The 139181-nt window shown below is 56.8% G+C and overlaps 2 protein-coding genes and 1 pseudogene across 10 annotated transcripts; 1 reads left to right on the forward strand and 2 right to left on the reverse strand.

Annotated features, from left to right (window-relative positions):
* Positions 1–3882: 3882 nt before the first annotated feature.
* ITGB2 (integrin subunit beta 2) lies at positions 3883–51241 on the reverse strand. 5 transcript variants are annotated; one of them, XM_009202119.4, is made up of 16 exons: positions 51071–51241; positions 27607–27667; positions 27134–27222; positions 23616–23796; positions 20114–20284; positions 18288–18529; positions 17122–17277; positions 15869–15964; positions 13276–13365; positions 11758–11898; positions 10254–10441; positions 8305–8549; positions 7601–7820; positions 7018–7220; positions 4979–5145; positions 3883–4356 (listed from the first exon to the last, which is right to left on the reverse strand). In XM_009202119.4, exons 2-16 carry the CDS (start codon positions 27662–27664, stop codon positions 4294–4296), a joined length of 2310 nt encoding a protein of 769 aa, XP_009200383.1. In that variant the 5' UTR covers positions 27665–27667; positions 51071–51241; the 3' UTR covers positions 3883–4293. The 5 variants fall into 5 exon arrangements, with proteins under 5 accessions (XP_009200383.1, XP_003895426.1, XP_009200385.1 ...); XM_003895377.5 differs by lacking the exon at positions 51071–51241 and adding an exon at positions 37020–37325; XM_009202121.4 differs by lacking the exon at positions 51071–51241 and adding an exon at positions 30468–30552.
* Positions 46122–97134, forward strand: FAM207A (family with sequence similarity 207 member A). 4 transcript variants are annotated; one of them, XM_021935418.2, is made up of 8 exons: positions 46122–46311; positions 59200–59497; positions 63583–63691; positions 79180–79248; positions 85886–86033; positions 91798–91872; positions 95000–95172; positions 95318–97134. In XM_021935418.2, exons 2-7 carry the CDS (start codon positions 59369–59371, stop codon positions 95121–95123), a joined length of 654 nt encoding a protein of 217 aa, XP_021791110.2. In that variant the 5' UTR covers positions 46122–46311; positions 59200–59368; the 3' UTR covers positions 95124–95172; positions 95318–97134. The 4 variants fall into 4 exon arrangements, with proteins under 4 accessions (XP_021791110.2, XP_017811873.2, XP_017811872.2 ...); XM_017956384.3 differs by lacking the exons at positions 59200–59497; positions 95318–97134 and having other exon boundaries at positions 46126–46311; positions 95000–95295; XM_017956383.3 differs by lacking the exons at positions 46122–46311; positions 59200–59497; positions 63583–63691; positions 95318–97134 and adding an exon at positions 74694–74807 and having other exon boundaries at positions 95000–95295.
* On the reverse strand, positions 52528–57430 carry LOC101014592 (annotated as a pseudogene). The gene is made up of 3 exons (XR_002520780.2): positions 56799–57430; positions 54858–55120; positions 52528–54337 (listed from the first exon to the last, which is right to left on the reverse strand). The product of XR_002520780.2 is annotated as an uncharacterized protein encoded by LINC01547-like (transcript).
* Positions 97135–139181: the final 42047 nt, after the last annotated feature.

Raw genomic sequence — 139181 nt, forward strand, 5'->3', positions numbered from 1 at the left:
AAACCACCAGATGCTTAACACTGGGGAGAACAAGGAGAGCAGCTGAAGGTCCCAGATTTGGACTCACTTTGGAAGGGGCTAGACAGTGTGGAGCCTGGGTCTCCAGTGGGAGCCCTTGGACAGGCAGCAGTCAGCAGGGTCTGGGGTGAGGCATCGAGGGAGGGAGAGAGGGCTGTGCCCACAGGCCAGAGCCCATGTCCCACGACGGGACCAAGCAATGATGCGGAACCTGCACTCCTGGTATGTGGGAGGACTCCTGTAGGGCTGCACACAGTTGGCAGCTTCATGGCTTCAGAGCTGGTCTGTGCCATGCGGGGTCTCTTGTGCTCAGGAATTTGTCCTTGACCAAGGCACAGACAGTTCCGGTTGCCCATCCCTTGAAAGCAGTTACGATTCTCAAAGCACTTCCTGTGCCGGCCTCTCTGCATCCTCCCAGGGCCAGGCTTTAGTGATCCCTCCACCTGTACTTTTGACAAGACAAAACACAGCTTGTTCCAGGTCAGGCAGCCAGTAAGAAGGAGAGCTGGACGTGGACTAGGGGCTCACCCCTGGAGTCTGTGCTTCTTCCCCATGTCTCAGGAGCTCCCCTCAGTTCCCTGGAACAAGGTTGGAATGTCAAAAAGACCTGAAAACTGGCAGGAAGATGTCAGAAAAACCACAGAATGGATTGAGGCATCTGACAGTTTGTCTTGCTAGAGGCACATCGGTGGGGGGGTGATCCAGGCCCTTGCTGCAATCACCAAGATGGATCTCGAGCAGGGGCACGTGTGTCCTAGGACCCTGGCTCAGGACCTATTGCCCACTGCGCGGTGATATACCAACCCACCGAAACAGAGGGAGTTGCCGCAGAGAAAGACTAAGACGCATGGGGCAGCCAAGCAAGGAGATGGGAGGAAACCTCAAACCCGCCTACTGAGGGGCTTGGGGATGGCGTTTTTCAGGGATCTGGGCAGGTGATGGGGTCTGAAGCATGGGGATCACTGATTGGTGAGTATGAGGGGTGAAATCATGGGATGGGGGATGAAGAAAGCACATTCCTGAGCTGAGTCGGTTCCTTGGTGGGGGCCCTCACACCGGTTGGCGTCGGCTGTTTTGCTGGGATTTGGGGTGTGGAAAACACCTTAAGCAATTCTTCGCTTACAAGGTCCACGCTCAGAGATTCCACCTCCAGGAACAACAGGGGAGCAGGTGGTCCATGTGCCGGGTGATTCTTGTTAAGTTAGCAGCTGCAGTGAGGCAGGTGATGGTGCCTGCCACACCCTGGTCAGTGCCCAGCTCCAATTCTGCCCAAAGCCTGACTTGGAATTCTCAGTAATCCTGTGAGGAGGGTTTCATGCAGGGCTGGTATCTGATCTCGGCCGGACGTGCTCCAGGCCAGGCCCCCTGGTTGCCTGGTCACCTGGGGTCACCCTCCCCCATCCCTCCTTCCTGAGAGGGCATCACCACACTGCACACACCCCTGTCGACCATTCCTTGATGTCGACAATTTTTTTTTTTTTTTTTGAGATAGAATCTAGCTTTGTTGTCCAGGTTGGAGTGCAGTGGCGCAGTCTCAGCTCACCACAACCTCTGCCTCCCGGGTTCAAGTGATTCTCCTGCCTCAGCCTCCCGAGTAGCTGGGATTACAGGCATGCGCCGCCGTGCCCAGCTAATTTTTGTGTTTTTAGTGGAGATGGGGTTTCACCATGTTGGCCAGGGTGGTCTCGATCTCCTGACCTCCTGATCTGCTCACCTTGGCCTCCCAAAGTGCTGGGATTACAGGCGTGAGCCACTGCGCCCAGTCAATGTCAACAATTTGATCTCCATCTCCTAGCTTTGCCCAGTGGTTCTCAATCTACAGCGTGCATTGGTATCCCTGGAAGACCCACAAAGCCCAGATTGCTGGGCCCACCTGGAGCGCCGCTGACTAGCTGGTCTGGGGCCAGGCTGAGAATGCGTCTCTGACAGGCTCCTAGATAAGGCTTGTTCTGCTGCCCAGGCCAGCCTTGGGGAACAGAGGCTCGAGGCCAGCGGGTCTCCAACCTGGCTGCACAGCAGCCTCCCCAAGGAACACTGAACACCAGCCACGGCAGCCCTTCTCCAGCAGGGAAGGGGCATTTAAAGCCCCAGGCGCAGGCTGGGTGGAGGTCACCTGAGCTGGGAAGTGGGCAGTGATGGAGCATCTGGCCATTTCTAGCTCCTCCCACCTGCCCAGGTAAAGGCTCCCAGGCATGTGCAGTAAAAGGTTATCACGCAGTTAGAAGTTTGTTTTTTGTTTGTTTGTTTGCTTTTTTTTTTAAGCTAGGATCTTTCTCTGTCACCCAGGCTGGAGGGCAGTGGTGCAATCACAGCTCACTGCAACCCCCAACTCCCAGGCCTAAGCCATCCTCCTAACTCAGCCTCCCGAGTAGCTGGAACTACAGGTACGTGCCACCACACTACTAATTTTTTTTAATGTTTAGTAGAGATGAAGTCTCAATGTTCGCAGCTGGGTCACCAGGTGTGCCGTGTGACTCTTGTTAAGTCAGCAGCTGCTAACTTAACAGCCTCAGGTTCCAGGCTGACCTCGAACTGCTAAGCTCAACCAATCCTCCCACCTTGGCCTCACAAAGTGCTGGGATTACAGGCGTGAACCACCGTGTCTGGCCACAGTTAGAATTTTAAAGTAGGGGACCTAAAGCAGATGCTGACCACATGTGCCCATTTGCAGGTCTGCAGTGGCCCTGGCAGTGTGGCCAGTTGTGTGGCTTGCCCAGACAAACTGAGGGGTTTCCCAGGACAAGGGCCTTCCTGTGCTAACACCGAGACGTTCACCAACTGCAGCCGTGGCCAGCAGCCTGCTTGTGTCCAGAGCTCTCAGGCAGGGTCTGTGTGGAGCTTGGTGCTGAATTCTGCTCTGGGGCTGTGAGCAGCTTTAGCACAGCCCAGGGTTGTTTCTACACATCCCCTAAAGCGGTTCTGGCTCCCTCCCCTCTGAGTACCCCAGTGGGAGGCAGAGGGGGCTCTGTAGACAGCCAGAGGGCAGGTGTAGACACAGTTGGAGGAGAGGTGTAGACAGCTTGCAGGGGGAGATGTAGACAGCTGGAGGGAAGGAGTAGATGGCTGAAGGGAAGGTGTAGACACAGCTGGAGGGGAAGTGTAGGCAGTCAGAGGGGAGGTGTAGATGGCTGGAGGGGAGGTGTAGACAGCTAGAGGGGAGGTGTAGATGGCTGGAGGGAAGGTGCAGACAGCTGGAAGGACGGAAGGTATAGGCACAGCTGGAGGGGAAGTGTAGATACAGCCAGAGGGGAGGTGTAGACATAGTTGGAAGGGAGGTATAGACAGCTGGAGGGGAGGTATAGACACAGCCGGAGGGGAGGTATAGACATTGCTGTAGGGGAGATGTAGACACAGCCAGACGGGAGGTGTAGATGGCTGGAGAGGAGGTATAGACGGCTGGAAAGGAAGTGTAGATGGGTGGAGGAGGAGGTGTAGATGGCTGGAGAGGAGGTGTAGACAGCTGGAGGCGAGGTGTAGACGACTGGAGAGGAGGCGTAGACGGCTGGAGGGGAGGCGTAGACGGCTGGAGGGGAGGTGTAGACGGCTGGAGGGGAGGTGTAGACTGCTGGAAGGGAGGGCAGACAGACACTCACTTTCCTGCTTTGCTTCTGCCCTGGCCAGGCTCTGCCACAGGTGCCTCCTTGGTGGGGCCACCACACCATTTCTGGAAATGCACCTAGGATTTGGGACAGGGGCTCAGGATGGGGCTCTGTACAGACCAGCAGGTGAGGAAGGAAAAGGGGAAAACAGAATCTGCCCATGGTCTGAAGCCAGCCTGTGTGGCCAAGGTCAGCAGGCAGGACAGGGCCCCCGTGCGCCTGGCCACCTTGCCAGTCGGGGGAACACAGCAGACACAGTGGCCAGTTTCCATGGACAGCCTGTGTTGAAGTTTTATTTTTTTTCTATACACATGATTGATTAACAATTTAATGAATGGGATGTCATTTTATACCCTGACAAGTTTAAATGTAAATAAATTGGCACCACCTTTAACCAGACTGTCCTGACTTGCACAGGAGACACGCTCCTCACCTCAGCAGCCTCAAGCCCTCCCTTCTCACGTCTCCATGCAAGGACTGTGCAGGTCAGAGCAGGGCTGTCCCCCCGATGAGCCCCTAGAAGCACCCGGCTGGCCATGGCTGTCATTTTGAGGGCAGAAAATAACTGGATTTCTGGTTAATTGGTGACATCCTCGAGAGCTGTTGCAAGCCATGTCTCGGCCGCGTGACGGGGCAGACGTGGAGGGCCCGACGGCCTTGTCTTCACCAAGTGCTCCTAACTCTCAGCAAACTTGGGGTTCATGACCGTCGTGGTGGCACTCTTGAAAAGGGGATTATCCTGGTGGGAAATGCAAACAGGCTTGTGAGTGTGGGAGGTTTTCAGAGCAGAATCTTTTTTTTTTTTTTGAGACGGAGTCTCACTCTGTAGCCCAGGCTGGAGTGCAGTGGCCGGATCTCAGCTCACTGCAAGCTCCGCCTCCCGGGTTCACGCCATTCTCCGGCCTCAGCCTCCCAAGTAGCTGGGACTACAGGTGCCTGCCACCTCGCCCGGCTAGTTTTTTTGTAGTTTTTTTGTATTTCTTAGTAGAGACGGGGTTTCACTGTGTTAGCCAGGATGGTCTTGATCTCCTGACCTCATGATCCCCCATCTCGGCCTCCCAAAGTGCTGGGATTACAGGCTTGAGCCACCGCGCCCGGCCCAGAGCAGAATCTTTATACCTGAAGATACTCCCCGCATGGAAGCCGTCGCTTTGAGGAAGAGCTGGAGGTGGGGCAGCCCTCCCAGGGTCCCAGCACCGGCGGCCAAGCTCACCCACAGCGGCGGATGCCCAGAGGACAAGCTGCCCGGGGAGGCCGAGGTGCAGCCATGCGTGGGTGTCCGTGGCCTCCCGCAGCAGGAGGTCGCAGAGTGTGGGACGTACACGCCCCTCTGCGTGGGACCCCCGAGGATGGCCACTTACGTTGTTCCACTGGGACTTGAGCTTCTCCTTCTCAAAACGCCTGTACTCCCGGAGGTCGCTCAGGTGGGTCAGGGCCTTCCAGATGACCAGCAGGAGGACGCCGATCAGCACGATGCCTGCCACAGTGCCCCCGACGATGGCGGCGATGTTGGGGCCCGCCACGCACTCTAGGAAGAAGCAGCGCACCGAGCATCAGTCCAGCCCCATCTCACTGGGCCGTGTGTGCCCACAGGTCCGAGGTCACCGCACAACACAGCACTTAGAGAGACGGAGGTTCCCAGGGCCCTGGCTCACCGTCCATCACCACGGCCAGGGGTCAGTGAGAACCTGGCCGAGCCCCTGCCGGATTCAATGCCAGGCCCCATGGTTCCAAATGAAATCTAAGGGCCACTGCCACCACCCCTGCTCACAGAGAAGAAGGCAGGGCCAGGGTACTGGGCAGCCAGGGCAGAGCGCTAATACTGGGAGGTAGGAGACGGCGTGAGGGACCCCACTGTTCTACATCACAGTTCAGAATAAGGCTCAGGGTCCCTGCTGGCGTTCGCGCCCCCTACCGCGAAGGTGATTTATGGTCGTCAAGGACAGGCCCAGATCTGAGCTCAGCAGGTGAGGCCGCTACCAGGATAAGCAGCGTGAGGTCCTGGTTCCCGCAGCAGCTGTGCTCACCTCCTGAGCATGGGGACTGTGGCCATAGTGGACCAGGCCCACAGCCGCTGACCCTGGGACAGACAGGCAGTCCTTGGCCTGACCTGGCACCCTCACTCCCCGTGCCCCTTCCTGCCATCCTGACCTGCACCCTCACTTCCCAGGCCCCCTCCTGCCGTCCCGACCCGCACCCTCACTGCCCGTGCCCCCTCCTGCCATCCTAACCCGCACCCTCACTCCCCGTGCCCCCTCCTGCCATCCTAACCCGCACCCTCACTCCCCATGCTCCTCCTGCCATCCTGACCCGCACCCTCACTCCCCGGGCCCCCTCCTGCCATCCTGACCCGCACCCTCACTCTCCGTGCCCCTCCTGCCATCCTGACCCGCACCCTCACTCCCCGGGCCCCCACCTGCCGTCCTGACCCGCACTCTCACTCCCCGTGCCCCCTCCTGCCATCCTGTCTTTCCTGGTGGGGGGGGTCTGCCTTCCTTCACTTGTCCTCAAAGGTGAAGTGACTTGACCGGGATTGCACAAACCAGACATGACCCAGGTCTGTCCCTCAAAGTGGCCTGCAGGTGTTCCTGCCCTGGCAGGTGGGGGTCTGCAGCCCCAGGCCCACGTGTGGGTTGTGAGCTCCAGGCATGTCACCTACAGGCTCAGAGCACCCCACTGCCTGCCTTGGGTCCCCTCCTGGGGAGGGAGGAGCTCCCAGGTCTCAGTCCTGCAAGAGTTCTGGCTGGCTGCTGGCCATGCCTGATGGAGTCCGCCAGCGGCCCCCCAGTCCCAGCCCCTCTGCCTCTCGGGAGCCTGTGGAACATGAGACCTGAAAAGACAGGGTCAGTGCCGCCAAGGTCAACGTGGGGCTGGGCCTGGTTCCGACTGGAGCCAAATGAGTGACGAGCAGAGAGTGTTGGGGGATGGCAGTGCCTGGTGCCCCTGGGCCCTTCCAGGGCTGAAAGCCGAGCACCAGGATCTTTCAATCCCCTCAGGGGAGCTTCACTCAGCAGCCTGACCTCAGGCCACCCCTAGGGACCTGCAACTCCAAGCCTTGCCCCATGAGGCATCCAGTGGGAGATGACCTGGCCCGGGCAGTGTGGCATGCTGGTGGGCCTGCCCGGTGTGGAGCAGCGGTGCCCCGGGGAACAGGCCATCTGCTGCCCAGCTTGATGCGGGGTCAGGTGAGGAGGGGATGGAAAAGGGAGGCTGCTCGGGGTGGGGGGGACTGGCCTCTGGCCTCCTTGCAATGCCACCAAGGGCATCCCGCATGGCTCACCCACCCTGCTAGGCCCACAGCACTGGAGGTGAGACCCTGCTTCTGCACCACCCTCGCCTCTGCAGAGACCCTGCAGTCGGAGCTCTGGAGCCGGTCCCCGCTGCACCCCAGTGGCCTCACCTCGGCTCTCATCCACATAGATGATGTAGTGATCCCACCCGTCCTGCTGCTCCAGCATGTACGTCACCCAGCAGCCCTCTGAGTCCCTCTCCTTGCAGGTCCTGCCCTTCACGGGGTTGTTCGACAGCTGCAGGCGCCGACACGCCGCGCTGCAGTTCTTCCCGAAAGGGCCTTTGTCGAACTTCAGGCACTCAGCACAGGAGCTGTGGGGAGCCAGGCGTGAGCGTGGGTGCCAGGGCGTGCGGGGGCTCAGGCATCGGGGGCTTGGGCTTGGGTGTGTGTCCACCAGGTGGGGCAGGTGGGGTTGGGGTGTCCTCAGGCCAAGGAGGGGGCCTGAGTGGGGCAGATGCGGGGTGCAGTGGGTGAACTGGGAGCCTTATCCCAGGGCCCATGGCAGGTGCGCACAGGAGGGAGGGGGGCACAGGGGTGCAGCGGCCGCTGAGGGCTCCTTAGTCCAAATGCACCCGCAGAGAACCCTGAGGTGCAGAGGTGCTCACTGGGGGCCCTGAGTGAGCCCGGCTGCTGGGGAGGTGGCCGGGGAGCAGGGATCCCTGCCCGCCCTGCCTGCTCCACCTGCACTCACATGTGCTCGCCGCAGGGCGAGGGGCAGCCGGGGCACTCCTGGCACAAAGGAGGCTGGTAATTCCTTTCGCACTCACACACGTTGCAGCGGCACCGGCCACGGCCGCTGCACTCGACGCGCCGCGCGTTCAGGCAGCCCTCGGTGGTCCTCTCGCACTGGCACGCTGAGCCTTCGAAGCCCTGGAGGCAGCGGCATTTCCCGCAGAAGCAAAGCCCCCTCGCTGGAAGACGGGGGCAGCACGACTAAGCTCCTGCTTGGCCTGGGGACCGAGACCCGCCCGAAACCCCACTGCCGTCGCTCCCTCCGGCCCACCTGCCTCCTCCAGCCTGGGGGATGTGCCTGAGCAAAAGGCACTGGGCCACTAGCCAGGCCTTCCAGCCCCCGTCAGCCACGTGGCCACCTCCTGGCCAGTCTGGGCCTGCCCCTGCCCTGCTGTGAATGGGACCTCGGTAGGGCTGTGATCGTTCCTCCTGTGGGCCCTCCCCACAAGGACCCCTTGCCCTCATGGAGACAGAAACTGAGGCAGGGCAGGGTGCAGGGTCGTCCAAGTTCCTGCTGACGCCCAGTGGCCGGGCGAGACTTGCGCTGTCTGTCCTCAGGATCCCCCCTTTCTGTTCCACTCGTTGCGTGTTCCAGAATGCACCCCCCAACGCCGAGTCTGTGCCGCAGGACGGCTGTTGTCCAGCAGGGACCCACGGGCTCACCCGGGCCGCCGCAGACCTGGCCGTTGTAGCGCTCACAGTTGACGGTGTCACACTCGCAGTACTGCCCGTATATCATCTTGCCGGGGATGTCGCTGGTGTGGCACAGACACTGCCCGCAGACGCAGTCCCCCAGCCCTGAGCAGATGACGGAGTTGTTGTCCTTCCGGCAGCTTCCTTCCAGCTCCTGGCTGCTCCGGCCCTGCGTCTGGCACTCACAGGTTTTCCCAATGTAGCCAGTGTCACACCTGGGGACAGGAGGAGCTCCCAGGTCAGGCTCCCCACAGTGATGTGAGACGGCCGCCCCGTCCTCCAGGCCCCTTGCCCTTGGTGGAGAACACCCCTATGGCACACTGTCTGTGCCTTCCTCGAGGCCTACTGAGGACCTGCCATGTACTAAATGTGCTCAAAACGTGCGGGGGCCCTGGGCTCCCTCCCCAGGATGTCCCGAGGGGAAAGCAGACACCTGGCCTCGGCCTGAGCATGCAGCAGCTCGGCAGGCTCACTGTGCAGCTGTGTTGCCGCCATGCACATGGCCTGTGCTGCGACACTGGTGCCCTGTGAGTGGCTGATGTCTGCTCCTGCATGCCCCACATGGTGGCCAGCGGGGACTTGGCACTGCCACCTGCCACAGCCCCGCCCTCTCTCCAGCCAGCTGCCGCCTGCGTTTGTGCACTGACCGGCCAGGTTGTGGGAGAACTCAGGGACAAGTGGTTTTGTCAGATGTGGAAGCTGTCACCAAGACGCGGGCAGACAGGAGCCCCTGAGGCATCCTCAGGGACGGCCCTGCCATGGGCTGTCTTGCTCCCCAGAGGAGGAAGCCACAGGACCGAGCGTCTGATTACCTGTGGCAGGGCACCCCGCGACACCTGCCAAGTGTTCCGACTGAGTCACCCCTACAGTCCCGTGAAGAGGCTGCCCCAGGACTGCACACCCAGGATAGTGGGCAGGGTGGGCACTGAGGCACGGGGACAGCCAGAGACCACCAAGACCACAGAGACCATCACTGTCCTGAGAAATGGGAGGAGGCTGGGGGCAGCAGGGACCTGCAGGTGGGGAAGGGCACTGCCACCGGGGCGTGGACTGGCACAGCAGTCTGGAGAGGGGAGGAGGTGGCCAGAGCAAAGGGGGCAGAGCCCTGGGAGGTCAGCCCAGCAGCACCGGCCAGGCAGGCAAGGAAAGGAGGAGAGCCATCCAGCCCCAGGGTAAGCTTCCTGGCTGAATGCCGTGTGAACCTCCACCTGTCCCCAGCTTCTCCCTGAGGTGGGGTGCCCACGCCTGGCAGGGGGTGTGCACTCCCGAAGGGAGGCCTATGGGGCCCAGGCTGCCAAAGCAGTCACCTGTCCCAGGAGGCTCTCTGGCCTCTCATGCCCCAGGGCTGCCAGCCTGATGGCCTTGGGTCCCCAAGGACAGAGAGAAGCCAGCTCCGAGGGTCAAGGAAGGTCGGGCAGAGAAAATGACGCACTCAAGGCCATGGGCACGCCCAGTGGGGACTCCTTGTGCCCCTGACATGGGCCTCTATCCTCTGGTGAGGGGGTCCTCCTGCCCACCAGTCCCCTGCCTTGGGTCCTCCATGGCCAGAGAGTGTAGAGTACAGGCTGGCATCGCTGGTGCCCTGGCTCATGAGCATGGGGGAGGGCTTGCCGAGGGTTTCTGGGTTCCAATCCCAAATCTCCCCACCTCCTGCAGAAGGGGGCCCCCAGGATGCCCGATCTGTGGAGTGGGGGAGGGGATGGAGCCACCTGCGCCCACCTTACCTGCTTACACCTGCCCTGTGGGGTGGGGCTGGGGGAGGCTTCATGGGAACCTGCACCCACCTCACCTGCAGACACCTGCCCTGTGGAGTGGGGCTGGGGGAGGCTTCACGGGGACCAGGGCCCACCTCACCTGCAGACACCTGCCCTGTAGGGTAGGGCTGGGGGAGGCTTCACAGGGACCTGTGCCCGCCTCACCTGCAGATGCCACACTCCAAGAAGCCCTTGCCATGGCAGAAGCTGCGGTCTCTGCTCTGGTCCCGGCACCGGCACTCACACTGGGGAAGGACCTGTACGGTCACTGTGTCCGTGAAGCCCAGTGCCCGGATGACAAACGACTGCTCCTGGATACACTCTGTGGCCGTGACCTTCACCCGGAAGGTGACCTGCAGGGCAGTGCTGGGCTCAGGTGGGGACCTTCGGCAGCCAGGGTCACAGCCCGGCTTCCAGCCCTCGCCTGCTGGCCTCTGCAGGGGTCGTGGGGGGTTCAGCGTGGGGAGGAGGGGATGACTGGGAGCAGGGAAGAGCTGATGCTCAGATCCGAGAAGCCAAAGTCAGCTGGCAAGGAGGTGCTCTGCCTGCACTCCCGCTCTGACCGGCACCAGGATCTCTCAGGCCGCACATCGGCAGAGACATGTGACACGCAGACAGCAAATCAAGATAAGCTGAGCACACTCCCACTCAGACCACCCAGCATGAGGGAATGTTCTGGTGAGAAGCCACAGGCAGGCCAGGCGACGGAGCTCACACCTGTAATCCCAGCACTGTTGTAGGCTTAGGCGGGCAGATCACCTGAGGTCAGGAGTTTGAGACCAGCCTGACCAACATGGTGAAAGTCTGTCTCTACTAAAAATACAAAAAGTCGCTGGGTGTGGTGGCGTACGCCTATAGTCCTAGCTACTCGTGCGGCTGAGTCAGGAGAATCACTTGGATTGTAGTGAGCCAAGACGGTGCCACTGCACTCCAGCCTAGGCGACAGAGTGAGACTCCATCTCACAAAAAAAAAAAAAAAAAAAAAAAAAAAAAAAAATCCACGGGCAACATTTAGGGAGAAACGTGTTTGAAGGAATTCCAAAGTCATATTAAAAAAGTGCAATGAAAGCAAGTGTCTTACTGAATATTAGTTCGCAGCTAGCAAAATAAAAACAAAAAACAAATGATTGGATAATAAACTTCAACCTGAAAGATTAGGGAAGGAACTCAGTGTCCATTTCTAATCACCTGTGTGGCCCATGCCTTAATGTGTCTGTCAAAAAACAAAATGAAACACGCAGAAAATCATGAGAACGAACCCAACCCGGGTCTGCCATTTGTGCCTGTTCTGTGCGTCCGGTGTCTGCCCCCAGGGGGTGCAGCCATCACTCCATCCCTCAGTCTACACTGGCCTGACCCAGGGATTTGGGGTTCCAGGTTGATGAGTAGGACTCTTGGGCCAAGGCGTGTGTGAAGCACCCTCTCGGCGCCCTCTCGCTGACATTCATGACACCAGCTCCACAAGGAAAGTGTCTGGCCTCAGCAGAGAGGGGGTGAAGGAAGGAAACGGGGACCTGCCAGTGAATGCTGCCTGCCGCCAGACAGCATCTGATGCCTGTGTGCCCCTCCTTGCCCCTGTCAGAGTACTGAGATGGGGACTCTGGCTCCTTCTGACTGTCCCCGGAGCCCCTCCGCGTGCTGGGATAGGGACTCTTGTGGTCAGGCTCACCGGGACGTTGATCTGCACGCCGTCGCAGTCACCTCTGGACTGGTCCTTGAGGGTCACTCCATTGCTGCAGAAGGAGTCATAGGTGACTTTCAGGGTGTCGGGGAGGGCGTTGTGATCCAGGAAGACCCTGGAGGAGAGTTTCTGCGGGCAGAGAGCGGCCACTCTTAGGGGCGAGTCTTTCTGCTGTCCTGGCCCTGCCTGGCCCAGTGGTTTAGACCCGTCTCCACTTCTCCTCTCCCTGCAAGTCCCCAGTGTCAGCTAATGACACAGAGGAGAGAATGGCAGGATGGCCGAGGATGGCGGGGCTGCCAGGGCCACAGTTCTGACCCCAAAACAGCCCCACCACAGGGACCAGCATGGAGCCAGGGTGTGAGCCTCAGGAGTGGGAGCTTCTGCTGCTCCTCAGCCTTGAGTCCCCAGGACCTAGCACAGGGCAGGAGCTGGATAAATTGTTCAAGCGATAAGAGAGACGGGGAGAAACAGAGAGGCAGAGACAGACAGAGATGAGCAAAGCCAGAGACAGAGACAGAGAGACGCAGAAAAACAGAGAGAGACAGAGACAGAGACAGATGGGGCAGAGACAGAGAGAGACAGAGAAAGACAGACAGAGACAAAGACTGAGAGACAGAAGGAAATTGAGAGGAGGCACAGGGACAGGTTCATAGGGGCATCAGGTTCATAATGGCCAGGGCGGTGGTGTCACCTGCATCCTCTGTATAAGGACAGAAACACCTCGGGCAGTGGCTGGTACCCAGGAGGGTCTGCTCTGGGGGTTTGGGGCTCACAGGAGGCTACAAGAAGCCAATGGCACCTCCTCCACAGACCTTCAGTTTAATTCAATGACCCAGCGTTTGTCAGAGGCGCTACCGTATTGGGCTCCCTCAAGCCAGCAGGACCTTTGGCCTAGAAGGAGAATTCTGAGGCCAGAATTCTGAGAACATCTCTTACCGGGGGGTAGATTTCCAGAGCAGTCTGGGACCTCTGGTGCCTGGGGCCCTGAGCGGTGCCTAGTGTGCACTTGTGCCTACCTATGCCCACCAGGGCCCCGGGCTTCCCTGGGGAGCAGCCCAGGGTGCAGCTGGGCCATGCACCAGGAAGAAATTCAGTGGGTGAGGGCTTCTCTGGGGCTTGCCCAGGACAGGTGTACAGAGCAAGAGGAATTCCACCCCCCAGGGTGTCTTCCCAGGGCCCAAGTCCACCGTGGGGGTTTCCTGTGGCCTCCTCCAGCCCCAGGTGCCCTGTCTACCACCAGAGTGTCCACCCCTCTTCCCCATAGAGACCCACAGAGAAGAGTCCGGCATGAAGAGGGCCTGAGCTTGGGTTTCAAGGAGCATCGCCCACACCATCAATGAGAGAGGACACGGAGCTCCCCGTGGAACTGCCAGGCCAGGGTGTCCTGGAGGCTGCAGCCAGCCCACAGGGCGGTGGCTCTCCTCCCAGATCACCCTCCTGCTGACCTGCAGTGGGGAGGTTGCTGGCCACCCCATGGGTCCCAGCTGAGCGGTGTGGGAGACTCACATTGTAAGCATTCTTAATGAGCTGGACCACATTGCTGGAGTCGTCAGACAGCTCCCCCACCGCTGATTTCGGGATGATCTCAGTGAGTTTCTGTTGGGCAAGAAGACCAGACACGGCATGGCTAGGACCTGTGCCATGGCGTCTCCACGCACTGGGCTCACCCTGAGGACCTGTGCCATGGCATCTCCACGCACTCGGCTCACCCTGAGGACCTGTGCCATGGCGTCTCCACGCACTCGGCTCACCCTGAGGACCTGTGCCATGGCGTCTCCACGCACTCAGCTCACCCTGAGGACCTGTGCCATGGCGTCTCCACGCACTGGGCTCACCCCAGGGGCTTCTGCAACTGCAAAATGGCTGGGACGGTCCTCAATGCAGTTTCTCGCTTGGTCCCCAGAGTGTGTGGTCAGCGATGTGTGGTAAGGGGGGGTAAAAAGCCCTGAGCTGCCCGGGGCCGTGCCTGGAATCCCAGTACTCGGGAGGCCTATGTGGGAAGATCTCCTCCTGCTCCCATTCCAGAGCCCGGGGAACCTACGGCAGGAACCGCTGGTCTCGCTGTGGGCCCCAACACACCATGAGGTTGAGCTTGTAGCTGGGATACGGACCTGACGATGGACCCCTGTAGCTCAGCAATGTGCACTGTACAAAAGAGGCGGCCCCGGGCACGTTTCTTCCCCAAACCCCGCGTGCGTCTCCTCAGCCTAAGCAGCAGGGCAGGGGCCGTGAGGCTGCCCAGCTGGGCAGAGCCCCGGGCAGGGGAAAGAGGGTGCCCTGGTTTCCTGTGTGCCATTTTGAAGAAGATGGTGGTGACGGCCTTGGAATGGCCAGCAAGTCGGTCACTGTCTGGATGAGGATAATCAGGCCCTTTAGGGCAGCTGCTCTGTGAATTCCCTGAGCGGGTGAGCTCAGTACCCACAATGCTCTGCCGACCGGGCACCACTGCCCTTTTCACAGATGAGGAAACTGAGGGCTCGCGGTAAGGAAGGGCCTGGGATGTCCTGTGGTAAGTAACAGAGCTGGGTGTGAGGTGAGCCACCCAGGGTCCTGTCCACCCTGAAGAACTGGGCACGTGGCTGCATAAAGTACGATGACAACCACCTCCTTCCTCCAGCTCAGTCCTTCTGTCCCTGTGGCCTTGGGGCCACACGCTGTGCAGGCTGCCACAGGTGGAGGCTCCTTTCAGGAGGGCGTGCAGCGTTTCCTTCCTTCTAGCCTGGCTGGTGCCGACAGGACAGAACAACACTCATAGGCAGAGGGGGCTGCAGGGTGCCACCCTGACCGCCGGATCATCATCTCCCTGTTTGGTCCTTCCTCTGTTCCACACTGTATGGTGCTGTTGGATCCAATTGCTGCTCTCCTCAGAGACACATGGAGGGGGAGGCCCTCTGCTCCGTGGGCTGAGGGCTGAGGGCCCCTGATGATGGGAGTCAGACCGTGCTTTCCTCCCAGAGGCTGTGGCCTCCACATCGGTGCAGTGGAGATGAGCTCCCTGGCCTGGGGGGTTGGGGAAGTCAGGCCTGGTTCTAACTGCACTTTCCATGCCCAAAGCATAGGTCACAGTTGTGCGAGGAGGGTTGTCCTTCTCCAGGTGGGGTGGACAGGGCTGCACAGACAGGAGGCTACGTCCTTCTCGAGTGGGACAGACAGGGCTATGCAGACCAGAGGGCTGTGTCCTGCTCCAGGTAGGATGGGCGGGGCTGTTTCAAAGCCAGTGCTGAATCCCAGGGCTCCATTTGCTTGGTTTGGCTCCTCCCATTTGAGGCATTTATGGAAGGCTTGTCTCCAATAACATATGGCAGAAGGGTGTGTTCTCCGTGTGCACAAGTGGTGGTTTCCCTCGGGAGGTGGCCTGGTTTCTCTCCTGTGCACCTTTTACCTTTAGTGACTTTTGTCTGTATCCTCCCACCTCGGGCAGCGGCTGGCACCCAGGAGGGTTTGCTTCGCAATAAACCCTAACTGTGAGTTTACTGGTTCCTGAGCTCTGCAAGTCCTTCCAGCAAATCACTGACCCTGAGAGTGGTCTTGGGAACCCCGACAGCACCTGAGCGACTTTAACGCACAAACCTGCTCAGGCCAGGCTGAACACATGGCATGGGCGGTGGAAATTCGGGATGAACGTATTTCATTGGGGGCTTCTGCTTCTAGGAGCAGAGCTGGTTATCGGCTGTGCTTCCTTTGTAAAACTCATCCCACCCCACGCTCCAAGCTTGTGAACGTTTTTGTGTAATTTTATCTTCGTGGAGAGTGTTGATATTCAAATGTATGTGAGCATAAAATAAGCATGTTTCCATAAAATAAAGAATTGTGCTATATTCCAGAAAAGAACAGAAAATATCACCAATGCCAAGACACGCTGTTAACACAGCTGAGTTTCAGGGACAGGGAGGAATTCCTCCTCCTATCGACACGCAGGTGTCCTGTCCTGGACGGGAAGCCTCAGGCTCCTCACCCACGGGCATCTGTGACCCGGGCCGGCTGGCCCTCACGTGCCCAGCATGTGGAGGTGGCACTCAGACCTGCAGTGGCGCTGGGTGTGGCCTGCGGCTGAAACGTGCCTCTGCCCGATAGATGCTCAGGACCCAACAGCACTCACCTCGTAGGTCTTCACCATCTTCTTGGTCACCGCGAAGATGGGCTGGATGTTGTTTTCGGCCAGCTTGTGCGCCAGCTGGCCCACCGATGGGTAGTCCTGGAGAAAGGAGGCCCTGCTCAGCTGGCCCCGAGTCTGAGACAAGCCTTCCAGGTGCCCACCCCTGTCTGCCCCACTCAGCCTTAGCCCTGCCTGTGCTTCGGACCCTTTCGGGGGAAGGCTGGAGAGGCAGAGGCTGCCGCACAGGAGTGCAGTGCAGAGAGCCGCCATGGCCTCTGGGCAACGTGTGCATAGACTTGGGCTTTCAGAGTCCAGGCAAGAGCAGCATTTGAGGCGTATCACCGTGGGACTGGGGATGTACACGGGGCAGAATCCCAGCCTGCCCCACACGGTGGACCTGCTTTCGCACTGAGAGGCGCTCAGTTTCAGCAGAGGCCATGAGGGTCAGGTGCGGCTCTCCCTACCCAAGTTCCAGGACCCGACGGCCGTCCCTCCCCTGTCTGTGGCTTCGGCAGAGGACCTGAGTTTTGCATCTCTAAAGTCCTTTGCCGCCCCCAGAGCCTATGATGTCAGGCCGCAAGAGCATTGCACCACGGCCAGCGAGGACAAGCCCCTGTGACCGGTGGTGGCCTCTGGGCCCACCGCTGATCCCAGCCAGAGGTCGTGGCCCCTCTGAGCCATTGAAATGCCTCTGCAGAGAGAGGCTCGTCCTAACCCTGTGCCTCCTGGGTCCCTTCTCGCCTCTGTCCCTCCCCGCATTTTCCTCATGGTCCCCGCAGTCCCTCACCCAGCTCAGGCGCTGGGGACAGGGAGGGGCCACACTGGAGGGGCGGACTCAGGGGCAGCAGGGAAACTACAGAGGAGGCCAGGAGGAAGAGGAGGAGGATGCTCCGGGATGGGACCCTGGCCAGCGGCGGGGACAACAGGGCGCGGCTGTAGCCTGGGGGCGGTTACGGTACCTCCACAGCCACTGAGAGCCCAGGTGCGGGGGCAGTGGGGCTGGAGACCAACAGGGCCTGGGAGTGCCACAAGGGCGAGGCCAGGGCTCAGCCTGGCTGCCCCCACCAACCCCACCCTCCCCTGGCCTGAGGCTATTCCTGGGAGACCCCACACCGCCACTTGGGGCTTCCAGAGGTTTCCTCGGGAATCTGCTCCTTGGGTTGGAAGGAGGCTCTGTAAGGTGGAGACCCCGCCTTGTTCCCTCCGTCAATGGTGTCCTGCCAGGCGGTGCCTGGGTGCCTGGGGTGGGGACTTACGAACTCGTTGCTCCTCTTGTACATGTTGTCCTCCAGGTGACAGCGGCCGTCATTGGGGGTCAGGATGGCACCCAGCTTCCCGTCGCCCGCGAAGTGGAAGCCGTCGTCGGTGGCGAACACCAGCAGCCGTGTGACGTTGCGCCAGCCGATTTCCTCCTGAAAGGAAAGCGTGGGGGGCGGGGTTACCTGCCTCGGTTTCCCAAACTGGGCCCTCTGGAGCACAGGAGACAACGCAGAGCTGGCGGGGTGACCCGGAGGCTGGCGCTGGTGCCCCTTTCCCTTGGGTCTCAGGGACCCAGCCGTGTTCCCCCAGACGCCACGCCCAGGAGGAGACAACGGCCCTCAAACACCCCGTGCGTGTGTGAGGCGCAGGGAGCGCAGACATGTGTGGAAAGGCAAGGAGAGTCACATGGTTGTGGTCCCTGCACTTCAGAGCTGGGAACAAACCCTCAGGAAACCATCCCCAAGGGGGAAAACCCTGGTAGACACGTGAACCACATGCAGAACCAGCGCAACACAGAGGAAGACGAGCCCGAGGGGCCTGGCAGGCCTTGAGCCCACCATGGACAGCCTCTGGCAGGCGCGTTTGTGGGCTGTGCATGTCCTAGGCTGTGACCCCATACCCATGAGCAGTGTGTCTACGCTGGGCCTGCAGGGAAGCTGGAGAGCTAAGGTGGGTTGTGAGGGGAGGACGGTGCGCAGCCTCAACACAGCCCAGGGACCGTGGCTGCTCCGTTAGGCTCACAGTCACAGACTGGGTGGGCAGGACGTGGAGAGACATGCACTGGGCAGCCAGGGCCCACCCGGCCTGGAGGGAGGAGGGCGGTTCCACCCCAGGAACCACGGGACCAGCTGCCTAGCGGCCCTGTTCTACCCTTGGCCATTCGCAAAATGTTTAGGCTTCAAAAGATTTGCCCAGGGTCACAAATTTAGTTCACAGCAAACAATGAAATCTGCGCATGGTTTTTAAGCCCCCATGGCCACTCCCTTCCTCCTGCCCTTTCCTGCATGGGCAGCAGCAGGGTGAGGCGCTGCCCTCCCCAGGCCCAGGCTGGAGTCCCTTAGATGACCTGCCAGCCAGGGTACCCCATTGCTCCCCCACAGTGCCTGACAGAGCCCCCAACACTGGGGGAAGCCAGGGACCCAAGCAGGGGCAGCGGCCTCACCGGGCAGGCGGCGACCTGCATCATGGCGTCCAGCCCACCCTCGGGTGCATCCAGGTTTCCTGAAATCAGCTGCTTCCCGACCTCTTTCTGAAACTGGTTGGAGTTGCTGGTCAACTTCAGCACGTGCCTGAAGGCAAACGGGGCCTGGCACTCTTTCTCCTTGTCAGGACATGGGTTTCGCAGCTTATCGGGGTGTGTGTTCACGAACGGCAGCACGGTCTTGTCCACGAAGGACCCGAAGCCTGCAGGGCACACGGAGGGGCTGGGGAGGCGGCAGGCTGGCCCCAGGTGGGAGGGCCAGCTTCAAAGGGGCCCGAGGGCGAGCCTGTTTCCTCTGTCCTAGCAGGGAAGGGGAGAAAGCAAGATGGCACATGTGGAGCGTGTGTGAGCATGTGTGTTGTGCAAGCGTGCATGTGAATGTCTGTGGGGGTGTGTGTGTGCAATCATGTACATGTGTGAGCACAAGTGTATGCATGTGTGTTCCTGCATGTATGTGTGTGACCAGGTATAAGTGTGGGCATGTGGACATGTGCGTATGCGTATCTGTGCGTGTGCAGCCATCTGCATATGTGAACATGAGTGTGTACATGTGTAGCACAACTGTGTGTGCACATATTCCTGTATGCATGTGAGCATGTTCAGGTGTGGACACACCTAGTTCACATAGGTGACCAGGTACATATGTGGACATGTGTGTTTGCGTATGATTTGTATATGTGAGTGAAGACATACATGGGTGATCAGGAGTGTGCATGTGAGCATGTCTGTGTGTGCATGTGTGTGCACATGTGTGTGAGCATGCATTTGCATGTCTGAGTGTGCATTTTTACGTGAGCATACATTCGTGTAAGCATGCAATGGCGTGTAAGCATACATTCTTGTGTGAGCATACATTCACATGTGAGAGCATGCATTTGTGTGAGTATGCGTGTGTGTGAGCATGCATTTGCGTGAGCATGCATTCACGTGTGAGCATCCATTTGTGAGTGTGAGGATACATTCATGTGCGAGTGTGCATTTGCATGTGTGAGCGTGCATTTGCATGTTTGAGCATGCATTTGTGTGTGTGCATTTGCATGTGTGAGCATGCATTTGTGTGTGAGCGTGCATTCACATGCGTGAGAGTGCATTTGCGTGTGTGAATGTGCATTTGTGTTTGTGTATTGCATGTTTGAGCATGCATTCATGTGTGTGAGCGTGTATTTGCTTGTATGAGCATCCATTTGTGTGTGAGCGTGCATTTTTGTGAGCATGCATTTGCATGTGTGCATGTGTGTGTGTGTGTAAGCATGCGTGTGTGCATCCCTGCATGTAGGGAAGTTGGCAGAGTGCTGATGGGAGGAGCCACGCCTGGCGGGGAAGACATGTGCTGTGACTGACACACACGTGTGCTGGAGACTTGCTCTGTGGCAAGGCAGTGCTGGTGGAGAGTGGAGCCCCTGGCCCAGCAGAGCTTGCTGTGTGGTTTCTTCAGTGGTGCTGTTGCTGTACCATCTATGTGCGTTGTGGTCTTTAATGTCTAATAATTGGCACTGTCAGACTTTTATCTTTTAAACATACTGAGAAATAAATAAAGGAAGTAGAAGGTGGAAGGGGAAGTGGAGGACTGGATGATGTCTACAAGTCTTGGGGAGCCAGGGACTGGGTGTGGCTCCTGGCAGGGAGGAAGGCCGACTGCAGCTCTGTGGATGCCCTGGGGGGACCTGCATCTGGGGCCCCCCGATCTGCCCTGGGGACCTGTGCATGAGGAGGTGCGTGGGCCACAGGCAGGAGTGGCCAGGGTCTGGGAAAGGACTGTGTCTCATCCTGCAGCGCCTGGGCCTCACCAATGCGGCCGGACTCAGTGATCTCGTTGAGGGCCTGGAGCAGGTCGCCACCCAGCTTCTTGACGTTCCTGAGGTCGTCGAGCATGGAGTAGGAGAGGTCCATCAGGTAGTACAGGTCGATGGGGTAGCCCTTGGCCCGCCGGAAGGTCACGGTGAACTCTGCTGCCTGGCCTGCCGGTAGGGACAGAACACCATGAGCCACACCTCACGTCTCACACAGGGTGTCTGGGGGCGTGTGGCCCCGAGCGGGCTGTGCACTGGCACCCTTTTCTCCAGCCCCTAAATCCTCCTGATCTCTCCTCTCCCCACCTGGCAGGAGAGCTGAGGACCAGACACAGGACGTCCAGGCAGGCTGCAGTTTCAGAGGAAGGACATGGCTCTAGGACGCAGGCACGTGCCACGCAGTGACACTGAAACCCTTGCCTGAGGTGCATAGAGTTGACGTCAGTGACATCGGGGACGCCTTTCATTGAGAGTGCCAGTGGCTCACCTGGGCTCACACGTAACCCGGCCCCGTGCCTGCAGTCTCACGGGCACCCTCATCAGCGGCCACGTAGACAGGCATCACACAAACCTGGCACTTTCCAGCAAGGCCCACGCAGGCCGTCCCCAGGATGCCCCTTTCTCCATCCCAGCCCTGGACTTCCGCTCGCCTGCGTCTCAGTCACACCTGCGGTTGTGTTTACGCGTCACCGCAACCAGCCTGTGTCCCCGCCTCCCAGAACCGTGCCTAGCACAAGTCAGCTTTCCATAAACACACATCATGTTAATGATTGAGCAAGGAGGGAGGGTAACCAGACCTGTCCCCTCTGCCCAACCCTCCAGCCTTCAGCCCTGGGACAAGTGCCGGGCCTACCCCATCCCCAACATGCCTGCTGCCACGACCTGAGAGAAAGGGTATGTGCGCCCCCCCCACACAAACACACACACACCCCTACACATAAATACACCACATGCACATACAGTCACACATGGCATACACACCCACATATATGCACACAGACAATACTCACACACAAATATACCTCATGTACACACAGTCACACATAGCACACACACACACCCACAAATACACGCACATAGCACCCGCACACAGCAAACACACCACAGACAAATATGCATACACACACCACAAATACCAAACACCACACATGCACACATACACACACACCACACACTCATACACAACACCAGACACATAGCACACATACTACATGTATGTGCTCATATACACAAATACACCACATGCCCACACACGCACTCACACACACATACACCAAACACACACACATGCATGCCATACACATATACACACACCACACACACACGCACTCACACACACATACACCAAACACACACACATGCATGCCATACACATATACACACGTGCCACACATATACACACACACTCCACACAGAATGCTAAACACACACACAACACACACCATACATACACACTCTCACACACACACACACACACACTCACCCACATTCACACCCGGCGATCCTGGCCCTGGCCCTGCTGTGCCTTTTAGCCCTCAGAGACGTCACTTGGCCTCTGGGCCGGGGACCAGCAAACACTCTCTGCGGAGGGCAGACAGTAAATGTGCTCCGCTTCGGGGGCCTCGCGGCGTCTGCAGCGACATGGAGGAGGCAGCCAAGACCATGCGCCCACGAGCGTTGTGGCTGTGCTACAGTCAAAGGGCACAGACATAGGCCTTTGGTGGCTGACCAAGGGGCCCCGTCCCTTCCCTTCCAGAGTGCCAGACTCAGCGAAGGGCCACGGGCTGCGGGGGTAGGGCCGGGACCCCGTGAGAGGACGTTCCCCTCCCAGATCCTACCGCCTTGCTCTGGGAGCCTGTGGCCCCGGGGTGCTGTAGGATCTGTCCCTGGTGCTCACCTGAGCCTGCCTAAGCTCACCTGTGCCCACCTGAGATCACCTGTGCCCCCCCAGAGGCGACAGCATTTGCCCCCTGCACAGTGGAGATGCATGCCAGGCCGTGGTCAGCCACTCCCTGACCCTTCCCCATGGCACAAGGATGCCCCCATTCGGGCGCACCCCCACCCTCCAGGACGATCCTTCCTGACACCTCCAGCACCACAGAGCTGCACAAACTCTGGCCACAGGCAACACCCCTGCCAGCCTGTTCCTCACTGTGAGGTGGGACACGGGGAAAACACATCAGAGCTGCCTCCAGGGGCCACAGGGCCAGGCCCTCGAGTTTGAGGTCAGAGGTGGAGGTTCCAAGGCGAAGGGGCTTGTGCCTGCTCACGGGGCAATGAGGGGCCGGCCTGATCCCCCCACCAAGGTGGGGTTTTGTCCGCTGCTGCCCCCAGGGACACCTGGCCCCTGCTCGTGTAGGACCTCCCCACTGGTTTGGCCCCGTCCCTCACTCTCTCCCAGCCACCTCTCGCCTGGCTGCTGCTGGCTCTCACCTGGCCGCCTGCACCCTGGGCCACTCTGCCCCAAGGCTAACTCAGTGGCCGCTGACCTGGGCTTCCCCTGAGGGCAGAGCTCTGAGTTCCAGCCTGTCCAACACCAGTTGGTTCCTCTAAAGTCACCCCGGCTCTGTCTGCACCCCCTCCCTGGGAGATGGCTTCCCCTTCCTTCCCTGGCCTCACTGTGGCCTGGGAGGTCACAGGTTGGTGGCCACACTAGGCCTTCTCCTCCCATCTGCTGCACCACCACACACCCGCCTTCCTGGAGCAAGGAGGGCGCTCTCTTCCCCTTCCCCTTCCCCTCCCCTCCTTCCTTCCTTTTCATTTTGAGACAGAGTCTTGCCCTGTCGCCCAGGCTAAAGTGCAGTAGCACAATCTTGGCTCACTGCAACCTCTGCCTCCCGGGTTCAAGTGATTCTCCTGCCAGCTGAGATTACAAGTGCGCATCACCACGCCCGGCTCATCTTTTTTTTTTTTTGTATTTTTAGTAAATGGGGTTTCACCATGTTGGCCAGACTGGTCTCAAACCCCCGACCTCAAATGATCCACCGCCTTGGCCTCCCAAAGTGCTGGGATTACAGGTGTGAGCCACCGATAAGGTGGACGTTTCTAAAGTGCTGACAGGGGACTGTGTTCTGAAACTGTGCTCTGGTCAAGTCAGTTTGGACAACACTCATTTAAACAGTGACTCAGGTCTCTTGGCTGCAAGACTTATCAGACCCTCTACTCTTCTAAGAGTACTGTGGCCTTCTGAGTGTGTAATGGAATAGTGTTTTCCAAATGGCTTGGTCTCCCTTTAAAAAAAAAAAAAAGATACAGAATGTCGGGCTGTGAGAGAGCCGATGGTGAGGGCTGGGGCAGCTCCACCTGGGGACGGAGCGGAAGGGCGCTGAGGAGTTCAGCTTTCCAGCAGCCTTGGGGCTTCACTGGCCCACCCAGCCGTCCAACCTGGACACATGCCCCTTCTGGGCAGCCCTGACACCCCAGAGCAGGGCCAGGCTCCTAGCCAGAACCAATAACCAGCACAGAGGGTGCCTGGCACCCCCACCAAGGCCAAGCCTACCTGGTCGCAGGTAAAGAGTCACTTTTTGTGGGGACAGCTGCGTCTGGCCCCCATCATGGTCTTCCTGGGTTTTGGCGAGGCTCCCGGGGTCCATGATGTCGTCCGCGGGACAGCCCCTCATGAGCAGCTGTGGCCGGGTGTCACAGCGAATGGAGTCGGGATCCCCTGGCCCTGTGAAGTTCTGGGGAGGGGGAGTCAGGGGTCAGGAGGGGGCCACACTGCAGGACCTGCAGGAGGCTGACTGGCCATCAGGGACTGAGGACCCACCCTGTCCCCTCCTCCTCTGTACCTGGAATTTGGAACAGAAGTCCCTGTGGACAGAGACAGGGAGCTCCTCCGGCCTCCCAGACAGCCCCTTGCTGAAGGCTCCCGGCCGCAGCAGAGCCCTGGGGGGCGGGGTATCCCCTCGTCCTCTGCCTCTAGCAGCAGAAGGACTCAGGACCCGCTCTCCAGCCCAAGGCTGACCCGAGAGGAGAGGCCTCTGCGTCTTCCAGCAGCTGGCCCAGGGGCTTCAAGCCCTTCAGCAGCAGAACCTTTGTCCAAGGGAGTTGTTCTGTCCCGAAGGAATGTGGCAATCCCTAGGCCCCCAAGGAACCCAGAACATGGGCAGGGTTCTGGGCCAAGCCCCTCAAAGTTTAGAAGAACGGAAGCTGGAGGGGAACCTGGGAGGCCTGGGCCCCGGGTGCTTTCCTCTCAGCCACCTTGTCCCTGCAAAGCCCCTGGATTCTGAGGAGGGCTGTGTTTGGTGGGTCCCGTCGCTGGCCCCGAGCCTGCTGCCTCTACGGGACAGCTGGCGACGCGGGGCCAGAAGCGCACGTGTTTCTCTTTTTTTTTTTTTTTTTTTTTTTGAGACGGAGTCTCGCTCTGCCGCCCAGGCTGGAGTGCAGTGGCCGGATCTCAGCTCACTGCAAGCTCCGCCTCCCGGGTTTACGCCATTCTCCTGCCTCAGCCTCCCGAGTAGCTGGGACTACAGGCGCCCGCCACCTCGCCCGGCTAGTTTTTTGTATTTTTTAGTAGAGACGGGGTTTCACCGTGTCAGCCAGGATGGTCTCGATCTCCTGACCTCGTGATCCGCCCGTCTCGGCCTCCCAAAGTGCTGGGATTACAGGCTTGAGCCACCGCGCCCGGCCTGCGCACGTGTTTCTCTACTTGCTTTCACAGAGGGAAGCTCAGGAGGATAAGCCCGCCCTCACCCCAGGGCTGGTGAGTCCCGCGGGCAGGGGGGCAGGTGGGAGGGGAGGGCGACAGTCCCCAGGCTGCCTCTTTGTATGGCTCTGACTTTTGAAACCACAGAAGTTTTAAAGTCCTCCAGAAATTAAACTACATCAGCAAGCATCCCGGCTAGAAGGAAAAGAAAGCCTAAATGTGACCCACACAGAAACAAACAAATCTCACTGGAGGGTATTTATTTCAGAGGAGCTGACAACCTCCAGAAAGGGGAGGGAGAAAAACCCAACCTGAGCAAGGTGGTTTCACCTGGGGCCTGGCCACCCTGCTCAGTCAGAGGACAGACAGGAGCCACCCAGCTTCTCATCTGCGGGCTGCTCGCCGCAGTAGCGTGGGCTGGAGGCCCCGAAGCCACTCCCCGTGGGCCGCAAACTTGAGAAACGAGGAAGCCGCTGACGGTAAGAAATGAGACACCACTTCTCCTGCTGCCCTTCCCTTCTTCTCCTCCCGCTCCCCTTCCCTAGTTCATAAGACAGGAGAGATGGGAGAAAGCAAAAAGTTGGAAAGAAACAAGAGTAAGATAAATAGCCAGAGGACCTTGGCACCACCTCCTGGCCCTGGTGGTTAAAATAATAACAATATTATTAACCCCTGACCAAAACTACTTGTGCTAGCTGTAAATTCCAGACATGGCATGAAAAAGCATTGTAAAACTTTCTGTTCTGTCAGCTGATGCGTGTAGCCCCCAGTCACGTTCCCCACGCTTGCTTGATTTATCACAACCCTTTCACGTGGACCCCTTAGAGCTGTAAACCCTTAAAAGGGCCAGGAATTTCTTTTCTGGGGAACTTGGCTCTTAAGACGCAAGTCTGCCGATGCACCCGGCCAAATAAAGCCCTTTCTTCTTTAACTGGGTGTCTGAGGAATTCCGTCTGTGGCTTGTCCTGCTACAACAGTGCTGGAACCCGGACTCGCAGGGAAAAGAACCAGAGCCCTCAGAAAAACATCCGATTCCAGGCTAGGGCAAGGGACACGAAGATGGGCCTGCAGTGTCATGTTGCTCCAGAAAGCAAGAAAGTGCTCAGAAAAATAGGATGGGGACCCATGGACAGGACGCGGAGCCAAACCCAGTGGATTTGGGCATCTCGGGGAAGAAAGGACAGTCACAGATGATGCACTACTGAACAAAATAAAACTGTGGAGAAGGAGAGACCCTTCCTCAGGTTGGGAGCCGTGAGAGGCAGGCAGGGACCAGCACTGCACCCAGCTGCAGCCATTGTAGTGATGGCGGCTTCAGGTGGGGACATCCGCAGACGCTGAGCCTGCCCATGTGATTTGATGGGAGCGGAACGTCACTAGCCCACAGGGGACTGTGCAGCGGGGTGGGGAGGCCGGGCGGATGCCATCTCATCAGGACTGGGACGGGGCAACAGCAGTGCCTCTCACGGGCATTTAGGACACCGTCACTGAGGGGCTCCTGCCAAAGCGCACCTGAGTCCAGGAAGAGGAAACTCCAGAAAAGACCCCCGAGTCATGCTACAAAGCTGCTCCCCGAACTCCTCGGAAATGCCCAAGGACAGGAAAGACAAAGAAAGCTGAGGACCGGTCCAGATTCAAGAAGCCCAAGGAGACGGCTGAGTGTAGGATGAGCCTGGGTTAGGAGATTCGGGGCCTGAGACGGCTGAGCACAGAGTGAGCCTGAGTTACAAGATCCACCAGGAAAATATGCTCACGAAGACATCACTGGGACAACCAATAAAATATGTGTACAGTGTGTCGGTTTGATCATAATGAGATACCAATGCTGAATTTCCTGGTTTTGGTACATGTATTTATCAAATATAGATATACATGTATCAAAACACATTCACACATTTACATCAGAATACATTTCCTCTCGGCCACCTTGTCCCTGCAAAGCCCCTGGATTCTGAGGAGGGCTGTTTGGTGGGTCCCGTCGCTGGCCCCGAGCCTGCTGCCTCTGCAGGAAAGCGTGCTGGCGATGCCGGCCAGAAACGTGTGTGTTTCTGCACTTGCTTACACGGTTTTGTAAGTGAAAACCTGGTTCTTAAGAAAGACCTCCCTTGAAGTACTACGAAACAAAGGGCTCCATGTCTACAACCTACTCTGAAATGGCTGAGACAAGCTAAAAGTGTGTGTTCTGTGTGTGTTTCCAAATACACCACACATCAGAACCTCAGGGGCCCCTTCAGGGGAGGGCAAGGCCAGGGTCTGGGGACCCCCCAAGAGGAATGGAGTTGTTGGTCCTCTGGGTGCCACTGGCTTCAGGGGCAGGAAAGGGCCCCCACCCAGGAGCTGGGCAGGTGGGGAGGGGCCCAGGAGGCACTTACCAGCTTCTGGCACCAGGTGCAGCCGGGCCCCGACTCGATGCACTCCCGGCAGCTGCTGACCTTGAACTTCGTGCACTCCTGAGAGAGGACTGAGGGACGAGGCCGGCAGGTGAGTGGGTGCTCTGGGCCGCCCTGGCCCACACCCAAGGGGGCCTGTGAGTGACCACAGGCCCGCACCCAAGGGGGAATAGAGCAGGAGGGTCAGAGGAGGCCCAGAGAGACAGGGAGGCAGCCTCCAGGAGACCCCGCATCAGCCACCACCCCCAGGTGCAGAGGGGGGCCCTGGGGAAACAGCACAGCCACAGCTTCCTGGCGTGTGGGGGGACGAGGCCTGAGTCCCCGACCTGCCCCCAGGGGCATGATCCTTCCCCAGCCTCCCGGGAACTTCTATCTGTGGGAACATGAGGGCAGGCCCTGCTCTCCCTGACCGGAATGTCACGCGTGGAGTCCCCTCCGTGGAACACAGAACTCACCGCACCCGAGGGAGAGCAGCCCCACCAGGGCGAGCAGAGGGGGGCGCAGGCCCAGCATGTCCTGTGGAGGGAAGGGGTCTTGGTGACGGTCTCAGGCCCAGCCCCTGGGGCTGACCACCCACAAAGCCCCGCTCCAGCTGGCCTGGGACAAGGAGCTGGGGCCCTGTCCCTCCTGCAGGGGTGGGTTAGAGTCAGGCCAGCACAGCTGCGCTGGGCCCAGCTTCCAATAGCCAGGGAGGGAGGGAGGTCGGGCCCGGCAGTGCGGGCAGCACACCTGCTCAGCAGCCAGGCACCCAGGACAGCTGCAGCGGGTCCCTGCAGAGACACACAACACAGGCACACACACATGCAGACAATACACACACCACACACCACACATGCACGTGTACACGCATACAGATGCATGCCTGACCACATGTACACACCACATGCACGCACACACCACACATACACATGTATGTATCACGCCACACATATGTACACAGAGAGATGTATACACCCCTTACCCACACCGTACTCCCCACAAGACACTACACACCACACACAAATATACATGCACACGTACACACACGCACACACCACACAGGCACACACACCACACACACATACCATACACACATGCAAATGTGCATGCACACGCACACCACAACCCCACACACCCGGTGTGTGCACTCTGCCCCTGTGCACCCCAAGTCCTCCGTGAGCAGAGCCTGTGCTTGGAGCAGAGCCGGGCTTGGCCCTGTCTCTCTGTGGCAGAAACAGGGCCAGGAAGAGAAAGCTGGCTTGATGCCCGCGAGTGCCAGGCTGTGTGCAAGGCCTGCCCAGGAGCCCTGCGGTCCCTGCCAGGTGGGAAAAAAAGTCACCTGACTTGCCCAAGCGACCAGCTGCCGGGCTCCTGCCCTTTTGTTTCCAGATACACACCCACCCCGTCCTTAACCCAGTCATCCACAGCCAGGGCAGCTCTGTGGTCACTCACAGGCCCTCGGCCCCAGGGGCGAAATGACAGAACCAGGCCTCAGCCTGGTACTGGAGGCTGGCAGCACCTCCTAGCAGGTGGCAGGGCCGTCCCACCCCTGGGCTCCCTTCCCTCCATCCTGGAGGTGCCCAAAGCAGCCCTAGGTCGGCTCCTTGGGGGGTCTTAGGGCTTCCTAGGTGGGGTGGGCCTCTGGGTCTGACCTCCAGGACCTGAGAACGTTGGGTCCTGGCTGGGACCCTTTTATCTGGCACCAAGAGGTGGAGAGGTTCTGAGAAGGGGTACCCAGGAGCCTTCCTGCCATAGTGGGCAGGAAGACGCTTCTGTTACCCTAGGGCTGTTACCAGAAGCAAAGATGAACACACCTCCCCCAGCAAATGCCAGTTCCTCTCACGCCCTCCCAGGCTCCTGGGGCGTTTCTGTCCCACCCACTGCCCTCAGGTGGTGCTGGCAGGGTCACCCAAGGTTCGGTGGGCAGACCCAAGCCAGCAGAACCCCACCCGGGCCCATCTGAGCATCCCACAGCTTAGAGGCCCCAACCAGCCCCAAGGTCCTGTTGTTTTGGAGGTGACCTCGTTTCCTGGTTCCCAGCAAAATTACAATCAGAATTCCAAAATGTCAAAAGGGAACCCTTGATCCCATTCTGGGGTCAAAAACAGAACATGCACCTGCTGTAACTTCCTGGAGGAGGTGGTTTGGGTTCACACGGGGCCCATCCTGTGTCTGATCGTTGGGGGTTGTGGTTCCGGCCAAGGCCAGTTCTAGCTCTCCATCTGCGCCCCCCCAAAGTCCCGCACCTGGACAGACCTCGGTGCCACAAGTGCCCACCAGCCCCTCAGTTGACCGGAGGTCCTGTGCATGCTGGAGCCACCCCAGGGTGCAGGGTCCAGTCGGCCTCAGGACACCCCCAGGTTGCAGCTGTGCCAAGTGGAGAGGGGGTGCAGCCCTCCCCCGGCAGCCCCAGCCAGGCTGGTAAGGACCCGCACCCCAGCTCCACGCTGTCCCTGGGGCCGCAGACTTGACGTCTCCGCCCCTAACACAGTCATGACCAGCGGCATGCAGACACTTCGTACCCTCAAATGGGGAAACTGAGGCCCCCAGCAGCAGCAAGATATGGACCTGGAGCCCAGTTACACTGGGGACCCCTGTGCCCCTAGGGAGAGGGGGTACACATGGATTCCAGCAGGATTGGCTCAGAGACCACAGTGCCTCGACCATGACCACAGCAAGTGGGCGGGGGGGGAGCCACCCTCTCCCCACTGTTGCTCCTCCATGAACAGCCCTGGGGGGCTCAGAGCTGGGGGCATAAGAGAAGCCAGGCCCTGCCCCACCCCCCGATGCCAGTGGCTGAGCCCAGATAAACAGCTGGGGACGAAGGTCGGCTCCGGGAGGTAAGGCAGTGCACTGAACCTGGCAGCCGGCCTCCCTTCTGTGGGAGAACAGGGCAGGGCAGCCCCTCCACCCAGTAGCCGGGATGGCCCACGGAGGTCCAGGGCCTCACCTGAGGCCTAAGAAACCAAGACCGCATCTGGCCTCTCTGCGTCCATTTCCTCCGTGTGCCTGGAGGTGGTCGAAGGGCCTGTGCCAGCTCCCTGGGGGACGGGAATGGGTAAGGCACAGATGTAGGACAGCATTCAGGCAAACAGGCAGGTACCTGGCCACTGTCACCTCTGGTGCCCTGAAGCTAAGCCGGCAGAGCTGCAGGGCAAGCAGGGAGGAAGAGCACAGACACCCCGTCCTGCACCCCCCGCCCGAGCAGGCCCCAGAGCTCCAGCCTGGAGCCTGATCACCCTGCCGCCCTCCCTGCTGCCCCACACTGGGGGCGGGCGCCCTCCTCATCCTCCAGCTCCTGGACTTCCCACGTCTAAGGGCAGGCAGGTCCCCTTACCAAGACCTAAGGTGCAAAACCCAAAGCTGAGGCTGCTCAGGAATCCACAGCCCCACGGGCCTCTCAGAACCTTGCATCAGAGTCGCCCTTGACCTCAACCCTGCCCGAGAGGGAAGTGCTGGTGAAACCCCAGCCCAGCTGCAGGAAGTGGTATCTGTCACCAAGTCCCCTGCACAGGGGAAGCAGGGGGCTGAGGGGCAGGACCTGGGGGATGGGGTCATCTTTCCCCGGAGAACCCCTCGGGGGCCGGGCGCCCTTCCCTCCCGGGCACCAGATGAACCCCACTTCACGGCGAGCAAAGCTCTGAACATTCAGGCTCTGAGACACGAAAGCGGCGTCAGAAGAGACCTGCAGCAGATCCGGGCCAAATGACACGCACTCTTTCACAGAAGTCAAAGACAGGAGAACAGGAGCAAACACGGGAAACGAACAGGCCAGCGTGGTGGCTGATGCCTGCAATCCCAGTGTTTTGGGAGGCCAAGGCAGGAGGATCACTTGAGGCCGGGAGTTTGAGAGCAGCCTGGGCAACATAGTGAGACCCCTATCTCTACAAAAAATAAAAATAGAAAATAAGCTAGCCATACATGGTGGTATGCATCTCTAGTCCTAGCTACTCGGGAGGCTGAGGCGGGAGGATCACTGGAGCCCAGGAGGGGGAGGCTGCAGTGAGCTTAATGGCACTACTGAACTCCAGCTTGGGTGACAGAAGGAGGCTCTGTCTCAAAAAAAAAGAAAAGAAAAGAAAAGAAACTTTAAAGTGAGACAGCAGAGAGAGGGCAGAGCCTATGCTGGGAGAGGAATCAGCAGGGTCAGGCTTCCTTTTTGCAACCCCGTAAAACCCTAAGATGAGATTGCCTGAGAAGCCAGAGGCCCCACAGACCCATTAGAACTTTGCATCAGAGCTTGCTCCTGCCTGTGCTGGGGTCAGGGAATAAAACCCACCTTATGCTTCTTAGAGGAGACACGCTCGCATCAAAGTGACTCGGAGGTGCACGGGAAGCGATGGACGATGCCGGTGGGGGACGAGGTTGGAAGGAAGAGGAGGTGGGAGGGAACTGAAGGCTCAAGGGATGATTATAAACTAGGCATCCACCTTTTAAGCCAAAAGCCAGAGCATCAAGATGGACTCATTTCTGCTTCGTAGGAACATGATAAAGAACTGGAGAGAAGTGCCATTCAAGTGCGGGCTGGAACGCTGTTCTTGGATCACAGAGGCTCCAGGAAATCCAGGGACAAAGACAGGTCAAATCAGATCGGAACAAGTCGGAGTGGAGAGGATGCAGGAACCCCCAGCCCATGTCTCCTCTGACCCTCCAACACTGCAAACGTGTATTTCCCCAAGGGTCAGGGAGATGCGTTCCTACCGTTCGTTTTACTATCTGTGAAGTTTGATAGCACTGTTTTTTGTTTTTTTTTTTTTGAGACGGAATCTTGCTCTGTTGCCCAGGCTGGAGTGCAGTGGTGCGATCTCAGCTCATTGCAACCTCTGCCTCCCAGGTTCAAGGAATTCTTCTGCCTCAGCCTCCTGAGTAGCTGGGACTATAGGTGCGCACCACTAGGCCCGGCTAATTTCTGTATCTTTAGTAGAGATGGAGTTTCACCATATCGGCCAGGCTGGTCTTGAACTCCTGACGTCGTGATCCACCCGCCTCGGCCTCCCAAAGTGCTGGGATTACAGGCATGAGCCACTGCACCCGGCCTGATAGCACAACTTTTAAAGGCCACAATTTCTGGCCAAATGAAATAAAACAAGACACCCCGTCCCGCACACACACACATATTAATAAAGAATGCTAAAGTACTCCGCTAAATACCTCAAATCAAAGGGAAATCCAATGATATTTACAGCATTTTAGACCAGGAGACACCACTCTTCCGTCTAACACGAAGGAGACTATCTGTTCCCGGGTGGCAACGTGAGGCTGAGGCCCTGGACGCTCTTGTTGTGGACGTAAAAGAATGGCCACAAATGTGTAGGACTTCGGTTTTAGGGAATAAAACAATAAAGGAAATAGAAGAATAGGTATCTAAGAGTAAGGAAACCTCAGCATGAAAGCTAAGGGGAGGCCGGGCGTGGTGGCTCACGCCTGTAATCCCAGCACTTTGGGAGGCTGAGGCAGGTGGATCACCTGAGGTCAGGAGTTTGAGACCAGCCTGGGCAACACAGTGAAACCCCGTCTCTACTAAAAATACAAAAATTAGCTGGGCCTGATGGCGGGCACCTGTAATCCCAGCTACTCGGGAGGCTGAGGCAGGAGAATCACTTGAGCCCGGGAGGCGGAGGGTGCAGTGAGCTGAGATCACACCTCTGTGCTCCAGCCTGGGCAGCAAGAGTGAAACTCTGTCTAAAAAGAAAAAAAAAAAAAGAAAAAAAAAGAAAAACTAAGGGGGAAAATAACAAGAAGACAGACTCTAAAAATGACACATGTTGTACATAACAAATTGCATAGAGAAAATACCTAATATCTCTCTAGTGCAAAAGGTAACTGGTAATCTTCCCCTCTAAAGATATCTTAGAAATTAATAACAAAAAGGTAAATACTCCATTCAAGGATGTTTCAAGGCTGTGGCACCCTGAACAGGTAATTCACAAAAGAAGAAAGAAAACTGAAGAAAGAAAACTGCCTAAGAAACATACGAGTCACGCTAGGAAAGAATCAGGGATTTCAGCCAAAATATCTTGATTCCCTGTGTAGCCATCAACCTGGAAGACGCTTTAGCAGTTTTGATGCCCGCACTGTGGAGTCCCACACAGCAACAAAAACATGCCAACGGCTACTCAGGGCAGCTTGGCTTTGTGGTAAAAGTGAATTTGTGGGAAAGAGGAAGAGAGACAGTACCAAAATATTCTGTGTTTCTCTGGGTGGTGGCACTATGAGTATTTTCAATTTTCATTATTCCTGTTTGTATTTTCCACCCTTTCTGTGATAAATGAAAAAAGGACATTTTCAAAACTGAATTTCGGCCGGGCGCAGTGGCTCAAGCCTGTAATCCCAGCACTTTGGGAGGCCGAGACGGGCGGATCACGAGGTCAGGAGATCGAGACCATCCTGGCTAACCCCGTGAAACCCCGTCTCTGCTAAAAAATACAAAAAACTAGCCGGGCGAGGTGGCGGGCGCCTGTAGTCCCAGCTACTCGGGAGGCTGAGGCAGGAGAATGGTGTAAACCTGGGAGGCGGATCTTGCAGTGAGCTGAGATCCAGCCACTGCACTCCAGCCCGGGCAACAGAGCAAGACTCTGTCTCAAAAAAAAAAAACAAAAAAAAAACTGAATTTCATGGTGGCCGATGCATTGTGCTGAAATTGCTCCTCCAGATTCCAAAGCCACTGGCTTTCTTGTTCCCACCGTGACGTTGCTGAGGACACTGCTTCACGGCGGTGGGACCTCCCTGCTGGCATGAGCTTGTCGCCACTGTCACTCCCCCAATCACCCATCCATGGGATGGGCTTGCCAGCCTCTCCTCTGGGCACGGCACATGGGCTCCGAGCTGCGCTCCAGAACTCCCGGACTCTGCCCTCTGCTGAGACTCTCAGCACCTCTTTCTCCCCAACCCCTACCCCAAGTTTCCATCACTCACAGAAACCTCCACCACTCCTAACACCAGCATGTGTTCCCAGCAAGGCTGTTTACCAATCAGCGGGGCAAGAAGCTGTTCCCCTGCGGCTAACTCTTCTGCACTCTCGGTCTCTGGATGGCCAGAGAGAACACGCAGCCCCGGGTAGGCAGGGGGTGGGCAGGAGCCTCTGCTCAGGATAGCACCAGGGCCCTCTGTGCTCACTCAGGGCCTGGGTTCCACACACATGGGCTCAGAGTCGAGGAGTGCAACCACCTAATCAATGCCCCATGTTAGTGCCAGTTTGTGCCAAGTAGGATATGAGGGATCATTGCTGGCACCAGGTCCGCCTTGGGGTGGGTGTCACCCACATCACCATAATTGCCAGGCACCCACTGCAGAGTCCCCTGAGTTGGGGCTTCCCAGCGACCTGGTCTGTACCCGCTGGTGAATGCCTGTGTTACTGATCCCTGTGGCTGCTGGCATTCTCCTCCGGGAACAGGAGCCAGCCTCCGGGGACATGGCCTCAGGCAGAACCATGGTTCTCTAATACAGGACAAGAGTGCAGCAAGGGGGGCCACACAGGACCTGTTCCATGGAACCGCCACAGGCGCCATGCTGCTCCATCCACAGAGGCAAATGCCCCACAGCCCTGGTACCTGATGGGGCCTGGCCTGGGCTGGAGTGGACAGAGCTGGGCCTGGCAGGAGCCCTGGGGAAGTGAGTTCAAATTACATGATTGACTATAGAGACAGCTGGAGTGTGCACAATTGGCCAGACCACCCCTCCTGTTTCACAGATGGGGAAACTGAGTCCCAGGGGACCAAATAGCCTGCTCACCCCACGTCCCTTCCAGACAGGGTGCAGACAGGGTCCCTCCCATCTCCTGGGTGGCGGTGGTCCCTTCATGGGCACCTCGCAGTGTGGGGGCCTCTTCCCCAGGGAGTCCCCCGGTGGTGACCGTATTGCCTTAGGCTCACTGTGCACTAGGCAGGTCACACTGATGCTGCCTGAGGGGCAGGAGTTACCACCCGGTGGTTCAGGTGAGAAGCCCGAGGCCCAGGGGAGGACTGTCCAGCTGCCTGTGCAGTGTTTGGGTCTCATGCCAGCCCCTGCCAGGAGGCCCAGCTTCTCCAGCCCAGCCCATGCCCACCAGGAAATGGCCGGATTTATTCCCCTGGGGCAAAGGCCCTTGGGTGGCTGAGCGTCTCCTCTCCCAGCACTGGAGGCGCCTTCAGTTGCTCGTCTGTTCATTTACTGCTGGGAGTGGAAACTCATATGCTGAGTGGCAATGACGCTGTGGAGCTGACACCAAACCCCACACCCGCCCGGTCACCTGCTTCACCGAGGGCCTCAGCCCTCCGGGGTCAGGCGGCCACAGGGGTCCTGGCCATTTGGGGAATCTGCCCTGTGGCCCTGCCCAGGATGGCACACCCGGTGGGGACTGGCCCTGGGGCCAAGGCTCAGCCACCGCCTGCAGGGGCCCAGCTAGGGACCTCTTCCCGGCAAAGGGACTCCCCCACTCATCCCCGAATACCAAGGGGAACACTGGGTGCCAGGCCGGCAGGGACCCGGGGATTCTGCAGTCAACTGGGTGGGGTGGGAGTTCCTTCCTAAAATGTGGAGTCTGGAGGCCACTCTCAGTGAGGCGCTGGCCCCCGGGATTCTGCAGCGAGCTGGGCGTGGAGTTGCGAAGCCGCTCATGGTGAAGCGCTGCGGTGACGGTGGACGGCCCAGAGCTTCTAGCAGCTCATTTCTGTGAAGCCTCCAGAATCCAGCCTCAGCCCCCAAACCCGTGGGCGTCGCGCCACCGTCACGGGGAAGTTGAGTGACAGTGAGTGTCCCCTGTGTCCCCACAGCTCGCTCCCAGGCTGTGCTCTCAGGCAATCCCCCGCTTCCCCATTGCAGCCGTGCCACCCCTCCTTCTCCCCACCCAGGAACTGACAGAGGAGAGGGGCCCCAGATGGACGGACAGGGACAGCAGGGCAGGATCCCGGCCCCCAGATCTGGGGGAGAGGGGATTGTGTGTGGGTGTGGTGGTGCAAGGGGTGACAGGGCGGAGGATGCGTGGGGAGGGCTGGCCCCAAGAGTGCAGTATTGGGAGAAGGGGACCAGGTGGGCCTGGGACCCAGGGGCATGGCTTCAATCCCCCTCCCACCAGGACCTTGGGAACGGCCTCCAGGAGCCTGTCGTGGGGAGGCCAGGGTCATCAGCTGAAACATCTGGACTAGAATTGCACAGCAGCGCCCGCTCCCCTACAGCAAGACCTCACCCAGGGGTCCCCACAGAGGAGGCAGGGAAGCTTGAGGGTCCCAGAGGAGCGTGGAGCATGTGCCACACCACACCATGCTACACTACACACATGTGCATCACACATGTACATACAACAGACACCACACCACATCACACACACACTCACACACCATACGTACACACACACACCACACTACACTATGCTACACACAAGAACCACACATGAACACACGTACATGCACGCCATGCCACACTACACACCACACACCACAAACCACACCACACACTGCGAGTTGATCTGGAGAAGGAATCACTGTAGCCTGGCGGGGCGGCATGCAGACAGGAGGGCCTAACACGGGCAGGCGCAGCAGGTTCACAGAGGAGGCCCCAGGAACCCTCCTCCTGCCCAGCCTGGAGCGCCAGGACCCCCCAGCCACCCCCTAGGCGCTTGTGGGCCCAGCCTTCTCCTGGCCTTGCCGGCCTCACAGTCCCTTGTCCTCCCATGCCGGCGCCACCCTCAGTCACAATCGCTCCCAGCACCCTGTGTGACTGCGCGTAGTGGCAGGCACTTCCCTTTGCTGGGTCTTAAAGGGGACCGTGGAGCAGATGGTCTGGAGACCCCTTCCTGCCAGACACCCCTGGGCCGGGGCCATGAGCAGGGTCACCAGGGTCACTCCAGGCCAGGGCAGGAAAGTGCTTCCCTCCAAAAATCACCGTGGACATGGCGGGGCCTCTGCACACTCACCCTCGGTGCGCTGGAGGCCTCGGCGGTGCTCCTGGCTGGGCGTGGGGGCTTCACTATCAGTCTGCCCTGGATCACGTCTAAAAACCTCAGCTGGAGGCGTGGGTCCTAAAGTCCCGACACTTCCTGTTCCTCTCAGCTCCTCGCTGGAGGAAGTGGTGGGTTGCACCACCGTGGCCCTTCACCCCTGCCCCTCTCTGCTCCTCAGCTGCTCCGATGTCAGAGAACAACCCGTCGAGACAGGTGGGACATGTCATTTCTCACGAGGTCCCCATAAGAAGGACCTGCCTCCATCAGATTCGCACTTGGGAGAGGGGCCCGGCCTCCAGGAGCGCCAGGCAGAGGAGAGGGCGCCCATCAGGAAGAAGAACACAGAGGCCATGGGAGTGAAAAGTTTGATGATGGAAAGCAACAGTAACACATTCTGCTAAAGAGCAGAATGAAAAACCCTGGAGAGCAAATTCCTGAGCCAGAGAACGGAGCAGAGGAACCAGCCAAGGAGGATAAAGAGATGGGAACAGGCAAGAAAACGTGGCTGCGTGCACGCACTGACATCCACCTGCACGCGGGGGTGGGAGGGGAGGGAACAGGGACAGTGAGGAGGAGACGCTCAGGTCACAGGAGGAAGGCTGCAGATCTGGGCGGGGACGTGGATTGCGAGGCCACTGAACCCCTCAGGGGTGGATCAATGAGGTCCCGTAACTAGGAACGTGAGGATGATACCACAGAACACTAAAATACTACGGGCTCAGAGAGAGAGAGAAGGGAGAGAAGGAGGAAGAGGAAGAGGAGGGAAAGAGATTATACCTAGAAAAAAACCCAAATCAGACATCTTCAGAGCAAGGACTCAGACACATTACTACCCTAAGCTCTGTTTTATTTATGTATTTATTTTTTGTTTTCAATTTTTTTTGAGACGGAGTTTTGCTCTTGTCACCCAGGCTGGAGGGCAACAGCATAATCTCGGCTCACTGCAACCTCCACCTCCCGGGTTCAAGCAATTCCCCTGCCTCAGCCTCCCAAGTAGCTGGGATTACAGGCACGTGTACCATCACACCCAGCTAATTTTTGTATTCTTAGTAGAGACAGGGTTTTACCATGTTGGCCAGTCTGGTCTCAACTCCTGGCCTTAAGTGATCCATCCACCTCTGCTTTCCAAAGTGCTGGGATTACTGGCATGAGCCACGGCGCCTGGCCCCTAAACTCTGTTTTAAAGATGTCTTGCAGAAATAGACATGAAGAAATCCATGAGAAATACAAGAGCAGATGATACAAAGTCGGGCAAAGAAATAAGTAAAAATTATGATATCATAACCCATTGATTTAAAAATAGTGGTAAAAATATTAACACTATGAAACAAAATGCCTAGAGGGCTGGGTTGGGAGGGGCCAGAGAGCACACTGTCATTCCATCCTATCTGGGGAGGAATACAGATGCTCGTCAGTGGGCATTTTGCTAAAAAAAAAATCCAAGTATATATGATAACAATTCAAGAGTCTCCTTAGGAATAAAAATAAAATGTATATACCTGAAAAAAATATGACAAATCTTTATTTTGGTCGTGGTGGCTCACACCTGTAATCCTAGCACTTTGGGAGGCCAAGGTGGGAGGATCACTTGAGCCCGGGAGTTCGAGACCAGCCTAGGCAACATTTGGAGACCCAGACCCTCATCTCTACAAAAAAATGCTCTGAAAATTAGCTAGGCATGGTGGCACCCGATATGGTCCCAGGGAGGCTGAGGTGGGAGAATCTCTTGAACCCAAGAGGTTGAGGGTACAGTGAACCATGATTGCACCACTGCACTCCAGCCTGGGCAACTGAGCAAAAAAAAAAAAAAAAAAAAAAAGAGACAAATCCTTTAAAAGAAAAAAGTAAGGGAAAATAGAACAAACAAGAAAGGTAAATAAAAACCAAACAATTAGACATTGGGAATAATTTCAAACCCAGCAGGAATCACAGCACCTATGAATGGGTTACATTTTCTCGTTTTAAATCAACAAGGTCTTGCTTTGGGTTTTAGAAATAAAGAGACAAAACAAGTTCCAATTAAATGTTCTCTGTCAAGGGCATCTTCTCATTACAGACTTAGTCTAGAAAATAATCAAGAAGGACAGAAAGAGAGTATCATTCTACTACACCCGCTGATGACTTCAAGTCGTCAATGACCATCGCTGGGAACATCACAGATGCACCAGACGTTATGCACACACCTTTAATGAGTTAGTCTTAATGAAATAACAATAGAAATTAAGATAAATAGAAAGAACAATGGTGACTATTGAGGCTGAATCAGGTCGAGGCTTTTAGATCTACAGAGAAGCATCAGGGGGATGTGTGAGATGACATTGTAGGGATGCAGTTAGCAAAATCCAAGCTGAAGAAACTCCCACGAGGCAAACGGCAAAGTACAAGAGGAGAGAGGAAGGGAGAGAGACCCTTTGGATTAGGAGATTTAATCTCAATATGAACCAATTGCCATGCAAGGAGCATGTTTTGAAATAATTGTTAATCGTTTTAGGTGTGACAATGGTTTGTGGTTATGTTTAAAAGTCCCCATCTTTTAGAGTTACATGTTGAAATATTTGCAGATGGTGTAGTAGGATGTTTCAGATTTATTTCCAAATAAAGAGTGGTGGGTTGGGTGCGGGGAGAGAGGTGTTGATACAACAAGGTCACCTGTGAGTTGATTATTATCGAAGCCACTGTTGGGGACATGGGGCTTCACTAAACTGTTCTCTCTACTTTTGTAGATGTGTGAAATTTTTTGTAGTAAGATTAAAAAAACATTTTAAGGAAGTGCAAAGTTATTATTTCACGGGTATAAAGTTTCCGTTTTGTAAGATGAAATGGTTTTGGAGACAGTTGGTGGTGATGGTCACACAGTAATAAGTGTCCTTAATGCCACAGAAATGCATACTTCTAATGGTTAAAATGGTGAATTTTATGTTATGTATATTTTATCCCAATTAAAAAGTAAAAAGTGTAAAAAAGGCTCTCTATCAGATACATGGTTAAAAGAGAACAACACTGAAGGCTGAAAATAAAGAAATGGAAAATACACATATGTGCTAGAAAATACTAACAAAGATATCACATAACGTCAAAAAGATATAAATCAAAGCAAAATGCATCAAATGAACAAAGGAAGATGTAACGAACAAGAGTTACCATCCACAAAGACAGTTCAGCAGTCATAAACCTTTATGTACCGAACTTCAAAATACGTAAAACAAAGACTGACAAAGATATGAGCAAACCAACACAGCCCCAAACGGCAAATATCTTTAACACATCTCTCTCAGAAATAAACACATCAGGCCAGTCGCGGTGGCTCACACCTGCAATCCCAGCACTTTGGGAGGCCGAGGTGGGTGGATCACCTGAGGTCAGGAGTTCGAGACCAGCCTGGCCAACATGGTGAAACCCTGTCTCTACTAAAAATACAAAAATTAGCTGGGCGTGGTGGTGGGTGCCTGTAATCCCAGCTACTTGGGAGGCTGAGGCAGGAGAATCACTTGAACCTGGGACAGTGGTTACCTCTGAAGACAGAGAAGGTTATAGGCCTGGGAGCTGGAAGCAGAGGGCTTCAGTGTTCTATTAAAGAGTTTTCTTTACTAAAAAGGAAGAAAAAGTTATGGGCAAAGTCAGGCAACATGTTAAGATTTGATAAGATGAGAGGTAGGAGTCTAGGCATTGGTACTAGTGCTCTCCATGCTTTTCCGTGTTCTTAAAATAGTTTATATCTTTTTTAATTTAATTTAATTTTTTTTTATTTTTTATTTTTTTGAGACGGAGTCTCGCTCTGTCGCCCAGGCTGGAGTGCAGTGGCCGGATCTCAGCTCACTGCAAGCTCCGCCTTCCGGGTTTACGCCATTCTCCTGCCTCAGCCTCCCGAGTAGCTGGGACTACAGGCACCCGCCACCTCGCCCGGCTAGTTTTTTGTATTTTTTAGTGGAGACGGGGTTTCACCGTGTTAGCCCATGTTGGGATGGTCTCGATCTCCTGACCTCATGATCCGCCCGTCTCGGCCTCCCAAAGTGCTGGGATTACAGGCTTGCGCCACCGTGCCCGGCCTTTTTTTTTTTTTTTTAAAGGAACTAGAAGGAAGTGACTGCAAATGAGCAGAAGGATCTTTTAGGGGGTGGAGATGCTCTGAAATTAGATTGTGGTGATGATTGCACAACTCCGTAAATTTTCTTTTTGTTGTTGTTTCTTTCTCTCTTTTTTTTTTTTTTTTAACAGAGACTAGGTCTCGCTATGTTGCCTGGGCTGAGCTCAAACAATCCTTTCCCCTGAGCCTCCCAAAGTGCTGGGATTATAGGCGTGAGCCACCACCCCCAGCCCACAGCTCATAAAATTTTTTAAAAATCATCATAAAATTGTACACTGAAAAAGAGTGAGTATTGGCATGTAAATTCTACTTTGATGATGCTGTTAAACAATAAAATTAAATTCAAGATATTTAGAAGAACAAAAAGCTCCAGTAGCTTCTAGTCCCAGCTAAGACAGAGTAAGTGGAGTGCACTCTATGTCTGTCACCAAGCACAGCTAAGACACCACACGGAATAAAACAATAGCAGACAGACTGTGGAGAGAAATCAAAATGTGAGGGCGGACTGGCAGCGTGGTCGTGATCAGTGTCCTGCCTCTTGCCCTTCCCTGTCTCCTGGCTTTGATGTGCAGCAGTCTGAACCTCAAAGTAGCACAGTGAGTACGGCCAAGAGAAACCCTCCTTTCTGGTCAGTGGTCTGGAAAGGGGTTGCCCCAGAGGATGAAGAGAGTCAGGGGAGATGTGCTGTTTTCCTTCTCCTGCTCTTGTCCCAGAAGCAAACCCCTGTCCTGAAACTGCACTCCCAAAGTGGCGATAGCAGCAGCCACAGCAGCAGGAGCAACTGCAGGAGCCAGCAGGAAGCATATGACAGTGTCCAGAGGAAGCATGTGACATGCCCGGAGGAAGCATGTGACATGCCTGGAGGCGAGGACCAGGAAAGGGGGCTCCTGGAAAGCCACAAAGTATGAGAAACCAATAAGGAGGGGCTCAAGAGAGGCGTCCCATGAAGCTGTGTACAAAGTTCCAGACTCAGCCCTGAACCAAACCTGTGTGGAAATGACCCCAAAGAGCAAGTCGAAGGCTTTGAGAATTGAACCATGGGGTAGACCACTGACTGCCAAGGTCATAGACTGGCCTCGGGGATGCGAGTGTGAGCCAGATGCAAATATGACACACAGACTTTGAAAACTGAACTCATGGCTCACGTCTGTAACTCAACACTTTGGGAGGCTGAGGTGGGCAGATTGCTTGAGCTCAGGAGTTCAAGACCAGCCTGGAAAACATGGCAAAATCCCGTCTCTACAAAAAATACAAAAATTAGTCAGGTGTGGTGGTGCATGCCTGTGGTCCCAGCTACTCAGGAGGCTGATGTGGGAGGATAACTTGAGCCCAGGAGTTCAACGGTATGGTGAGCCAAGATTACACTACTGCACTCCAGCCTGGGTGACAGAGTAAGATGAAAGAAAGAAAGAAAGAAAGAAAGAAAGAAAGAAAGAAAGAAAGAAAGAAAGAAAGAAAGAAAGAGAGGAAGAGAGAAAGAGAGAGATAGAAGGAAGGAAGGAGGGAGGGAGGGAGGGAGGGAGGGAGGAAGGAAGGAACGAAGGATGGAAGGAAGGAAGGAAGGAAGGAAGGAAGGAAGGAAGGAAAAATAAAAAAATAAAAACTGAACTCACATGGGAACAACAGCCCACAAGAGGCAGGTCTGGACTTGTGGTCTAACTCTAACCAGACTGACTGCTAGCAAAACAAAAAGATCATTGCTGTCCAGAGGATTTTAGTAGAATCCAGAGTCTTATTAAATAATATTCAAAATGTCCATGATACAACCGAAAAGTACTCAAACAGCAACAAAGAAAACCTTGAGAACTTGTAAGAGAAAAGATAACTAACAGATGCCAACTCTGAGATAATCCCAATGCTGAAATGATCACACGGAGCATTTAAAACAGCTGTTATAAACATGTTCCATGAAGTAAAGGCAACAACTTTTGAAACAAATGCAAAGGTAAAAATGTTTAGTAAAACTATAGAAGCTACAAAAAATTAAAAATGATAAATACAGTAACAGAAATTAAACAAAAATTCAGTGAATGGGATGGGCTCAATAGGAGAATGGTGAAGACAGAGGAAAGGGTGAGTGAACTTGAAGACCAATAGAAATTATTCAATATACATGACAGAGAGGGAAAAAATAGACAAACAAACAAGAACAGTGCCTTAGAGACCTGTGGAATCATATCAGAAGGTATAACATTTGTTCACTGGAGTCCCAGAAGAGGAAGAGTAAAAGATTGGCACAGAAAGAAGTATTCAAAGAAATAATGACCGAAAACTTCCCAAATTTGGTAAAAACATGAATTTATAGATTCAAGACGCTCAGTGAATTTCCAAAAGATAAACTCAAAATAAACCAAGCCTATATGCACCATGTTAAAACTGCTGAAAACCAAAAGTAAAACACCTGAAAAACTTCAACAAAAAATGATATTCCATAGAGAGAAACACTCATTTGAACTGCACATTTCCCATCAGAAACCATGGTGGCCAGAAGACAATAGAACAACATTTTAAAGTGCTTAAGGACAAGAAATGCCCACCCATAATTCTATATCCAGTGAAAGTGTTCCTCACGAATTAAGGAAAAATAAAGACATTCTCAAATGAAGAGAAACTAAGAACATTAGACCCCAGGAAACGTGCTCTAAAAGGAATCTGAGGCAGAAGGGAAATAATACCAGAGGGCAACTTGGAAATTTAGAAATGAAGAAAGAGCAACAGAAATGGTAAATATCTGGGTAAATAGAACAGATTACTTTCCTCCTCTTGTATTCTTTAAAATATGTTGAGAACAAAAATTATATCGTTGGTGGGGTTTTCAATGTACATAAACGCAAAATATGTGACAGCTACAGCAGAAAGCAATGGCGGCTGGAATTTCTACAGTTGTGACGTTTCTCTACGTTTTACTTGGAGTGGTAAAATACTAATTTTATTATAAGCAGACAATGAAGTGTTTCATATGTCTATTGTAATTCCCAGAGCAATCGCTGAAGCCCTATATAAAAAGAGGCCGGTAGAGGGAGGCCGGGCGTGGTGGCTCATGCCTGTAATCCCAGCACTTTGGGAGGCTGAGGCGGGTGGATCATGAGGTCAGGAGTTCGAGACCATCCTGGCTAACACAGTGAAACCCTGTCTCTACTAAAAATACAACAACAACAACAAAAATAAGTAAAAATTAATAAATAAGTGCAAATAAATAAGTAAAAAAAATAAGTAAACATAAATAAGTAAAAATAAATAAGTAAAAAAAAAAAGGTGCCAGTAGTCCCAGCTACTCTGAAGGCTGAGGCAGGAGAATGGTGTGAACCCGGGAGGCGGAGCTTACAGTGAGCCGAGATGGCACCACTGCACCCCATCCTGGGCGACAGAGTGAGACTCCATCTCAAAATATAATAAATAAATAAATAAATGAAAAGAGGCTGGTGGAGGGAGTGGAGGGGAGGGGTAGGGACTCTGGGGCTTCCCAGAGCCGTGACCTTGCTGTGGGAGGACCAGGCCTCCATTCTGGGGACTCAGCACTCCTCTCACTGTCACCCATCTGATGTGCCTATCGCACAAGGCTGGAAGTCAGAGGCCGTGCACGTTCTTCTTTGTGGAGACAAGGGAGTAATTGGTGCATTTACTGTAAAAATATCAGGTGTGGCTGCACGGAGTGAAAATCACAGGCTCCAAGGAGCAGGGAGGCCTGCTGCCCTGCCCTCTTGCTTTGATGAGGAAATGGCGACCGCAGAAGGAAGCGTAGCAGCACCGGCACCCATGGGGCCACACCGGGCTGCTTCCCAGGGCCCTGCCAGCTGAGCGACTGCAGGAGAGGGTGGATGCTGATCCCAAGCTAGGAATGAGGAGTCCAGCCCTAAGGGCCGAGGGAATCAGGTGGGTGAAACTAGCCACATGTCCGGGTACAACTGCTCAGGGTTTCTCATCTGCTCAACCACTGAACGAGGTTCTGAAGCCGGGTGTGAGTGAGCAGAACTGGAGCAGGATTCTGAGAACAACCTTTTCCCTCGAGTCAGCCCAGAAATTCCATTTGCAGTCGCTTTCACTTACATCTTCCAGAAAACCACCTGATGTCATCAGGGGTTGGTTGAGCCGTTCCCTTTGCTGGCCTGGCAGAGCTGCGTGCTCTGAGGCTGCCAACCCTGCACTCCAGAACAGTCCATTGAGTTCAGGAGACAAGCACGTCAGCCATGACACAGGGTGGATGAGAGGGACCCCCAGTGTCCACGCGTGGAGGCAGCGGGGGCAGCCGGCAAGCACAGGCGGGGAAGGAGATTCAGAACCTGAGGGTTGCTCTCTTGCCCTCCCACCCTGGACGCTGGCCTGGGCCCCCAGCTTCCCTTCACCCAGCTTCCATCCCCATAACACGTAGCCCCAGAGCTTGGGAAGGAGGTCTCTCTGTGACAGGTGGGATTCTGGAAGTTTCCACGGAGGAGACCCCATAGGAGCAGGGTTTGAAGGTTAAGAAAGATGCTAAGGATGGAGAGGGCCAGTGGGGAGGGTGGTTCCAGGCTCACTTCACAGAGGTGCTAGGGGAGCTGCAGTATTTTGACAACACCGAGGGAAGAGAGTCAGGTCAGTGGAGTTCGTAACTGAGATGATGAGAATGGGGTCTACACCAGCCGCGAAGACCCCTGGGGTCTGGCCCCAGCAGATGTCCAAGTGGCAGAAAGCGCCTTCCTGCCTGGAGAGCACCCCCTTGAGGACCCTGGGCACCACTGGGCCGCAGCTGCTCCCTCCCAGTCACTCACCACACTTCTCTCTCCCGCCCACCCTCCAACCTGTCTGCAAATTCCCCTGCAACCCAACTCTGGTCTCCTCCCAACCCTGCCCCCACGTAGGCCTATTTTTTCTTTTTCACTTCTTCCCCCCAGTGACTTCCTTCTACAGTGTTGATTCAGCTCCCTTTGCAGGCGAGTGAGGCCCTTTGCAGGCGGGGGCGGGGGCGGGGAGAGGGCTGCAGGCAGTGCTGGCGGAGGGGAGGAGGTGACACACACTCCCTGGAGGCGAGTGGGGAGGGCATGGGGCAGGAAATAGAGTTGGGTGCCCCAGGTGGGGTGCTCCAACGAGCTCTTTCTCACAGGATCCTCCACAGATTCATACAAACAAGCTGACAACCAGGGCTGGTCTCAGGCCACCCGTCTGGGTTCATTGCAGAAATGGAGATCTGCCCTGGGCAGCCAGGTGAGTGTAGGAAGGAGGCAGGGGTGCGAGAAGCTGGGGGCAGCCTCCATCCCCCTGTGGCCTGGGTGGGCCTGTGCTCCCCCTGATGCAGCTTCCCACGCTGGGAGCACAGTTCCTCCCTCCTCTGCCTTCCTCTGCGTGGGGTGGCTCCTCCTTGAGAAAGGGAGATGAGGATGTGGCATTCTTGCTTCCCTGACTCACCCAAAGGAAGATTTCACAGCCCCTGGCAAGGGCTGCCAGACAGGCTCACCTGTCATCCCCTGCCCAGGGACAGACTGACTGAAGTAGCCTTGGCACAGGGGTTATGCTGGGGGGAGGAGTTATGCTGGGGAGGAGTTATGCTGGGGGGGGAGTTATGCTGGGGGGGGAGTTATGCTGGGGAGTACTATGCTGGGTGCACAGAGAGTTATGCTGGGACTGAGGGGAATTATACTAGAGAGTTATACTATAGAGGGAGATTATACTTTGTGGGGGATTATGCTGCCCAGGGGGTTATGCTGGGGAGTTATGCTGGGGGGTTATGCTGGGGCGGGGGAGTTATGCTGCTGGGGCAGGGGATTCTATGCTGCGGGGGAGTTATGTGGGGGGAAGTTATGCTCAGGGAGAGTTATACTGGAGGTGGGAGTTATGCAGAGGGTATGCTGGGAGGTCTCCTAGAGGAGGGTCTCTATGAAAGGGAGGGTCTCTGAGGGGTCTCTAAAGAGAGGGGTCTGGGGCAGGGGATTATCTAGAGAGGAGTTATGCTCACTAGAGGGAGGTCTCTGGGGCAGGGGGAGGTCTCTGGGAGGGATGCTGGGGAGGTGCTCTAAGAGGGTCTCTGGGGAGTTATGCCTAGAGGGGAGGGATTATACTAGAGGAGTTAGCTGCAGGGGAGGTGTGCTGGGGAATTTATGCTGGGGGAGTGTCTGGAGGTGGCATGCAGGCAGGGGCTATGCTGGGGAAGGTGCTGGGGTGGTGTGGGAGGTGTCTGGGAGGGGTCCTGTGCTGGGGACAGAAAGTTACCTTGCACCAAAGGAGGGTATATGAGGTGAGAATTCTGTGCTGGGGCAGAATTCCAGGAGGGTCTTCCAGAGCCCCTGGGCCGGAAGAATACCATTCCAAGGGTGAAAGCAGTGTGGCAGTGAACTCTGGGAAAACCAGGGAAAACTTCTGGGATAAAATCGCTGGCTACAGTGACAGCTGATTACAGAGCAAAAGCACCAAGCCGATTGAAAGCAGCTCGAATGCGGTGGGGCAATGGGAGGTAATGCCATCATCTACCAAAACAAGGTCTGCCACCTTCACAGACCACTAAACCTCATTCCTCCACCCACCTCCCCATCCCATGAAGGCTGGCTGACCAGAGAGCAGGGCTCCCGAGGGTCAGGTTGGGTCAGCTCGGGTGGGTGCCCTTTACCCTAACCAAGGCTCTGCCCCGGACTGGGGGGTCCACTTGCCCTCAAAGCATGCCACTCTTCTTTCTGATACTTGACATTTTTCCTTTCCTGTTCAATTCATGGTTTCCGCCCAAATGGAGCCACGAGAGGACGTCTTTGGGGATGTATCTCCTAGAAAAGTCTGGGCAGTCTTCATTACCCTGGATTCCTGTGACTTGGTTTCCATGGGGGCTTTCTAAGCTCAGGGACCCCAAGCCTCCATCAAATCTAATGACCCGCCCTGTCTCTGAACACATCTGTGTTGTTCCTGAGCCCCTTACCAACCCCCTCCGCAACCCCGCCCACACATTTCCCATCCTGAAGGGTCCAGCCCTTAGGCCAGCCCATGGGTTCCCTTCACCCCTGCTTTGTCCCTACCTGGTGGGGAGCTGTCCCTTCTGGGCCCTAGTGTGGCACCTCACACACGAATGTGTCCTGTGGGTGGTATCTGGGGCCTCCCCCTGCAGTGAGGGGGATGACCAATGCACAGAGCTCACTGGGCCTGGGTATGGGCTTGGGTGGCACAGAACACAGAGAAAGTGCTCCGTAAAGGTGAGCTGCGATGTCCCCGCTAGGGCGGAGGTGGGCAAGCTCTTCCCTGGGGGAGGAAGAGCTCTCAATCCAGAGGGATCTGACCAGAAAGGTTCACCCCCCTCCACCCAGGAAGCCCCTGCAGACAGTATGTGTTTTACGCTTCGCTGGCCAAATGGTCTCTGCCACGACTGCTCAGCTCTGCCATTGTGGCTGCAGAGTGGCCATAGACCTTCTGAAAGTGAATGAGTATGACTGTTTTCCAATAAAACTTCATTGACAAAATCGGGTGGAGGGCCAGCCTAAGGGCCCAAGTTTGTAGGTCTCTATTCTAGACCAGTGATTCTCTGGAGAGGAATGAGGCATGGGGAGTGGAGACAGTGTGTGGGAGAAGGGGTGGGACACAGGCACATGGGAATGGTGTGGACATGGAGGACAGTGGAGGCAGGGAAGAGCCAGAGAACCTAAACACTGATGCTGGACCCTGGGTGACCCTAGGTCTCCCCACAGCCTCCTCTCTTAGCCTCTCCCTCCAGTTTCAAAACGACTCCTCCTCTGAGGGGACTCAGGCTCCCCACCCGGCTCCCCAGTTCCCACCGGAAACCCCGAGTGGGTGTTCCAGCCTCTGCCCCACCAGGCCCCGCTGGAAGGCAGCACCACCAGGCAGGGACCTTTCCTCCCTGCCCCTCCCTCCTCCAGTTCTGGGTCCTGGCCCAGAGATGACCTCTCAACCCAGAGGGACCTGACCAGAAAGGTCCGGCCCCTTCCACCGAGGAAGTCCCTGCGGGCTGGAGGGCAGCCCTCCCTCCTCCCCCCTCCCTCCCCTGTGAGTTTTTCTTTCTGATAGAAACAGCAGCAATTCTTTCCACTGGGCCCCAGGGGCCGAGCTGGCCTCTCACACACAGAGGAGCTGGGCAGGCAGGTGGCCCGCATGGCTGGGCCCCACCGAGCTGGCCTCTCACACACACAGGAGCTGGGCAGGCAGGTGGCCCGCATGGCTGGGCCCCACCGAGCTGGCCTCTCACACACACAGGAGCTGGGCAGGCAGGTGGCCCTGGCTGGAGCCCCACCGAGCTGGCCTCTCACACACACAGGAGCTGGGCGAGGCAGGTGGCCCGCATGGCTGGAGCCCCACCGAGGCTGGCCTCTCACACCACAGGAGCTGGGCGAGGCAGGGTGGCCCACATGGCTGGGCCCCCACCGAGCTGGCCTCTCACACCTAGAGGAGCTGGGCAGGCCAGAGTGGCCTGCATGGCTGTGAACCCCAAGCCACAGGTTTGGCCGGCTACTAGGCAGGGGACTGCACAGCTGGGTCCAGTTCCTGAAAGAAATTTTCCATTTGAAGAGAATGGGGCGACAGGTCTGCCTCCCAAGGATGAGCAGACAAAGGGTTGGGACTGCAGAGCTTGGGTACATGGAGTGGCAGTGGGGACCGGGGCCCAGAGGTTGCTGAGTGAGGGAAGGCATACGGGCAGCGAGGCTGGTGAAAGTGGCAGGGGCAGAGAGCAGGGTATGGGAACATGCCCATCGAGGCTGGTGAATGTGGCACCGCAGGGGTGGGGAGGGAGAACATGCCCATCGAGGCTGGTGAATGTGGCACCGCAGGGGCGGGGAGGGGGAACATGCCCAGCGAGGCTGGTGAATGTGGCACCGCAGGGGCGGGGTGGGCGGATGCAATGATGAGCATTTCCTCCCTGGGGCCAGCAGAGCAGGAGTGAGGCTGAGTGGGTCTATTACGCGGATTTGGGTGGGACCCCATGCAGTCACACGTGGGGGACGCAAGGCTGACAGCCTTGCCTGACCCTTTCACACTTTAGCCACAGCAATGCCAAGCCCAGAAAGGCTGCAAGTTCCCAGGGAGAACAGAGGCCCCCGGAAGGGGTGGCCGGCTGGGCTTCCCTGCAGTCCCCACAAGACAGGATCCAGGAGATTTTAACGTGTTAACTTGTTTTCTGACTTTGCCAAATTGCTTATGGTAGCCATGCATTAATTTTATAATCAGAAAAGCATGTTATTATAAATCAAGTTAAATGGCTCCAAAATAAAAGCACCCAGACCCCAGAAGCCTGCCTCTCTCTAGCTGGAGAGAGGGACGAAGTGTAAGGAAAAGGAACGGAAAGCTGAAAGGACCCCCGGGCTCTGGAATCCGACCCAATGGTGATGCCGCCAGGGCTATCAGGAAGCGGCTCCGTGCTGGGCGCAGCCGGTCTCCCACCCACCCCAGCACAGCGCTTGCTGAAATCTAGACTTGGCAACCTCAGCCCCCAGCCGCTTCCTCCCGCCCCTCCCCCGCCCTCACCACTTCCTCTCAATGGTCCCTGGGGATTACAGCACGATTATTTTTATCGCAAGAGTTTCCCAATGCGGGAACTCCACAGCCCCAAAGAGTTTGCATCTGAGCTTCCTGCAGCATCCTGGGGCACGGACAGGCGGAACCGGGCCGTCTGCCGTCCCTACGCACAGAGGCGCACAGGTGGGGTCCGGCCTCGCCGTCCCAGTTCTCGGTAACCGTTCTCGGAAATCCATTATGGGAATGTGCGGGTTCTGGAGATGCTCAGACCGCGAACAGTACTGCAGGAACCCAAACGATCATTTTTAACCCCAGACATCCCTGAACCAAAGCCAAAGTCTACAATCACTGGGGCAGAAGCCGCCCGAAACCAGCTGTCCCCTCCCGGCCTAGGCGCGCCAGGTCCCCGCCCGGCCGGGGCGATCCTTTGGTCGGACGGTGAGGTTGGGAGTCAACCGCACCCAAGTGCCACCGCGTCCACCCGGTGCAAGCGACCCCCGACGCCCGACGGGCAGCCGCTCACCTTCTCCTGGCCCTGGGCTTCAGGAAAACTGCCCGGAGGTGGCCGGGGTCTCAGGCCTGGCAGAGGCTGGGCGGTGGGCTTCGCGCCTGCTTCAGTCTCCCAATCCGTGGCCCGGGGGATGGAGCCCGCTGCCTGCAGAGGCTGCGGCAGGTCCCAGCCCAGTGCACTGGAGCGTGGCGCCTCCTTCCCTGAAGTGCCCCCGGGCACGAGGGTGAGTCTCCAAGGAGGAAGCCGCCTCCCCTCCCCCGCTGCCCGGAGCTGCTCGGAGCCTCCCCCGCCGCGGACACCGTGATCCTTCCCCCACCCTGACCCCGACCCCGACCCCGGCCGTATTCCGTTGCATTTGCTCCCTGCCAGCTCCGGGGCCACCACTGAGCAAGTGCTGTGAGTAGGCGCTTCCTGGAGCTTTTCCTGTGGGTCCTCAGAAAAACCCCATGGCGTCCCCATTGTAGACACGGGGAAACTGAGGCTCAGAAAGACCAGAGCTTGCCTAAAACCTGCGGCCCGAGGCGGGCAGGGTTTCCACGCTCCGAGCCTGGCCGCTCCCTGGGGCGCGCGAAGGGAGCTTTCCTTCCCGGGGAAAGGCCGGGGCCAGAGACCCGCACGCAGACCCGTCGGGGGTTGCGGGGCGAGAGTGGGCTGGGGAGGACCGGGAGGGCGTCTGGGGCCGGGTCCTCCAGGCTGGGGGCCGCGAGCTCCGGGAAGGCAGTCCTGGCCTGTGGATGGGGACACGCGTGGGACCCGGCTGGGCGGCCTCGGAAGGCGTCCATGCTGCGGGAGCCGAAGGAGCGGCCGTGCGGGCGCCAGCGCCGTGGGTGGAGGTCGCGCCCTTCCTAAGGGGCAGCCGGTGCGTTTGGTACCCGGGAGCAGAGGCCGCGCCTCCCCGGGGTCTCACTGGGTCTCCCGGGCGCGGAGTCTGAGGCCCCGGCTCCGCAGAAACCAGGGGCGGCCGCGGGGAAGCAGCGCCCTCAGGCGACTCGAGAAAGGGTCTGAGGAGCCCCAAGAAGGACCTCGCGCATCCCCGCTGGGCTCCGACCGTCTGCGTTCGGTGCGGGACGGCCCAGGCCGCCAGGACCCCCACCCACAGCTCAGTCTGCGGGCGCGACCCAGAGGCCAGCAGCAGAGGACGGGGCCGGGTTCAGGGGAGGACAGAGAGGGAGGGGAGGGCGCTCAGGGGAGGTCAAGACCACCGCTAGCCTTTCAGGGTCATGGCCTGGCCCCCCATCCCAGGGGAAGCGAGTGGGGCTCTGTGAGCAGAGGGGCCCGGGTAGAGAAGGTGCTGACAGCCAGGGGCGAGGCAGGAGCCCAGGTGGGGACTTGGGGGTGGCTGAAGGGACCCTTGGGCTGCAGGGATAGGGAGGGGAGCTAGGAGTGTGGCTTGGGCAGGTGCTGGGGGACCGTGGGCGCTCTTTATTCTGAAAAGGAATGTGCTGCCCAAGTCCCCAGGGACCTAGAAATCCATTTCAAGATTTTCAGGAGTTTCAGGTGGAGACAAAAGGCCAGGCCCAGGTGAAAATGTGGCAGTGACAGAGTGTGGGGAAAGAACCAGGAGAGAGGAGGTCCCCGAGGCAGATGATGGGACAGAGAGGGGGCCAGGATTTTTAAAAGGCATCTGAGATGCGTTTGGCAGCCTCAGTGTTGTTGTTCTTTCAAGGAGAAAGTGTGGGCAGAAGCCAGCTCTAAAGCCCAGGCTGCCCAGCCTGCACTGGCGGAGCTGAGGGAAGGAAGGCCGGGCCGGGCAGAGCCTTCCCTCCCTGTCGCGGAGGTGAGCATGGGAGATCTGGAAGGAGGCAGATGTGCCGGCAAAGTTGAGCCACCCGGACACTAGGGCCTCCAGGTGCGCCTTTGAGCCTGGAATCTTTGCCAGGTCATGGCTCCCTGCTACAGAGCACTGGACATGGGCCATGTGCTGGCACTTGGCAGTTGCATGACTGACACCGCAATGCCTCACAGGTGACAACTGCCTTCTGGAGGCCTGGCTGGCTGACACTTTGCATGGCTCCTGGAGAAGAGGGATTGAGTGGAGTCCACGGGTCATGGCCATGTCCTGGGTGTCGCCTCTGAGGCAGGGCCAGGCTGAGGCGAGGAGGGGCTAGAGACAGGCTCCTGCCAGTTCAGCCTCTAACCGCTGGTCTTCATGCCTAGGAACCCACTGGAGGTTTGTGAAACCACAGGTGGCTGAGTCCTGCCATAGGGGTCTCTCACTCAGCAGGTCTGGGTGGGGCCCGAGACTGTAACCCACGCAGGGTCCCAGGTGAGGCGGATGTGGCCTGGCGCTGTGTGACTCTGGACCTAGTCCTCCAGCTCAGGCCAGAGCCCAGAGCCTGGGCTTGAGTCAGAGCTGTGACACAGGCAGGCCACTCACCATTACATCTTCCTAGCTCAGAATATGCAGGCAGCCAGGGTTGTTATCCACATTCCTCCTCCATGTTCTTCTTTTTGAGAACTTTCACCAGGTATGTCAGGAGCTGGACTCCACCAGGGAGGCTCAAGTGGAAAGCCCTCACTCATCCTTGTCCTCCAGGATACAGGAAAACCTGTGGTTATAATTCCAGTGACAAGAGCGAGCATGTGAGATGTAGCAAGTCTCACTGTTCAACTGGAGAAATCAGAGACAGCTTCCTGGAGGCGGTGATACCTGGACAGGCTTCTCCACAGGTGGGAAGCGAGTGAGAGGAGCCAAGTGGGATAGACCCATCACGAAGGGGAACAGCGTGTGCAGAACCCACAACCACCCCCACCCTAGGCCCAGAGCTCAGGAAGAGAGCCCGGCCTCTCAGGGGTGACTGCATAGTTCCCTGCTAGATCCTAGGTCTTGCTCTTGGGCAGCTCTGCTGAGACCTCTACGCCTGTCCCAGGCTGCACCAAGGTTTTCTGACTATTGACCCTTGACTCTGAGTTAGGAGTTGCTGTATTTTTACTAAGGGATGGAGGGACACAGCCCCCAACCCCCAGGGAACTGGGCTGGCTCTCCCATGGCTCAGCCCACAGCCCCAGCCCCAGCCCCAGGGATATCCAGAGGATCAGAAAACTCCCTCTCTCCTTTAAAGCAGCTATTGGCAGAGTCCGTGGAGCTCTTGGGGGCCGGGAGACAGGCAGGGAGCCCACCTGGCAGGCAGGGGCCCATGGGGGAGGGTTGATCTTTGATCTTCCTCTGATGGCCTAACAGGAACTGTGAGCACCCAGCCGCTCTCTGGGACGTCTCGGGGCAGGGAAAGGGCTGAAACTGATGCAGCCACGGCAGCATCCCCTCTCGTGGAAGTGGTCCTGAAACAGAGATGTGGTCGGGGGGCAAGCTGAAAGCCATTTCTGAATGACGCCTCCTACTGACCTAGGGCCAGCACACACCACTCCGGGGACAGAGAGGAGAGAGCAGGAGACAGTCCAGGGCAGAGGCAGGCTCGGAGTCCATGGAGAGCCTCCCTGGGGCAACCCCTGCATCTGCAGGGTCCAAGCCCAGCACTGGCTCTGCAAGGATCCGGCCACTCATACTGTGCCCCTCCAGCATGGGGCATCTGTGGGTCTCCCTGAAGGTGGGCACCTGGACGGCCTTCCTGAGGGGTCCGAGCATCCCTGCAGGCGTCAGTGATTCCCTCTGTCCCTTTCACCACTGGCCATGGCTGGGGCAAAGCAGCACCGTGTGCTTTGGTTCTGGACAGCTGAGGTACCACGAGGCCCAGCATGTCTGCAGGGGCCTCTCCTAGCCCCCTCTCTGCGTGCTGAGGCTTCACCTGTTGATCAGAAAGAGGCAACAGAATCCAGAATGAGAATGCAACGTGTCACCTACCAGCCCCAGCCCCTGGGGTTAGAGTGTGGACTCGGAGCTTCTGTCCAGCAGAGGCCCCTGATGTTCAGCTGCACCGGGACAGCCGGGCAGGGTGTCACGTGCAAGGTCAGCTGCAAGGCTGGGGCTGGGGTTTGTAATCGCTGTCATCTCTTGGCCCGCAGGGTTCTCGCACATGCCGCTTTGGTCCTGATGCGCAGGACCCAGGTCTCTCATGAGACCAGTGTTTCCCCCATGAGGCCTGGAGAGGAGGCTTCTGGCCACTCCTGGGTACAACAGGAAGGGAGCAGCAGGCCTGAGCATTTTATATACACCAACTGCCAAACATTTCACCATGAATTTCTTGACTTCTCTCTTTGGAAAGCTTCTGTTTGCATGTATTAGGCAATGCGCATGCCACCATGTCAGCTACAGCAGGAGACAGGGTACAAGCCACATGGGAACTGATGGAGCCACAGCCACATCCAGTGTCCTCTGCAGCCGCTATGGAGTGCCAGGGGGAGTGAGGGGCAAACAGTAAGATCTTTATGATGTGAGAGAAGCCAGGTGTGGATCAGGGAAGTTGGTTTAATTGGTATGAAGAACAGGATCACTGTAAAATATTTTCTCATAGATAAAACTCTCTTTGTATAAAAGTCTCTAGAATGGCGACAGGAAACCCGTAATCATGATTTCAAGTGAGCAGGGAACTAGGGTCTGGGGTCAGGGGAGGAAGGGAAACTGTTCACTGTAAACAGCTTTTAGGACGTTTCCATTGGGATCGAAGGGTGGCTGACTCTGTGACTTTGACGTGAGAATCACTTCTACCTCAGGCACTTGAAAGACGGCACTGGCAAGAGCATCATTGAATCTCTCCTTTTCCTCCTAAAGACAGGAGATAAAAATGCCCATGTGAAAGATGCCTTCCCGGCCAGGTGCAGTGGCTCACGCCTGTAATCCCAGCACTTTGGGAGACCGAGGTGGGTGGATCATGAGGTCAGGAGTTCAAGACCAGCCTGACCAATATGGTGAAACCCTGTCTCTACTAAAAATACAAAAATTAGCCGAGCGCAGTGGCAGGTGCCTGTAATCTCAGCTACTGAGATTCTCCTGAGGCATGAGAATCGCTTGAACCTGGGCAGCAGAGGTTGCAGTGAGCCGAGATTGCGTCACTGCACTCAAGCCTGGGTGACAGAGTGAGACTGTCTTTAAAAAAAAAAAAAAGAAAAGAAAAGAAAAGAAAAGAAAAGAAAGATGCCTTTCCCGTACCGGGCAAAGAAATATTCCTTTACAGGGAAGCACATCATAGCCGACAGAATTCTGTACAGACATTGAAGTAATTAAAGTAATTCCTGTTGTTCTTAAGCCTCCCCACATGGTTTACTTTTCCACAACTGCCTCTTTGTTCAACCTCCTGCAAAAACACACAGGTTTCGTCGCTTCTCTGGGTCTTTGCTTCCTTAGGAGGGTTCTGTGTCACATGAAGGCGACATTAAATTTGTATACATTTCTCCTGTTAATCCATCTGATTTCAACTTAGTTCCCAGGCCCAGCCAGGACCCTAAGAGGAGGAAGTGGATATTTCCCTCCCCTACAGTATCATACACATGTTGCTTTTTTTAAAAAGAAAATCTGGGGCCAGATGCAGTGGCTCACGCCTGTCATCTCAGCATTTTGGGAGGCTGAAGTGGGAGGACTGCTTGAGCCCAGGAGTTTAAGACCAGCCTGGGCAACACAGGGAGATTGTCTCTGCAAAAAATAATAATAATAATAATAAGTAAATAAATAAATAAATTAGGTGTGGTGGCACATGCCTGTGTTCCCAGCTATTCAGGAGGCTGAGGTGGGAGGATCACTTGAGCCCAGGAGGTCACTGTTAGTGAGCTATGATTGCACCACTGTTCCAGCCTGGGCAATAGAGTGAGACCCTGTCTCTTAAAAATTTTTTTAAAATTAATTAGTTACCTGATTAACACAGTTCTTTACTGGTGAGGGATTCTCTACTGTGGTCCTTCCGCAGCGCCACCCCATACATGAATGGCTTCTTTTGAAGCTTCCACCTTTGTACAGGTGAGTCTTTGTCTCTGTCTTACCCTGCTTTGTGCTGCTATAACAGAATACCACAGACTAGGTAATTTATATAATGAACAGAAATGTATTGGCTCATGGTTCTGGAGACTGGGAAGTCCAAGACTGAAGGGCTGGCAACTGGCAAGGGCCTTCTTGCTGTGTCATCCCCTGGTGGAACAGCAAAGAGAGGGCAAGAGCGTGCCAAAAGGGGGACAGACTAGTCCTTTTATAAAAAATACTTTAATAACAAACCCAGTCCCATGATAACAACATTAACCCATTCCTGACGGTAGAGTCCTCGTGGCCTAATCACCTCTTAAAGGTGCTACATCTTAATACTGGTATGACGGCAATTAAATTTCAACATGAGTTTCAGAGGGGACCGGCATTCAAACCATAGCAGTCTCAAATACTGGGCTGGCCGTGGAAGAGGAGGCTGATCTTTAAATCACATAGATTTTTTCTTTTTTTTTTTTTTTGAGACAGAGTTTTGCTCTTGTTGCCCAGGCTAGAGTGCAATGGTGCAATCTCAGGTCACCGCAATCTCCGCCTTCTGGGTTCAAGTGACTCTCCTGCCTCAGCCTCCGAGTAGCTGGGATTACAGGCATGCGCCACCACACCTGGCTAATTTTGCATTTTTAATACAGACAGGGTTTCTCCACATTGGTCAGGCTGGTCTCAGACTCCCGACCTCAGGTGATCCGCCCGCCTCGGCCTCCCAAAGTGCTGGGATTACAGGCGTGAGCCACCATGCCTGGCCAGAATGTTCTTTAAAAACAGGGACAATCCCATGAAGTAAACTCACATTGGAATAGTTAATAGGTAAAGTGATCCAGGTGGCTAAAACAATAGACATTCGCTGGCATCCAAAGTACATAAAGATGAGTACTTTGAGATCGCGCCACTGCACTCCAGCCCGGGCGACAGAGTGAGACTGTCTCACAAAAAAAAAAAAAAAAAAAAAAAAGGGATGAGCACTTTCACCTCGAGAGTTGCTGGGCCCAGATGCTGAAGGCACCCTGATGGAACTCTAAAGACACCAGCCTCTGGAGTTTTCATCTCTGGAGTCTTCACAGAAAACAGCATTCCTAGGTAGACTGGCTGTGAACACATCCAGTTGGAGGGTAAAAAGAACGACTTGTGAATGCTCCATAGGTCTTCGAATATGTTAGCAGACACGACTTCAAGCCAGTTGCACAGCCTTGAATATATCCTAGTCTATCACCTTGGGCTGCGAGTGGCTTGTGCAGTCATCTGTCCATCTCTCAGTTGGGCGAGAAACTTGAGGTCCTTTCTGAGAGGTGGCCCTGGCTCTGCCTGGGACCCGCTACTCTTCTTCAAAGTGCATTTTGTATGGGTGGATTTTCACTGTGGGTCCTGGGCAGGCAAGTGCTGGTGCCCAGTGTTGGGGAGCAGGGTAGAGGTGTGGCCACTACCTGGCTGGGCCCGGACTTGGCAGCCTTCCTTCATGGCCCCCAACCATAGCCAGTTCCATAGTTTGTTCCTGATGTGTCAGCTTTGTGTCCCCGTGAGAACAATGGACTCCTTGAGGACAGGCATTACATCTTCAGGTCTCTTCCCTAATGCACCCCACGGCGCCCAGCATAGACAGCAGGGGGTGCAAGCAGTCAGACGAGGACTAAATTGAATAGTAAAAATAAATTTAAATTTATTTTTTAATAATTTTAAATATAAATATTAAATTATTTTTATATTAATATATAATTAAAATATAATATATTAATATATAATTAAATTAAATTTATAAATAACTAAAAATAAAAATAAATTTAGTAAAAATAAACAAATTGAAAAGTAAAAAATAAATTGACATGAAGTAAAGGTCAATCAAAATGGACTAGCTTGGCCAGGCGCAGTGTGGCTCATGCTCTCAATCCCAGCGCTTTAGGGGCCGAGGAGGGAGGATCGCTGAAGTCCAGGAGTTCAAGACCAGTCTGAACTACACAGCAAGATCCTGGCTCTAGCAAAACATTAATAAAAATTAGTCGGGCGTGGCCGTGCCCACCGGTGGTCCCACCTTCTCGAGACGCTGAGGCGGGAGGATCGCTCGAGTCTTGGCGGTCGAGGCTGCAGTGAGTCGATTTCGCGCCATTGCGCTCCAGCCTGGGCGACAGCGGGAGACTCCTTCTCAAACACAGAATTTTAAAAAGGCCAGCTCGACTGCCGCGGGGGTCGCGTCCTCTCCATCCCCAACCACGGACCCACCCCCCTGGGTACCCCACGATCTAGACAGAAACTCACTGTTTCTAGTGCTCCGCGCCATCCCCGTCCTCAGAGCGCTGCAACCCTACACCCCCGACCCTGCGCCCGCCCGAGCTGCTTCCGGGTACTTCCGGCGCCCGCGCGGATCCCGGCAGCCGCCGCTCCTGTTTCCGTCGGACGGCGAGAGCGCAGGACCAGCTTCCGGAAGGCGCTCCGCGCGTTCCCCGATCTCTGCGGGGAAGATGGGGAAAGTGAGGGGGCTGCGCGCTAGAGTGCACCAGGCTGCCGTGAGGCCCAAGGGGGAGGCCGCCCCCGGCCCCGCGCCCCCTGCTCCGGAGGCGGCCCCTCCGCCGGCCTCGGCCGCGGGGAAGGTGAGTAGGGGAGGCGCAGGCCGGTGGCCGCCGCGTGGGTCCGAGGGCGGGTGAGGTGCGGGGCTTCGCCTCCGGCAGGGATCCGCGACCCAGGCCCACCCTCGGGCCCTGCGGGCGTTTGCTGCGCGACAGACGCGACCTTCTTGCTTCGCGAAGCGTCGCGACTTCCGAGGCTCCGCTCTGCGCTGCAGTCCTGGGCACACGGCTTCGCGCCGCTCCCGGGGCGGGGAGAGAGCCGGGACCCTCCCGCTGCGGTCCAGGGTTGCCACGCCGACCCCAGAGGTTCCTGAATCGCACTGAGCTCCTAGCAAAGGAAAGGACGTTCCCAGGGTTAGAGAAGGACGGAGAGCAGACTCAAGAGAGACCCCGTTCCGTTTAGCAGTCAGCTGCCTGTTTCCCCATCCCACTCAGCCCTAGGCAAGCACGAATCTACCTTCTGTCTTTGTTCCAGACACTGCACGTGAAAGGAATTACTGCTTTCAGGATTTTTTTTCTTAACTTTTGCCTTAAATATTTTGACCGATGTGTCTTGGTGTAGATCTCTTTGTATTTATTTTGCGTGGAGTTTACTGAGCTTCTTGCATGTGTACGTTAATGTTTTTCATTACATTGACAAGTTTTCAACCATTATTTCCTTGAGAATTTTTTCTGCCCTTTTCTGTCACTCCTCTCAGATACTTCCATTATAAATACGTACGTCGTGCTTGATGGTGTCCCACAGTGCTCTAAGGCGCTGTTCATTCAGTTTTTCTCTTTTGTTCAGATGGCATAATCTCTCTCTTAATTCAAGTTTACATGTTCTCCCAACCCAGAGCTACTTTTGAACCCCTCCAGTGAAATTTTTCATTTTTTTTTGACCCCAGAATTTACTTTATTTCTCTCCTCCTGTTTCTCCTCCTTTTAAAAATAGTTTCTCTTTACTGATGTTTTCTTTTTGATGTGAGAATGTCATTATACCTTCTTTTAGTTCTTTAGACAATGGTCTCTTTTAGTGCTTGGAAATATTTATAATGGCTACTCTGAATTGTTTACATGTGGGCTCCTCAAAGCAGTTTCTGTTGCCTGGCTCATGCTTTCCTAGTTCTTTGAATGTATCACTTTTTGTGGAAAATTGGGCGTTTTGGATAGTCTTGTAGCAACCAGGGATTAGTGTTTGCTTGATTACTTTGTTATTGATCTGGCACTGAGCTATGTGACCTCTCTCCTTGTCCCCTTCCAGCTGTGTGTAGCCTCTGATGTGCCCCCTTGTTGTTGTTGTTGTTGTTGTTTTTCTCCTTCCTCTGTTTATCTTTTAACCTGGCTACTTGGATCTGCTTAAGCTCCTTACTGGTCAGCAATTGTTCTTAACACCTCCTTGGCCAGTGGGTTTTTGCCCTTTACCACTGGATACCTCTGGCTTGGAGGGGCTGTCAGGTTCAGCGTGTTCGTATTTTTGACCTCCCTTCTGCCCTCAGAGAGGCACAGCCAAGGCCTGGTAGCTTACAGAGTCCCTCTGCTCACTCCTGGGAGGGCGCATCGGTGAACACGCGCACAGCCTCCAGACTGCCAGGGATGCGACTTCCTGGGAGTTGTTCCTGGGTCAGAGGGGCTTACTGTCTACCCAGGAGTCTTGGGCACCCTGCCCTCTGCACCCGTCACCACCCAGAGCTCCTTCCTGGTCAACAACACCCTCAGGCGTGAGGGCCCTCACACGAGCTGCAGACAAAGTGAGTCCCGTCTGGCAGAGCTGTGGAGTTCTTTTTGCAGTCCACCTCTCCTGGGCAGGAGCTCCATGTCCGGACACCAGAGATGGGGCAGGAGCAGCTTCAGCTTCTCAGGTGACATCTCTCTCTACTAGCAGGAGAGGGGTGTGCCCCTAGTCGTCTTGGCTCGTTCAAACCTGTGCCGTGCTGGTGGCTGAGGTGGGGCTGATCGGGACCCAGTGTTCTGATGTCCCTGCCTGGGGTGGAAATTAGAAAATAGAATTATCAGGCCGGGCGCGGTGGCTCACGCCTGTAATCCCTGCACTTTGGGAGGCCGAGGCGGGCGGATCACGAGGTCAGGAGATCGAGACCATCCTGGCTAACACGGTGAAACCCCGTCTCTACTAAAATACAAAAAATTAGCGGGGCGCGGTGGCGGGCGCCTGTAGTCCCAGCTACTCGGGAGGCTGAGGCAGGAGAATGGCGCGAACCCGGGAGACGGAGCTTGCAGTGAGCCGAGATGGTGCCACTGCACTCCAGCCTGGGCGACAGAGTGAAGACTCCGCCTCAAAAAAAAAAAAAAGAAAATAGAATTATCAGACAGAAGCTAAAAAACAAGTGTGTCTGAAAATGTGGAAGACATAATTCAGGAATCATAGAAAGGAACAAAGAGCCGTTCAAAAGACTTGGCAAATTTGAAGATAAAAGCAACAGATAGAACTTGTATATATGGAAAATACAGTCATTGAACTTGCATATGGAATAGACAGGTAAAAAGGATTTGTAGTGTCTAATCAGACAATGACATTGTAATCTTTGAAAGACGTTCAAATGATGTAACAGCGTTTTTTATATTAAGCTCCAGAAATATGCATTCATGAGGTATAAAGTGCCACCATGGAGAATGTCCCGGGTACGGTGGGAAAAGCAGTCGTATGCCATATACCAGCGTACATTCATGATCTGGAAGGCTGCACGCTCCAACCCTTGTCCCCACCTGGGCCTTGTTTGCCTGTGAGGCCTCAGCCTACCTGTGCTGCCTCAGCCACCTGCCCACCCATTTGAAGGCTGCCCTGGTCTCCAGCACTGTTGCCCTTCGAGTCTGATATTTTCCCATGTACCAACTTTTCTGTCCCTGCCACGTGACCCCCCAAGACCAGGGGTTTTTCCCTCAGGTGCTGTGAGTGAGGGCGCCTGGGAGCTGCAGTCCAGCCTGGCACCTCTTGGTGCCCTAGCTGCCTTCTGCCTCACTTGCACCCTGTCTCCTCTGTAATGTGAGGGAGGCCACATTTTACCTCTACCTTCAGGGTTTTCAGGTTGGGCCTGAGATTTAGACTCACGTAAAACAGGTAAACAGGAGAAAAGCATACACATTCGTCGAAGTTTTATGTGACATGGGAGCCTTATAAGGAAATGAAGACAAGGAAGTGGGAGACCTTTGTGCTTCTGTGAGAGGGTGAGAGGTTGAATGGAGGTGGTTGTGGAAAACTAAACCACGCGGGGAGGCAGGCTGCAGGACGGGAGGGGTTGTGTTCACCAGGTATGTCTGTACAGAGTGCTTTTGGCTCCTCTCATCCGTCCCTGATGATAAGAATGTCGCTTTCCTTCTGGTGTAGGAGGGCATCTTCCACATGGGGATTTTATTTTCTTTCAGGAAAAACAGGGAGGGGGTTAATGCGCCCTCTTGGTACCTGCTATATTTTTAAGTGCCTTTAGCTCAAAATAATTCTTTTGCCAAAGTGACATGTTTTGGGGTGGCGTATTCTGACGCCCTTCAGAAACCTCTGTTGAGGTCGATGCTGCCTTCCCTGCCAAGTTCAGTGAGGCCTGCACGTGAATGGGCCAGGCAGCACGGGGGTCAGGGACTGGGGGTTCTGTCTTCTCACAGTGTGGTTGACAGCTGACTTGGAGGAGCTGAAATCTTCATGTAGGGATGAGTGTGGCTCAGAAACAGACCTGGCAGAGAGGCCGCTGAGATGACTGGTTCTGATGGGGTGTGGTCATTCTGAGCTGAAGGGGCTGGCAGGCTAGGAGCTGCCTATCCTTCATCTGCTCAGCTGCAGGTTTCTTCTGCGACACAGGAGGATGTTGCAGAAAGAGTAAGACGAAACGGTTGGGCAAGAAATTTGGTTCTTGAGATACTGGTCCTGACTCCTGAAGCCCATCTGGTGATTTCAGGCAGGGAGCAGGTGGGCCTGGGAGCTGTGGGTCTGCCCTGGAGCTCTGGGGCTGGAGGCTCGTGCTCTGGGAGGTGAGGGCTGTTTTCCCCAGGTCCTCCCAGGCAGAGAAGCTGGGGAATCTGGGTTCTTGTCCTCCGTCTTCTCCTCACCTTTAACTTCCCTCTGAAACCACAAAGCAAGTCTCACACCGTTTTTTTCCTTCCTTTTTTGTTGGGGACATTAGGACTGGGCATTCATCAACACCAACATCTTTGCCAGGACCAAGATAGACCCCAGTGCCTTGGTGCAGAAGCTGGAGCTGGACGTGAGGAGTGTCGCTTCCGTCAGGAGAGGTGAGCAGTCTTGAGTGCGTGGGTTGCCATGCTGATGCCCAGCAGATCTGGGATCACTCACTCACACACCCGAGGTCTCAGCAGCTTTCCAGCTAACCTGTACCTGACAATGTCCTTGAGCAAGGGATGCCCCTGGCTGTTTGTTGGGGCGATTCCCCAGAGTAGATTGCAGCGGTGGTTTTGCCCCTGGGCTGCATGTTGTCCCCCCAGCTACGCAGGGACTGCCCTGCATCCTGGCAGCAGCGCTAAAGCCACAGGAACTTGGGCTTCTTTGGTGACCAACAGGGTTTGAACTCTTTTCTCCGTGTGTGCTGATTCTCATGGTCTGTCTCTATGTTTGGGGCAGTTTTGATCCCTTTTCTTAAACAAGTGCTTTATGTGTTGCAGAGGTTAGCTGTTTATCATTTTGTACAAATAACTCGTTAGGGTTTAGATCCTGAAGCCCAAGTGGGGTCCTGTCAGTTTCATCAGAGCCACGTGCAGCCCTTCCCTGTCTCCTGATTATACTCCTTGCAGCCCTGCAGCACACACGTCAGCCTGGCCAGGGAGAGGCCCAGGAATTCGCACTCACTCCACTGTCTGGAGCTTAGCAGGGAATGCAGTCCCCTGCACCTCCTACTGAGCCTGAGGTGTTCTAGAGAGTTCCAGGCCTCCATGCTCAACGCCAGAAGTGTTGACTTTCTGGCTGGAGGATGGTGACACAGTGTCACTCCCAGGGATAAATCCAGGAAAGAGCTTCCTTCACTCATCTAAGGGAGTCCATGAGGGCCACAAGGAATACTTTTTACATCCTGACAGCCTCAGAGAGCCATGGGTTGGGGAGGGAGAGGGCCTGGCTGTGGGTGCAGAGCTCAACTTTTTACATCTTGACAGCCTCAGAGAGCCACGGGTTGGGGAGGGAGAGGGCCTGGCTGTGGGTGCAGAGCTGGGGACACCAGTGTGACAGTGAAGACTGCACTTGACTTCACAGTCTGCAGAGCTGGGAGTGCCAGGACAGGGCACGAGCCAGGTCTGGGGCCTGTAGGCAGCCCCTTGAGAGCGTGGCTCTGGGCCTCTGCTCCTCACCGCCTGGTAGCCTCTGGCTGCACACTTGATCACTCTGGGCCTGGGTTTTGCATCTGTCAAAGGTGGTAACAATATTTATCTGCTAAGTTCTGGCAGTTTTGAGGTTGAGATGAGTTAGTTGGTGTGAAACGTTTAAAACAGTGCAGTGAAGGCCGTGGAGGTGTCCGCTCCGCATCTGTTGAATGAGGCTGGTCTGGCGGCAAGGCTGGGGATGAGTGGGTTTTGCAGCTGCCCAGAGGTGGCCAGCCTTAATTCCTTGGGCGCGTCATGTGATTGTGGTTGCTCTCTGACCCTTAGCTCCATTGTCCACAAAGCGGCGACAGACATAGCTCATGGGTGCTGAGGGCTTCACTGTGCCTCTAGAAAGATCCAGGTACATTTAGCCAGTGCTGGTTTCCTGCGCCTTCTCTCCGAGGAGGACCTGGTGAGGTGACCAGGCCAGGTAACTCCAGAGAGAAGCTGTGCCTTCCAGCCAGAAGCCTCGATGTTGTGGGTGGTCCGCCCGAGCTGTGCGCTCCCTGATTGCCGACGAGGCCACTGAGGCTGTCCCCAAGGGGAGGGGAGTCATGGGTCTCACTGACCTGGCTCTGGCCTGAGCTTCTCAGAGAAAGCTTCTCTTTCACACAGCAACTTCTTTCCTCTGCCTTTTCTTGGCCCTCTCCCTTCAACCCCTGTGACTCATCTGGTCCCCAAGGCCACCTGCTGCACTGACCCTCACGTCCCCTCTTCCCCTCCTAATTGAGGGAGGCGTCACGCTCACGACCCCTCTTGCCTACCAGGGAAACTCCTCGTTAGCAGCATCTGGCCTCGCAGTGTTCTTGGGCTGAGGTCACGCCCAGCAGTCCTGTGGCCTCTCCTTTGAGCCACCCTGGATCTTCTGGTTTTGTTTGTTTGTTTGTTTGTTTGGAGACGGAGTTTTGCTCTGTCACCAGGCTGGAGTGCAGTGGCGTGATCTTGGCTCACTGCAACCTCTGCCTCCTGGGTTCAAGTGATTCCCCTGCCTCAGCCTCCCGAGTAGCTGGGACTACAGGCACATGCCACCACGCCCAGCTGATTTTTGTATTTTTAGTATAGATGGGGTTGCACCACGTTGGCCGGGATGATCTCGATCTCTTGACCTCGTGATCTGCCCGCCTTGGCCTCTAGGTGCTGGGATTACAGGCATGAGCCACCACGCCTGGCCAGGTCTTTGTTTTCTGTAAGCTCAAACCTCATTAATTTAGAGTAACTGGTGGGAGAGGGTAGAAGCTTGAACTTTATGGTGTCAAAGATTGATTTCAAATTTCAGAACCACCTTACGCGAGTAGAGCATAGAAATGTTTTCTTGAAGTAATTGAACCATAAGTTGAAAAAATTTGAAGATTCTGTTGATTGCGAGTTCATTGGGTAATTAATTTTTTTCTTAATTCATATACCCTTATTTGTGCATAAAAACCTTAAAGCTTGTGCCGACCGGACTGTAGCGTGGCCCGTTCTGGTGCTCCCCAGCCCTGAGCTTGTGCCGACTGTAGCGTGGCCCATTCTGCGCTCCCCAGCCCTGAGCTCGTGCTGTTTGGACTGTAGCTTGGTCCATGCTGGCGCTTCCTGCTTGTGTGCAGTGTCTCCCATAGCTCTCCTGGAGGGGCACAAGGATGGGAATTATTTGAGCTGTGTGGCAGGGTCAGGGTTTTGGGTGTTGGGGCCTTGACCTGGGGATGCACTTAGTGGCTCTGGCCAGGAGCCGGTGGTTTCGTGCACTGCCCATGGCTGTGATTTCTGCCTCGGTGCCCCAGGGGGATTCAGGAGAAGGTGCTCCAAAATGGTCCCTTGGAGGTTGTCCTTGAGGTGCATTCCAGGTGGTCATCCTGTGGAAGGGGGTGTTCTGAGCTCATCGCCGCGGGCCCCCATCACAGCCTTCCTGGAGCGAGGCCTCTGGCCAGCCATCTTTGTGGCTCTCGGCCCAGGGTTCTGATGCATGTTCTTTCCACCGCCTGCTGTGGATTCTCTGCCCTGAAGAGTCCTGGGCTGGATGAAGGGGACCATTGGACCTCATAGAGGGCTCAGACGGAGGGACAAGCCTCCACTTCCTCTGGGATGTGAAGCACCAGCTTGGCAGGGTGGCAGGGGTGCCTGGCCCCAGCCCCTTTTCTTCGGGCTTCCGAGGTATCTAGGCGCCTCACTGGGCTCCTTTGCATCTTGGCTGCTCCTCACCATGTTCCTCCCTCTCTCCAGGATCAGTTCTGTTTTTTTGGTGTGGTCTCCTCAGCTCCTCATTGGCTGGTGCCCTGGGTCCCTACCGCCCCGCCCACCCCACCCCGGGCTTGTGCTGGGCCCAGGGCAGGCCCATGTCGTACAGATACTGCATCCTGTGGCTTGGCCGCCTCCCCTCGGTGACCCGCCTGGCTATGGAGGTGAGGTGGTGGCCTGTGGGTGCCTGTCTGTCTGGATTAGTGCAACACCAACTTCCCAAGATGTGTCTCATCGTCCTTGCCCTGGCCTGAGTCGGAAATAGCACTGCATGCCGCATCTCTGGCCAAGGAGCCGGGTGGCCCAGGGGAGGGGTCTAGGCTGTGGCCCATCACTCGGTGGACATCCATGTGCCCACCTGCGTCCCTCCTCTATGTTTTTTTGAAATTGGGATCCCAGCTTGCCCGGAAGCCATATCTGCCCCCAGTTCCCTTCCTATGCCCTGGGGCCTGCCTTACCATTACAGGTGGGCCCTGCATCCTGGGAGGGACCCTCTGAGCTCTGCAGCCTCCTGCCATGAGAGGAGGAGGGCATGGGTGCAAGGCTGAGGCTGGCCCCCAGAGTCCCCTCCCGCCCCAGCTCTCTTAAGACCTTCTGCACCTCCCCAGCAGGACTCCGCTTTGCCTGTGGGCCGGGTTGTGCATGCAGGGGCTTTGTGGCAGCCCGTGGACCCCATATCGAGGCTACAGCTCCTCCGTGTCTGCTTTGGGGGTGGCGAGGGAGCTGTGGCAGAGCTGGGGTGAGCACCCATCTCCTGAGCCTCCCCCTACACAGTGCCACCTGCTGTGCGTGCTGTGCAGCCCGCTCTAGCTGGCGCAGTGAGCTTGTGCAACACCAGAGCCTGGCAACCGGCCGGGTGTCCAGTGGTGGCTGCATCCTCCAGCCTTGGGCATGGCGCCAATCCTTGGCATCAGGCAGTCCGGGGAGCTGGTTGTGCAGCCTTGGACACAGTGCCAATCCTTGGCATCAGGTGGTCCGGGAGAGCTGGTCATGCAGCATCATGTGGTCCAGGGAGCTTGTCGTGGAGCATGCTTAGAATTGGATTTCTAGTTCTGTGTTCCTTCATACCAGAAAATGAACCCACCTGTTTTCAGACGGGCACTCGGGACTCAAGCCCAGAGACACAGGCAGGGTGGGGCGAGGCCTGGTGTGGACTCAGAGCCAGGTGGGGCTGGGGGCCCCTGGAGCAGAGGGTGGAGGGAGGCCTGTCACCATTGCTGGAGAGGGAGCTCAAAGCACGGTGGACGGCTTGGGGGCGTGGGGGCCGTGAGAGGCGCCGGTGGGGTTACAGGATTTTGGAGGTGTTGCTTTTCTGGCCAGATACCTGTGGCCGGTGGCACCTTTGCTCGAGTTTTGCCCAGGGCCGCTGGGCTCGTTTCACCCACTTGGCCTGGCAGGCTGTGCTAAGCTCGTGCTACTGGCCTGGATCCCATGGCTCCAAGGGAGACTGGAGTCGGGCGTGGAGTGGCAAAGGGTGTGTGTGAGCAAGCATAGGGTCCGGCCGTTGCAGGCCAGCGCCAGTACACCCTCAGCCCCTGCCTTGGCTTCCTCCCAGAGCTTGTTGGTGCCCAAGGTCCAGAGGAGTCCGAGGTGGCAGGGCCTGGGTGTGTGCACACCCAGCCGGGCCATGACAGCGCCTGGGCTCGGCCCCAACCCCATTTTGAGATTGGAGTGGGTGTTGGAAGCAGGGAGAGGCCAGGCAGCAGGAGCAGGCATCTCTGAGCCTGCAAGAGTGAGAGTGCAGAGAGGCTGGGTCCCCAGCCCTGAGGTGGGCTGCTGCTTGCTCCCGCTCCTGCTGGCTCTGGAGCATGCAGCTCTGGCTCCCCTTGCACGGCCTGTGGCCCTGCCCGGGGCTGCTCCTGATCTGGGAGCGGATTGTGGGCCGTGGGCCGTGGGCCCTGGACCTAGCTGTCAGGAGTGTCAGGCCCGGCAGTCACCCCGATGTGGGGTGGACCCTAGGGATACAGCCCAGGCGGTCCTGCACGTAGGCTCCTCCAGAGGAACCCGGCACCCTTGGCTGGGTGGACACACTGCTGTCCGGGTCCCCAAAGTGTGGCCCCAGCCCCACCTACTCCCCAGAACCCTCTGTGCAGCAGCAGCAGGCCAGAGCGCACCGCGGGGCCAGACCTGAAGCCGCAGAGGCCTGCTCTTAGATGCCGGGCACAGGACACCCACCACCACTGCTGCTCTGGCGGCCACTCCTGCCACCTCCACCTGCGCCTCCCCGCTGTGTACAGCTGCTCCTGTGGTCAGTGGAACATCTGCAGGCGTGTTGGACTGGGTGACGAGGCCACCAGGCTGTGGTGCAAGGACACCCGGAGCTCCTGCACCCGGCCCTCGGGCAGGGCTGGCTCTCCAGTCAGCACAGAGTGATGCCCAGGCGATCATACCAGCTTAGACCCCACTCCACCCCCAGGCACCTGTGGTGGAGGGAGCCACCTTGGCTTCCTGGGCGTCCCTCTGCACTGGTGATCTGCCCAGCAGAGGGCAGCAGAGCTGTGTCCTTGTCAGGTCAGCCCAGGTGTGGGTCGGTCCCGGGATAGAGATGCAGGCTCTCCCTCCTGCCTTGCACAGTGGAGACTTGGGAAGTCCCAGCTCCTCATCAGACAGTGCAGAGTGCCTTAGACTCTGGGGTTACAGGGTTGTCTTCAGGGATTTTTTTTTTTTTTAAGATGACTGGAAAATGGCAGGAAATGAGCCTTGCCCCACCCTGCCTGTGTCTCTGAGCTTGAGTCCCAGGTGCCTGTCTGACAACAGGATGGGCTCGTTTTCTGCTATTTTCCAGTATCTAAAAAAAAAAAAAAATTCCTTTTTTTAAGACCTTTTTCTACAATTGTGAAGTCAAGGGTATGACAGAAACCATGCAGAACATACTTGTTCCTTATATCGACTCCCAAGTTAAAATAAGAACAAACCGACGGGGAGGTTACGTTGGAGATGGCTCCGTCGAAGTGAGGCTTGGGGTCGGATGGCCTCGGCTCGGCCGCAGCTGCCTGTGTCGTCTGCCTTGGCTGCGCGGTGCGGTGGCTGGGAGTGGGGTGGGTGCGGTGGCTGGGAGTGGGGCGCCTTCTTTCCTGCGCTCCTGTGGAGGGTGTGGCCGTGCTGACCGGTATGTTGGGAGCGCAGTGACTTGTTTCTTAAGCCGGGCATCCTCGTGAGCCACGTGTTGTTGAGATGCTAGACCAGGGGTCGGAGGCATGGCCCACGCCTGTCCAGCCGGGAGTGTGGCCCTGTTGGTGGCACTTCTCAGGCCCACGGTCACGCAGTCACATGGTGCCATGCTGAGGCGTTTGACTTGGACCAGACATAGTGCTGTTTCCTCCCATCTTAGTGGGAGTCAGGAGCCAGCCAGGGCCTCGGGAGTTCCAGCCTCCTGCGCCTCTTTGCCGGTATCCTCAGGGTTTCTGCGATCAGCTCCTTCACCTGCGGAAGGAAGGTGTTGGGGACTACTATAGAACTGCGATGGGTTTATCCTCGTAGAACTTGGGGCACAGAGACCGTCCCAGGCAAGTGTGGGTGGCACCTGCCTGAGGATCACAGGGACTCCAGCTGGTGCCTGTCCTGGAGCACGTGACGGCGACTGGGCACACGTGTCGTGGGCACGGTGCAGCCGGCTAAGCCTTCGTCGGATTAAAGTTGCCAGTTGGATTTAAAGGCCTTAAAAATGGTTTAAACACACAGCAGCAGCAGAACACACAGGAGAAGATGCCCCTGGGCTCGGCCAGTCTCTCCTGTGCCTGTGTCTCGTGGCCTGGCTCCTGTTCACTCAGCTTGAGATGAAACCGCGGCCGCTGCCATACTGGGCGCAAAGGAGCTCCCATTGCCTGGTGGCACTGAAGCTCACAGCCATCCACGGGGCCAGAACCTCATGGCATTATGCAGGGAGACAGGAGAGAGGCAGGGAGAGTGGGCATGGGTGGCCCTGGCTTGCCGCACAGCCCCGGAAGAAGCAAAGGGACAGGCTGTGGATGTGGCCCCTTGCCCGTCCTGTTCAAGTCCTGGCTCTACCATCTGGATCCAGGGGCTGAGTCCTCAATGCACAGGGTGAACAGCCATGTCCTTGCCCACCGTGCCCCACTCACCGTCATGCCTGTGGCTGAGATTTAAAGGTTAGGGATCAACCTTTATCTAAAATTACTTTTGTAGAAAATAACATTTCATTATTGAAAAAGTAGCGCATATGCACACATTGCAGAATAGGCAAATTCGCACCATTGGGAGATAAAAGCCAGGCCCTGCCCCTAGAGCCGCCCGAGCGCGCCGTGTGGGCACCATCTCTCGCCGCCCGAGGGCGCTGTGTGGGTACCATCTCTGGACCACACGTGTTCTTGCCCAGGCCTGCTGCCCGTGCTGATCACTAACTGGGGCAGGGCGTCTCAGGAAAGGCCCTTGCCTTAGCTAGCAGCATCTTCAGGAGCCCTTGCTGCTCTGTGTCTGAACAGGGTTCGCCGGCCGTGTGTGGCCGTTGTGGGCTGGGCCTGTCTGGATCTCACTGACTCACCGAGGTCCCTGGGCCGCCGTCTTGGGCTTGCGCTGCTCGCCACCCGGGAAGCTCGGCCACTGCCTTTTTCTGTTTGCTAGACAGCAATCGGCAGCTTCCCTGGCCACTCAGAGAGTGACTCCTCTCATCAGAGCTGTCTGCTGTCAGGGCTAATGTTTAAGTTGTTTCTGGAACTTTCACATCAGAGTGTGTGACCTGATCACCTTGGACCTGGCTGGGGGTTCCCAGAAGCCGCCTTCCATCACTAGAAGGTTGGCCCCAGGGCCCTCCTTCTCCCCTGCAGGTCTGGCCCCAGCTGCTTCAGGACCACCCTCCCAAGGGGGATGCTGTGCCCAGCAGAGGTCTTTTGTCTGGGTGGACAGTTGGGGTTATGTGGCCCCGCGGGACCCTCCCTCGTTTGGGGTGCTGCTATGTGGGTGTCTGTGTCATGTGCTCCGGGCGCCCTCCTGCTAGGAGACGACGGGGTGGTGTCTGAGCATGTGGGTTGCTATTTCTAAACCTGGCACTTGGAGCTTGGTGGCTGGAGCTATTTAAGGCTCTCGACATGTTCTGTTGGTGGGGCCTGGCGGCAGCATCCTGCTGAGACGTCCTGCGCATCACTGTCCTCCTCGACAGCTGGGGTGGGAGGCAGCTGAGTGTTTTCAAATGGAAACTTAGGAGTCAGCAGAGAAGGGCTGGGGCCCTGGATGCCACTGTAATCTGGGCATGGCACTCATTCTGACTTGCAGGCACTGTCCTGAGGCTAGGAGGTCTCCAGGGCCCTGCCTCTGGCAGCCTCCCCCTTGGTACCCCACCTGGTGTGTTTTCCAAACCCCGCCTGGGAAGGCCCAAGCCGAGCCCGTGCAGCAGGCTCTCCTGGTTCACTTCTTAGACCCTACTCCTAATGGGAGGTGGCAGTAAATGCCCTCCTGGCTACAGGGCTATCCCTTCCCCTTTGGGCGTGTGGCCGGCCTGTCATGGTCAGGGGCCCTGTGCAGCTGTGGGTAGGACCCGTGGGCAGCAGAGGCCTGGGCACTGTGGTTTTCTGATGTGCTTGTCTGAGGAATAGGCAAATCGTGGAGGCTCTCTTGTGAGATTCCCTAGGTGGGGCCCCCAAACCAGCTGAACCCACCAAGTGCTACGAGTGGCTGTACCTCCTGGGGCAGGACGCCTCTAGGTGAGCAGGACAGCCACTCCTTCAGGCACCATCCCTGGCGGTGGGGCCCTGTGTCTTCGGGAGCCTGTCCTGTGTTGACTTTGGACTGAAGCAGTCCTCTGGGGCTCCCTCCTTTCCAGGTGGGACGGGTAGTTTGGGCAGATGCCGAGGACACAGGCCAGGTGTGGCTGCAGGAGGCCAAGAGAGCCCTCTGGCCCCACAGCCCAGGTTCCTCAATGCAGTCGTGTGACCTTGGCACTCTGCGTTTCAGTGTCCCTGGGTAGCGCCACCCCTTAGGGAACTCTTGGCCGTGACTGCTCTTCCCTGCGGCGCTGTTGGTACTTTCCTCGCTGCAAACCTCGGCCGCACCCCAAGGCCTTGCTGAAGCCCTCAGTCCCAGTAGCTGTGGATCCTTTGGCATTTTCTGCATCACGACCATGCCATGTATGGGGACGGTGGTAGTTCTGTCTCTGGCTTCTCCGTTCTTAGGCCTTTGACATGTTTCTCTTGCCTGGTTACCCTGGCTGGGAGCTCACAAGACAGCAAGAAGCCACACTGCTCCCGGAGTGCACGCCGCATCCATCATTGGCTGCGCTGCCCGTGGGGGTTTCTGGAGGGTCCTTGCGGAGTGAGCTGACATTGGGGGTGGGTATGGAGTGTGCCGGGAGCCTGCTGCCGTGTCTGTGGAGAGAATCCTGTGGGGTTTGGAGCCCACGTTTCTTATTTATATCAGCTCCGTGACACTTGCAAAACCAGATCCCATAGACTCTGCATCTTATGGTCGGTGGGTTGCTGAGAGGATCAGAGGGGCCGAGCGTTCTGTGGGCACCGTGCACAGGCTGTCTCTGGTGCTCCTGAGGACCCTTCTCTCAGAGGCCCTGTCTCCCAGGCCACCTTCTCTCGGGGGGAGTGTGGAGCCCCTGGCTGGGGTGGATGGTGTTGGCTGGAGGGTGGGGGCTGCCCGACACGGTACTTGGGGAACTCTGGCCATCGACAGATTTGTCTGTGGTTTTGAATGCCCACCCTCAGGTCCTGGGAGAAGGGAGTTGAGGTGAGCCATTTGCCTTTCCTCAGAACAGCAGAGGGGGGCACAGGGACCAGCGGTGGAAGCATACTCCGGCCCTGCAGCCTGGGTTCCTCAGTGCAGCAGCATGACCTTGGTGCTGTGCATTTCAGTGTCCATGGGTAGCTCTCTTGGCTGTGACTGCTCTTCCCTGCTGTGCTGCTTGTACTTTCCTCGCTGCAAACCTCAGCCGGGGGTGTCTGCGGATGCGGACCCTGGATGGCAGTGCCTGGTTTGTTCCAGTTTTGTTCCAGGACGCTGTCTTTGACCGGGACAATTTGTCACCAATATTTAAAAAGGTCTTTGAGTTTTTCTTTAAAATGGATACCTGATGACAAACGTGTAGTATAAAGAAGGAAGAGGCCGGGGACGGTGGCTCACACCTGTAATCCTAGCACTTTGGGAGGCAGAGGCAGGTGACAGGTGGATCACTTGAGGTCAGGGGTTCGAGACCGGCCTGGCTAACATCATGAAAAACCCCGTCTCTAGTAAAAATACAAAAATTATCTTGGTGCGGTGGTGCGTGCCTGTAATTCCAGCTGCTCCGGAGGCTGAGGCAGGAGAATGGTTTGAACCTGGGAGGCGGAGATTGCAAGATTGTGCCACTGCCCTCCAGCCTGGGCGACATAGTGAGATTTCGTCTCAAAAAAAGGAAGAAAGCTGGAAAACAGAGAGGCAGGGGAACCCGGCCCTCCCACTGCCCCACTCCCGGTCCCCTGTGCTCCTGCCGCTTCTCCCTGCTGCCGCGGTGCTGGGTGCATGCACCCCCTTGGATGCTCGCCCACCAGTGCTCCCAGGGAAAGCTGTGCTTTCTCCAGCATATTCCGGCAGCACCGCCTCTTCGTGAAGTTGTGCAAAGTGGCAAATGATAGATATTGTGAAAAACTCAATGCACACTACCATTGAGTGACAGCCTCCCCGCTGCAGACGTCTTGGTCTATCTGCTCCTCTCCTTTTTTTTTTTTCTTTTCAGAGGCGGGGGTCAGTGTCTTGCTGTGTGGTGCAATCTGGGCTCACTACAGCTTTGACCTCCTGGGCTCAGGCAGTCCTCCCCACCACTTCGGCCTCCGGAGCAGCTGGGACCACAGGCACACGCTGCTGCTCCCAGCCCCCTATGTTTTTACAGGTGGGTGTGTGTCTGCCCCTGCTGCTTCCCTGGGCTGTGTTCTGGGGCAGCCTCACGTCACGGCTGCTGAGGTTTTGTTGTCCGGTGCACCCAGCTCTGTAGGGAGTGTGGGCCGTTTTGTGAATGTGAGTAAAGACATTTGTAGATCAGACCGCAGCGGTGGAGTTGCTGATCCAGCTTGATGAACATCTGACACTTGACAGGGGTTGCCAGGCTGCCTACTGCAGACACCGCCGGGAGCAGAACCCAAGTCTTCCTCCACCTGCAGCCGGTACCTGTGGAGGATACAGACGAGGTGTCTGCCGATGCGGACCCAGCCGGCGGTGCCTGCCTCGTGGAATGTGCGGCTCTTCGTCAGCAAGGCTGCATTCAGCCTTCATTGCTGTGAGCTGTCTGTATGCGCCTTTTCCTGTTTTTCTTTTCGGCTGTTTATTGGTTTGAGAAAGCTGTGTAGGAAGGAAGCAATCTCTTTTGTTAACTGCAGTCATCTCCCCCTCGTTGGTAGTTCTTTTGAATTTGTTCATGTTATTTTTTTCTCTGCGGAGGTTTAAAGTTTTTCTGTAGCAAATTCTGTGTTTTCTGTGTGTTTTGTGGCCCCTTTGTGTTCTCTGCAGTGCTTTTGTAGTGCCTTTTTAATGTATTTAGTCCATCAGGACTTTATTTTTGTGTATAGAGTGAGACGGATGATTCCCACTTCATTTTTCCCCAAACGGCCTGTCCCGCAGTGCATTTCAGCTTGCATTCACCCAGAAGGCGTGGTGAGGAGAACCTCAGCACCGTGAGATGCTGCTGGCACGTGCTGCTTCATCTCGTGACCTGGGTGGTGGTGGCAGCATCTGAGCGGCTCTGTAGGCCACAGCATCTCCCGGCACCCGAGCCCGAGATGAAGCAGCACGTGCCAGCAGCATTGCGTCTTGTTCTGTGCCTGAGCCTCATGCAGATCTTTGTGGGGTGAGAACCATGGCTTGTTGATGTCGTGCACGGAAAAGCCAGTCTCATGCTGATTTTCCTTAGGGTCCGTCAGAACACGTGCCCCGTGAACCGTGTCACCCTACAGCCCAACTCTGGTGAGCCTGGTTCTGTGTCTGCTGACCTGGTGAGGGCTGGGAACCAGGTGAGCTGCCTGCAGCACAGGCTTGCTGTGTGGCTGCCACATGTGGCGTCCTCCCCTGTGCCTGGTTTACTGCGTCTGTTCCCGGGACCCCTTTTTCAGATGAGAGAGCGCAGGCTGCACCATGGCATCTGAGAAGCCGTGGTTCTGGCGGGGCAGCTGGCTTGCCCGGGGTCCCCAGAATTGCACTTCCAGAGCACGTGTCCTGGCTCCTGCATGGCAGCACCTCACCTTCCCTTTTCTTGTCATGGTTTTTAGGCAGCCTGTGCCTGAGTGTGTGCCCATCCCTCTCTCTGTGCGGAGCCATTCAGCTCATGCTGCAGGTTTCTGCTGGGCTGGCCGGCGCTCGGGGACCAAAGCCACCCCCAGGGCTCCGTGGCGAGTCAGCTCAGGGCTGGTTTCTAGTCACTCCCCGAGGGCAGGGCCGAGGCAGGATCTTCCAGAGTCAAGGGTTAGAGAGGCTGTTCCTCGAATGGCCCTCGAGTCCTCCTCAGAGTGCCTCCCACTGGACTGGAGGGGCTGTCCCGCACGGGCTGTCCCCACACGCTGCGTGTGAGCCGGGCGCCTCTTTGCAGGTCGGCTCCATGGCAGCTACATCCTGGGCTCCTGAAGACTCAGGCGAGGGCATGGCTTCTCATCCTCCTCATCTTCATCTCCACCATCCATCTGCCCTGTGCCTTGCAGTCCAGCTCAGGTACAGGCGCTGTGGCAGCCAGGAGCACCCTAGGTACCACTGGGTGGCCCCAGGACCCAGATCATAGGAGCCACCCTGTGCCCTGAGGCCTTGTCTTTCACCCTTTGGGCTTGTTCACTGCCAGTAGCAACGGGTGGCCCCAGAGGGTTCCGCCGAGTGTGAGGGGGAGTGGATGGCACCTGCAGCATATTTCCCCACAGGGAGGCCTGGGCTCTGTCTTGCGGGGATCCCGTCTCGGCTTTGGGGGGAATGAGGGTTTGAGCACCTCCTCTAGCCTTGCCTCAGCCACTGGCTGGGGTTCTTTGAGGTTCAGTTTAATGGGGACTTGCCCATCTTCCCTGACGCGTTTGAGTCAGGGACTGAGCAGGCCAGAAGGAGTGGCAGTGTCTGAGCCACCCGTGCAGCAGGCGGCGTAGTGTGTGAAGCAGACAGGGCACAGGGCGCGGAGGAAGAAGCCTCTCTGCCCAGAGCGGGAAGCCGAGGTCACAGCCCTTCCAAGGGTGCACCGTTCTGCAGCCTCAGCTCGGCTGGCCAGTCGATTCTGTGAAGTCGCGTTTTACCGTCAGCTCTGCCTTGGTATTCCTGGTGCCCGCTCAGACTGCCAGGTCCCATGTGAGAAGCTCAGGCTGGGATGACGTGCCTCAGGGGTGGCCCCTGCTGCTGTCATTTTGTCACTAATCCGACGTGTTTGGTGACCTTCCCCTCCGCATAGCCACTGGGGCTGTAGTGCTGGCGCTGCTGGGATCTGGGTTTGGGGGCGAGGCCCAGGACAGCGGCGGCTCCAGACACCCTTGCTTGAGGCCCAGCATCTGCACTCCCAGCCCGGCCCTCCTCCGAGCTGGCATTTCTGCTGTACCCACAGGACACTCCTGTGCTTCTGCAGACCTGTGGGAGCTGTGGTGTGCTGGCCTTGTCGTGGGTAAATTTAGAAACCGGAGCAGCTCGAGCTGACTTCACGCTGTCCCCTTCACAGGTGGGGGTGCACCCACCTGCCCTGTCCTTGTGGCCCTGGGCCCACGGAGGAGAGAGAAGCGGGACTCACAGGGCGAGCCCCCTCCGTAGCTCCTGAATACCCGTCAGCCCATCCAGAGGCTGGAAGGGGAGGAGGCATGAACCTGTGCCAGGGCACTTCAGCAAGGGCACCTTGGGCCCAGAAAGCAGTGGGAGCTGGGGGTCGTGGGGCCGCCGCCAGCAGTTCCAGGCAGCCTCTGCTCCGGCTGCAGCATTCCAGGCCCTCTCCTCCTGCAGGAGTAGCGTGTTTGGTTCCTGTTTTCCTGGTGCCATGGCAATGGGGCTGGGGAGCTCCCTGGGGCCAGAGCCGGGAAGGGTCACTGTGCTGCGTTCCCGACCCGGCCTGCGCCCGGGCCTCGTTTTCTTCATTCCGACACAACACAGGTCACTGTCCGGGTCAGTTTCCACTGGTCTTAGATTCATTTTTCTTTTGAAACAATTTCAGAACTACAGAAAAGCTGCAGAATCAGCCCCTCCCCTTTGTGGTCGGGAGCGAGAGGTCGGGGATGCAGTGGAGGAGAGTAGGTCAGCCCAGGCACACCGGGAAGCTGCGGGAGGGGATCAGATCCTGCAGGAAGGAGCCCTGGGCCTTGGAGGTTTCACACCAGCTCCCAAAGTGAAGTCTGAAATGCTGAGCGCAGTGACTGCCTCTCTCCAGGCAGGGCTTCTGCTTTGTTTTTCCTTCGACGGGGTGGGTTTGTTGGACAAGCCAGGAAGGTCTGCATGCATTAGAAGAGAAATTGGGAGATGTGTTCTGGGGAGAATGCGGCGGAGGCTGAACCGTCTTGAAAATCAGTTCTGGCCGAGGAAACGGGGATGCCCTTGAGTCCCCTCTATTTTAGAGCAGACTGGAGTCAGAGACACAGCGGCCAGAGCCCTCTCCAGCTGTCCCCACCTGCATGGCCCTGCAGGCTCGTCCTGCCCCTGCCCCGTTCCCCGAGCAAATGAGGCTCCTTTCCCCGCCTGCCGGGCAGGTGCCTGAGCTCCGTGTGGACCAAGCACAGGGGCACCTGTGGAGTTCATTTTTGGGGGCTCCCTGAGAGGGCCGCTTTGTGGGGTCCAGGGATGGAGCCTCTGGTCCACTGAGCACGTCATTGGGCCTGGCAGGGGGCAGGGAGCAGGTACATCGCTGGGCCTCACGTGACCGTGCAGGATCTTGTGGATGTCCCCATAGGGGCCTCTGCCCTGTTCGTGGCCCCCTTCATGAGCCGTTGGGTGTTCCTGCATGGCTTTGCTGTGGCCTGCCCTGACTGTCATTCGGGGCATGGGTGGGGAGGAGGCCTCCATGTTGGGACACCTGCTTTCCGGGGCAGGTCAGGAGTAAGTGGCCAGGCCATCGCTGTGGGGGGCCGCTGCTGAGAGAGCCTCCCAAGGCCGATTGAGGCTGCAGGTGCCCCTGGTGCTGCCCAGAGCTCTGGAGCCTGAGAGGCTGGCACAGGCCAGACCAGTTGCAGTGACTGCAGTGGCTCCACCATCAGAACCTTCCCCAGCCCATTCTCAGGTCATGGGGGTGCCACCTGGACACGTTTTCTCACTCCCATGTTCTCTTTCCTCAGGTGCAGAGGCCAAGACCGTTTTGCCCAAGAAGGAGAAAATGAAGCTAAGGCGTGAGCAATGGTTGCAGAGTAAGTCCATGCCTGCATCTCAAGGCAGCTGCCGGCCCAGGTCCCATCCCGTGGGCCCTCCTGTTCCCACAGCCGCACGGTCTGGCCTACACCAGCCACACTCCCTCCAGGGTCCCCAAGGGGATCTCCCAAGACCCTTTAGAGGCGGCTGTGGAGGTCAAAGGACAGTGGAGGCACAGAGGGGGTGCCATGGAGACTGGGCAGCACAGCCAAACTGGTCTGGTCTGTTACAGGTGGCACTGCCACCCCATCCCTGTGGGTACCTGCAGAGCTGGGCTGCCTCCCTTTGGAGGACGGCCTTGGGAAGCTGCTGCTCTCGGCTCCTTGTTTGTAAAAATTACCTACTTTTGTTCCCCACTGTGAAATTTTTTGTTATGGAAGTAACCTGTGCTTGTGGAGTCTTTATGGTTCAGAAGTACCTGCGGTGGTGTGTGAAATCCTTTCAGGCCTTGCCCGCGGTGAAAACCAGTGTCTGCGCATAGCGATCTGGGTGTGGGCAGGGCTCCTGGGGTCCCCAGACCCTTTCAGGCCCGTGGATCCCTCTTTTCTGAGGCTCCACGTAGGAGGTCAGCCTTGCCACGTGCTCGCAGCCGCACGTCTCTGAGGGCTGAAAGCCACACTTCCCACTCAGGTTGTTTTGGATATCTCCTTATTTTTCATGATGCTGGGTATTTGCCAGTGTTGTTCTAAGATTGTTTCTCGTCAAAATTATTTTGTATTTTTTGGTTATTTTTTTGTGTGTGATTCTGCTGACTTTGTGAAATTAATTTGAAATATTTTCTTTTTTATGTTCTTATACGTTAGTGTATGATCTGCTTTATTTTTTCTTTGGAGGTTATGTTTTTCAGAGGTAGGACCTAGAAAACTTTGTCGGTTTATTTCGTGATTATTAGTTTTATGATTTCTGTCCCTTTTTGGATATTTCTTAGGGAAATGATTCATTCTTCCTTTTTTTTTCACAGTTCCTAGCATAGCTGTGAAAGTGGATTTGGATGGACTCCTGGACTGTGGCCATTTGGACCCTGATTTTCTAGGCCATAATTCTTTGATGATGTGTAAATTTTATTCCACGGCTCTTGGTCCTTTTTTTTCTTTTTTCACGACTTGAGTCAATTTTGGCCACTCACGAAATGATCGAATTTGTCTGGGGATGGTGCCTTATGCCTGTAATCCCAGCACCTTGGGAGATTGAGGTGGAAGGATCACCTACGCCCAGAAGTTTCAGACTAGCCTGGGCAACATAGCGAGACCTTGTCTCTACAGAAAATGTAAAAATTAGGCAGATTAGGTGGTGCGTGCCTCTGAGCCTCTAGTCCTAGTGACTTAGGAGGCTGAGGTGGGAGGATCGCGTGAGCCCAGGAGTTTGAGGCTGCAGGGAGCCATAATTGCACTAGTGCACTCCAGCCTGGGCGGCAGAGTGGGTCCCTGTCTCTAAGTAATATTAATAATCAAATTTAGTCAGAGCTCAGTCTTTATGTGTTAGTTGCTTTCTTATTAAATATTCTATTTTCTTTATCGTTCTTTATTTGTATCCCCCTTTCATTTCTGATTAAGAAGTTATGTCTCTTCCATTTAATAATTAATGTTTAATGGTCAGTTCTACTCTTTTGTCTTCAAAATTACTTGTTTTTATTTTGATCATCCTCCCATTCTAGCTTTTTTTGGGTTTCAGTTGCTCTGCTCATCTGTTTGTATATGTTTTGTTCAGGAATGAAAGGCTGTAAGTTGTCTCTAAATACAGCTTTAGCTACATTTCCCAAGTTACTTTTACTTTGTATTTTATTATGAAAAATTTTATTTAGGAAAGTGGGAAGAATTTTATAGTGAATACCCTGTACCCACCATACAGATTTTACAGTCTTTATTACATAACTGTTCATCTAGCAATTTCTGTCCATGTACCAACATGGGTTTTTAAAAATGCATTTCAAAGTAAATTGCAGACATCAGTACACTCCACCCCAAATAATTCTGCTAGAATTTATGGTGCTTTTTTTTCTTTTTCTTTTGAAGATAGTATTTACATAAAATGAAATGCAGATCTTAAGTGTGCCATTCAGTGATTTCTGACAAATGTAGACACCTGTGCAGCTGAAATCCCGTTCAGGTTATGGGCCGTCACCACCATTCCCTGGCAGTCCCGTGCCCCTCCCAGTCAGTTACCTCTTCCGCCTGCCCCAGAGATAATAAACACTGTGTTGTCCTTTCTCGTCCACAGTTGAGTTTTTCTTGCCTTAGACTTCATATAAGTGGAATCATGTAGGATGCACTCTTTCTGGGTCTGGCTGCTTTTGCTCAGCGTAATGGTTTTGAAAGCCATCCAGGCTGCGTGTAGCAGCAGTCCATGCCTTTTGATTGCTGAGAAGTATTTCATTGTGTGAATACACCATTGGTTATTCACTTTCCTACTGATGGACACCTGGGCTTTTTTCCATTTTTAGCTACTATGAATAAGGCTGCTCTGAACATTCTTCACAAGTCTTTTTGTGGACATGTTTTCGTTTCTCTTGGGTAAATGCTGAGGAATGGAATGCTGGGTCATAGGGTAGGTGTATGTTTAGTTTTATAAGCAGCTGCCAGACGCTTTTCTAGAGCGGTTGTACGTTCACGCTCCCACCAGAAGCCTGTGAGAGTCCATGCCCTGCAGCTTTGCCAACACGTGGCGCGCCGTCTCCTCAGCCTTGGCCGTCTGGTGACCGTGAAATGGTGTCTCACGGTGGTGCTCGTTTTCATTGCCACCGAAAGAGCATTTTCATGTACTCCCTGCCCGTTTGTTTCAGCGTCAGTGAAATTCATTTTTCATGAGGCTTTTTGCCTTTTTATTATTGAGCTCTAAGAATTCTTTGTGCTAGAGTCCAGTCTTTGGTTGGATATGTGTTTTACAGATGTTTTCTCCCAGACTCTGACTTGCCTGTTCATTTTCTTAACTTTTTTTTTTTTTTCTTTTTTTTTAAGACAGAGTCGTGCTCTGTTGCCCAGGCTGGAGTGCAGTGGTGCGATCTCAGCTCACTGCAACCTCTGCCTCCCCGGTTCAAGAGATTATCTCCTGCCTCAGCCTCCTGAGTAGCTGGGACCACAGGCACACACCACCACGCCTGGCTTTTTTTTTTGTATTTTTAGTAGAGATGGGGTTTCACTGTGTTAGCCAGGATGGTCTCGATCTCCTGACCTCGTGATCTGCCTACCTCAGCCTCCCTAAGTGCTGGGATTACAGGCTTGAGAACTTTCTTTTTTTAATAAACGGGGGTTTAATTTTGAGAAGTTTAATTTATTAGTTACTGTGTGTGTGTATGTATGTGTATGTGTGTCCTATTTGAGAAAGCTTTGGCTAATCCCAAGCCATGAAGATATTATTCCTCTTTTAAAACTTTATACTTTGAACTTTCATATTTAGGGTTTTGGTTTTTTTTTTTTTTTTTTTTTTTTTATTGTTCTTCTGTTTGATGTTATTTTTTATGTTCCTTTTTTTTTCCTTTTTTGTTTTTTCTTTTTTTTTTTGGGTTTTTTTTTTTTTTTTTTTCTGTCTTGAATTGTTCGTCTGTGTGATGTTAGTGGTTAAGCTCCTTTTTCTCCCCTAATGTGGATATTCAGTTGTTCCAGCACCATTTGTTATAAATACTTTTTTTCCTTATTGGATTGTTTTGGTGCCTTTTTGAAAAATCAGGAAGTCTCCTGAGTGTGGATCTGTTTCTGGGCTGTCTTCTGTTCCACTGATCTGTTTGTTGCACCTTAGCAAATACCAGGCTGTCTTGATTACTAGAGCTTTAGCGTTAGTCTGGAAGTCAGGTAACACAAGTCCTTTCTGTTGGTTTGTCTGTCTTAAGGTTGCTTTGGATATTCTAGGTCCTTGGCATTTCCATATAAATTATTATTAGCTTGTCTGTTTCTTTAAAAACAACAACAACCTAGTGGGGCTGTGATTGGGATTTCATTGAATGTATAGATCAGTTCAGAATTACCATCTTAGCAAAGCAGATCTTCAGGTTCGTGAACGTGGTGTATCTCTCTGTTTAATTTTCATCATCAGTGTTACATAGTTGTAGTATAGAGGTCTTACATCTTGTAATAAACTTATTGCTAAGTATTTTTATAGTTTTTTATGCTATCATAAATGCAGTTTTTTGTCAGCTGTCTGCTAGTATATTAAAACACAATTGTTTTTTTAAAATATTGATCTTGTATCCTATGAATTTACTAATATCATGATTAGGTCTGATAGTCATTTGGTAGATTCCTTAGGATCTTTAGAAATGCATAGTTTCTGTATGTGTGGATTTTTTCATTCAATTTGTTTTTTTTCCCCAACATATGTTGAAATTTTTGCTGTAGATCTGCACCTGCCACCCCCCCGTTGTCTTTGTGAGGACAAGCTCGAAAACTATCCTTGCTGTTCCTCCCCCTTGCAGGGCCCTCCCATTCCTGGAGGCCTCCCCTAGTCACTCTCTGTCCCTTGCTTTGTTTTGTCTTGTCCACACACCTGCCCGGTGCCCGGGTAGTGCCTCCATGCTCCACCACACAGCCTGTGCCCCAACCATGCCGCAGGCAGTGGCTCCCCACGTCCCGTGGGCGGGAGGGTGGGTAGTTGGAATCACACACATGTCCCAGTTGACTTTCCCAACCCTTGGTTGTCCTCCTAGGTGGCATCATTTGCTTTAATATCCAATAGTCCTACTTTCTTATTGCTTGTTCTTTTTAAAAAATGTCTTTACTATTCTTATGCATTTAATTGTTTTTAAAAAATAAAATTTAGAATTAGCTGCACAGTTTTGACTAAAAATCCTGTTGAAATTTTAATTGAGGCAGCATCAGATTTTTCTGGAGTAGCTGACAGAGAAGAACTGCACTCTCCCGTGGGTTCTCCTGGCTGCGTGGAAGCTGGTGTTTGTGTGGGGCCTCTCCTCCCCCAGGCGCCGCAGATGAGAGCAGTGCTGAGTGTTCCCAGGGCGTGGGTCCCGCCCGCCACTGCCTCGCTCCCTCCCTCCCCTCTCAGAATGGAGTGGGCCAGGTGGGACTGTCGATATTGTGGTCGTCTTTTCCTTGCTCTGATTTATCATTGAGTGTCTAATGTTTTGCCCTGAAATGCGATATTCACTGTGGGTTTCTAGCAGCTCATCTCTGTCAAGGAGCTTCCTTCCGTTTGTGGTTTCGTTGTAATTTTTCTCATTCGTGGGCAGTGAATTGTGCAGAATCCTCTGGACACTGGTGGTGGTGACCATAGGCTTTCTCGCCTCTTGAGTGGCCACTGTGGAGGGTCACCCTGAGGCATTTCCCGGGAGAACCATCCTTGCATGCCTGAGGCTCACCCTGCTTGGGCACAAGTATCATTCTTTTGAAAGGCTTCTGGCTTTGACTTGCAGAGGTGCAGGCCTTTGTGTCTGTCCTCATGAGAGCCACACGCATCTGCTTTGCTTTCCCTGGCCTGGGTCTGCAGCCTGTGAAGGAGCCGCCTGGCCTGGCCCGCCCCTCCCTACCCCAGTTTTCCAGGGTGCCCTGGCTCTCTTTTGGATGAGGTGCCGTGTAACGTGTCTGCCACAGTCCCGGCAGGATTGAGAAGTGCTGGATTCTTACTTTATGTTTATGATTCCCGAGGCTGTGGAGAGCTGGTGTACACCTTCCAAGCTCTCAAGCTGCACTGGGGGCTGAGGACCTAGAGGAAGGGTGGTCTTTGTCCCAGGTTCTTGTCAGCGATTTGGAGCCAGGTAAACACTCCCTGCTACAGGGACCCAGGGCAGGGTGGCATCCCTGACTTTGGGTTGGTCAGGGTGGGCCCTTCAGTCCTTGCTCCGTGAGTCACCTGCCCTGGGGGCTGAGAGGGGGCACTGCCATCCCAGACAGCGGGATTGGAGAGGAGCTGGCTGTTGGCACCTCTGGAAACCTGGGCACTCCTCCCGGGGGGCACAGGTGCTGCCATGCCCAGGCCTGTGTCACGAGCTGGCAGTGTTTGAGCTGCAGGCCTGTCCCACTGGGTTGCCCTGAAGAGAGCAGGCTTTGTCCGCACTCCACAGCCTCCAGGAGCCACGTGCAGCGAGGAGCATGTCCGAGCATGTGTTCTCTTAGCAATTTTGAAATAAATAAATTTTTAAATTAAATCAAATCCCAAGGCCATGCCCCTTCTCTCCAGACCCTGCCCAAATCCCTTCTGTAGTGTGGAGGCCTCAGCCCTGCCTGCCACGCCCCATGGCCCCAAGCCCTCAGGTCTGTCCTGGGGCTCCTCCCCTTCCCTCTGGGGAGCCCTCTTCCTCCTGGGAACAAAGCTGAGCCTCCCAGGCTGTGACTTGCCATCTTAAGTTGAAGACCCCTTTCCTCATTTTCCCCTCTGCTCGGTAGCTGTGTGCACTCCCCCAGGCGTGCTCCGGCCTCGGCTGCCAGCATCCCTTTGCAGGAGAAATCCTCAGTGGCTGCAGCTCCACCTCATTGTCAGCCCTGTGATTAAAAAGCACAGCTCTGTCATTAAGGGGAAAAAAATAACTCAGGCCTGCCCACCCTGCAGGTTCCCGGGGCGGAATGGGGGCGACAGCGGGAAGGAGAGAGGCAGCAGGGCTGGGCACCCCGCCAGGTCTTTCGTGGGCCAGGGGCTCTGGGCCTGGGCTCCTCCTCCGCCTCTTGCTTGCCTCTAACGTGGTTTCTCCTTCCTTAGAAATCGAAGCCATAAAACTGGCTGAGCAGAAGCACAGGGAGGAGCGGAGGCGGAGGGCCACGGTGGTGGTGGGGGACCTGCACCCGCTCAGGGACGCCCTGCCCGAGCTGCTGGAGCTCAAGGCTAGCAGCCGGCGCCAAGCCCACAGGTGAGTGTCCGGGAGGGGTGGCCTTGTCTGAGCTGTGGGGCTGACCCGGGTCCAAAGGTGAAGGGATATGAGCCGGACCTGTGGGCCACGGTGGCTCTTGACCCTGCAGAGGCCAGGAGCTGGGGCTTCAGCTAGCGCTCCACGCAGGTACCCCGTTCCCAGGGCGTGAGTTCGTGAGGCTGGCGGGGGCTGTGGGGGACGTTTCGGGGGCACCCAGGCCCACCCTTGTGAGGAGCCTGGTGACTCTGCTGATGCCGAGCTCCCTTGAGTGCCCCTCCCCCCACACTGGCCACAGCTCCTGCCAGGTCCCACTGGGGGTCCCCGCAGCTCCCTGTTCTGCCACAGCCTCCGTCCTGCAGAAACCCTGCTGTGCTCAGCCGAGGCTCCTGAGCACCTACCATGCTCTTCCCGTGCCTCTAACGGGGGCTCCCGTCTCCCCTCTGGAGTGGACCTTTCCCTGATGCCCGCCTAATGCTGCACACCCTACCCTGCCCCTTACTCCGTCCCATAGAGGGTGGCCCGTGGGGATGGCTCAGGCCTGCTGTCAGGCGTGTTGAGGGTGTGGGACCCACACATGCAGGCCCCTGGGACACACATCCCTGGAGCTTGTCCCCTTGGGGTGGGAGCTGCCTCGTGCATCCTCCCCAGGGGGGCCGGGGCCTGGTGTGAGTGCGGCTGCTCTCCCGAGCTGTACCTACCTGTGTGGGAGGCACATGCCGCCCAGCCTCACCACGGGTCTGGATGTGGTTTGTTCTTCAGGGAAGAGGCAGGCCCCTGCCCCACCCTTGGCTGCTGGCATCACAGTGCCCCTCCCCTGCGCCCTGCTGAGAGCTGGGGTGGTGGATTGTGGACCCTTAGTGCATGAACGGCTGAGCCAGCAGGCCTGGGCCTCAGTGAGGCCCCTCCGCCCTCCTGCCCTGGGCAAGGCCTGGTCCCCAGCATGAGCCCTCCTGATGCACTGAGATGCTCCCTCCAGAACCCTGTCACCCAGTGAGCCATTTGCCAGTGGCAGGTTCCTTGTGCCCTGGCAATGTGGATGTGGCCCTGCCAGCCTGCTGTGGTGTGTGCGACCCAGGACAGCTCAACCAGGAGGGCGGCGGCTGCATGACCCTCGCTGTCACCTTGCAGGGGACGCAGCCTGCCGATACGCTGCTGCCTGTGGTGCCTCTCTCCCGGCAGCTTTTCTTTTCGGCTCTTTGTGCCTGGGTGAAAGGAGAGCAGCCTCCGCCCTTCCCCAGGGGCTGGGAGGCACCGCCCGGGTGTGGGTGCTGAGGCTTCCGGCTCAGACAGGAGCTGTGTAGTCACAGCCCAGCTTTCAGAGCTGGCTGGAAAGAGGCTGGGCTGCCTGTTCCGACTGATCCGATCGAGTCGGCAGCGCGTCCGTCCTGGTTCTATCAACTGCACTGGTTCGTTCATCTGGAATTGTTCAATGGAGAAACGGAGCTTGTTTGCCCGTTCAACTGGCTGGAAGAATGGACCCTTTCCCTTTTTTCTTTGACAGAGTCTTGCTCTTGTCTAGGCTGAGTGCAGTGGCTCGATCTCAGCTCTCACTGCAGCCCCTCCTCCCAGGTTCACGCTTACATTCTCCGCCTCAGCCTCCCGGGAGAAGCTGGGATCTCAGGCGCCTCAGCCACTGCCACCGCCACTTTTGTGTTTTTAATAGAGATGGGGTTTCAATTTGTTAGCCAGATGGTCTCCCTCGACCCTTGACCTTTATGATCTGCCTGCCTCAGCCTCCCAAAGTGCTGGGATTACAGGCGTGAGCCCCCGCACCTGCTCTTATTTTGCCTTTTTAAAAATAATTTTCTTTCTCCTACTAACTTTCCATCTGAGAAGAAAGCAGGGGCTGTGTGCAATGTCAAACCTGGGGTCCATCCTTTCATGGCCCAGCTGCCCAGGCCCGGGGGTGGTAGGTCACGTGCTGCAGGCCCAGGCAGCTGCAGCCGGCATCCCACGGTGGAGCACTGAGTCCAGACTAGGAGCGGCCGCCCGAAGTGGAGATGTGACGACCGAACATTCCTGGTTCTTGGACAAAAATGTGACCCTGGTCAAGTATCGTTTCCCTGTTTTCAGTTTTCTCATCTGAAAAATGTGCTTGGGGCTCGCAGAAGGGAGAGAGCTGTGTAAACACCCAGCCCCCAGGCCAAGGAGGATGTGCCCCTGCCTCAGGGCTGTCTGCGCCTCTATGCGGGGCTGCTCTCAGCCCTGAGAGCCTCCTGTCGCTGGAAGTCCCCGTCCCTCCTCAGGTGCGACTCAGGAAGCAGTGCCTCCTGACCCTGGTGGAGCTGTTGGAATGGTCCCTGTTTTAGACAGGCTTTAGAATCATAGAAAATGGCAAAGATGGTACCGAGAGCTCCGTGGAGCTCCGGCATCCCCGCGTGCTTTTCCTGTGACGTGAGTGTGGTGTGTTTGTCACATAAGGAACCAGTATCAAAAGAGAAATAGTGAGCTGTAAGTAATTAATGGTTAACTAAAGCCCATACCTTAGGTTTCCTTCATTTTTCCCTAACGACCCCTTTCTGCCTCAGGATCCATCCAGGATCCCAGGTGACAGTCAGACGTCACAGCTCCTAGGCCCCTCTTGGCTGCGAGTTTCTCAGACTCCTCTTGGTTTGGTGACCTTGACTGTTTTGAGGAAGCTGTCCCTCAGCTGGGATCTGTCTGATGTTTTTGTCATGGTAAGGAAGGGACTGAGTGTGGGGACGAAGCCCCCAGAGGTGGAGGCCCACTGTCACTGCACTGTATTGGGCACACCCTGTCACCGTGACTGACCACTGTGAGGCTGAGCTGACCCCTGGTGAGTTGAGGCCCCCCCTCCATGCTGTCCTCTCTGGAAGGAAGTCACTCTGCAGCCCTGGCTTGGAGTGGGGGTTGTGCTCCACCTCCTGGAAGACACAGCAGTGACAAAGATTGCTTGGAATTCTGCTGGGAAAGGAGCTTTGTCTGTCCTCCCCGAATATGTATCGGTCATGCCTTGGTGTTGATCTGGACAGATGGATGTTTAGTTTACACTCGGGGTTGTCATCCAGCACTACTTGATTTTGGTGCTGAAACTGTTCCAGCGTTGGCCGCTGGGAGTTCTTGCAGTTGCCTCCGGCTCCCTTTAGCCCCATTGAGGTGGGGATCGTGTTTTTAGCTCTTTCCCACTGCCCAGCACCAACAGGTGCGCCAGGTGCATCTTGGACATCTCCTGCCAGTCCTGCTGTTTCTCTAGGGAGCTCTGACCCTGGTATTGCAGGAAGTGTGAGACCCTGGGATCTGGGGCGCGGCGTGCCTGGGCGGTGGGCCATGTTTCTGGGAACTGCACCTAGGTCCCAGCAGGCAGGTCTCTGCCCCACTGACCACCACTCATGGACTCTGATGTGCTCTGGGCTTGAGGGGTCAGCAGGTGAGCACCAGTGGCCTGGGAGGCTGGAGGGTGGACGCCCTTCCTTCGCAGCCTGGAGCCCTGTCTCCCACTTCTCCCCTTCCCACCTAGTGGGGAGAATATCTGGCTTGGGCTGGCAGAGCCGTCCTTGTGGAACCCAAGCATTGGGTCCTTGCCCCGCGGCCCCTCCCAACCCTCAGTCCTCTCAATCCCCTGTCCTGGCACCCTGCCCTGAGGGCTTTATGCTCCTGGGGTGTGGGGTGCAGAGCTGGAATCTCAGAGGCCAGGGCAGGGCCCATGTTTGGGGATCACGTCGCTCCTGGCTGGGAAGCAGGCATCGAGCGACACTTGACCCGGTGACCCCCCAAGCTCTGGACCTCGGCCTCCTGTGTGCGCTTTGTGGGCGATTGTCAGGAGGGGAATGGTGGTGATGTCGCTGCTCCTGCCTGGAGGGAGTGCCGTGGGGACTGGCGAGGGTCCACACTGGGCAGAGCTAGGCTCGAATTCCTCCACGGCTTCCTGCTGTTAGGCCTCTCGGAGTCGTGTCACTGCCAGTGCTGCCCTACGGGTCACCTTGGCCCGTGACAGTGACTGCCCAGCACTCTGTTCCCAGGACCCTGAACTCGGGAAACCCCACTGGGAGGCTGTGCGTCCCGCCTGGGAGGATGGCATGTGGGACGTGTGGGTGGGGGGCGGTCCCTACAGTGGGGAGAAGGAGGTGCTGTGCCTGGCCCTGTGGGCACTGCAGCCACCCTGGGTGCAGCTCCTCTGCTTTGCAACCTTGGGAGGCATTGGTCCTGCCCCCACTGCTATTTCATCTCTTAAAGTGAGGGTGCAGCTCCGGGGCCCAAGGTTTCCCCAACCAGGAAGGCTGCCCTGGGCCTGAGCTCAGGTCTCCTGACGCCAGCACGTGGCTTCCCCCACTGAGGGCTCTGTCATGGCACCAGGGGTGCACCTAGAGGAGGGGGCCCCACGCTGACGGCTTCTGCAAGGGTGGGGACCCAGGACAGCTCTGGGCAGTCGCTGAGGGAGCTGCTGCTCAGGGGTGGACTCAGGGAGGGGGTCAGCCGGCCAGAGGGGCAGAGCTTCTGCATCGGGGCAAGGCTGGCCCAGGAGAGGCCGTGGGGAGATGTCATCGGCCCTGGCAGAGCCCCTGGGATGAATGGAGCTGTGGCTTTGAGCGGGCAGAGGAGACGGGAGATGCGAGGGGCTGTCATCTGCCGGTGTGAGCAGGAAGGGATGGGGACTGAGTCCTTCCCCAAGTCAGCACAGAGCCAGGGTTAAAAGAAAGCTGGCGCTGAGGGCTATTTTGGGCAGACACAAAATGTCTGTCATTCATATTTTAAGAGATCCATGAATAAAAGATCAAATCTCCTGGCCTGAGGACTCCGCGGCTCCACCTTCCCGCCGTCCTCTGGGTCCCACCTCGCTGTGTGGACGGCAGGTCTGGGAAGGCACCTGGTGTGGCCCTGAAGGTTTTCTCTTCCTTTCAAGGCCCAGGTCGCTGTCCCATCTGAACGTTCGGCCAGGTTGGCAGCTGCCTTGGCCAGCTGACCACAGGGAGTGCAAGTGAGCTCCCAGAGATTCCCACGGTTACCTGAGGGTGAGAATTTCCGCAGGGAGCCAGAGCCTGCCTGGGGTGGACGTCAGAGATGAGAGTGTCCTGGCCCGCCTGCACCCTGAGTCAGGGCCCAGCTTGGTGGTTTGGAAATCCCAGAACTAAAGGGAATAACCAGCAGCACTCAGGAAACCTCCTCAGTTCCTCCACCTGTCCATGGGGGACCGCAGCGCTCGCTGGTACCCCCCCCCCATAGATGCAGGCAGGGCAGAATCTACGGGGGGTCTGTGCCCCTGTCCCCAGGTTCAGTCATCAGGAGGGCAGGTGCAGCTCCCCACTATAGAATAGCATGCGCCTTCTAGAGAAAGGACTTGGGGACATGTCGGCATGGGTGGGTGACTCAGCCTTCCTGGGAAGTGGCGTGTGCTGTGGGAGTGGGACCGGCTCCGCCTGCCAGGGTCATCTGGCCCGAAGCGTGAGGTGTTTGTGCAGCCTGCCCTGGCCAGGCAGGTGGGGTGGAGATGCTGTGTGTCGTGAGACGTGTTCCTGGCTGACCACTCCCTCCATGCCCCACGGAGCCAGGAGGAGCTGCAGGAGTCACCAGGTTCCATGCGCAGCAGCTTGGGGCCGGCGGTCACAGGACTGTCAGGCAGCTGCACTGCTTGTCCGGGTCCCGCCTCCACGGCCACAGTGCAGCATGGAACTTGTGGTTCTGCAGCAGTTTGGTCACCTCGGCCACCACGATGTCTGCTCCAGGAAGGGAGGAGCCAACCTCTGCCCACGGGAAGGTGTTCAGGGGATGCTGGGTGCTGACTAACGTGGCTTCTCTGTGTCCATAGCAGGGAGAGGGAGAGCAACAAGCCCCAGCCCTCAGAGCTCAGCCGGATGAGCACAGCCCAGAGACAGCAGCTTCTGTGAGTGCCCCCACCCCACCCACCTCCCCGGGATTCAGCTCCCGAGTGCCCCCACCCCACCCACCTCCCCGGGGTTCAGCTCCTGTGTGCCCCCATCCTGCCCTCTCCAGGGGTCCTGAGTGCCTTCGGCCTGCCCTCTCAGGGGTTCAGCGGCTGAGAACCCCACCCCTGTCCCCCCCAGTCCCCTCCATGCTGCTCCACTAGCTCCTGCCTATCCACTCCAGGGGGGCTCTTGAGTGCAGTCAGGTCCTGTGGCCCTGGGGCAAGACCCGCCTCCCAGGAAGGCTTCCAAGGAGAGTCATGGATCTAAAATGATGGGTGGACGCAGCCCCGCCTCCGCCCCTCCCCTCCCCTGGCTGGTTGAAACCCGGATGGTCATGTTTGGTTCTGTGGCTGGGCACTGCGGCCCCCAGTTAGCAGGGCTAGGACCCTGTGATTTGCAGAAATTTGTACTCAGTTGTCCTCTTGGGGTACAAAAACCTGCAGACCACGCTCTCTTGCCTCTTTGTAGACTCAGCTCCAGTTTCCACTGAGGGACATTTTACGCCCTTATAAGATGGTTTTAGTTAAGCTACTGGAATGATTTTTTTCTTTGTTTTTGAACTCACTTTGCTAAGATATTTCTCAGTAGGGAACATTCCGTGTCAGCTTCTACTGAGGCCCATTGTGCCCTTCCAGTGTAGAATCTGAAGTCTGTTTCGTGAGTACGGTTGTGTTTAGAAGCTGGTGTCGAATGGTAGCTCCAAAGATTTCTTTATTGTCTTGGCTTTTCTTCAGGGGCACCAATTACGCATTTACTGCATCTCTCTAATCTGTCTTCCATCTCGTGTTCTCTAATCCATTTTTACTCTAGACACTTCGTCGTGTCTAGAGTGAAGTATAGACAGTATAGTAAATTGTCTTTTTTAGTTTTTTTAAATGTTTTTGTATTTATTTTTTAGAGACAGTTACTTGCTCTGTGGCCCAGGCTGGAGTGCAGAGGTGTGATCAAGGCTCACTGAAGCCTCCGCCTCCTGGGCTGCAGTGATCCTCCTGCCTCGGCCTCCTCAGGAGCGGGGTCTTCCTGTAGATCTTTATGTTTGTCCTCTTTGGTTTGTGCTTCTCTGTTTATGAACTGAGTTCTTGCCAGGTCAGTCTTGTCTGGAGACAGTTTGGAAACGGCAGAGCCCTCTCCATGTGGCCATCCTCCTGCCTGGCCTCCCTCTCCACCTCTTCCCAGTGTACAGCCTGGTCCAGGGAGCCCCTCCCTGCCCGGACAGGGCGACAGGTTTTCCTCTCGCAGACTATCTGTGGCCCGCACCCCTTGGTGCCCCCACGTCCTTGGGGTCGCTGCATTTCGAAGCAGCTCAGGTTAACAGGTCTCTTGGTTTCATGAAAGATTGAGTTTGGTTTCTTGTTGCTTCTGAGAGGAGAGCGGGAGGCCCCTTGTTCACTCCATGTTCTGTGTCCGTGGTGCTTTCTGGCATGTGTGGACAGGGCTCAGGTGTTTGAGTGGCTTTGGATCCTTCAATCCCAAGATTCCAGTGGGAAGCAACAGTGGCCCCTCCCTGGGTCGTGCTCCCCTGGGGGCTCCGTGTTGGGCGTGAGCCTTGTAGCTCCTGAGGCTGGTGGTCTGTGCCCCACGGCTGCTCCCATGTGTACCAAACCAAGGAAAGGGCTGTTCTCTCAGGTGGGAGGGCCCTGTCTGTGAGTCTGTGTTTACGGTTGTCCAGGATGGCACCTGGAGGCCTGGCCCAGCGTGGGAGTCACACAGTGCCAGGGGCTCTGAGCCCGTGTCCCATACCGTGTCCAAACTCGGGCACAGGCACAGGCTCCCCCTGCAACCCCTCCCCGTGCAGCTTCGCTTCCAAGCGTCACTGTCACGGCTCCTTTCCTCCCCAGCTCTGACCCAGGACTCTGCCCGATGGACCATAGTGCTAAGAACCTGGCCTGGGCCTTCCCTGGCCTCGGCTCCTCATTTGCCCCTGGTGGGGCCTTGTTGGGTCCTGATAGCCCCAGAGCTCACTAGTGATGTCCAGGCTGTGACTGAGGCATTTCACCCTGACTTTACGGGGAGTGTCCCAGCTGCCATGCTGGGGCCAGGGTGGCAGTGGCAGGAGGAGGCGGTGGTCAGTGACTAGCAGAGCCCTGACCGCCTCCTGCTGTGGAGATGGCCCCAGCCCCGCTGTCCTCGGTGGCTCTGGTGTGTGGGCACCCTGCCCAGGCGGTCATCCAGTGGGGTGTGAAGGAGCCTTGTTAGCTGCCCCCGAGGCTTCTGTGCCTGAGATGGGACCCATGTCACCTTTGTGTTCCACCGGGCACCCCTCTGGGATGCTGGCAGCTGCTCTGTGTTTAGAGCAGGAGCTGAGTGGCTGCCAGGCTGGGTGGCAGCTGGGGTGAGCTGGTGCTGTGCTGGGTCGTCGCCGTGGCACCCATCTGGGGCTGCCGTGCCCCCCTCTGCTGCAGGCCTGTGCCAGCTCAGGCTCTCCGGCTCTCGACTCTCCTCCGTGTGCGTCTATTTTGGTCGCCCGTGGAGGGAGCCGTCTTTTATGTAAGGTGTGGTCTGCAGGGCTTGTGAGGTGCCGTCCCGTTTCTCAGCCTTCGCAGCAGCCCCATCAGCCCCAGATTTGCTGCCGGGGCCGGGTGACACCTCCACGGCACACCCCACAGTGGGCACTGCCAGGGCCGGGTGACACCTCCACGGCACACCCACAGTGGGCACTGCCGAGGCGGGTGGCCTCCACGGCACACTCCACAGTGGGCACTGCCAGGACTCTGGGACGCATGTGGCTCCATGGCACACCCCACAGTGGGCACTGCCAGGGCCGGGTGACACCTCCACGGCACACTCCACAGTGGGCACTGCCAGGGCTCTGGGACGCATGTGGCTTCACGGCACACCCCACAGTGGGCACTGCCAGGGCTCTGGGGCCGCGTAATGACCCTCTTGGTCCGGGGCAGCCTCTCCCCTCGCAGCAGGTTTCCCGAGACCCGGAGCGATTCCAGTCCAGTGGTGGCCCCAGGCCTCTGCCATTCATTCTGGTGTCCGACGTGCCTGGGTGTTGAGGGGCTGAGCTGTGTCAGATCCTGGGGGTGCTGAGGGGCCTGGGGGTTCCTGCCTGCTGATCTGTGGTCTCCATTCTTTCAGTGAGGAAGAAAGGACCCGGTTTCGGGAGCTGCTGGCTAGTCCGGCCTACAGAGCCAGACCCCTGGTGGCGATCGGGCAGACGCTGGCCCGGCGGATGCAGCTGGAAGGTGGCGGCGAGCTCTGACCAGGGCAGTGGGCGTGCCCCAACTCCTCAGGACACACGTGTGGGCCAGGTAGAGAGCGCCAGCCCCTCGAGGACCATGATCTGAGCCTGGTGGACGCCCTTCCCTCTGGTCGGTTGTGGGACTCAATAAAGAGCTCTGTGAACTTACCCTGCACCCCCAGGGCCGTTCCCATGAGCTGCTCCCTGATTCACAGGGCTGGGCCCACCCTGGGACAGCTGCCCCTGCTCTGCTCAGGACGACAAGCCACATCCCTCCTCTGGCAGCTGCAGCCCCCACGCCGAGTCAGGGCGGGCCGTGCACAGGGTTTGTGGGGACTGTAGTTGTGGAGGCCCTAAATCCGTCCCTGAACTGGCACCGGTGCCCCCAAGCTAGCCCCCTGGGAGGGAATTGTGCCTGGGTGTGGCCCCAGCTGTGCCACCAGCCACCCTGATTTACTTCAGCCTCAGTTCCTGCTGCGGCCCTGGTGGGATCCAGGAGCACTGAGGCCTGCAGGGGCTGCCATGGGGGCTGGCTTGGGGCCCTCCCCACCTGGGGGTCTGTTTCCCTTCCAGTCTCCCTTGCCACCCTCAGTGACCAGGGACACAGATGGCCCTGGCAAGGCCCCAGCCTGCTCTTTGCCTGTGTATGCACCCCCTGGGCTGTGCCCCCAACCCCAACCATTGCCCTCGCCCTTCCCAGCTGCTCCAAACCCAGGCAGCCCACTGCCTTGCTCTGGGGGCGGAGAGCAGAGGGTCCTTCTGCAGGGAGGAGACGCGGAGTGGGCCCAGCCCTGAAGCTCTTGCTGACCCAGAAGCAGGAGAGGGCCTCTTTTGTTGCTGGAAGCCCTGGTATTTGAAGGTTTGTTGGACTGTGAATCAGTGACTGATCAGTCCTTGTTTTCAGGGTGTGGAAAGCAAGAGGGTGGTGCGTCCCCAGGCCCCTGAGGCCCAGCTGGGCTCCCCCTGCCCCTGCTCCCCCACCCCAGTGCTCTGCGGGACCTCGCTGGCCCATGTCCTGCAGCAGGGCTGGGCAGGCTGGGCGTGGTGGTCGGGGTGTCTGGAAAGTACAGAGCAGGACCACTCTCAGCTCCCAGGCAGGGGCCCAGCACCCTTAGCCTTCCCAGGCTGCCTGGGGTGGGGGTAGTCCCAGGGGCTCCATGGCCTTCTGGCTCCAGGGCATGTGGGTGGCCCCTGTGTGCATGGCCCCTCTTGTCGTGAGCGCCCGTGGTCCAACCTCCCCAGCCCTGCCGCCTGCTCAGGGTTCAGAGCCCCAGCAGCCCCACCAAAGACTTCCTGGCGAGTGGGTGGCCGAGACGACTTGGAGCCTGCATCCCTTCTGTTCAGTGTCCTGGCCCTTCCCTGACACGAGCAGACACGGCATCCACAGAGACAGCCTGGACACCCTCCAAGGCCCCGATGATGGGACAGACGGGCGTACAGGAGCCACAGGCAGCGTATCCCACACTCCCTCGGGTGGGGCCGGCTTGGCTGCCCAGCCCCAGCCCCAGCTCCTTAGAGAATGGGCTTCTCGCTTCAGAGGAGCTGGTCACAAACCAGTGCTTGCAACAAAACCATTTTTGTGGTAGAGTGAGTACTGGGAACAACGTCTGTGGGATGCAGGCAGGGCAGCGTGGTGGGGAGGTGGGTGGGGGCGGCTTCCACTTTCTCCAACATCCTCATCCCATGGTCTGGGTTTCTTGTGAAAAACCTGGCCGGGCGCAGTGACATACACCTGCAGTCCCAGCACTTTGGGAGGCCAAGGCAGGTGTATCACTTGAGGCCAGGAGTTCAAGAGCAGCCAACATAGTGAGACCCCATCTCGACGAAAAAAATACAAAAATTAGCCAGGCGTGGTGGTGCGTGCCTGTAGTTCTAGCTACTGGGGAGGCTGAGGTGGGAGGATTGCTTGAGCCTAGGAAGCCATGGCTATAGGGAGCCAAGATTGCGCCACGGCACTCCAGCCTGGGTGACAGAGCGATCCTGTCTCTAAAAAATAAAAATTTAAAAACCTCCTTGCTTCCTGGTTTTGAAATTACTCCTGTCTGGTTGTGGCTCGCAGCCCCTCTTCTAGGGATCCTTGCGGGCTCAGGGGCCTCTAACTCCTCCCTGGGCGAGCAGCCCCTGGCGGTGCCTGAGAGTCACGTGGAGGAGGGTGCTGTGGAAGGACAGCGACGGGCAGGAGTGGCAGCAGGTGTCCCATCGGCTGAGATGGACGCAGATTGTCCCAGGGAAGTAGCCCTTGATGGTATTCCCGCGGGTGCCACCCCAGCAATCTTTGCAGGTGCAGAGAGCCCGACCCTAAGCCATGGCGGCAGCTGGGACGGGGTCGTCCCGTGACGGAAGAGCGTCCAAGTGTGGGGTTCGCCGTGGCTGTCAGCTGAGTTCTCCCGGCCACCATTGAGAGGGAGGCTCGAGGCAGAGGACGGGGCATGTGTGTTCTCTGGACAGACACCTGGGGTAGAGCCCCTGCATCAGCAGGTCAGAGAGGATGACTGTAGGAGCTTCAGGAGAAGGAACATGAATCCCCCAGTCATCGATTTAAACAAGTTCTACAGTTGACTGGGCTTTCGTGCCTTTTAGACCCTTGGGCCCTCGGTGCGTTTTTCGGAGTTAAAGGGTTAACACAGCAGGTCAAAGCCTCCTGGGGCCTGGAGGTGCCTGCATGACCCTTTGAGAAGCTCTGGGCTGGGGCGGTGGATGCCGGGCTCGAGGCCCACAGACCCAGCCTGGGCACATCCTGGGTGCCTCAGCCCCAGACCCAGTGTTGGCATGTGGGGGGCTGTGGGGCACAGTGGGAGACAGGAGAGGCAGTGGGAGGAGCGCCCCCCCCCCCCCCACCGCCGCCAGTCCCGCAGGAAGGGCAGTGTCTGGTTGCCCGGGGTGTGGGGTATTGGCCAAAGGAACAGCAAATGCCAGGCCCAGGGTGAAGGGCTCCTGGCTGGGACAGCAGCAGGCCCTGGGGGGTCACCCTCCCTCAGCCCCGGGCAGGCCCAGGTCTTCCTTCCAGGCGCCTGGGATCTCCTTTGTCCCTGGCTGTCCTCAGTCTTCAGCCCTGGGCAGGCCCAGGTCCTCCTTCCAGGGGTCCGGAGTCTCCTTTGTCCCTGGCCGCCCTCAGTCTGCACTTAGTGTGGCCACTCCAAGGGGGGCTGAGGAAACCCCTCGCAGCATCCACCAGGCTTCTGCAATGCCCACACCCAGCAGCTGTTGGATCTGCCTTTCCCCAAGAAAGCCCCCGGCCCTCCTCCCCTTCCTCTCGGGCCCCTCGCTGAGTGAGCAGTCCCTGTTCCCGGGAGCTGTGTGTCTGTCACCAGCTGCCGCCCTGGTCCTCATGCAAGCAGGGACCATCCCCACCGCTCCGGGCCAGGCCCCGCACACCCTGACCAGCCTCGCTGGCTGAACAGTTCCTTTCCTGGAGCTGCCGTGACAAACTGGCACACAGTGGGGTCGTCAGACAACAGCACATTGTGTGTGTCCCACAGGCCGGTGGTCTGCACTCAGGGTGTCGAGAGCTGCGCTCCCTCGGGCTGCAGGGCAGGGTCCTCTTTGCCTGTCCGGCTGCTGGTGATTACTTGTGTTTCTGATTCCAGACACTTCCTCCTGGTGCCACAAATGCCAGCAGCCCTTGGCATCCTGGCTTGTGGCCACGTCGCTCCCGTCCCTGTGTCTGTGACGTCCTATAAGGACACCGGCCACGCTGGGCCCTCTCTACTCCGATGTGGCCTTATCTTGACTGGCTCCAAATACTCTGAGGTTCTGGGGGACGTGAGTTTTGGGAAATCTCCGATCTAGGGGGTGGACTAAACCCTCGGGCACCAGGGTTTTAGATGCCCCTGCTGCAGGTGGGAGGGGGCCTGCAGCTGGAGCTGGAGCTGAGCACTGTGGGTGTGATGGGGGCTGCAGAGGTGGTATGGGCCTCATGGCCAGAATCTGGGGCCTGGGTGGCCGTAGTGTGGCTGCTGATGGCCACGAGTGGGCTGAGGCTGGGATGGGACCATAAGGGAAGGAAGGTGGAGGCTGTTCCAGGGCCCTTGGGGGCATCCACGCCGGCTCCCCTTGCCCAGCCGGACCTCTGGCCCCTTCTCAGGGTCTGATCTCCCAGTTCAAAGAGAAGTACCCGGCCCCTGCCTTTCTTTGTCTGCACCCTCCTGGCCTGGCCACGATGCTCCTGGACACTTTGGGGCCCTGGTTTTCCTTTTTTCCTCATCGGAAGGAAAGCTCCTGAGAGCAGGGTCTTTGCTCTGTGCGGTGTGGTCAGCTCCAGGACTGTGCACAGATGAGTGTCACTGAACGAATGGGAGGCAGGAGACAGCGGGGCCTGGACGGGCCCTGCACACACAGCCTGCGTGTGGTGTCCACAGGAGACAGCGGGGCCTGGACGGGCCCTGCACACAGAGCCAACTCCAGCGTGCTGGTGGACCTCTCCCTGAACTGTCCATCTCAGCCTGCCCATTCCACCTTCCCCTGCGGGCAAGCGCGATGGGGTCCACCCGGATCACCCCAGACGTGTGGGTGGGTCAGCTCCCGGCAAGGGGTGTGTTCCGTGCGGCATTGCTGTGGGAGGCGACGGGACCCTGTGCTGGCCCTGAGGGCTGGCTTGCATTCGGGTCCTTTGCTCCACTGCCCGGATCGCTGGGCTCTGAGAGCGTCCCACACGAGGGATTTGTCTAGATGAGGCCTGCACCTGGCTTGTCCAGGCCCCACAGCGCCCTTGCGCCAGCCTGAGTTTGTCCATGAAGGTTACATCAGGTCTTTGACCTTTGTCTTGCGTGGGGAGGGAGGGTGGTGGCTGGGGCCGCATCGGGCAGAGGCAAGGCACAGCCGCGGCCCCCAAGCTGGTGAGTCAGGGTTCTGTGCTGCTTGGAAGCCAAGTGTTGTACAAACACCAGGCGTGTTGCTTCTGGAATGTTCCCTGTGTGGCGATAAAGCCGGTGACGGCAGCCACTGTCATTGCTCCGAGACGCTGGTGGGTGCTGGCTGCCGCCCAGGCCTTGTCTGCCTGCAGCCCCTGGCGGCCCCTCCAGCCTGGTGGGTTCTCAGCTGCCACCGTGACCAGGGTTTTCCAGGGGCACCACTATCAGCCAGTGCTTCCAGGATGCCGGGGTGGCCCCTGGCGGGCGGGGAGGCAGGATGCTGGTCTTGCCTTTTCCCCTTTGAAGTTGCCGTCCTGGGGCTTCCATGCCAGGTCCTGCCTCCTGGTGCTGAGACCCTCGGGTCTGTACGGAAAGCTCCGTTTTTTTGAAGTCAAACAGACTGAATTAAAGTGTTTTTTCCAGAGATGTTAAAATGCTGTGGGCCAGGATGATAACGACAGGCCTCTTCCTGGGTTGTTTCAGTCTTCCTGAAGATTAAGGAGTTTTCATTTAAAAATGTTTGGTGGGATGTTACTTAGAGAAAACCGGTGATGACATGTTTTCTGATTCCAAATACTTCTTTCTGGTGACACAGATGCAGAGGCGCCTGGGGCCTGAGAGTCCCTGCAAGGCCGTGGAGCACAGGCCTCATCTCCCGGTGGCCCGAGCCACTTAGGACAAAAAGCCCTGGATCCCTGAGTGGGGAAACTGAGGCCTGCGAGGAGAGAGCCTCCCTCCCCAGCCAGCCAGGTGATGGGCGCTGACATTCAGGAGCACGGAGCTTCCGGCTCTCCCCTCCATTCTCAAGGTCACGCCCACCTCGGTGACCCGCTTCATTTCTGCTAAACCTCCCACTGCTCCGGCTCCAGTGAGGGGACTCAGCACACACTCCGGTGTCCTGGGAGAAGCGGCTCCCCAGGCGTCACAGGGCCGGAGGCAGGGTCCGAGACAGGATGTTTTCCATTTGAGCCCCTCCCTCCCAAACTCCAAGTTCAGGGGTTGAATTCGCACACTCACACCCCCCTTCACACACCCCACACATTGCCCCACACACCCCACACACCCCCACACACACACACCCCACACTCACACCCCCTTCCACACACCCCACATCATCCCCCCACACACACAATTCCCCACACACACATCCCCCACACCCCACACACCCCCCACAAAACCCACACCCCTCATACACCCCACATGCACCCCTACACACCCCCATACCCCCACAACCCCACACACACCCCTCCACACCCCTACACACTTACACTTCATATCCCTCACATTGAGATTTTTAGGATTTTAGGAGACATTTTCGAGAGAGCCTGAGATAGAGACTTTTAGTGAGATATTTTGTGAGAGCCGGAGATATAATTTTTGAGATTTTTTTGAGACATTTTGAGACATATTTTTATATTTTTATTCTTTTACATGAGATTTTGAGAGATTTTATATTTTGAGTATTTTATTAATTTTATATACTTTTTATATTACATTTTAGAGACATATTTTTCTCGGAGACTTTTGAGATTTTTTATATCTTTTTATATACTGACATTTTTGAGAGATTTTGAGAGAGAGCATTTTGAGAGCATGAGACAGAATTTATATACTTTGAGACTTATTTTTCTTAGGGAGATTTTGGAGACATTTTTTCCTTAGAGACTTATGAGACACTTATCCCCCACACCCCACACATACCCCACATACATCCCCATACCACACCCCATACCCTACCACCACATCCCCCTCCACACACCCCCATACACCCTGACATCCCCCACACCCCTGCACCCTCCATTACTGTCACATCCCACACACACTGCACACACACCCACACCCCACACCCCCACACCTCCCCTTTACATATCCCCACACGCACCCCACACATACTCCACACATACCCCTACACACATCCCCCCACACACACACACTCCTCCATACACCCCGAGACACACCCCACACTCGCCCCCCTCCACATACACATCCCACACACGCTCCATACCCCACACACGTGCCCTCCCACACACACCCCCACAGCCCCCCACACCCCACACACCCCCTCAAACACCCCACCCTGCTGTCTCAGGAGAAGCCGCCATGCTGAGCCTGTGGCCTCTCGGGCTCTGGCATCCCCCACCGGCCCCGATGGTGGCGGTGACCACACACAGTCGTGAGGACGGGTGGCTTGAGGGCCCCGCTGAGCCGAGTGTGACCTGTGTGTGCTGCAGCCCAGAGCTGGCGTGGCCGGAGCACCCCTCGTGGGTGGCAGAGCCCTGGCTTTCCCGCCTTCCCAGTGGGCAGCATGCTCCCCGCTTCCCCCAGCCTTAGCTCTGGATTTCCTGGCACAGCCGTGATTACTCCATCTCGGTCCCCTCCCCTGGGCCTGGAAGACTCTAATTAACCCTGATGTTTAATTGGAGAAGGCGGCCGGGCCTGTCTGCGCAGCTCCTATGGGATGGGGGCAGCCTCCTGTCTCTCCCCTCTGGGACTCTGCATGGCTCCTGGGTGGCCTGGGGTTTGACTAGGCCTGGCCTTTGCCCCACGACCCCTCCATCCCCGGCAAAACTGCCCCCGCCCACACAGGGCCTGGCTCCCGCTGCCTGAAGCCTGTCCCTGGCAGGGCCCACGAGCTCTGTCTCATTTGTGCGACAGCCGTGATCCCTGCTCCAGCCCGCCCCCTCGGAGCTCAGCCACGGGGGCATAGGACGGCCACAGGAAGTTCTGTCCCCTGTCCCCTGTCCCCTTGGGCGGGCCCTGAAGTCTCCCCGGAGGAAAAGGGGCACCTGTGGGAGGTGGGAGAGTTCCAAGTGGAGGGTGGTCAGGCCTGGGCCCTGGAGAGACAGCCCCAATGGGGACTGAGGAGGGTGGAGGCCAGGCTGGGCAGGCAGCAGGCAGCTTCCGGCCAGAAGGTGCTCAGGGACCAGGCTCCCCACTCCCGACTCTGCTGCTTTAGGACGAGCTCTGCCAGGTGGGGCCCAGGGGTAGGGAGAACTCAGGCCCACGTGGAACAGGCGGGGACGGGCTCACCGGTTCTGGGAATAAGCAGGGCCTGCTGGCCTCCTAGTCTCATGGCAGGCTGCTTGTAAAGAAAAGACCCAAGTCCTGGCAGGTTGTGTTTAAAACACGGTGGGCCTTTCTGTCTCAAAGTGAGAAGTCTGGGCACGGCAGTCCCAGCCTCTGCAATGCCATCGGTAGCCCAGGGGCCACCACCCTTCCCTTGTTCTCATGCCAGAGCAGCTGCCAGAGCCCCAGCTATCACGTCTGCATCCCAGTCTCCCAGATGAGGCTGTGGGCCCCACAAGGCTGGCGCTTTTGCTTACAGCTACTGAGCGTGGAGGCAGCAGGGAAGCTGGCAGGAAGCTCCCTGCCGTCCGGGGAAAGTATCTGTCCTCTGTTACCCAGACCATGGACAGGGACAGGAAAGCAGCTTGCAAATCCTCCGGGGCTGGCTGGGCTCGGGCAGGGGCCCCATGTCACAGACGAGCCCAGCCCTGCAGGCAGCAGCTCGCGTTTTCCAGAGAGAAACAAAGTCCAGAGCGGGTGGGGGGTGAAAGGCGTACCAGGGCTGATCCTGTGTCAGGCCCTTGTGGTCTGGTGCTGCTGGAGCACTCTAGAGCGAGAGGGTGCCTGTCCCAAGGAGCAGGGATGGTGCCCTGTTTCCTGCAGAAACACAGGCACACCCTCGTGTCTGTTAGAAGACAGCCGCTCACCTGCACCCCAGTGTGCCCCTGGGAATTGCCCCACCCCTCTGGGAGAGAGTGGGCACCTCAGCCAGGGGCCCAGGCCAGCCTGGGCAGGGGTGGCCAAAACCCATGCCAGCAGGACATCCCTGGCCTCTGGGGACACCATCGAAGCCTCAGGAAGGCCTGGACTCAGGGGAGCCCTCCACAGAGCTGGGAGGGAGCCCTGGGACCTCTGTTCCCATTGGCAGCTCTGCAGCCTGCGGTCCTGGGTTCCTGTGTCCACTGACCACATGCCACGATCGCAGCCTGCTGGAGAGAGGACCCAGGGCGAGGTCTCTGCCCCCAGCATGAGGCCCAGTGAGTGATTTGCTCTTGGCTTGGCCTCAGACTTGGTGGCTGAGGCTTTGGGGAGGTCGTGCTCCCTCTATGGGCCTCAGTCGACCCTATAAGACAGGGGAGCTGGAGTGGACCCCTGAGCCCCTCCCGGCCGCTCTGTTCTGAGGCTTCTGTGCCCCTGTAATGGATGGGCTGCCTTGGCCCCACCCCCAACCTTTGGTGGCTGCTGCTCCCCACCTGTTTCCACTGGACCCTTCCGCTGCCAGCCAGCCTCAGCCTCCCTGCCCTGGGCAGTGGGCCCATGGCCAAGCCCAGCCAGACTGACCCTCAGGGCACTGCTGAAAGTGCCACCAGGAGGTATCTATGCATGAGTGTCTCGAAAACCCAAAATCCTTTCCAACGGGCACTGCTGCTGGTCAGTGTCAGCCAACCTCTGTGACCTGGTGCGTGGGGAGGGTTGGGGCTCCAGGCCTGCAGCCACGAGGCAGCGCCCGCCTCTGCTCGGGGTGGCACAGAGCTCTGGGATCCCTAGGACCCAGCCCATGGACCCCAGGCTCCGGGGCGCCATGCTGGGTCATGTTCCTCCTCCCCAGAAGCATCCTGGCTGCCCTGGGCTCAGTGAGAAGTGGCCAAGGACTCAGGCCAGGGGACAGCTGAGCCCAGTGGGCACTTGGGTCCACTCAGACAAGGCCCTGCCTGGGGGTGATTCCAGGGGCCGGGGCAGTGACTGTGCTGACCACTGGCTGCCCAGGCCGGGGGGCCCCATACTTCCCACTCAAGCTTCGGGGAGTGGGGTGGCATCCAGATTTAGATGAGGCAGGTGGACCCAGGGGAGGTGGTGCAGCTGCAGAGGATGGGCACACGCCACTGACCCCTGCCGAGGGGCCACCCGAGGGGCCTAGTCCTTCCTGCAGCCCAAGGGAGGAAGCCCCAGGGTGTCCTGAAGTCCTCAGGGGAAAGCCTGCTGACAAGCACCATTGCACCTGGAAAGTCAAGACACACGGCCTCGCCCTGGCTCTCCGGGGCGGAGCTGGGGGTGTGTGTGCGCACACTTGAGCGTGTGCACACGTCTGTGTGTGTGTGTGGTTTTAGGGGCAAACCCAAGCATTCTCAACAAGTACGTAGGCATTTGCTTTTGTATGCTCACTTGTGTCAAGTAGGAATGAAACCTGTCATTGCAACACTTTTATCAGGAGCTTTTACTGACTTCCCTCTCGGTGCCCTTTGAGAAAACTGGGTGTTTGTTGGTTTTCCTGGGGGCAGGTGTGCCGCACAGCCTTGTGTTTCTGAAGTCCGAGCTCAGGCACGGGAATTCCTGGGCCGGGCTGTATTTTGCCTGCCAGGGCCTCGTTTTGGAGTTGTCCTCTGCCCATGAGTGAACTGGCCCGTAACCTTCTGTTCCAATTTCATATTTCGGGGCAGCAGAGGTTTCCTCCTGGCTGGTGTCCAGCCTGGCTGAACAGAGGCCCGTCCTGCAGGTCGTGTCTCTGAGGCCTTGGGGTTGCAGTTTTCAGCAGCGTTACCCCAAGCTGCAGCTGGTAGGGAGGGGGACGTGCTTGCCGGCCACCTCCCTGCCCCTGCCTCGTCCTTGGCAGGTGGTCCTCCAAGGTGGGACCCCACCCTGCCTGCCCTGCTGCTCCCCGACCTGGTGCCGCATAGAGGTCAAGACCCCTAACTTCTCCCCTCCCCGCACTGCAAACCTTGCTGGGGGCTCAGAGCCAGGCAGCCCAGGCCTGAGGGAGGCCTGTCTGAGAGCAAGGCTTCTGTGTGGCTTCTCAGGACTGACCAGGTGTCCTGTCCGTCCTTGTCCCCACCCGGAACTGCCCCCTGGGTGGGGGTCCTGGGGTTCTTTGAGGCTGCTGCCCACTACTACCTGCTACTCCCGGGAGTCCCAGCACTGGTCTGGCCCTTGGATGTCCTGATGTTCGGGCCACTGTCCTGCTCCTGACATTCCAGGATGAGCCCAGTCCCTGTGCTCTCCAGGTTTGTGGGCCTCTGGCAAGGTTGTTCCCTTGAGTTTCTCACTAGACAGGCCCCTCCCATACTACCGTGGGGTCTACTCGTGTCTCCTTGTCACTGTTTGACGAAACCCTGTTCATGGGATTCCACGCCCTGGTGGGCGAGCGTGCAGCCGAGGTCGGCCCCCCGGGAACAGCGCACTGCAGCTGTGATATGCACACGTGAGGCACCCCCAGGCACGCAGGAAGGCTGGAAACAGACCCTGTGTCGCACTGAGGTGAGAGGTGCTTGGACACTCAACCGATGCCCTCCAGAGCCGCTGGGAGGTCAGAGAGGAGCTGATGCTGCCGTGGCTTCAGAAGGTGGCCAGAAACACACTGGGAGGAAAGCTTCTCATCTAAAATGTTTTTAACATAAACAAGAGAGAATACAAAATAGATGAACTAAACATTCAGTTCCAGACAGTAGAAAAAGAAAACCACGATAAGCCCAGAGCCTGAGGAAGCAGAGGGTTGTGCAATGGGAGATGAAAGCTGGGCTTGGCCTGGCAGACGGAGAACAGCCGCCGTGATAAATCCAAGGCTGAAAACTGTCCCCGGGAAGCGGCTCGCATGGCACCTGGGTGACCTGGCAGCTTTCTGACCTGGAGCCACCGTCCGGAATGTGATTCATCCTGTCTCTGCCCAGAGGATCCATCCCAGATTGGTCAGGAGCAGCCCTGGGGCCGGATGACCATGGTGTCCCCTCTCTGCCCGGAGGATTCGTCCCAGGAGGGTCAGGAGCAGCCCTGGGGCCGGGTGACCCTGGCATCCCCGGACCGTTCTCTGGAGCTGGCAGCCCGGGGCAAGGCACGTGGCCTCTCTGTGCAGCACCTGTCCCTTGTGCAACACGGATGGTGGCAGGCTCTGCACGGAGGAGGCTGGAGAAGCCTGAAGTGCCCATGCTGCTGCGTACGTAGGACGGTGAGGCCCGGCCCTCACCCTGCGAGCAGGAGCTGAGCCCTGGGCCTGCGGGTTCCGTGGTGTGTGGGTGCAGTGCTCAGCATCAGCCGTGACGGTCACACTGGCACTTGCTGTCTGTCACGCATTCGTGTCCACTGTCAGCGCATCACAGCGGCGTTTGTGGTGAGGATGGGGCATTGCTGTTGGCCGGTGTCTGGGAGCACTGGCTGTTGGACTGGTCCCCCCGGGCTCACTGCTGGCGACACCGTTCACATCCTTTCCGTCCCGCACCGGCCTTTGCTGTTTTCTCCACACGGGTGTTACGGACACTGGCCGAGAGGCGGAGCATCTGCCCTCCTGCAGCTCGGGCTGTGCCCTGGAGGAGCGAGGGCAACATTAGCTGAGCGCCTGGGGACTTGAGGCCTCTGCTGCACTTCCCCTGAGGCCGAGGTCCCTGGGGACCACTGACCCGCACTGTGGGCCTTCACAGCGCTGCTGGTGCCGGAGGGCAGAGCTCAGAGCCAACTCTTGCCTCATCTGCCCTCTGTTCTAAGGAGAACCTTCCGGACTGGGCCACAGGGAGTCCAGCTGAGGGTCGGAGGGTAGTCAGGGCCCCGGCTGCCCCAAGGGGGCGCGTCTCGGAGCTTTTGGAAGACACCGGAGCCCAAGGGTCTGGATGGCCGTGGCTGCGCTGGGCCTGAGAGGCCAAGGCCAGGAGGGTGTCACGTGCACCCATGTCAGGGCCAGCTGGGGTGGGAGCCTGAGGCCGGGGCGGGTGTCTGGGGTGCCCTCCACAGCGGTGCTGGGGCGAGTCTGGGGACCTCACCTCCTCAGCCCTGTCCAGGAGTGTGGACCCCAGATATCGATTGTCCAGGGGCCTGGGGCATCCACGGGCCGCACAGTAGCGCTGAAAACACAGGTCCCTTGCACCCGGGGCAGACCTCAGCACCGTTGGAGACGTCGCTCCTGCCCTCCTTGCACTCAGCCCGAGCGCTAAAGCTTGCTCAGCTCAGCCCCAGGAGGAAGCAGAGCCACAGCCTCCAGAACGTTGGGGTGACCCCGTCCCTGAGGGTCCCCTGGCCCGAGGCCAACGTATGTCTTCCAGGGGAGGAGTGACCTCTGGAGCCCCCATCCCAGCCTCAGCCGCAGGGGCTCCAGGGGCCGGGAGCTGAAACTCAGCAGCTGCTGCGTGTGCAGGGCAAGTTGTTTAGATAAAATCCAAACAAGCACCTCATACGTTACGGGACGCTGTAAAACAAACTTAGCCTTGTGCTAATATTTTGGTTTTGTTCCACTATCCACACCTAGAAGAATGTGAGCGCCATCCCAGCCCAGCCGTCAGTAACATTCCAGGAGCTTTAGGAGAGCGTCTCCCTTGCCAGTCAAGAGCCAGGCTCCACACACCTCAGTCCGGAAGGACCGCTCAGCCTTGGGCTAAAAAAGGGAAAAACCGCAAGCAGACAGCGTCCACAGCCGCGTCTCCAGGCCACGGCAGGCACCAGCAAGGCAGCTGTGAATGGGAAGGGCAGAGGCGGCCAGAAGCTCATGCCCTCACTGATGCCAGCCCTGGCTGTGCTTTCCAAAAATTATCCCACTCAGCTCCCTGAGTCCCACGGATCAGGCGTCCTTAGCCTGCTGTGCGGAGGGTAGGGGAGACTGAGACAGAGAAGGCCAGGCCCCCCAGGCATGGAGCACGGCCCACGACCCGGAGCCATGGAGTCACCCAGGCTGCACAGCTGGCGAGAGCAGCCCCAGATGTGGCGGAGCCTCTGGGTTCAAGGCCACAGTTCCTGCTGCACCCCCGACCCTGGGCCTGCCATGGAAGGTGTGGCCCCTGGGGAATGGGCAGAGCAGGGTCTGTGTACAGGGTTCCTTGCCGGGCACGTGGCCAGCACTGCAGGAGCCGGCATTGTGGCAGCCCGGATGCCCTGACCCCGTGTAGACGTTTTTGGTGCAGCCCCGCCCATGTGGTCTTAGGGTGACCGTGTGACCACAGCCCACGGCAGGCACAAGGGAGGCCACTTCCAGACCTGGAGGTTAGACTGTGGCTTCTGGCACCTGGAGGAGACTTGGCAGCCTGGGGGTGCCACGTGGTCAGGGGCTGCGGCCTCCCCACAGCCCTGTGAGCCCCGTCCGGGACGTGGGACTGCCTGTGGCTGTCACCTGAGCCGCAGCCACCAGCCATGCTGCCCCAGAAATGGGGGAGCTAACACGTGGAGGCCTTTTTTTTTTTTTTTTTTTTTTGAGACGGAGTCTCGCTGTGTCGCCCAGGCTGGAGTGCAGTGGCCGGATCTCAGCTCACTGCAAGCTCCACCTCCCGGGTTCACGCCATTCTCCTTTCTCAGCCTCCCGAGTATCTGGGACTACAGGCACCCGCCACCTTGCCCGGCTAGTTTTTTGTATTTTTTTAGTAGAGGCGGGGTTTCACCGTGTTAGCCAGGATGGTCTCGATCTCCTGACCTCGTGATCCGCCCGTCTCAGCCTCCCAAAGTGCTGGGATTACAGGCTTGAGCCACCGCGCCCGGCCATGGAGGCCTTTTTAAGCTGCTAAGTTTTGGGGTTATTTGCTACACAGCTATAGGTGTCTGATACGCCGTGGGGTGTGCCCTGAATGTGGGGTCTGGTTGGCCCTAGGTTAGTGTCAAGCTTTGGGCAGCCAGGGCACCAAAGCCCCCACCCCTGCCGACTGTGGCCGTGCACCTGCAGGACCAGTTCCACTGCTGTGTGGGCCTCGCCTCTGGACACGGGCCCCAGGACCCCGCCATTGAGGCTGGCCTGGCTCCGTGTCCTCCCACCCACTCCCGTTCAGTGCTGCTGGGCACCGTGCCGTCTGCTGCCCACCAGGACCCGGCTCCTGGCAGGCCTGAGCCCCCTCCCCATCTCCCTCCCCCTCCCTGATCCCCCCTGGGCCCAGCCTGCTGAGGGTGACTCTTCTTCACACCCGGACTCTGGGCTCCGGTTCCTCACCCCGTCCCTGGGACTTCCTCCTGGTCACACCGTCCTTCCAGCAGTGCCCCCAACACACATGGCCATTCCTGGGGAGTCTTCCAGGCAGCCCTGCCCACCATCTCCACCCACCTCCTTCCCACCTGCTCACCTCAAGGTCCTGTTCCCAGCATACGGCCCTGCTGCTGGCCTGGGAGGAGACCTGACGCCTCCAGGGCCACTGTCAGCCTCCCAGGGACACACTGCTGCCGGCCTCGCTTTGGAGTCTACCCCTGTCCTGTCCCCACCTGCCCCGTCCCCACCTGTCCTGTCCCCACCTGCACCATCCCCCCACCTGTCCTGATTCTGGTGAGCCTGTCAGGTGACAAACTCTGGCCGTCTCCTCCATGGGGCACCTGGTGAAGCTGAGGGAGGACTCTGGAGCTGGGACTTAGTTTCCCCTCCTAGGGGCCACGAACTGGTCTGGATGTTACAGTCATGGGGCTGCTGAGGGAGGACAGGTCGAGGGCACCATCTAGGGTGAGTCTTGGTCGGCTGGCAGAGGGCTGGCCCAGGGAGCCCCATCCCTCTCTGAGGGCCCCGCCTGCCCAGTACCGTGGCCCGTGGCCCAGGTTTGGCCTGCCCACCAGATCCAGTCCTTTGGCACCCGTGTCCCTGGGGCCCTGGGCTGTGAGGAGGCGTGAAGGGGAAGGAAGGACATTTGGGAGGGGGGCTGTCACACACAGGAGCATCGCTGTTGGAGGTTTCCTATAAATGCAGCTGTGTTCATGCATGTTCTAAATGGAACTGCCAGCTGGCTTTTGGTTTGTGAGTCTTCATTAAAGATTACATTTCTGTTCAGTTATTTGTTAGGTGTTTAGCCAATATTTCTAAATAGAGGACATGATGCTGAGACTGGGGCTACATGGCCATGGGTGTGTGTGTGTGCATGTGAATTTGTGAGCGTGTGTGTGTGCACGTGTGTGTGTGAGCACGTGTGTGTCGTGTGAGCACGTGTGCATGAGTGCGTGAGCGTGCGTGTGCATGTGTCGTGTGTGAGCGCGTGTGTGCCTGCATGTATGAGTGCGTGTGTGAGCGTGTGTGTGCGTGCATGTATGAGTGCGTGTGTGAGTGCATGTGTGCGTGCATGTATGAGTGCATGTGTGAGCAGGTGTGTGTGTGAGCAGGTGTGCGTGTGTGAGCAGGTGTGTGTGTGAGCAGGTGTGCGTGTGTGAGCGTGTCCGCATGAAACAGAGCTTTCTTGTTCTTGAATTTCTGGGGCCCGAGGCGTCCGAATGCTCGAAGAACGATGACCGCAAAGCAGGATTCCGCAGCAAGTTGGTGCCCGTGGAAGCTGAGCATCAATGTGCTCTCAGGGAATTTTCCATGTTCTTCCGTCTCCCCGTTTAGGTGCCAGGTCCCAGCTTTCAGGGTGGGGCCGTCAGGTCTCTGCCGCCTGCTTTGTGGTGGGACTCCTGGGCGCCCACAGCCTCTGCCTGGCAGGCCAGCCCAACAGAGCCTGTTTCATCAGATGGTGTTTCCAGGAGCCAAATAACAAACACACTTTCCGGAAACAGCCGGGAGGAGCAGCCGTCTCCCAAGAGGGGGAAGAAAACGAGGCCGCTGCGGCCCCACTCCCCACGACCGCCTGGGCCTGCAGCCGGCTTGTGCAAAGGCCCTGGAGCAGTGGCCACTGGTGTCTGCACAGCAGGGCCCAGCCCGTGGCCAGACCTGGGGCCGGTGGGTGTGGGCTGAAGCCTGGCTCAGCTTGGGGCTCTGCCATCCCCTCTTCTGGTGCCAGGCTGGTCTCCTGAGGCCCAGAGCAGGTAAAAACAGAGTATTTAATGACACCAAGAGCCACCAGCCTTTAACCACTGCCTCCACGGTCTGGGCACCCCAGCCAGCAGCTTGAGGGCCTGGACCAGGCAGAGACTGGGGCAATGTGGGATGCCATGAGGGCTGCAGGCTCTGGTGGGGGCGAAGCTGCCGCCTGCCCAGAGGCCATGGCCTCTGCCTTGGGCACCTGCTCCCAGAACCCGCGGCTGCAGGGGATCCTGCCTCTATCGCCTCTCAAACCCAGGCCCAGAGGCGGGTGAGGGGGGAAACCTCCCGGAGGAAGATGCAGGCTTGCAGGCAGCTGGAGATCGTGGCCTGAGCTCTCTTGGGACTCGCGTAGGACGTTGTGTAGAAAATCTGCTTTTTAAACTCGGCCCTGCTGTGGAGATGAAAGGAGGCTCTGTGCCTGCGGCGCTTTGCTGCCCATTGGAGTTGGGTGTTGGCTTTGCACGGGACCAGTGGTTCTGGCAAGCTTGGTCTGTCAGCTGAGTCTGCAGCCCTTGCCGGCTCAGGCAAGCTGTGGAACAGGAGCCGAAGACAGGGTCCCAGCCCACCCTCCGCTGGGGCCCCATGCTGGGAAAGATGCATGGGGGCGGCCACGTGGGGTTCCTGGTGTGACCTGGGGACGCAGCGGCAAAGCAGCTGACACCACGGGCAGGTAGGTGCAGAGCCAGTGAGGTGCCCAGCAGCAGCCCGACCTGAGCCTCCAGGCCCACCCGCCTCCTCTCCCAGCCTCAGTGGGGAAGGAAGAGACTTTCAGGCCCCTGGAGTCTGACCAAGGCCCCAGCTCCAGTGCAGGACCCCTTGGCCAAGATGTGGGGGAGAGAAAGGGTCCCCTTCTAAGGTCCTCGGGAGGCTGGGGAGGAGTTATGGGGGCCACTCAGTGGTGAGGTCTGTTCCACCTGCCCCGCCTGCCCCGCTCACTGAACAAAGGCATCCAAGAGCGTATCAAAAAGATCCCAGAGTGGCTCTGGGGGAAGCAAGAAACAGACCCCACAAGGGGCTTCGCTGCCTCCCTGGCCTGCTCCAGGAGCCGCCGGCCGTGGGTCTGAGTCCCTGTGGGCAGGCCGGCCACTGCCGGCCCCTCAACCTCCAGCCATCAGGCGGGGGTTGGCACAGCCTCCTCCAGGTCCCTGGGCTCCTTTCAGCTCTGTAACCTGGGAAAGAGCTCACAGGGCACGAGCTCAGCCCTGTCACCGCCAGGAGTCTCACTGTGTTTTTTGTCTGCATCTTCAGCTTTGCGGGTGCCCCGAGGATGAGGTGCTGCTGCTGGGTGTTTTTTTAAAGCGCTTTGGAGAAGGCTGAGTAGCTGGTGCCAGGCCAGGCATCTCCAGCCCTGAGCGGGAGGGTCCCTTCTGGGCATGGCCCAGGAGCCCGGGGCTGGGGCTGGGGCTGGTCTGGGGGCTCTGGAGCCATCTGCACCCTGAGGACTGCTCTGGAGGCTGCCCTGGTCCCCTGTTCCCTGTGGCTGGAGGAAGGGGCTGAGGTGAGTCTTGAGCCCTCCCTGGGTGAGCAGATGACCCCATGTGGGAGAGGCCAGGCCCTGGTGTTTGCACTGCCTGGTCAAGGCTACCCTGGCTGGGCAGGTGCAGGTGTGTCTGGAGGCCGTTGTGAGACTCCCTGCCCAGGACTGGACACAGGCTGGACATGTTGCCCCTGCAGACACAGCTCCCCAGGAACCTCATGCCCCTGGGAGGAAGATGGGGTACTCTGGGAGGATAGTGGGTGCCCCCGGAGGAAGGTGGGTGCCCCTAGAGGAAGGTGGGTGCTCTAGGAGGAAAGTAGGTACCCTTGGAAGAAGGTGGGTGCCCTGGGAGGAAGGCACCCGGGTGTCCCGGGAGTTGTGGTGCCCCAGCAGGAGGGTGGGTGTCAAGGGTCAGAATTGCTCAGAGCTGTGATTTGCTCAGCCCTGAGCAGCTGGGAACAGGGGTGCTCGGCCAATGCCAGCTCCATTCCTGCCCTCTGAGTTAGGGCCGTGAGTCTTGTTTCTGCTGCTGGGCTGAGCAGCATGGCAGAGCAGGGGCCAGGCCGAGGCCTCAGGGCTGCCTCCATAGCAGGCAGGAGGGAGCCACTGTCCTGGTGCCCGCACACCCTGTCCCTGCAGCTCTGGGAGCTGGGCCACTGGCCGCTTCCTCCTCCCCCGGTGATGGGGGTTGCTCACATCAGCCCTGCAGGGGAGCAGCCGATGGGGGTGAGTGGCAGCAGCGTTCTGGCCGTGTGTGGGCCTCCTGCATCTCCCTCAGTGGCAGGCTTGGTCCGAGGCAGCACACCCAGCTGTGCGGGGCAGGCCCTGGGCCCATCTCACGGCCAGGAGGAGGAGAACAGGCTGAAGTTGCCCCCTGAGAGGCCGCACTGGACTGCAGCCTCCACAGTGGCCAGGGGTGTCGGGGGAGGCCCAGGCCTGTGGCAGATGATGCCCCGTGGTTGCTCAGGTCCCACGGCCCTGCTGGTTCAGATGCCAATGCTGCGGGGACTCTGAAGCCTCGCTGGCCTGATGCCTGGCTCTCCCTCTACCCCACGCAGGGCCACGAGTGCTGTGCTATGGAGGTGTCCCCCGGGCAGTGGTGGTGGCAGTGGAGACAGCCTGACCTCCCTGCTGCACACCCTCGCTGTCCCTGCTGCGTGGAGCTGTCCCTGCACCGGGCCGCGCGGGCTGGTGGCAGGGACAGCAGCCAGAATCTGGCCTGCCCCCCCTGGACCTCCTGCGCCCCAGTCCCCATCTTGTGAGGGTGGGAGGGGTCCCCTGGCCAGGGCCCCGTCAGGCACCTTCCGGCCTACCTGGTACAGAGGGAGAGCACGAGCAGCAGAGGCTCAGCTGGGCTGAGCTCAACCTCTGACCCCACAGGGAGTGATTTGAGGACTCCCCTGGCCTCAGTTTCCCTCATCTGAAACAGGAACCTGGACCACATGTCCTTGGAGCCTCTGCCCACGCCACAGTCCTTGATCCACGCTCCAGAGGGCTTGGCAGGGAGCCTGGTGGGATGGTGCCCCGTCCCCTGGCCTTGGGCAGGGAGCCTGGCGGGATGGTGTCCCTGTCCCCTTGCCTTGGGCTGGGAGCTTCGCAGGGGGAGCAGCTTCTGTGCGTCATGCCAGGAGCCTCTTGGAGAAGGCGCTGTGTGCCACCCGCCTCTCCCGGGAGAACAGGGCTGGTAACACGGGCCTGGCTCCCTGAAGACAGTGGGGGAGGCATGGCCAGAGCTGCTTCCCAGGCCAGTTCCGCCTACCTCTCACCCGAGAAAAGCCCTATGCAGAGCAATGGTTCACAAGACAGCAGCCCAGGGGGCCCTGCCGGTCTCAGAAGAGAAAAGGGGAATAGGAACCCTTCACTCTTTTTTCTCTGCCAGCCAGGGTTCCAGGGCTCTGGGGCTCCGTGCGAGGTTGGGGGTCACATCTGTGTGGATCCTGGGAACCTGACAAAAGGCTATGCGGCACCGTCTTGGCTGTGGGGCGAGTCCTGGGTGCCCAGTGCCTGGGACCCCCGTCCAGGCAGCTCAGCGGCTCCGCACAAGCGTCCCCCCGCAGGGTCAAGCAGAGCTGTGGTCGTTGCAAGGCTGCCTGGCACGCCAGCACCTTGGCCCTCACTGCCCACATGAGTCTGTTAGGACCCCCACCCTGGCCATGAGCTCGGGATGCTGGTGCCCCTGGGCTGGGCACAGCGCTGGGCAGAGACTCATGGATCTGTTGAGTGGACGGACAGACACAGCCCACAGGTGAGCAGTGGCCTTGCCAGTGCGAATCTATGTTCTTGCAAGGCTGCTTTAAATTGCTTTTTGATAAATTAATTTCCACTGACTTGTTATATTTTCAGAAACACTTGCTTTTTTTTCACTCATGATTGAGCTTTCCATCGGCCGTGGCCCTCAGGCATAGCAGGCACCTGCAGGCTGCCTGTCTTCACCCCACGTGCTCCCCACCCATGCAACGTGGAGAGGCCACTGCGAGGGTCGTCCCTACTCAAGGAAAAGGACTGGGCTGGAGGCCAGAGCCCTGAGTTAGAGCTCCACGTTGGCCGTGGCTGTGCCATCTTCTCCTGGGTAGGGTGTTGGTCACTTCTCAGGGCACCCGGCTGGAGCCTCGTTCACTGTGAAGTGACCACAGGTGCCTGAAGAGGAGGCACCTGCTCCTTCAGACCCCTCTGCTCACCAGGTACTGGGCACCTCTCCGGAGCTGGAGCTCTCAGTCAGCAGACGCTGGCGGCCAGGGACGGTCAGGCCTCAGAGCAGAGCTGGAAGGGAGACGGTCAGCAGACGCTGGCGGCCAGGGACGGTCAGGCCTCAGAGCAGAGCTGGAAGGGAGATGGTGTCAGACAGACACCACGTGGCTCTGCAGGACCCGGGGCGGGGACCTCCAGGAGGGAGAAGCTGGGCCGTGTTTGTGGCAGGTGGCCGGGAGGATGCCCCAGGGACCTCACAGCTGTTGTTGCACCCCTGAAACTCACTCTGCCGAGTCCATGCTGCACAGGCGTTGGGGCCACCGTGCAGTGCTGTCAGAGTCACTGTGTACAGTTTAGCTCAGTGCTTTGCTTTGAGATCAGCCAGGCAGGAATATTTACACCACAGTAGCTGGCAAACACTGCACACGGGCAGCTGGGCATTGGATGGGCACCCTGGCGCTGGAGATTTCACTGGCCAGACCCCCACCCCGAATTCCACAGGAAACCCAAGAGGGACGGTGCTCATGGTCCTGTCCTGGTGGGCTTTCAGTCCATTCCTGGGTCACAGGGGTGCCCCACGCAGGCTGCTCCACAGGGACCCCACCCTGGGTGCCATGCTGGCATCTCCCCCAAGTTCCTGTGTGATGGGCATTAACACAGCGAGGACAACACCTCCCAGGCGCCCATGCTGGGCGTGGAGCATGGATGGGAAGCTGCAGCGTGGCTGCGGGTCCTGACGGCTGCTCGTTTCGTGGGCCAGCCCCGCCCATCCCCACCTGCGGGGTCAGGGAGCTGCTGCTGCTGCAGAGGACGAGTGATTGGAGGCACCTGTGTTTTCGAAACCGAAGCAATACGCAGCTGGATCTCCTCTGGGACCTGAGGATCTTTGGATGAGAAAGGCCCAGGCTTTCCTCTGCTGTCTCCTTTTTCCGAAAGTTCCTGGCTAGTGGATCGGTTGTGTGAAATTTTTTCCAGGCCAGGATGATTTCCAGTTATTTTACGACATTTGCAAACTGTTCAATAGCAAATAAATCTTTGCTGTGATGTTTTCCAAGGAATTTCTTGTCTCCAAGCAGCCCTAACTGCTTTCTTGCAATGCTGTGAAGAGAACGGGGGGCCTCGGGGCACCTTGCCTGCAGTATGACGAGGGCCGGGGACACGTCCGGCTTGCCCAGGCCCTAATCCTGCGGGAGGCCTGTGCTCCAGGCTGGCAGCAGGCTCCTGGCTCAGGGCTCTGTGACCTGGATGTTGCAGAAATGTGTGCCCCATGACAAGCACCTTTGGGAACCGGAGCTCAGATGCAGCCGCACCACGGCGCGCCTGTGAGGCAAAGTCGGGATGGCGTGGGGCCGACAGCCGGGTGCTGGCTCCAGCCCTGCCCGCCGGGCCCCTCCTCTCACCCCCACGAGATTAACATGGGCTCGTTAGCTGGTCTGTCAGCGCTATGGCTGCGTGTCCTTCCCATGCTGGCCGACGACTGTACCCCTGGCCCACCCGGTCTGTGGATAGAGACCCTTAGGAGACTGATGGTCCAACAAATACAAAGCAGCATGCAGACCTCACTGGCTTAAAACATTTGTAGACAAGCCAACAGTCATCTTACAGTTTTCTCTGTGAAAAACAGTGGGTGTTAATTTCACGTTTTTGCCCATAAAGTGCTGATTCTGGAGCTCTTCCCCAAACAAAGGGGCTTCCTGCTCCACCAGTGAGTTCTGCTTAAAAAAAAAAAAACTTATGAATTCATTCTCAGGAGATGCCCTCCCAGTTTGCGTGAACATCCGTCCACACCGTCAGCTCACACGTGCCGGGCGGTGAGTCGCTTGTGTGCCTCTCAGGGGCAGAAACAAGGCCCAGAGGCCCGCGGGCGCCACTACACAGCGTTAGGGGCCCTGGCCAGGGCACCAGGGCGAGGAACAAATGAGTCATGTCCGCAGGTGACACCATCACCAACCGGAAATGTCCGTGAGCGTTCATCAGAAAAACACGAGGATGGATGCGTCTCACGTGTGATGCCTTCTTACCAAACTCGCAAAACCGTCCTCTTCCCCACACCACAGACGGCGTCCAGCTGGGAAATATGAGAAGAGCTCTGGCCTGTGCACCAGGCGGGCAAGTGCCCCAGAGACACATTCCCTTTCTCATCCCTGGAACTGTGAATAGGAAGGCGATGAGCCGCTGTTCCCTGGATGGCAAATGCAATTAAATTAAGGATTTTAAAATAAGGAGATTTCCCTGGGTTACCTGGGAGGGCCCTAACCGCCATCACCAGCATCCTACAAGGGGAAGGCAGAGGGATCCGGCTGACTCAGAGGAGATGTAGCAGGGAGAGGGGAAGACTCCACCCTGAAGGGCTGAGTGATGTGGCCACAAGCCAAGGAGCTCAGACAGCCGCCAGGAGCTGGGGGAGGCAGGAAGGACACGTCCTGTGGCCTCCAGGGGCATGTGGCCGGCACCTTGACTTTGACCCAGTGACACTGGTTTGGACTCTGGTCTCAGGACTGTGAGAGAATGAGCTCCTGTCACAGCAGCTGCAGGAAGCCTGGAGGCCCTGCACGCTCTCACGGACTCTTCCTCCCTGTGGGGAAGGCCTTGGAGTGACCTCTGGCCCTGTGGTTGGATTGGTCTTCTGACACCATTTGCTTTTCCTTCTATCCCCGGGAACAACAGAACTGACCAGGCAGGGCCATCCTCTGTGCTGTGTCCCTTCCCCAGAGCCTCCTAGCCATGTCCACGGCAGCCTCTCCAGCCTGGAACGCCTGTCCCATGTCTGCAGAGCCATGTCCCTTCCCTGGTGCTCCTGCCTACGGCAGCCTTTCCAGCCTGGAACACCTGTCCCATGTCTGCAGGGCCGTGTCCCTTCCCTGGTGCTCCTGCCCACGGCAGCCCACCTGTCCCATGTCTGCAGGGCAGGGCCTTCGAGACTTACCTGGAAGCCGCATGTTCAGGGCCTGGGGACAGTGAGATGTGCTTCTGGCCCTCACCTGGGAGCTCCTTGCTCAGGCGATCCCGGTGGGGTAACCAGGCAGTGAGGTCGGGGAGGGGGTCAGGAGGACTCTGCTTCTGTGGTGTGGCCCCGGCTCTTCCTGACGCCACCTGGTTCCCTGGAACCGAGGACGACAGTGGGGCGACTGCTGTGGCCACAGAACTGCACAGGTGCCCTGCTGTCTGGCTGTCTGAGAAAAGCCAGGGGCGGCCACCACGGCCTCCCCGCTGCTGGGGTCTGTGGCCCCGCCCCGGTTGGTAAGCCCACCAGGTGGGTGCTGTGGAGCCTCGGTTTTCCGGTTTTCCGAGCAGCCGCCTCTGAAGAGCATTCTGGAAACTGTGCCGCTGAGGCTGCTGCACTTCCTCGCCCACATTCCGTGACCACCGCTTTGTCCAGGCGGACCCTCCAGTCAGAGGAGCCAGGGCTCAACGGAAACCCGTCCTGGGCGTGCACCCGAATGAACTGAAAACCTGTATTCACACAAAACCTGGGCGTGAATGTGGAGAGAGGGTGTGTTTGTAACCCCCACGCACTGGAGAGAACTCAGGTGCCCGTCACCGGCAAGGGGATAAAACAGCTGTGGCCCCCCCACACTGCGGGATCTTGGGGGCAAAAGGCACGCGCTGGCCCTTCACAGCACAGGCGAGTCCTAAACGTGTTTTCTAAGTGAAGGAAGCCAGACGGGCCGCATCCTGTGAGACCTCATTTCTGTAACATTCCGGAAAAGGCAAAACTTTGGCGACAGAGCAGAGACGTAAATCAGATCCAAAACCAGACCCTGCAGATTTCCGCGGCACCTCAGCCCAGGCTTCCGCACCAGCCAAAGCCTGGACCCCGGAAGCACTCATGGCACCTCTGCCCCAGGGTGTCTGTGACTCCAAGTGCGCCCCGAGAAGAAGCCCCCATCACGTGTCCGGGGGGCCCGGCTGTAGGTGGCCAAGCCGGTGCCCCTGACGACACGCTGAGGGTGCTCTCCACCCTACTGGCTTCCTTTCTTGGCGCAGTGGCTCCTGCCCGGTGACTCACACACAGAGAGAGTGGCAGGAAGCCAGGGAGGACGGGCTGGCAGAGCTCTGAGTGAGGAGTGTGGACACCAGCCTGGGCCAGGGCCTGTGGGGTAGGAGAGGCCGGGAGGCAGCGTGGGCTCTGAGGCTCTTGCTCAGCCTGGGGCCTGGTAGCAGCAGGGAGGTGCACAGACATGGAGGGGCATCCGGGCAGGAGCTATGGACATGGGACACGCCTGAGAGCATGTGGCCACCAGGGGCCCACTTGCCAGGATGCAGCTGATTTGCGGCCCAGCCAGAACTGCAATCGGGGTCTTCTGAATTTCCCAGCCTCATGCTCCCATCCCCCAGCCCACGAGAGTCTGCAGAGGAAGGTGACCCTGGATCCAGCCATGGCAGCAGGGGGTGGGTCTGGCAGCCCATGTCCCCGTGTGGAGGTCCTGGGAGGGCACCCGTGCTGGGGCAGTGGATCCCGAGACGCTGAGTTGGGGCAACAGGCCTGGAGGTGCTGCTCCGCACCCCCAGACCTTGGTCTCAGCCCTGAGCTTGCCAGGACAGCCAGCTGTGAGTGCGGCCCGGCTGGAGGCCCAGTGCCCCGTGCAGCTACTGAGTCAGCCCTGCTCACCTGGGGGCTGCTGACCCTTCAGGTAGTGTTGTCCCGAGCCCATAGTCAGTCCCCGCCTGGGGTCTGTCGTCTGCCCGGCTAACTCTCCTGTGAGGGGGCTGGGCACGGGGGCCAAACGCCTGTGTCTGCCCCTGCCCCAGCCCCCTTAGGCTTCCAGGGAGCTGCTCCAGAAAGCCCAAGAGCCAGCACCACGGCCAGCTGGTCTGTCCTTGCAAGAGGCCAGGTGATGCAGCCTTGAAATCCAGGGGCTGGGGAGGGGCTGGGGAGGGAGCTAGGGCAGGCGGCTGGGGAGGGAGGTTGGGAGAGACTGGGGAGGGGCTGGGGAGGGAGCTAGGGAGGGAGCTGGGGGAACTGGGGAGGAGTTGGGGAGGGAGCTGGGGAGGGGTTGGGGAGGGGCTGGGGAGGGACCTGGGGAAGGGTTGGGGAGAGGGTTAGGAGAGACTGGGGAGGGGGCTGGGGAGGGAGCTGAGGAGCGGAAGGGACAGAGCCAGACCTTCCAGCCACCCCCTCCAGGCTGTCTCCTCATCCTCAGAGTGGGCAGAAGATCCCTGCCCTCCCCACCTCCCTGCTGTGGGGTCAGCTAAGACAAAGAGTGCGGGATTCTCCACAACAACAGCCCCCTCTTAACAAAGTGAGACTCAAAGGAGTGAGAGCACTTCGGGGGTCCAGGTTTGTCAGGCAGAGATTGTGCCAGGCAGGGGGCCGAGACTTTGGAGAGGACCTGGCTGGAGCCCTTGTCTGCACACAAGGAAAACCAGGGCTCAAAGACAGGGCAGAGCTCAGATCCTCGGTTCCCAATGTGGTGCCCCCCCACTCCTCCCAGCACTGTGTCCACACAGTGGGCAGGAGGTATCCATGGACATGACTACAGCAAGGCCAGGGGCCGAGAGGGAAGGGTCAGGGAAGGCTGGCCAGCTCGAGGGGATCACAGAGGCTGCCCTGGCCTTGTTCCTAGCGGACAAAATAGGACTGACAGCCGCAGACAAAGCCAGGCACAGCCCAGCACAGAGACAGGCGGCCGAGGAACTGTGCCGCCTCAGTAGTTAAGGGTCAGAAAGATCATTTTTAAAGATGTCAGGGTTGGCTGCCAGAATCCTCTTGTACAACGTTCCACGGCTGGGAGTTGGGGACGTGAGTTCCAGGCTGGCTCTGCCCTGGCCTTGAAAGCCTGCCTGAGCCTCAGTTGCCGCCTTGGGAAATGAGAGGCTAGACCGAGGCCCTGGGGGTCCTGGCTGTGCCCAGAGCCTGCCGTGCCGGGTCCACAAGGAGAGGTCAGGGCTGGAGGTGCCAAGACAGCTTCCCCAGGCTTGGGGTCGGGTTACCCGGGTGGGAAGGAGGCCTGGCACCTCCCGCACTCTGAGGTCTGGCTTCTGGAATCTCCTGCAGAAACACAAACCCGTCTCACTACACTGTAAACAACATCCTTGGAATTAGAAATCAATGGCAGATGCAGGCAGATTCGGCCTCCAAAGCCACGGAGGGGCCGGGAGCCGACTGGAGCCAGGAGTTGCCACAGGAGGTGGGTGCCTGGGAGCCCCAGCACAGAGGTGGCCCCTCTCAGGCCAGGCCAGGCTGCAGCATCTGTGGGCCCCTCCATGCCCCCTCCCATTCTTGCTGGCCCCATTGGCCTGGGCTCACAGCTGGACTGCTGCCTGGGTGGGGGCACCAGGGCCCACAGTGGTATGGCCTGGCATTGGTGCAGGCTTTTAAGCATAGATGGCATCTTTAACAAAAATGATCTCTCACAGAATGTTTTTAAGTTAAAATGTAATTGACATACCTTGGAATTTACCCCTTGAAAGTCCAGGCAGTTCAGCGGCATTCGGTCCACTCCCATGGTGGTGCAGTGGGTCATCCGGCCCACCGCCCGCAGGAGAAACACCATCCCCATAGCCGGCCCTCCTGTGCCCCTTCCTCCCAGGCCCTGGCGGCCCTCGGCTCTGTGCGTTTCCCACGGATGAGGTCGTAGAGTGCGTGGCCTTCCGCGTCTGCCTCTTGCAGGCAGCAGCACGGTGGGTGTTTCTGAGGCTCCTCCATGTTGCTCCACATGAAGCTCCATCAGTACTTCATGCCTCTCGAGGCTGGGCAACATTTCGTTGCATGGATGGGCCACATTTTTTTTTTTTTTTTTTTGAGACGGAGTTGCGCTCTGTCGCCCAGGCTGGAGTGCAGTGGCCGGATCTCAGCTCACTGCAAGTTCCACCTCCCAGGTTCACGCCATTCTCCTGCCTCAGCCTCCCGAGTAGCTGGGACTACAGGCGTCCGCCACCTCGCCCAGCTAGTTTTTTGTATTTTTTAGTAGAGACGGGGTTTCACCATGTTAGCCAGGATGGTCTCGATCTCCTGACCTCGTGATCCACCCGTCTCGGCCTCCCAAAGTGCTGGGATTACAGACTTGAGCCACTGCGCCTGGCCGGGCCACATTTTTAACCTGTCCATCAGCTGATGGACATTTGGGCTGATTTCATCTTTTGGCTATGATGAATAATGCTGTGCTCAACATTGATTTACAAGTTTTGTGTGGACCTTTTTTCAGTTGTCTTGAGCATCAGCCTAGGAGTAGACTTCCCGGGTTTTATGGTGATATAGTTTAAATGCACATCCTTGGCAAGTCTCATGTTGAATTGCGATCCCCCTTGTTGGAGGTGGGGCCTGGTGGCAGGTGTTTAAGTCACGGGCGTGGCTCCCTCAGGAATGGTTTGAGCCATCCCCTTGGTGAAGAGTGAGCTCTCACTCTGGGTTCCTGGGAGATCTGGTGTTTAAATATGTGCGGCACCTCCCCCACCCTGCTGCTCCTGCTTTCACCACGTGACACACCTGCTCCCCCTTCACCTTCTGCCATGAGTAAGAGCTTCCTGAGGCCTCCCCCGAGGAAGAAGCCCTTATGCTTCCTGTACAGCCCGCAGAACTGTGAGCCAGTTAATCCTCTTCTTAGAAATCACTCAGTCTCAGGTATTTCTTTATAGCTCCATAAAAACAGCTTAACACATATGGTAACTCTATGTCTAAGCATACAAGATTAAAATTTAAAAAGACATTCATACCATCTTCTATATTGACCTCCATGGTTACCTTTACAAGTGTTTTTTATTTCTTCGTGTTGATGTGAGTGGCTGTCTGGTGTCCTTACATTTCAGCCTGTAGTCCTCCCTATAGTATCTGGTCTGCTAGTGATGAATTATCTCAGATTTTGTTTAAACACTGTTTTAAAAAATGATATATAATATGTATATACACACACATACATAATTGTATTTCTATTTAGAATTTTAATATATATAATTTTATATATAATGCATTGTATTTATATAATTTTATTTATATTTTATCATTTTATCTTGTTTATTTGTATTAATTTCTCCTTCACTTCTGAAGGATAGCTATACTATTATACAATTCTTGGTTGGCAGTCTTTTCCTTTCTGCACTTTGAATATGCCATCCCATTGCTTTCTGGCCTCATGATTTCTGATAAGAAGTCATCTGTTAATCTTATTTAGGATTCCTTGTCTGAGATGAGTCCCTTCTCTCTTGCTATTTTTAGAATTCTCTCTGCTTTTCACTTTTCACAGCTTGATTATCATGCGTCTGGGTGTGGATCTCTCTGAGTTTATTCTACTTGGAGTTTGTTGAGCGTCTAGGATGTATAGATTAATGTTTTCATCAAAGTCAAGTTGGCTGTTATTTTTTCAAATATTCTTTCTTCCCTTTCCTCGCTCTCCTCTCCTTGTGGGACTTTGTGATGTGTGTTTTTGTCTGGGTGATGGTGTCTCAGAGGTCTCGGAAGGTTCTGTTCATTCTTCATATTCCTGTTGCTGTTGTCGCTGTTCTGTTTCTCAAACCGGACAGGCTGACCTGTCTTCTAGTTTGTCGATTCTTTCTTCGGCCTGCTCAAATTTCTGGTGAGCCCCTACAATGAAGGATTCATTTGAGTTATTGTACTTTTCAACTCCAGAATTCTTTAAAGAAATACTTTCCATCCCTTTGTTGTATTTTCTACTTGGTGATACACTGTTCTCATACTTTCTTTTAGCTCTTTATACATAGTTTCCTTTAGTTCTTTGGACATATTTAAAGCCACTGATTTAAAGTCTTTGTCCAGTAACTGTCATCTCTGGACTTTCTCAGGGACAGATTCTATTGTTTGCTTTTTTCCCCATGTTTGAGACTTTGTAAAATTTCTTTCTATATCGCTAAAACTCTTTTTTGAAAACTGGACATTTAAAATAACAGATGCTGTAATTCTAGAAATCAAATTCTCGTCCCTTGCCAGAGATTGTTGTTGTTTCTCCTTGTTACTGCTGTTGTTTGTTTAGTGGTTTCTGGACAAATTCTGTCGAGTCTATATTCTCTATCATGCGTGCCCGCTGAAGTGTCTGCTCACTTAGCTCAGTGGCCATTGAATAATTGGGCAGAGGCTTCCTTAAGCGTCTGGAACTGAAGAGTCTCTCGGTCTTTGCTGAGGAGCTCCGTGCAGTGACGGGGCGTGCTGTCAACACTCAGCCAGGCAGCTGTCAACTCTGCCTCAGCCTTCGCTGCCTGCCTCACGATTAGTGGGAGATGAGCACATGGTCTTCTTTATGGACCCTGGGCATGACCGTGGCCTTTGAGGTTCTCAGGAATATGCAGGAACTTTTCATATCTCCCTACGGATGTCTCATTCCCCCAGATTTTGCTTTTAAACATTTTTGTTAGCCTATTTCCCCCCCACCCCCACCCCCCCAACTGCTACCCACTGCCTCAGGCACCTGCAATGTTAAATAATTGCCTGTTTGTTCTTTTTCTTTTCTTCTTCTTTTTAGCAAACGCCCCTGGGGAAATGGCTGTTCCTACTGGTTAAGCTCCGAGTCAATCAGGCAAGTTAGCCCTGCAAGCAGAGTCTGCCATGGAACAGAGAGGCAGCTCAGACAATGGCAGTTCTCTGGGAAGAGGCTTTGGGGGAGCTCAGCTTCGGTTCTCCACCCCAGTGGCTGCCAGGCTATTGCTTTTCACTGGAATTTCATTTCTCAATGCAAATCTTTGGCTAATTTCCAGAGGTCTGAAAAACCTGATTCTGATCATTTTTGCCAGTGTTCTCATTGCTTTTATCAATGAGGGTTCTTGGACGTCCTTGTCCTGCCATTTTGCAGTCGTCATCATCTAGAATTTTAAAAACAGAGGTAATACTGATGAGAAATAAACACACGTTTAAAGCATGCAATTTGACAAGTTTTGACACGTGTATACTTATGAAACCATCACTACAATCAAGATAATGAACCTGTGCAGCACCCCCAACATTCCCTCCTGTCCTCTGTGCAACCCCTTCCCCCTCCTATCCCTTCGTGCAAACCTGTCCCCCTCCTGTCCCTCCATGCACCCCCAACATTCCCTCCTGTCCCTCCATGCAACCCCATCCCCGTCCTGTCCCTACATGCAACCCTGACCCCCTCCTGCCCCTCCGTGCAACCCCAACATTCCCTCCTGCCCCTCCGTGCAACCCTGTCCCCCTCCTGCCCCTCTGTGCAACCCCGTCCCCCTCCTGCCCCTCCGTACAACCCCGTCTCCCTCCTGTTCCTCCGCATAACCCCATCCCCCTCCCGCCCCTCCGCGTAAACCCATCCCCAGGCAACCACTGATCTGTTTCTGTCACTATAGATTAGTTTGCATTTTCTAGAAACTTATGTAAGTGGAATCATCCAGTATGGTTTTTTGTTGTTGTTTTTTTGGTTGGTTTGTTTGTTTTTGGTCTGGCTTCTGTCACTCAGCGTGATTCTTCTGAGATCCACCTGTGCTGCTGTGTGGATCAGTGTGGCATTCCTATTAGGATTCCATTGTATGGAGAGACAGCAGTTTGTTTACTGGTTCCCCTGTTGCTGGATATTTGGATTGTTTCTAGTCTGTGGCCACTACAAATAAAGCTGCTGTGAACATTTGTGAGTATTTGTAGACAAGTCTTTGTGTGGACATATATGCTTTCATTTCCCTTGATGAAAAACTTAGGGTCAAAGGTCTGGACCCTATGGCAGGCATATCATTAACTTTTTAAGAAACTGTCAAACTGCTATTGAAAGCGGCTGTTCCATTTTCTATCCCCACCAGCAGTGTCAGTTTCTCCACATCCTCAGTTGTTTGATATCTTGATCTGCTCAGGCTGCTCTAGCAAAATACCACAGAATGGGGGGTTAAACCACAAAAATTAATTTTCCCATCATTCTAGAGGCTGGAGGTCCCTGACCAAGGTGCTGCTAGATTTGATTCCCAGTGAGGGCTCTCTCCTGGCTTGTTGACAGCCACCTTCTTGCTATGTCCTCACAGGGCCTTCACGAGTGCACACATGCAGAGAAAAAAGAGCAAACTCTCTGGTGTCTCTTCCCGTTAAGACACTAATCCTATTGGATCAGGGCCCCACCCCTAGGACCTCATTTAACCTTAAATGCTTCCTTAGAGGCCCGTCTCCAATATAACCCCACTGGGGGCTAAGGCTTCAGTATACGAATTTTGGAGGTACATAGACGTTCAACCATGACATTCCACATCCTCACCAACACTTGATACTACCAGTCTTTTTCATTTTAGCCATTTTAATGTGTGGACAGTGGCATTTCATGGTGGTTTAAATTTCACTGGTAACTAATGATGTTGATCATCTTTTTTGTGTTTTGATTTGAATTTCTGTGTCTTCTTTGAGGTATTTTCTGTTCAAATCTTTTGCCCATTTTTTAATGGTGTTATTAGTTTTCTTATTGAATTTTGGGAGTTCTTTAATGCATGCTGGAGTCTTATCAGATTCATCGTTTGCAAATATTTTCTCCTACTTTGTTGCCAATCTCTTAATTCTCTTAAACCTGTCTTTTGCAGAGCAGAAGTTTTACATTTTGATGAATTCTAGTTTATTCATTTTTTGTGGTGTTGAATTTAATAAATTTCTGCCTAACATACAAAGATTTTCTCATGTGTTTTCTTCTGGAAGTTTTATAGTTTTAGGGTTTACGTTTAGATCTATAATCCATTTTGAGTTCATTTTTTACATGGCCCTGGGGTGTAGATAAATATTCCTTCTTCCACATGGCTATTCAGTTGTTTTAGCACCACTTGTTGAAAAGACTCTCTTTTCTTCACTGAGAGTCTTTTGTCAAAAACCAATTGTCCATGTGTGTATGGCTGTATTTCTGAGCATTATATAAACACACTATGTTGGTTACTATAGCTTTATAAAATCTAAAAATCAGCTAGTGTAAATCCTCCAACTTTGCTCTCGACTTCCAAAGATGTTCTGGTTATTATAGGGCCTTTGCCTTTCTGTATGAATTTTAGAATGAGTTTGTTAAACCCTCTTCCAAAAAAAAAAAAAAAAGAAAGACTTTTGAGACTTCAGTTGGGATTTTGCTGAATGTATGGATCAATTGGGGGATAACTTCTATCTTCCGCACATGGAGTCTCAGCCCATGAAGATGGTGTACGTTTTCATTTCTTATGTTCTCTTTCGTTTTCTCAGCAATGTTTTCTTGTTTTATGTGTGCAAGTCTTTCACACCTTCTGTCAGATTTATCCCTAGTTCAAAGTTTTGCTGTTTTAAGTGTGTTGTTCTTTCCGTTTTGATTTCTGGCTGTCCGTTGCTGGGGTATGGAAATGCAGACTCTTGGCGTTGATCTTTTTTTTTTTTTTTGAGACAGAGTCTCGCTCCTTCCCCCAGGCTGGAGTGCAGTGGCCGGATCTCAGCTCACTGCAAGCTCCGCCTCCCGGGTTCCCGCCATTCTCCTGCCTCAGCCTCCCGAGTAGCTGGGACTACAGGCGCCGCCACCTCGCCCGGCTAATTTTTTTGCATTTTTTAGTAGAGACGGGGTTTCACCGTCTTAGCCAGGATGGTCTTGATCTCCTGACCTCGTGATCCACCCGTCTCGGCCTCCCAAAGTGCTGGGATTACAGGCTTGAGCCACCACGCCCGGCCCCTTGGCATTGATCTTGACCTTGCAACCTTGTGACGCCCACTCCTCAGCTCTGGCAGCTTTTTGTTTCGTGGATTCCATTAGATTGTTTTTTTGGCATAGATGAACTTGTCTTCTGCAAATAAAGACAGTATTATTCCTTTCTTTCTAATAACGATGCCTTTCATTTTCTTTTTTCCTTCCTAATTGCCCTGACTAGAACCTCCTGTACAATGCTGAATGGGACCATTGAGAGTGCTGTCCCTGACTTGTCCCTGGTCTCGGGGGAAGCACCCAGTCTTTCACCAGTAGGTATGATGTCAGCTGTGGGGTGTTCAGAGATGCCTTTTATCAGGTTGGAGGAACTGCTTCCACTCCTGTTCGCCAAGGGTGTTTTGAGAATGCGTGTTGGAATTTGTCGAAGGCTTTTTCTGTGTCTATTGAGAGAATCACATTGTTTTTCTTTCGGTTTGTTAATATGGGGACTTAAATTGATTTTTTTTTTTTTTTTTTTTTTTTTGAGACAGAGTCTCGCTGTGTCGCCCAGGCTGGAGTGCAGTGGCCGGATCTCAGCTCACTGCAAGCTCCGCCTCCCGGGTTTTTATGCCATTCTCCTGCCTCAGCCTCCCGAGTAGCCGGGACTACAGGCGCCGCCACCTCGCCCGGCTAGTTTTTCGTATTTTTTAGTAGAGATGGGGTTTCACCGTGTGAGCCAGGATGGTCTCGAACTCCTGACCTCGTGATCCGCCCGTCTCGGCCTCCCAAAGTGCTGGGATTACAGGCTTGAGCCACCGCGCCCGGCCTTAAATTGATTTTTAAGTGTTCGATCCTTAAGACAATCCTGACATATTGGGGAAAATTCCCCTTGGTTGTGATATATTATCTTTTTAACGCATTGTTGGGTTCAATTTAGTAAGCTTTTGTTTAGAACTTCTAAAGGGGGATGCTTGTTCCTATTTTCTTCTCCTGTAACGTCTTTGGTTTTCATATCAGGATCATGCTGGCCTCCTGGAAGGATTCGAGAAAAATCCCTGCTTTTCAACTTTCCGGAAGAGCTTATGTAAAATTGCTATTAGCTCTTTTTTTAAATGTTGGCTGGAACTCCCCTGTGAAGCCGTCTAGGCCCAGGGTTATTTTGTATGTGAGAGGGGAAGATTTTTAACTACAGATTCGATTTGCTGATCAGCCCTCTGCTACCTCTCAGGGGCCCTCTGCACCTCTCCAGGGTTCTTGCTAAGTGCAGCTCCCCTCTCTTGTCCTCTGCCCTGCAAACTGTGGCTGCCTTGGTCTCCCCGACTCTCAGCGTCCTCAACTCAGGAGATCCCCTGGCTCCACCTGCATCACTTCCCAGCACTGTGACCTGGAAACTGTCTCCGGGAGGTCGGCTGGGCCCTCGGAGGACTCATCGCTTCTGTGTCCTGTTTCTCGGGTCACGGCCCCTTTTTGTCTGATGCCCATTGCCTTGAGGACCCTGGTTTCAATAGTCTTGTCTCTTATTTAGTTGTTTTGGGCAGACAAGTACATTCAGCTCCTGTCACTCCATCTTGTCTAGAAGTGGAAGTCTACTATCTTGTATTTCTTTCACTAGAATAGTAATTTAATACACGTTTATTGTAGGAAATCTAGAAATACAAAGGTACAGGAAGAAAACGGTAGGAATCACTTGTGGTCTCCCTGACAGCTAACATGTTTAGTGTTCTCGATAGCACAATATTCACCATCTCTGCTGAGACCCACCCCAGCAGAGGGGTGCCCGCACAGCAAGGCTGGCACGGGCCTGTGTGGGACCCGCTGCCGACACCGAAGCCAGGGTGTGACCTCAAGCTGCAGGGTCAAGGCACTGAGGGGCAGCCCCCCTCACCCTTTCTTCCAACCTGTCCAGCAACAGTCAGTGAGCCCAGACCCTGCCTGGAACCCTGGGGCCAGGTCGTCTGTCTGGACAGTGGCCCACAGGGAACACACCAGAAGGTGTGGTTGGGGTGGTGCCTCCCACCAAATCCACCAAAATTCGAGGAGCGGCGGCATCAAGCCCCTTCCATTGCGCATCTGATCCCCACACATGGCATTTCCTTAGAGGCAATTTCTAAAAAAGGAATTTCTGATCAAAGTGTGTGAGCCCGTCGGGCTCTGCCCAGTCTGCCGAGTCTCCCTGCAGGACCGCGTCACATTTGACCAGATAATTATTTGGGAACAGCACCTGCAGGGAGCAGCCCCCCAGAAGCTTCGAGCCCACACGTGGGTTCTGGCCCGTTGTGTTTGCGCCCCCCAGGCCCCGCCCGACCCCAGCTGCTACAGGAGGGCGGGCTGCTGGAGGAGGTGGAGACGTTGATCCTAACAGCCGAGCAGCCTCAAGGGGACCACACGCATGCCCCCCTGGGCCTCCAGCACCTCCGCTCAGTGTCCCGGCTTCAGCAGGAATGGGGGCCACGCACCCCGAGAAACACAGATCACACCACCGCCACACTGTGCGGGCTTCAGCTGCAAGAAATCACCACAGAGCAGGCAGCTGCAACAACAGAAACGGACGCTCTCACAGCTCCAGGCCAGGTCCAAAGTGGTTTCACCGGGCACAACAAGGGTGTTTGCAGGACTGTGCTCCCTGTGGCTCCTGCCACCCCAGTCCCTGCGCTGCCCCCTCGGCCTCCCTCTCGCAGCCAGCAGTGCAGCACAGGGCGGGTGTCACATGGTCTTCTGGGGCAGACCTCCCCTCCTAAGGACACAGGAGGCGTCTCAGGCCCACCCGCATGATCTGGGATAATCCCCCGTCTCAGGGCCTCTGACTGAATCCCCCCTGCAAAGATTCCTGCCAGGTGAGGTCACTTTCACATGTTCCGGGGATTGGGGCCCAGACATTCCGGGGCCGTTACTCAGCCCACCACACAGTGAGAGCACAGGAGCAGTGTCACAACCAGACCGAAGAACTGTTCCTTAGTTCCTGTTAGGGGCGAATAGAGAGCACAGGGCTGAGGAGTGGCCCCCCGACCCCCCATCTCACCTGCCCCAGGTCACCTCCAGACTCTTTCACACCCAATGGTGACATTTCAGAGGCAAGGAACAGATGGACAGAAATCAGGGGTTTGTGCATGCAGGGAGTGGTGGGCGGGGTTCAGGGTTGTGCGAAGGAAGCTCTGGCAGACTGGTCCTGGCAGGAGGCTGCAGAGAGGAGGAGGCACCTGAGCCTGAAGGGAGCGGCCAGGGGTCGGGAAGCCAATGTGTCTGCATGGGATGTGCCTGCCACTGACCCAAGTCTGTTCCTGTGGGTTACCCACTTCCCACGTGGACTTCTTCAGGATGGCAGCCTGGGCAACGCCCTTGTCTCAGTCCCCAGCCCACACCTGGAACTGATGGGCGATGCATCTGTAGTGAAAGGAGGAGAAAGAGAAAAGCCTCAGCAACTCTTGGAGGGCTGAGCCTGGGAGCCCAGGGAGGTGAAAGCAGATGGAGGCCCCAGCCCTGGGGAAGTGAAGGCAAGGGCAGAGGGGCCTTGATGGTCGGGGGGCATTGCAGAAACAGCAGCCAGGCCAGTGACTCTGGGGACCCTCCCTTTCAGGGAGAGGGAGGCCCCTGCTAAGGGCCAAGGCTCCCCTGCACCCAACAAGCTGTGCAAACAGCCAGCAGAAGGCCAACCGGCCCTCTGGGGACAGAACCGAACTCACCCTGGGCTCTGTAGCACCACCAGGGGCAGCCTGCTGCCGCAGGGCGGGCTCACACCTGGGGGAGCCATGGGCAAGCAGGCCCTACCTACCTTGGGGGCTGGTACTGCTGTGGGTCCCCTGGCTTTCACAGACCGGCCACTCATGCCACTGATACCAAGTGGACCTGGGATCTGCACGCCCTCGGCTCATCTGAGGGTGATACTGGTGGGCTATGTGAGGTCCCCAAATGCTTATGGGACCTCAACCCCAGCCGGCGTCAGGGCTCTTGACACCGTCGCGAGAAGGAATTAAGGACAAGTTTGAAAATAGTGAAAGTACGGAGATTTACTGCAAAGCGAAAAGTCTACACTCAAGAGAGGAGTTTGCGTGGACTCCCGGGACAGGGCTGCGCAGCAAGGCTTGGGGCTGCTACCTGTATGGGTTTCTTCTCTTTTTTTTTTTTGAGACGGAGTCTCGCTCTGTCGCCCAGGCTGGAGTGCAGTGGCCGGATCTCCGCTCACTGCAAGCTCCACCTCCCGGGTTCACGCCATTCTCCTGCCTCAGCCTCCCGAGTAGCTGGGACTACAGGCGCCCACCACCTCGCCTGCCTAGTTTTTTGTATTTTTTAGTAGAGACGGGGTTTCACCGTGTTAGCCAGGATGGTCTCGATCTCCTGACCTCGTGATCCGCCCATCTCGGCCTCCCAAAGTGCTGGGATTACAGGCTTGAGCCACCGCGCCCGGCCACCTGTATGGGTTTCTTTAACCAAGGGGCAGAGTTCAAGAAGATTCCTGGAAAAAGGTGGAGATTTCTCAGAACTGTGGTCCCACCAGGTTTTACTCCGAACATGGGTGTTCCCAGAACTGTCCTGGCGCCCGTGTGTGGGATTTAGAATTTTGTTATTTTTTGAGACAGAGTCTCACTCTGTCACCCAGGCTGGAACGCAGTGGTGCGATCTCAGCTCACTGCAACCTCTGTCTCCCGGGTTCAAGCAATTCTCCTGCCTCAGCCTCCCAAGTAGCTGGGATTACAGGCATGCGCCACCACGCCCGGCTAATTTTTGTATTTTTGTAGAGACAGCATTTCACCATGTTGGCCAGGCTGGTCTTGAATTCATGACCTCAGGTGATCCACCCACCTCGGCCTCCCAAAGTGCTGGGATTACAGGTGTGAGCCACCACACCCGGCCCGGGATTTAGAATGTTAATGAGCGTATCATGAGGTCCTAGGTGAAACCCGGGTCAAATCTAGCACCAGGGTGGGTCCAGTTGGTCTTAGGCAGCTTGGCCCACACTCTGGTTGTCAGGGTCTTACAGCTGACAACAGACAAAGAAATCTATTTTAACAGTTCCCTTTTGCTGGTCATGGGAAACTGCTGCCTGGAATTTTCTATCCTCCTGCAACCACCCTGTATGATTCCTGTCTCAGGGGATCTGCACTTCTGTTCCTGGGGGAAGACAGCAGGAAGCCAATACACACACACTGTGGGCAGCAGAGAGAAACGAAGTGGCAGACGGGAGCGAGACAGGAGGGGCAGCCCCCACCGAGCAGGGCCTGGTTGGGGGAGGAGCCACTCGGGGCCCTGGGCGGAGACAGAAGAGGCAGCAGGTGCAAAGCTGGCAGGTTCGGCCAGGGCCAGGGGAGCTGAGGGAGGTGTATCGAGGAGCAGGGAGGCAGGAAACAGTGTGCCAGGCCCCTGGGCCTTGAGAGGGGTTAGGGTTGAACTCTGAGTGCAACAAGAGGCCCAGGAAGATTCCAGAAAGGAGGCAGACAGGACCTAGTGTGACAGCAAGGCTCCCATAGTGCCGTGCGCCGGGCAGCATTATAAGGACTTTGCATCTATTAACTATTCTTATTTCACTGTAGGGGAAAGGCTGAGGCCAGACGCGCAGGCAGCTGCCTCAGGTTGGGACTCCCCACTGGCAGCCACCATGGGGGCTCTGGAAGCCCCTCCAGTACTGAGTGGAGATCCCCGGGATCTTCTTTGCTCGTCTCAATCTTTGTCAATTCTTCCGACACCCCTCACAAATGTGAGTGGTTGGTCTAAGCTGGTCACAGTGGGAGAACCCCTGGCTTTGGGGATTGGCTCAGGGTGGTCCGATCAGCACAAAGCCCTGTTGCGGCCATAGCCACCCCAAGATGGGAGGGGCAGCGTGGGCAGAGGGTGGAAATTGTCCCCCATCTCGACCATCCCACAGCCCTGGATCAGCCATGCCTGAGGCCCCCCGTGCCCTGAGCTGCCCAGCTCTGGGAGCAGTGAAGGTTCTGGAAGCCCGTGAAGGTTTTGGGGGGTGGGCAGTGTGAGAAGAGGCTCCTGTTAGTTGCACCTGGAGCATCCTGAAGGCAGCAGGAGGGTTGTAGAACTGGGATGGGGCCACAAGGCAGGAGAAAAGGAAAAGCAGGATAGGGGAGGGACGGGGAGAGGGGGCCATGGAGGTGCTGGGGGGCATCAGGAGCAGAATCCAGCACCTTGTCACCCCCAGCCCCCACCTCTGCAGGCCTCCAAGGCTTGGGGAGCCCCTCACACTCACTCAGTGAGCCCCTGACGGGGCCTCCAGACTCAGAGTCTTGTTCGTAGGGCCACAGCCCAGCCTCCCCTTGCCAAGTAACTCTGAACTCGATTTAGACACTGGGGAAGGATTCTGAATTCAGTCCAGTGTGAATGCAGCCATGAGGCCAGGGTGAGGCGGCCCTCGCAGTGGTGACCACCTAGAAGTTTCTGATGAAGCAGCACACACGTAGTGTGACTGTCTCTATGGGACTCAAACAGGCGGAGACACCCATGGAGACAGAGGTCAGAGCCGCAGCCACAGGACAGGGTGGCGTGGATCTGTTTCTGGATCTGCCACTTTAAAGGGTGTGCTCGGTTCGTGAACACTTGCTGGGGGTCCACTTACGCTTTGTGAAGCTGGGCTGGGAGGCCCACCTTGCAGAAGCTGCTGGAAGCAGAACACAGCATCCCTATGAGGGGTCTGCAACTTTGGGGGACTGTGTCCCACAGCACAACGGTAACTCGTTTGTTTGAAAGTTCTAAGGCAAAACGCATTTTTTTCTTTGCCTTTTTGTTGGTAGTCTGCATAAACTCAGCTGTCTACTAGAAGTCAGCAAATAGCCATCCGTTTCCCTCCATGATGCCAAGAGGCCAGATGTTCAGGGAATTGCCCGGTGGACTTGGTTGCACCCCTCTGAGAGCCAGCCCAACCCAGCTCTGGCCTTGGTGGCTCCTGGTGGAAAAGCCCCTGCCCCCAAGCGTCCCCTTGGTCCAGGAGAAAGGTGGCAGCAGCCTGGACAGAGGCAGCTGCAGCCCAGCTGCTCATGCCAGCACAGCCTCCATCAAATTAAACATTCTATCCATTTACTTGATGGATGTTTGACCAGAGGAATCCAAAATTTAAATGTAAGCAGTGAGCCCGCTTTAATGTGAATGGCCCATTAGGAAAAAAAGCATCCCGTGAGATCAATACTTGGCTTCTGAGCTCTGCTTTTCCGAAGGGATCGCTAAACACCAGCAGGCAGGAGCAGCCAGGAGCTCGGAGACCTTGGAGGGGGCGTTGAGCAGGCACCTGCACCGGCTAGGTTTTGGGGTGACTGCACCCCTTGAGTTGTGTGGCTGGGTATCTTCTGGTGAGGGACAAGCATGCTTCTCACTGTGGGAGCTGTCACCATCGCACACGCCAGGCCCTGTTCAGACGTCAGGGCAGTCACAGGGAAGCTTCCTCAGGCTCAGAAGGAACAGATGGGCCCTGTCGGGGAGTTGGGGAGTCAGGAAGCCAAGGGCAGCCGTGGAAGTCTTCTGCTAGGGAGGGTCCAGGTCTGGGGGAATCATGGCCCGGGTGTGACGACCTCGGCTGAACAGCAGCAGAGACAGGATGACCCGGGGTGGTCTGCAGGTCCTGGCCCTCGTCCCCTGCTGGGAGGATGCCTGGTTAGGCCTGGAGCAGTGCCAGGCCGTCCACCGCAGCCAGTGGGGCTGCTGATGAAGATGCCTCCGATGTGTTTATCCATGGTGTCACTTCCTTTTTATTATAAAAGGAATGTGTTCCTTTTGGGAACTTGAGAAAATGCAGATTGGCAAAATGAGGACAATGCAAATCGATCGTATTCCAGTCACTCAGATACAATGACTGTTGGTGTTTATTCCACCGCATGACATTTCATCCGGACATGGGGCCTCGCTGTTGGTGTCCGTCACTGTTCAGACATTTCATCCGGACTTGGGCCCACGATGTTGGTGTCCGTCACTGTTCAGACGTTTCATCCGGACATGGGGCCCCACTGTTGGTGTCCGTCACTGTGCACCATCCTTGTGACCGGATGCTCCACATTCCCTGCATGCACACACTACAAAATCCAGCCGCTTTGTAGACATTTGGTTATTTCCAGATTCTCTCTATTGTGAATAACACAGCAGTGAGTATTGTGGTGGCCTTAGGTCATTCATCTGCCTAATGTCTATTTGGGGACCCTCCCCCAACTCTTAGACCCTGTGGCTTGGTTGGGGCTGGGGCCACTCCCAGTTCCAGGTGCGGGTGAGTCAGGCTGGGCTAGTCAGAGCATCTCACCCTCTTGATCACAGAGACAGGGTTGGGGATGATTGCGTGGCCTGAGCCAGGCCGGTCAGAGCCCTCCCAGGGCTTGTGCCGCAACGCAGGGAAGGAGTCACCCTCTGTGATGGGAGCTTGCAGGCCCTGGAGGGGGTCACCTCTGACCCACCATGGGGGAGAGCCCAAGCTGGAAAGTAGCAGAGCTCTAAGGGACTTGAGTGGACAGGACTTGAGTGAACAGGACCCGAGTGGACAAGACTTGAGTTGACAGGACCTGAGTGGACAGGACTTGAGTGGGCAGCTCTCCAGGGGAGATATGGAGATGGCCAGTCAGCACATGTAAAGATGCTCTGATCACCAGGGGAGTGCAGGGAAGAGTTATACCCATTAGGATGGCTACTATTAAAATGACAAGTGTGAGGATGTGGAGAGACTGGAACCCTTGGACTCTGCTGGTGGGGTGTAAAATCGTGCAGCCCTTATGGAAACCAGTATGGCGGTTCCTCAAAAAATTAAAAATAGAATTACCACAGGATCCAGCAACCCCGTTGTGGGTCTATACCCAGAACTGCGGGTCTAGAAAAGATCTTTGTACTCCATGTTCACAGCAGCATTATTCACACTGGCTAAACGCAGGAGCAGCGGCGCCTCCAGGGAGGATGAATGGGTGAACACGACGTGGTCCCCACGACAGCAGGACCACTTCAGCCTTGGAAGGAAGGGAACTGGGCCACAGCTGCCAGGGGTGAGCGTCGGGGCACGATGGCCACTGGCTTGGGCCTCGCGTGGGGCCTTCCTTGGGAGAAGTGGCGAAGAGGCCACCCCCGCCCTCAGCCGTGGGTGCACTTGGCCCAGGCGGGACCCTGCAGGACCCCCAGCAGCCCCGGGAAGCGCCCGGACGACGGCATGGGGGCCCCAGGGCGCCACGAAGGGAGTCCCCCAGGGCGTCCGCGCTGGGCCGGGTGAGGCCAGGGGGCCGGGGCCGGAGGCGGTGGCGGGGGCCCTGGAGCAGGAGCGGCCGCGGGAAACAGAAACACGCGCTTCTTCTTACTGGGGATGGCTGGGAAGGAAAACCAGCCAAGCCGCCAAGCCCGCTGCGAGGGGCTGCGCATGGCGGCCGCACCTGAGCCCGAGTGCGCCCTCGAGAGGCGGCGCCCACCGGGGCAGAGACCCACGGTCCACGCGCAGACCCGGAGAACCCGCGATGTCGCCGCGCGCAGCGTCGCTGTGAAGGACGGACGCGGGGTGGGGCCTGGGACCGGGACAGGTAGCGGGGCGGGGTGGGGGCGGGGGCAGGGGGTGCGGGGTCGGGGTCCCGAGCGGCGCGGGAAGCCCCGGGTTGGCCTTGGTGCTCTGTGATGCTCACGCTGGGTGCAAACGTTGCTTTGGCAAAAATAACAACGAAAGGAAAAGCCAAGCCGGGCCAGCCCCACCCGCAGGGCCCCGGCCCTGTCCCCGTCCCCGCCCTTGGGCTCCCGCCACCGGCGAGCGAGCCCGGCTTGTGCAGGGAGGGGGCGGGGCGGGGCCCGGAGGGGCGGGGAGGGGCGGGGTCCTCCCGCGCGGGGTCCTGGAGGTCGCGGCGCGCGCTCCCTGCAGGCGACCCTGGGGCCCGTCTGTCCCAGGCCCGGGCAGGACCCCCGCCCGCTGGTTGTCTGCGCCCTTGCCCCGGGCCCGCCGCCCCCGGCCGCTGTCGCGCGTTCCCAGACATTCTTTGGTCTCCAGGCTCCGGGCGTTCTGGCGGCGGCGCTGGGAAGAGGCCGGGCGCCGGCTCCCACACCCGGGCCCTGTCCCGCTGGGCGCCGGCGATACCATTCGTCACGCTCTGTTATTGTAGGCAGCGCACCCCGGGGCTCGGTTCCCACACTGCGCCTGAGGCCTGGAGCCTGAGCGTGGGCTGCACCCGCTGACCAGGGGGGCCCTGGAGGGAGCAGCTCGGAGGGGCCCCGGTGCCCGGGCAGGTGGATCTGGGAAAGACGCCACCGTTCCTGCCACGTCACTGCTGGCTGCAGGGTCCTGAGGTGGTAGCAGTGGTCGGTGGCCCGTGTCAGCTGTCAGTGCCGGCTGCAGGGGGTGGTCAGGCCAAGGGACCCACCCCGACCTTATAACTAGAGTGTTGGGCCAAGGATGTCTGGTTAAAGACTTGAAGATCTGCCCATTCACAGCCACGGCCCAGCCAAGACCACACTGTGCATCCCCCCCGGCACACACCCCGTTCTCAGGACTCAACATGTGAGAGCTAACGTGGCAGGCGCTATTTCCAGCCACCCTCGGGGTCGGAGTCCAGACTCGGTTTCCTCATCTGGGAGACCGCATGGTAGCACCTTCTCCAGAGGTGTCTGCATGGTGCTCGGAGAGGAGCCTGGCACCCGTGTCTATGGAAGCATGTTTAAATTCTCCCACCAACACACAGAATGCTGCTGCTTCTGCTGCCACAGTCGCATGACACAAACTGCAATTACAGGACCTGGACTCTGGAGAAACGCAGAGAACCCATGGCGTCTGGCCCTCCGCCCTAACCAGCTCCACAAGGACTCAGCTGTGACCTGTGTGAGCGAGAGTGTGCGGTCCCAGGGAGAAGCATCGGGACAAAGGGAGCCACGTGGTCCACTCTTGGGCTGGAAGACAGGAAAGTAGAACTGTTTTCCCCCAAAAGTGAGCAGTGCGACCACCTGCCTGGCCACACGGGTTCCACACAC

This window comes from Papio anubis, chromosome 4 (assembly GCF_008728515.1).
Source record: "Papio anubis isolate 15944 chromosome 4, Panubis1.0, whole genome shotgun sequence".
In the NCBI taxonomy this organism is placed as follows: Eukaryota; Metazoa; Chordata; class Mammalia; order Primates; family Cercopithecidae; genus Papio; species Papio anubis.

Coding starts and splice junctions, on each gene's coding strand:
- ITGB2 (XM_017956379.3), bottom strand. CDS start 30,107: ATGCGGTCTTGGTTTCTTAGGCCTCAG. Junction 17,278..18,287: donor TGCAGGTCGCCGCCTGCCCG/GTGAGGCCGCTG, acceptor CTTTCCTTTCAG/GAGGAAATCGGCTGGCGCAA. Junction 13,366..15,868: donor AGATGGTGAAGACCTACGAG/GTGAGTGCTGTT, acceptor CTTGCCCAACAG/AAACTCACTGAGATCATCCC.
- FAM207A (XM_021935418.2), top strand. CDS start 59,369: ATGGGGAAAGTGAGGGGGCTGCGCGCTAGAGTGCACCAGGCTGCCGTG. Junction 63,692..79,179: donor TGTCGCTTCCGTCAGGAGAG/GTGAGCAGTCTT, acceptor CTCTTTCCTCAG/GTGCAGAGGCCAAGACCGTT. Junction 91,873..94,999: donor GCCCAGAGACAGCAGCTTCT/GTGAGTGCCCCC, acceptor CCATTCTTTCAG/TGAGGAAGAAAGGACCCGGT.